A 144179-nucleotide genomic window follows, 5' to 3' on the forward strand; every position below is an offset into this window, starting at 1 on the left:
CGGATTCTGTGTGACCCCATGGACAGCAGCCCACCAGGATCCTCTGTCCATGGGATTCTCTAGACAAGAATACTGGAGCGGGTTGCCATTTCCTTCTCCAGTTTCTTGACTATTCCTCCCTTATCACCATGTCTCCTCTCTTCCCTAATCAACGTCTATTTGAACCTGCACCTTGGAGGTCTGGGAAGGTTATGGAGGCTTAATGAAGGCTATTTCCTCTAATCAAGAAATGGAGGACACAAAAAGCCTTTTCTGCCCAGAAGCCCCACAGAGTTCTGTTCTGTGTCATAAGTACCACACTTCCTATAACAATTTCTCCTGCAAAGGCCTAGGCAACATTAGTAAATGGTGCCATTTACTTGTCTCAGTTCCTATTCTTTATGGCTTTTGCTTCAGATTTTCTCTAGCAACTTCCAGCTTCAAACTTTAATACCTCTTTCCTCACTCAGTAAGAAAATCTCACTTCTGACTTCAGAAAGAAAATAAATTTGTTATATATGAGTCCTGATATAGCTATATCTTCTAAACTATTTTCCTTTCCTTTTCTCTTATTAGAGTTGTCTTCAATGAGTAAAATTTTGCTTTTTTTGTACTATTGAAAACATTTCTTCCGTTATCCCAATATTATAAAATTTCTTCCATATATTCCAGAATATACAACTATAGTCTGTAGTTTAACTATATTCAGTCATAACTTTACTCTTTTTTGGGCTTCCATTGTGGCTCAGCTGGTAAAGAATCCGCCTGCAATGCAGGAGACCTGGGTTCAATCCCTAGGTTGGGAAGATCCCCTGGAGAAGGGAAAGGCTATCCACTCCAGTATTCCGGCCTGGAGAATTCCATGGACACAGTCCCTGGGGTCGCAAAGAGTAGGACACCACTGATCGACTTTCACTTACTCTTCTTTACTGGGTTGCTTCACAATGACCTAAATATATTCAGTTTTCCTTACATCTTTAAGATTCTGTTTCAACCCATGATTCTTGAGCCAGTCAACACATAGCTTTTGAGCTCTCTGTCATGTTTAAAAGAGAAGGCTCTTATCTTCATGGAATCCATGCAGTAGGAAAAATCAACAGTAAAAATTAAAATTTGCAAATTTTATCTGTGCAAAGTCCTAATAAAGAGAAATTATGGTGTTACAGTGACAGTTTCATAGGAAAATTATTTGGGTTAGTGTACAGATAGTCTTCTATGAGAAAGTGCATTCATTGTTAATTAAACTTGGATCAAATTAAATAATCAAATGCTAAATAGACTCTGGAACTTCACCAGATTTTACACCTGGAATAAAGTTATTACAATCAAAGCACAATGGAGTAAGGATATGCATCGCAAGGGAACCTGAGAGTTCAGGAATGATCTTTGTGTTACCACGCTGCCTTTGTCTCTAAGTCTTTAGACACCACCAGCATTAGGACAAAGCACCTCACCCTGAGGAAGCTCAGAGTCAGCAGAAGATAGAGTGCTCATAATGGGCTGTGCATAGGTGCATTTTAGCTACACAGGCAGCTTTAATCTTAAAATTCCCTGCCCATCCCCCAGGCACATCCAAATCCTGGTACAAACATAAATCTGCTTACAAAACAATTACAAAACAATGCAGACAGACAGATACATCTTGTTCCCAAACTACTCACAGACCCATAATTACAGGATACCATTTTAGTTTGGCTTCAAAGAGAAAGAGGAAGATAATCATGGTGCTACAAATACAAACAAACCTCTAGACCAAGAAGCATGTGGACTATGCCAGCAACACAGATGGAAAATGCTGCAGGAAATGAGGAGGCTGATTTGTTCTGGGGGAAGTTGAGAAAGAAGCAACTGTTGAAAGGGAAACAATTCTTCAGTTTTTTTGAAACTCTTTTTACAAAGGAGCATCTTTAAGCTACATTGGGCACTTACTGGAAGGCAATAAATGATAAATTATTGCCCTAATAACCTTCAAGTAGAAATTGTATAGGTAAAAGTCAAACAGTCTAAAAAATTTAATCTTAATAGAGAACACTGGGCTTTGTCCAGCTCTTTTTGGAAAGAGATATTATGTGATCAATTCAATTTATTAGTCTAGAAAATATGAATGTTAAAAAAAAAAAAAAAAGGTTGGAAGGTAATTTCTGAGGAAATGCAAGGTTGGGGAAAATAAAACTTGTGAAGAAAAAGGCTACCCAAAATGTGTGTCTTATTGTTTATTGACTATTTTAAGAATGTTAATATGCTCAAATATGTGACTTGGAATATTTGAATATTCCTATTCACATATGAATGCTTATTCCCAAACTCTTGAAAGATGTCCAACTTCTCAAATGTTGTCAAGCTTATGTTTTACAATATAATTTCTTTTTAAATTTGTTGTTATTTCCCAAACGAGATGTTAATAAAAACTTTGAAAATGAGGTCAAGTTAGATCAAATACCTACTTTTCCCAAGGGCTAGAAATAGATGTCATGGTGGGGAGGCAGGTATATTGATAGTAAAGAAAGAGTGGCACTATGAAAAGCATTAAGCTATAAAAAGAGCAAGCAGAATGCTCTTGCAAACTCCTTTTGTGTTCCAGTGACTCCTGAGGATAAAATGCTATTATGTGTTTCTTTCAAGGGTTCAAATAGTTGTTAATTAGCTATTGGAGTATTTTTAAATGAAAATCTAATTTCATGAGTCATATTCTACCACGTGAAAAAAAAGGCATGGCATAAGATGACAATGATGACAAATTGGAGGAAACAGGTGTGGAAGAGGATGATGACATAGCAGAAGAGCATTATTTTCAATGTCAATATTTGGCTGAATGTAAGCTGCAGTGACTCTGGCTGTATATACTGTAAAACAAGAGCATGCAGTGCAAAGGCCTAGACATAACCTTAACTACTTACCATCTTGCATTAACTTGCTAGTTTTTAAAACTGGATATTGCATTTTAGAAAGAAATGTGTTATATTTAGAATTCTATAGCAACATTTTGTATAAAATATACTGGCTGCAAACTCTCATGTATTCATTTGCTGCTCTCGACTTTGGGTCTTGTGAACTGCTTCCTCATATAGCAGCTGTGAAATGTATCAGAACGGCGACTGAAAGATACAGGTGTTTAGAACATTTTAGTAAGAGAGCAACTAAAGTAGTTATCAAGTCAGCTTGCACAAGTGATTCTTTTGTCACTTTGTAGTAGAAACATCATCTCTTGTATTAACTGAAAATGCCTTTTAAAAGTTGACCTTCACATATTAGTAAAGAGTTAAAACTATCTCCCAAACTTATCATTGATGTTAAAATTATGATTTCATCTGACAATTTTTGCATTCAGTTCAGTCACTCAGTCAAGTCTGACTCTTTGCTACCCCATGAACTGCAGCATGCCAGGCCTCCCTGTCCATCACCAACTCCCAGAGTCCACCCAAACCCATGTCCATTGAGTCGGTGATGCCATCCAACCATACCATCCTATGTCGTCCCCTTCTTCTCCTGCCCTCAATCTTTCCCAGCATCAGGGTCTTTTCCAATGAGTCAGCTGTTTGCATCAGGTGGCCGAAGTATTGGAGTTTCAGCTTCAACATCAGTTGTGATTGTTAAAAGAAACTTGCTAATATCAAGACAGTTTATCCCTAGACCCTTAGCAAAATTTTAACTTCACCTGAAAAAAAATTCTGGTTTTAAAGAGTATAATTATAGAATTATAATCATACACAGGATCCCTGTTCACATTCATTTGTTTTTTTTTTGTTTTGTTTTGTTTTGTTTGTTTGTTTGTTTTCTCTTTGTTTAGAGCAGTTGCATCAACACTCAGTTGCATTGGAATCCCTTGGGATGCTCTTTAAATGAACCAATATCCGAGCTCCACCCCTAATAACCAGAAACAGAATCTATACATATGGGATCTAAGAACTTGTCTGTTGGTGTCCACTATCTCTTTGGATGATCTTGATGTGTGGGGGAGATAGAAAACCAGAGACAAAGAAAAGTGACATACATTAATTCTTAAAAGAAAGTATTTTCTTTCAAATTCACTCTTGAAATCAAGTGAATTTTCCTTATGTAATTTTCCTCATTTATAAATAGACATAAATCATTTTGGAAAATGGGTGTGGCTGGGCCATGTTGCCTTTACAAGATCATATAGTAAACTTTTATTTTAAATAAATGGAGAATTTAAGAACTGGATACTTTAGACAGTATTTATTTATTGAAATAGCAGCTTTACTACAGTGATATTGATTTAACACAAGAAGTATTACTTTTTTCTTCATTGAAGAAATGTGTCATCCTAAAACTGCTACTGCTGCTAAGTCGCTTCAGTCGTGTCCGACTCTGTGCGACCCCATAGACGGCAGCCCACCAGGCTCCCCCGTTCCTGGGATTCTCCAGGCAAGAACAGCCATTTCCTTCTCCAATGCATGAAAGTGAAAAGTGAACGTGAAGTTGCTCAGTCGGTGCAAATGCTTACTTGACTTTCAAATATAAATAAACTCTACTTAGTCTAAAACATATCTATCTTGTTTCTTTATTTAACATTTAATGTAACAAGCCAGAAAGTGTTTCAAATAGTATTTCAAAAGATTTTATAATGACAGTTCCCTACACAAAACTATATTAAGGAGAAAACATTTCATGTTTCCCATGCTGTAATGGGACATTTTATTATGTTTAAACAAAAAGGTTCTGGATAAATGAGATCTCCTGCTAAAGAGAATCCTATTGAAAAAGCAGTAGAAACCTGTCAATAATGCCCGTGAGTCCTATAAAATGTTTTTATTTCTTTCATGGTAGGTTATGCTTCATCAGATTCCTTAATCCAGGCTGCAGTTCACGTCGCCATTCTGAAACAGCTCACTGATCAGTAATTTCACTTCTAGCTGTGGCATAACGACCACACATGCAGGTTCTTCTGGGCACTGGGATTTGTTTTGCATAAATCAAATTTAAAAAATCATTTCCAAATGAGATTAATTTGCGGTGGGAAAATGATTTTTCAAAGAGATATGAAACTAGGCTTGGAGTGTTTTTCTAGGTATAAGATCAAAATTGTCACTTGGTGGTTAGCGATTTCACAGGGGGTGGGGGGGTGGTGGGGTGGGAAATGACACTGTAGGAGAAATCAGGTGCTTTCCACATTGGCTTTAATACTTCTTTAAAATGACATTGGAAAGAGAATGACACATTACAGATTTACTGAATTTTTCAGTTGTGCTTTAGGAGACTTGCATTTCTTTTCCATTAGGCTGAGTGGCTTAGCACAGTAAGATATAACTGAGTCTGCCCTCAAAAAAGGTATTAGAACAAAAGTGGAAAAGGGAGGGGTATTATCTTCTAGAGGATTATTGCCATTCTCTTTCCTAGAATAAGAGTTTTTCACTGGACTTTGTTTTCATATACTTTTGATGAGAGAAGTCTGTGTGTGTGTTGAAACGTTTTGGTTATTTTTGTCACAGCAAGATTTAAACGTTCACATATAGAATAATTCTAGAGTCTGTAAAATGTTGTTTGGCTTTAAGATTATATTCTTTAAAAAGTTTTTAGTCTTTTACTAAATGGCACATATTGTTTATATAAGGGATTCAAGTATTTTCTAAAGTAGCTGTAAAATAATAAAGTGATGAGTAATTTTTGATTAGATTTTTCTTTAATGATCACTATTTCTAATGTCAGAGAAGGCAATGGCAACTCTTCTATACATTTCTCAGTAGATTTCACTTAGATAACTTCTAAATTTATAAAAAACTCAAGTTTCTAAATTTCTGCCATGGATAAAAATAGTCATTTTTGAAAGATCATGACTTTTTAAAAATGTATAAAGCTATGCAAATATTGTGGCTGAGAATTAAATAGCCAGAGTATAGCTAAGATTGAATTATTTTAGTTTTGAGAATATTTAGTAGATACTTTAAAGTTAAAAGGCAAAATAGCAAAAGACTGATAGGTCATAAAATTAGATGATTTTTCCCCACAGGTGTCAAAATTCCAGTCTGTGTAGATTCTCGGGCATTAAGTATTCCGTTTTTCTCTTGGTTACCTGACAGCCCTTTTCTGCACTCCACTCCCCGTTCTATGCAAAACTCACCACTCTCAATTCAATCTTCCTTTTGAGGAGAAGAGTCACTTATAAAACTTTTGGTTCTAGAATCTGAAAGGTTAGTTATTATATACTATGTGATTGATATCTGTTATACTTCATTTATTAGAAGGCTAAAATTTCCCAGGTATTAGATGCTAAATTTGAAAAGGAGACTAGGCAATGATAGAATAAATTTCTCAATGTGTTAATGCCAATTTTCTTATAAGAACTTTAGCACAATCATTGTATATGGCACAAATAACAGTAGGTCTTACTGAATTACATTAAAAAATCAAAACTGTGAGTGTGTGTGAATTACTTCAAATGATGGCTAAAGTTTGTCAGGATTTAAAATTTTTGATCAAATAAAAAATTATTTTCCTACTTGTATTTTAAATGTAAACTTAGTTTTCTTCATAACTAGCTTTAATGGGCTCAAAGGTATTCTAATACTCTCTAGATATCTTAAAAGAATATATGAGAATAAAATGCACTATACTTAATGTTTAAAAACTTTTTTTTTTTTACTTCTTTGGCAACAAAATAAATTATTAGAAGGTGAGTTTTGCTCTTCTTATTAATTTTTATACTTAAGATGTCTTTATATTTTTTCCCTTGCTTCTGTGTTATTCAAATAAAGGTCAAAAGAATCATTCATAGCTCTGCTTAATAATCAATACATCACAAGTGGATTAAATTCAATTAATAAAAACAAAATCATTTCAGTTCAGTTCAGTCGCTCAGTCGTGTCTAACTCTTTGCAACCTCATGAAATGCAGCATGCCAGGACTCCCTGTCCATCACCAGCTCTCGGAGTTTACCCAAACTCATGTCCATCGAGTCGGTGATGCCTTCCTGCCATCTCATCCTCTGTCGTCCCCTTCTTCTCCTGCCCCCAATCCCTCCCAGTATCAGAGTCTTTTCAAATGAGTCAGCTCTTTGCATGAGGTGGCCAAAGTATTGGAGTTTCAGCTTCAGCATCAGTCCTTCCAGTGAACACCCAGGACTGATCTTCTTTAGGATGGACTGGTTGGATCTCCTTGCAGTCCAAGGGACTGTCAAGAATCTTCTCCAACAAAACAGTTCAAAAGCATCAATTCTTCGGCACTCAGCTTTCATCACAGTCCAACTCTCACATCCATACATGACCACTGGAAAAACCATAGTGAAGTCGCTCAGTTATGTCCGACTCTTGCGACCCCATGAACTGCAGCCCACCAGGCTCCTCTAGCCATGGGATTCTCCAATGAATACTGGAGTGGGTTGCCATTTCCTTCTCCAATAGCCTTGACCAAATGGACCTTGTTGGCAAAATAATGTCTCTACTTTTGAATATGCTATCTAGGTCATAACTTTCCTTCCAAGGAGTAAGTGTCTTTTAATTTCATTGCTGCAATCACCATCTGCAGTGATTTTGGAGCCCCCCAAAATAAAGTCTGGCACTGTTTCCACTGTTTCCCCATCTATTTGCCATGAAGTGATGGGACCAGATGCCATGATCTTCGTTTTCTGAATGTTGAGCTTTAAGCCAACATTTTCACTCTCCACTTTCATTTTCATCAAGAGGCTTTTTAGTTCCTCTTCACGTTCTGCCATAAGGGTGGTGTCATCTGCATATCTGAGGTTATTGATATTTCTCCCGGCAATCTTGATTCCAGCTTGTGCTTCTTCCAGCCCAGCGTTTCTCATGATGTACTCTACATATAAGTTAAACAAAATAGAATCAGATAATATTCATAACAATTTTAAGTAGCAGAACTCATATCATTGACAATTCTGTCACATTAACATCCAGTTTAAAAAAAAATCCAGTTTACTTCCATATAATGCCTGTTTTAAGAAAGATATTTTGTTTACTTTGTTATGCCTCTTTTATGAGGCCAAATATCTTCATATTTGTAGGCTAGAGACTTATATAATGCAATTCATTTATATTTTTCTAGAAGTTTTAAAACCAAATTTTGAGAATATTGTCTTGATTCCTAAAATACCTCAACATTTCCTCAGGTTAAAAACAACACACTTCACTTTACAAATTTTCCCATTTGCCAGATCAGTCACATGGAAGTCAGGGGAAGGAAGAGGAAATGTCTGAGGGCATCCTTTTTGTCTCCACCACAGTTAGTGTATATGAAATTCACATTGGTGATGTATTCAAAGACACAGGTGTTAAAATGAATTGTGTAGAACAAATAGCCAGTGGGAACCTGCTGTATAGCATGGGGAGCTAAGCCTGGTCTCTGTGATAATCTAGATGGGTAGGATTGGGAGAGGGGGTGGTCAAAGAGGGAGGGGATATATGTATAATTATAACTGATATGATATAAAATAGTCACATCTAAAATATACTTTTATTGGTTTTTCTCTGAATTACAAATAACACAATGAATTTGTATTTTATTTGTAAAGTTACAGAAAGGCATCAAGATTCTTTTTTGACTACTTTAGTGTCTCCATTTTTAGTCTTAAATGTATAGATACATGGCAACATTAGAGAAATAGGGACAGAAAGGAAGAAAAAACACACATGAGAAATTTAAAAATCCATCTAGCAAAGGTTAAATGAATTTCTATCATTACTGAACCATTAGTTTAGTAACTAATGAATAAATAATGTTCATGTAAGAAGCAAATTGATAAAAAACTAAAAGGCTACAATTAAAAGCAATGGTTAATATACTTTGAAATAGAGTGATAATATTATTAACTTATTTGGTTCTTTTAATGTTATCTTAAAATGTATAACCTGCCTCATGAGGTCAGCAGTCACAAAAGAATATCATACTTTGGATTGTTATTTCATTAAACTTATCTTCTATCTCTCTGAATCCATCAGTGATGTAAATTTCAAATAGTCTATGTGTCACACAGATAATACTGTGTATTCACCTTGTTTTCCTCTTCTTGGATATAAAGCAGGGTGACATTTTCTAGCATTCCATGTGACTAATCTAGCAAATGGAATAAAATCACACTTGAACAACAGATATGCTTCCTACAGATCTCTCATCTCTGCACCAGTGACCACAGATCATCATTTAAATTGTCAGAGGATTTATACAGCACCCTGAATCTCTGAGAGAATCACGTGAAGTAGAGTGGCACCTCCTGCATCCACCCATCCAGCAGAATGGAATATATGGAATGAGTGATAAGTACATTTTTCCTGCATTGGGTCAATGAGCTTTAAGATTTGATTGGTCATCAGAGCACAAAATAGGCTACCTAACTTATACAGCATGTAGCCCAAACATAGTCCTCAAATTAAGTAAAAAAGCCAACTAATAGCATTTCTGTTATACTGTAAAAAAGAAAAAAAATCACCGAATCTGAGTGTGTTAATGTCAGTTCCTCAACTGTAACAAATATGTCACTGTGGTGGGAGATGTTGATAATGGAAAAGATATTCAATATTGGAGACATGAGTAAATGGGAAATATCTGTCTTCCAATCAATTCTTCTCTGAACCTACAGCTGATCTAAAAAATAAAACGGTAGAAAGATTATTTTAATAACCTTTAAATAAAAAATTTAATTTATTCAAATAAACTTTAAATAAAAATTTTAATAATCTTTACAAATAAAGCTTATAGAAAAGATTTATTAAGGTTCGTAAATTTTAAACTTAGGGAATATCAGTTATAACATTTTAAATGCTTTTTAATTGTTAATGACAATTATTGATTTATTCCTAATTTTACAAGCTATACATGTTTACTGCTGACAACTAGAAATACATAAAAGCATAAAGTAAAAAGTAAAAGTTACCCATAGTCTCCAACCCCCAGAAAAGAATCACTATTAGCATTTTGATTTCAATTGATTTTTATACTAAGTAATTTTAAAATTTCTATGCTATTAAATATTCTAATAAAATTTACCCTTACATAGTTTTAAAAATTATATTGATGTATTAAAATTTCCTGATGGATATTTAACTTTATTAAATTTTTTTGCTGTTTTACAAAATGCCAAAATGAAGTTGTGTATATACTCTGTGAATATATGTCATTATATTTATAGTAAGAGTGATTATCATAAAATTTAAGAAACAGTTTAAATACTTAGGTACACTGTTCTCTTAGGCAAATATGCTCATTATGTAAGTTGTTTTCATGGCCAATTATAATACAGTCATACTTCAATAATATGCAACTAGTCTATTTTTAGTTTTTGAGAAATATCATATGTCTCACATTTTTTACTAATTCCATATTATCGTTCCATATTACCATTAATAGCATTTGCATTAATCAAATGTGACTTCTAAGTAATGTCTACTTGTCACTAACAACACCCAAAAATATATCACTAACTGTTCTATTTTACAGTGACTACATAAATCATGAATGGTGTTGTTTTTCGACATTATTTTCAAAGCAGATCCATTTCAGATAAAACATCTTTAATTAATCAAATCTATAAAGAACTCAATACAAACACCCAAGTAAAGAACATATTTAATCCACTCACTCAAAAGTCAGTCTCCAAAAAAATAGAGAAAATGATATCACCAATCCTGGCAAACTCTGAGGCATGATTGTCAGATACTGTGAAATGTAGGATGAAGTAAAAGTAGTTGATAAAATTTGGCATCTGCTTCTTCAAAATCTGAGAGCAGAGATTTTTCTAAACATAGATTTTTAAAATACTAAAAAGCCATTCCAAATGATCTTTTGATTAGAATGATGATATCCAGAAGGAATAAACTAAGAATTTATTGTAGAGATCATATTCAACAGGCTGAAGAGGCAGGGGTTTAGTTGCTATTTTATTATCAAGCACCCAAGCTCTCAGTAAAGGCCAACTATTAGATGAGAAGCGGGGAGAGGCAGGAAGCAGTGTAATCATAAAGCACTAACCTTGAATGGGCTTGTTTTCTGCCACCACATCATTTTGAATGCTGTTGAAAATAAAAGGAAGACAAATCCTTTCAAGCCACATAAAACTTGTAGTTTTGTCTAAAGTGTGCTTAAGATTAAAGTTGAAAGCTAAAACTAAAACACAAATAAAAAAGCTCAAAGTTTATAAATCTTGTTTATCCCTAAAACAAGGAAATGTGTGCATGCTCAGTCATGTCCAAGTCTTTGTGACCCCATAGACTGAAGTCATCCAGGCTCCTCTGTCCATGGGACAGGCAAGAATACTGGAGTGGGCAGCCATTTCCTACTTCAGGGTATCTTCCCAACCTGCTGATCAAACCCACGGTCTCTTGCCTCTCCTGCATTGGCAGGTGGATTCTTTACCACTGCATCACCTGGGGAGCCCACCCAAAACAAGGAGTTCTTTACAAATGCAATTGCACAATGCAAAAAGTGCAGTAACCACAAAGGAAGCTCATGGTGCTTATTATTACGGGTTCAGTTGTGTTCCCTGAATAGATGTACCAGACTCCTCTGTCCATGGGGATTCTCCAGGCAAGAATACTGGAGTGGGTTGTCATGGCCTCCTGCAGGGTGTCTTCCCAACCAAGGGACTGAACCCATGTCTCCCACACCGCAGCTGATTCTTTACCATCTAAGCCACCAGGGAAGCCCCCTAACCTCTGAAATGTGACCTTATTTAGAAATAGGATCATTAAAATATAAATAATTATGAGGAGGTCATACTGAGATAACATGGCCCTTAACCCAATATGTCTGACCTGAAAACCCAGAAACACGAGAGGTTCCACCATGTGATGACAAGGGCAGAGACTGAAGTGAAAGTGAAAGTTACTCAGTCGTGTCCAACTCTTTGTGATCCCATGGACTATACAGTTCATGGAATTCTCCAAGCCAGAATACTGGAGTGGGTAACTTCCTTTTTCCAGGGTATCTTCCCAACCCAAGGGTCGAACCAGGTCTCCCACATTACAGGCAGATTCTTTACCAGGAAAGCGCATGAATACGGAGTGGGTAACCTATACCTTCTCCAGCGGATCTTTCCGACCTAGGGATCCAACCAGAGTTTGCTGCATTGCGGTTGGATTTTTTTACCAGTGGAGCTACCAGGGCTACCCAGCGACTGAAGTGCTGAACTGCAAACCAACAAATGTCAAGGATTGACGATTACCACCAGGTGGCGCAGTGGAAAAGATTCCGCTTGCCAGTGCAGGAGATGTGGGCTTGATCTCTGGGTCAGGAAGATCCCCTGGAGTAGGAAATGGCAACCCACTCCAGTATTGTTGCTTGGAAAATTCCATGGACAGAGGAGCCTGGTGGGCTACAGTCTATGGGGTCGCAAAGAGTCGGACATGACTGAGCGACTAAGCACACACGTAGGCACCAGCAGTTAGGTGGAATAAAGGAAACCTCTCCTCTACAGTTCCAGATGAGACGTAGTTTCATGGATAGCCTTTGGTACTTCTAACCTCCAGAACCTTGAGAAAATAAATGTTTGCTGTTTTCTTAGCCACCTGAGTGTGTGGTACTTTGTTAGAGCAGTACTAGGGAGCTAAATACAGGACATACACATACAATTTTTGTAAAATGAGAAAACATAGAAAAAAAAAAAACTAATAACATCTAATTAAAATGAATTGTACATCTTTATTTTCTCAAATAAATGCACTTACAAGAGATACTTCCATGAATTTGAATAAACTACAAAACAATAGAAATGTAAAAGTATTTAAAACCAAGTAAATCATATTTTCCCTTTTGAAGAGAAAGAGCGGGGAGAAGAAAAAAATCCATCATACTTAGTGAAGTTTATTTCTTCCTAAGGAGTTGAGTGAAAGTTACGGATAGAAATGAAGAGATAAGAAATGAAAAGAGACAACATCAAAGAGGTGGGGGAAAAAAGACATTTTCTTCTTGAAAAACTCTTTGGAAGACTTTCTAAAAATGGTGCCCTGGGCAAAGAAGCAAGAGACTAAGCTGCACTCAATTGTGATTTAAAATATATATATAACTAGAAGCCTGATTCTGAGAAATCAACAAAAGCAAACCATTAAAGGGCAGTAGAGTCTTATCTATCTTCTCTTTAAAATTAATCTAAGAAAAATCATATATTATAAGAATCTATTTCTCCTCATGATTCTAAGTAACTTTTGCATTTATTCATTTCCAAAATCACTATGCTGTTATTCTCAAAGGTGTTATTTCCTAAACGAATCAATCCAAATGGGTGCAATGACCTGTTAGTCTGAAAATACTTATTAAAATAGCAATTAACTCTGCATAATTTTAGAAGCATTTAAACTGATAATTAAGGATCTGTTGACTAGCTCTGGAAGTTCAGTGGTAGGTCGAGATTAGAGTATTTGCTAAGCCTAATCAGGCCATTTTATAATCCATCATATTTATACTTCGGGGACTATTTACCTTATTCACATGTTGAATTAAATGCTGCCAAAGTCATTAGCTATGTCAGCTAGTTTTTCAACTTGCTAATTGTGTGCAGTATCCTAATTAACTTGTCTATAAAAATGTGCTGCTCTATTGTTTCTACTTCTTTAACAGAAAGTTTCCCCATTAATAAAATTAAAGTGTTATCCAAAAATTGAATATAATTAAGCTATTTACAGATTTGATTTTAAATCTTCTTTAACCTTTTTAAAATATAAAACTTTTTGGATTATTTTTTGAGAGCAGTCTTTCTTTTCTTTGCTTCTGTATTTGTTTATTTTACTATTTAGAGGAAGATTCCATTGCCGATTAACAAGTTCATTATTTAATTTACTCATTTCACAGTTGTTTATTGTACTTCTTCAATACTGCCAGTGTTGATTTTAGTACAGAGAATCAGAAATAAACACCATATGATTTCTTCTCTCAAAGAGCTCAGAATCAGCTAATTGTTAAATAAAGGTAAACATGAGTTATGTTGTGATTGTAAAGGAGCATTAACCGCCTGTGATTAAGGAAGATTGCCTTAAGGAGGTAATTCTTGATCTGAATTTAGAGTTATTGTGGTATTGTTTAGTCACTCTGTTTTGTCCGACTTTTTGTGACCCCCTGGAGTGTAGACTGCCAAGCTCCTCTGTCCATGAGATTTCCCTGGAAAGAATACTGGGTGGGTTGCTATTTCCTACTCCAGGACAGTTCACTGACCCAGGGATGAAATCTAACTCTCTTGCAAGTCTTCTGCATTGTAGGCAGGGTCATAACTGCTGAGCCGCCACCAGGGAAGCCCCAGAAATAAATTACAGCATCTTTTGATCATTTGTTATTGCTAACTATGGGATACAAATGAGATTATTTTGAGAGTTTATAGCAAATAGACACACAGGACACTATAGGACATTCTGGAGTTTATAGGCAGTCACCCCAAAACATTCAATAAGTAAATATCATATAGATTTATGGTTTATTAATAGAACTTTGATCAATCAGTGCTAGCACAATTGAAGAAGTTGAAACTAAGATGGTCATAATAATGAAAAGACTATATTGTAGTTGCAGGACCAAAAATCAACATTCTGAAAATAGAGTAAAAAGGAGGTAATTAATGTAATGAAATTTTAGTGAGGAAATGGAGGAGTTGACAAAGATAATACCCAACCAAGTTGGTACAGTTGAAATCATATGTAAATAAATAGATTTCAGGATGAATATGTTATTAATAATAAAAATAATAACACCAGTACTGCTAATAATATAAGCTAGCACTGCTTTGTGATTATATGCTGCTGCTGCCCCTAAGTCGCTTCAGTGGTGTTCGACTCTGTGAGACCCCATAGACAGCAGCCCACCAGGCTCCCCCATCCCTGGGATTCTCCAGGCAAGACCACTGGAGTGGGTTGCCATTTCCTTCTCCAGTGCATGAAAGTGAAAAGTGAAAGGGAAGTCGCTCAGTCGTGCCCGACTCTTAGCGACCCCATGGACTGCAGCCTACCAGGCTCCTCCATCCATGGGATCTTCCAGGCAAGAGTACTGGAGTGGGGTGCCATTGCCTTCTCCGGATTATATGCTAGACAAGGTAATAACCATTGTACAATATTTTGAAAATATTATAATTCACTAAATACATACTCATGATAACTCTACAAATTTTAAATATATGTTCATTTAGCAATTATTTTGCAATTAAAATGTCATTGAAATTTAAAATGTTAGTCACTCAGTCATGTCTGACTCTTTGCAACCCCATGGACTATAGCCTGCCAGGCTCCTCTGTCCATGGCATCCTCCAGGCAAGAATACTGGAGTGTGTAGCCATTTCCTTCTCCAGGGGATCTTCCCAACCCGGGAATCAAACCCAGATCTCCTGCACTGCAGGCAGATTCTTTACCATCTGAACCACGAGGGAAGCCCAAAAAAGTCATTAATCTTAAAATATTGTTTATTGATCTTTAAGCTGAGTTTATGAGGGCTTTTTTCAGGTGGGCTTTATTTTTACTTAAATATGATAAGCCCAATTATAGTCACTCTGACTAAAAACATGGTGTAACAGCATTTTTTTCAATGAGCAACTGATGAGGTGTAGTCATGTTTAAAGGTTAAGAAACAAGTGTTGAACAAAATACTAAATACACGTTGTATAAGAGAAAGTCCAGATACAGCAAAGAAAATACATCTTCTTGGTTAGTGGAAGAATAGAAAACATTCAGTACAAAACTATCAAAGCTTCATTTATAAGGTGAAAATGACTGAGAAAAGCACACTTTAAAATTAACGATCGTTGACTTAAAGTAGCCCTTAGCGGTCATTGTGTATTTTCCTATTCTAGTTACACCTCCCCACTCTCCTAGATAATAATTCTATGCCTCTACTCTTTCTGCAATTCTCCTCACCCTCCTCAGTCTCAGGTGAATGCCTTGTTTCATATTTAACTGAGAAAAAAAAAAAAAATCCAATCAATGAAGAGAATTCCCACAGCTTCTCACCATCACAGCTTCCCTACTCACCTGATCCTTCATTCTCTCCTGTTACTCTGGGAGAGTTTCTGTGCTCCTGTATACAAAAGTTTTCATCCTTCCTTAGGAGATTATGGACATTATTTTAGCTTATCTCCTCTGTTACTCCATGCTTTACCTCACAGATTGTTCCTATGATTACACAAATACTTCTATTTTTCACTAAAGACTAAAAAAACTGTCTCTTACAGTTTATTCATCCTTCACAGCTTATTTTCCTTTCTTTTAGGGAGAGCAAAGATACCTCAAGAGAGGTATATAGTCGATGTTATATATAATCAGTCTATTGTATACATATATATTCGACAGTTGAATAATAGTAATAATATATATAGACTTCCCTGGTGGCTCAGACGGTAAAGCGTCTGTCTACAATGCGGGAGACCCGGGTTTGATCCCTGGGTTGGGAAGATCCCCTGGAGAAGGAAATGGCAATCCACTCCAGGACTATTGCCTGGAAAATCCCATAGACAGAGGAGCCTGGCAGGCTACAGCCCATGGGGTCGCAAAGAGTTGGACATGACTGAGTGACTTCACTATATCACTATATCACCATAATAACATACATACAGTCGATATATATAATCAATCAATGTTATATATAGTATATATAATCAGCTATCTTCTGATTTGTTGTTGAATCATCTCCAAGCATTCTTTCAACTCTCATATTCCCTTAATATGTCCTTTTCTGTGTCACAAACTTCAACTTTCAATTATTAGTTTAAATTGTAGTAAATGACACAGTTAATTATGTTCTCCTGGCTTTTGTTCTTAAATACAATATTCTTGCTGTTTTCTTTGGATCATTTTCTGTTTCAATGGCAAAACTTACTGCTCGTCTCTAGATCTTGAAATTGTAGAGTCTGAAGGACCTCTTCCTGAATCTTTTTCACTGTAGAGAAATCTCTTTACTTTCTTACTGACTTCAACCTCCATCATGACTCCAAATACCATCTACATAACTACTTCTCTTTCACTCACTCATCTAATTGCCCAAATTTCATCTCTACTTAGATATCTAATATTCAAACTTAACATGTTTCAAATCAGTTTCTAGTCTACCTCCAAACCTTACTCTGAATAAATAAAGCTGCCTCTGTCAGGTTCCTTCTCTTCCTCAAAGCCAACTCTTTTCTTCTATTGCTTAGACTGAAAATTGGAATTATTGTTTTCTTTGTCTGACATCCACTTCCTGTGCAAATTCTTTTCCTCCAAAATACATCTAGGATCTGCTACTTCTTTGTTTTAAGCTGTTGCTGTGTCTAACCAACCTTTATCTCTCGCTTTTATTATTTAATATCTCTTAAGCGATGTTGATTATAATCATTTTATTTTTTGGTGAAGCTGATCTCTTTGATGTAACTTTTGCCCTTCTCTTAAATTTATTTTCACAAAGCAGTTAGGGTGATCTTGTTGAATTTAAGACAGACCCAAACAACTGAGTGAACTGTTGAAGTTTTTCATTTTCTCAATGTGAAAGCAAAATTCTTGCAAGGCTTTTCAAGACTTCATGGGATCTTGTATCTTGTATGTGTGTTGCCTTCTTGGTCTTCTTAAACTGAGAAATCATGTTTATAGCTCAGAGCATGTGTACTTTTGTCTACCTGAACGTTTCTCATTCCAAGTGTAAACAAGCTACACTTGCTTATCCTTTAGTTCTTACTTAAATATCATCTTCTTATATATATATCTTAGTAAAGCATTCTTGAGAATGTTGTAAAAAAATTGAAAACTTCCTCCCACCACAAACATTTCAAATCTCTCTTCTGTGCTTTATTTTCCTTCCTCATATTTATAGCTCCTTTATTCACTATATATTTTAGTTAATTAGGTTTTTCATATATATATTTATCATCTATTTCCTTCTGAGAGCTGCTCTATACCTGGTATCTTCACATAAAGGTTAGTCTTCACATAAAGAACACACACAATATATATTGTTAAATAAATGAATGGGTACTTGTGTTAGGGAATATTTTAAGCTTGAGAAATCCAATTATACAGCTTGTTCATATGTCACATTAACAAATTTAATTCTAAAATCTGCTGTGTTTAGAAATATAAAGAAAATAGAAACACAGAAAAGAAGGATAAATGAAAGAAAGCACAAAGGAAAAAAATAGAAAGGGAATAGGCTTTACTGGGCTAAAGCCAGTGATCTTTTCAAATGTTAATGTAACATTATTTACCTTAAAATCTTCACTTGCTTCCTAGGGCACTCAGGATAAAAATCCAAACCCTACAGCCTGGCTTGCAAATTTATTCAGAATGTGCTTCTTCCTGATATCACCACTTCACCACATGTCACTAGGTTTAAGCCACCAGTCTTTAAGATGCATATATTTCATCTCTACTCAGTCAAGTCCGTGTCCTCCTGGATCAAGGTTAAATGTCATTCCCTGGGAAGGTCTTTCCTCACTACACAATTTGAAGAACTCGCCTAAGAGCTCTATGCCCTAACACTCTGCTATATTTCTATCATGATTTGCTAACTTATTATATTTTTATTTATTGTCTATCTCAGTTAAGTAGAATTTGATCTCTATGAGAACTAATTGTACCTATTAACGAATGGACCCATTGTCCAGTTCAACCTAATTAGCTGAAAGAATCTATGTCCTGAATCTACTTGAAGGAGAGAGCCTACGTATCACCCCACCTCCTAACTGTGTTCAAACATCTTGAAGATTAGAAGCAGAAGTGCATTGCTGAATAGGAGAAAATATGAGAACGGTGGACAGAGGAAACCTTTTTTTACTGAGACAGTATACATTTCTGATCATAAATCCTGGTGTGCTAGAAATTGCACTTTCTCTATTCTCCTCAAATCAACTATGATGCTTAACTGCTATTTTTGTAAGAAAATGCATTCTTATTCCCTCCCACCTGACTTCAGAATGACTGTGTGGAACATGACCTGTTTGTAAGTTAGAGGATTCCAATATTTAGTTTTGTACTTACAATAAAAGAAAACATCAGAAAGAGTTTTGCATTATTGCACATTTAATTTTGATATAAAGCATGTAAATCATTTTGGCCTTGGAAAATCTAGACAGGGAGAATGAAGAGCATTAAGGTGTGTTGATTAAGTTGTTATACTGTAGTTCTAAGTATTGACCATTTGCAGCATAAATGGAAAATGAACACAATTCATGTGTATTCATGATAATTGCCCAAAAGAAACTGGCTCTGAGTTTATAAAGCTGATTCTATTCACAGCAAAAATAATGATGAAACATTTAAGATACTATTTGTGCCTATGCCTTGTAATACCAGTTATTTTAAAACTCAAATGTTTTAGTATGTCTGGTATCTGCCTAAAAGCATGAGGGAAATCTCAGAAATATCAAATTATACCATACTTTATGAATAAAAGAACTATCTTATACAAAGCATTTACCATTCAATACAGAAATACAAAATAATTTTGAAATTTCAAATGGAAGTCTATTTGAACTGGAAGAAAAATCACACAAGTATATTTTTTTCTCAACAATAGCTATACAGTATAAATACACTCTGGTCTATTTTGGGATTCACTTAGATTATAATTTACATCTTTTCCTTTTATGTCCAGTTTTTCTAACTAGTCCTAGTGGTCTGTGATTGAAAATTTTAATTGTTTATTTTGACCTGTTTTAAATGCATGCTTTAATAACAGAACACCAAATCACCTAACAGAGATAGTGATCATGTTATGAAATAATGTATTTTCTTAGGAAGGGGTGCTCTGAGAAAAAAACAGTATGAGAGTACTTGTGAATTGGAGTTAGGAAAGTGGTTGATATATTCTGCATCTATCTTGCCAGTTGTGTATAGAAGTATCCAGTTATAGACAATACACAGTTATACACAGAAAGTTGCTAAGCCAACTCAGAAAGAGACTGCTCACCACTGTTTTCTATCCACTCTGGTTTGTAGTTAAGTCTGTATCAGAAGGCACTGGTTGAGACATTCTTGCTAGGTCTATGGTTTATGAGGTAATTTCCACCTGTAATCAAAAAAAAAAAAAAAAATCCAAGAATGGGTCTCAATACCACTGCAATCCATTAGTCACAATAGTATGCACCACCTTTCTCATCTGTTCCCCTATGGCCGGCACAGAAACCTTGATCTTACCCTGTCTCCCCTTGTTCTAATTGCCTTATTTGTATTAGACTTTTCCCCTCAAACATCCATGAATCTCCTTCATTCCAGTGGTAGTTCATCACCAACAGAGAGCATATCTGAATTTGTCCCTGAAACTCTAGCATTCATTTTGGTACTATCCACTTCTGTAGCTTATGGTGACATTTATGCTACATGTGAATGACTGCCCTAGATTTTCTACAAACTAAGAGTTGAGGCCATAGTGAAAGTGAAGTCGTTCAGTTGTGTCCGACTCTTTGTGACCCCATGGACTGTAGCTTACCAGGCTCCACTGTCCAGGGGATTTTCCAGGCAATAGTACTGGAGTGGATTGCCATTTACTTCCCCAGGGGATCTTCCCAAACCAGGGATCGAACCCAGGTCTCCCACATTGTAGACAGATGCTTTACTGTCCGAGCCACTGCAACCTCTAATTCCTCACCTTGCATAAGAATGCACTGCATTTCTCTTTCAAGGCATGTCAGCTGTTGAGTGGTCAGTTAGTTCCCAATCATTGCTTTTTCCAAAAGGAAACATTTCTCACTTCTAGGGTCCACCTACTGCTATTCATCCATTCTGTCAAGGACTAGGAATTACTTAAACCTATGTCTCCCTGCATTGCAACACAAATACAAAACCTCAAAATTAGTCCTGAAATAGGTATTTTTTATATTCTTTCTTATATCATCCATAGACTAAAGTTGCAATTACTAAAGTTTCAGTTCCCGCAAAAATGACAGAAAAATTTCAGATAGAGATATTTTTTTGGGTGGTATCAACAGGTATCACAAGCAATCAGCTTTCTATCTTGCAAGTCAGAAAAAGAGACATTTAGTACATAGTTCAGTTAATTTTACTTTCTGTTATACATAAAAAGAACTTTGAATAATTACTTAATAGAAGCCTGGAGTTAGTGACCTCAGGGTTGGTTCAGTGGCTTAATGATGTCACCAAAGACTCATTTTTATTTGAATACTCTCTCTACCTCAGTATATTAATTTTGAATCCATGACATATATATACATATATAGAAGAAAAGGAGCTGCTATGGAACAGAAATTCTTAAGCTTTTAGAAAGAAAACATTATCATATTTTTAAATAGATAAGGATTGTGCTGGGAGAAGGAAGAAAAGTAAAGGAAAAGGAAGAGAGGACTGGGAACAGGGACTTGAATGGAGAAGGGTACTAGTGGAGTCCTCAGTGTGATAAGGGCCCGATAGCAGAACGGAAGAGCTTCCAGGGATGAAATGCCTTTGAATGTATGAACACCCTCACCTCCTTCTAAATGATCACCTATGAAAAAGCTGCCATTCAACTGCTCTCTTGATATATGTTAACACCATTCCTACTAGGAGCAGGGAGCCTGGTTGAGTTTCAGCCTTTAGGAGTATGAAAAGAAATACCCACTTCTAACTAAAGTGGGATGGAACAAGTTAGATAGGACTTTAGACTAGCAGTGAACTCATGGCTAGTATTATATTTTGGACACTGGGTTATTATTTTTAGTAAATCTAAGTGAAATGTTGTCATTGTCATAGGCATAAAAATATCTTTAAATCTCTCTTAGCTTTAATTTAAGATGGATATTATATAAGTAATAAATATTTGGTCACTCAGTCATGTCAAACTCTTTGCAACCCCATGGACTGTAGCCTGGCAGGCTCTTCTGTCCATGGGATGTTTCAGGCAAGAATATTAGAGTGGGTTACCATTTCCTTCTTTAGAGGCATCTGCCCTACCCAGGGATCGAACCCATGTCTCTTGCATTGCAGACAGATTCTTTACAGCTGAGCCAATAGGGAAGCCCATGGTAGGAACCACTTATCATCAAATCTAGGACCTAAAAATCACAGAATCTAAGAATTATTTTGTGTTGCTAGATTCATAGGGACTCTAACCATGATAACTAACATCTATGTAATTTCCCACTTGGGTTGTTGAGCATTAGAGTAAAGAATGACCATCACATGTTTATGCCTTAATTACTTTTCCATTTAAGGAATACTTATTGAGTATTTATGAGTCATGGTACAGTTTTACCCTGGTGCAGCAGTAAACAAGACAGCCAACAGTATTGTTCCATTCAATTTTAGTGGCACATATCATGTGGCTAATGCTGCTGCTGCTGCTGCTAGGGCGCTTCAGTCGTGTCCAACTCTGTGCGACCCCATAGACAGCAGCCCACCAGGTTATGCCGTCCCTGGAATTCTCCAGGCGAGAACACTGGAGTGGGTTGCCATTTCCTTCTCCAATGCATGAAAGTGAAAAGTGCAGTGAAGTCACTCAGTCATGTCTGACTCTTCGCGACCCCATGGACTGCAGCCTACCAGGCTCCTCTGCCCATGGGATTTTCCAGACAAGAGTACTGGAGTGGGTTGCCATTGCCTTCTCCGCATATGACTAATGTTGCCGCATAAATGATCTATGAAAAAATAGTTACCTGATCAGTATTTTCCTAGTTTTTAACTAATTTGAAATTTTAGATAACTTAGGTACAGGATAGGATTGTTTTCTTTCCTTCTGTAATATTATGAACATTACCTAAATAAATATGTAATATTATTAGAATGATAATGTTTTTCTTAATTTTATTAGGAATATCTTTTCAGAGTTTATGATGTACTTGGCTACCTATTATTATATATGCTAGTTATTGCAATGCTTATGTATATATGTATGTATCAAGTAAGAACTGTAAATTTCTTCCTAGTAATACTTTCATATGTTATAATTTTTAAATTTATTTCTTTCTTTGGAAAAGCTAGATATGTATAGCAGCTGGATTTTCTTGATATTAAAGAATACTCATTTTCCCTATAATTGACCCCTGAATATCATGTTAGGAAATGATGAAAGCAATATAATCTTGGCACAATGCAAAATATTTATTAAACATATTAAATATATACGTCTCTGTATGTTCTGCCCTTATAAACATAAAGGGTAACTTTCAACATTCTGAAATCACTGTGAAAGAACTACTTAGCAAATTTTTTTTAACATGTAATTGCCTTATATGCTTACTCTTTAAAGTCTGAGAGTAAAATATTAAAGGCTAATATTTGTGTGCATAAATATATATTTTAATAATATAAAAACAATAGTATGCTGTAGAGGAAACATGTCACAATAAATAATGAAAAGCTATTCTTGAGATATTACAAAAGTAAGTGAAAGAAATCAATGAATTGTTTAGACAAGGAACAAAGAAAATCTCCTCAACTGAGATAATCAATCACTACAGAGCCTTGATGAAACGATTTCATTACTTGCAAACCACAAAAGTTTTCTTTCTAAAAAATAAATCTTTGGGGAACATCCTAATGATTAATTATACAAATAACTTTTCTTTTCAGTAAAAGGAGTTGCAAATAACATTTCAAATATGAAATAAAGTTAATTTGATCAGATTTGTATGCAGTTCTTTATATTCAAATGTCATTATGAGATCTTGAAATAAATTTAACATGAATAGTCTTGAAAATATTCTCTTATTTGTGTGGTGGTATTTGTATTACTAACATAATATACCCTTTTTGTAGTAACAATATATAGGAAATATCTAAAAAGAAAGATGAATATAAAATAAGCACTAAAGCAAAAACTGTCTATTGTGCAATTAATTAGGAGATATATTTAATATAATATTACACATTTAATAGTAGAAAAAATGGTGTTGTATAAAAGCTTCATTGATTAGAGTACATTGATAATAAATCTCTGATGATAATTTTTCTCTATACTCCAACTGCAGAAATCAGTTGTTGCCTGTCATTTAACAAATGTATATTCATTAATTCACTGAAAGATACATCATTCATTGAGTATTCAATCATTTATCCATCCAAATATTGACTATTTATAACTTGTCCGGCATTGAGCCTACATTGGCGAGTACAAATATTTATTGACTGACATTATGGAATTTACACTGTACTGAGACAAATCTTCAAATGATCACATTATCAATGTAAAATTACAACTCAATAATTAGTAGTAATTAAGTGCTATAGAAAAAAGTTTCATGATGAAGAAGTTGGTAAGATTTGATCTCAGAAAGGAAGAGTTACTATAATGAATAAACACCATATATATATATATATATATATATATATATATATATATATGTATATAAAATCTATATACACACAAAGGCACACATACATATATATAAACCCACTCTCTATATAATGAAGACCATTTAAGATCCTACTTACATTCAATTTATATTTAAAGTTCAATACTTTTATGTGTATGATGAAAAGATTGAAGGTGGAAGGAGAAAGGGGCGACAGAGAATGAGATGGTTGGATGGCATCACTGAATCAATGGACATGAGTCTGAGTAAGCTCTGGGAGTTGCTGATGGACAGGGTAGCCTGGCGTGCTGCAGTCCATGGGGTGGCAAAGAGTCGAACATGACAGAACAATTGAACTGAACTGAAAATCAAGCTACTTGCACATGTCTTACATCAAGCTTTTGTAACAAATTATTGTAGGGTGCATGACTTAAATATAAACACTTATTTCTTATAGTTCTGGAGGCTGAAAGTCTAGATGGGGATGAGTATATGGTTCAGCTCTTGGTGAGGGCTCTTTTCTCAGTTTACAGATGACCAGATTCTTACTGTGTGGAGAAAAAGAACTAGCTAACTCTTTGAAGGTCACCATTACTATTCAGGAGAACTCCATCTTCATGACCTAATTCCCTTCCAATGGCTCCACTTCCATGTACCATCATATTGGGATTAGGGTTTCAACATGTGAATTTTCCAAGGATACACATATTCTGTCTATAAAAGCACATGGTAGGCAGTATATACACAAGACTTGCCTCTCTCTTTCTTTATATTCTGCCATTATAATCATATAAAGCACCCTATTAAGTCCTCAAATTTAAAGAAACTTTTATTTGGCAAATAGCACTTTAAATGCTAATATATTTGTATGTATATAAATTACACATGTAAACTATACATATATTTTCTATAATTTCAACATTTGTTATTTATGTGAGCAAATATAAAGTAAATGTATCTTTTAAAAATTGTTTATTTATATTAATTGGAAAAGTAAATATATTGTAAGGATTAAATAGACAGATATCTCTGTGGCATAAGAGAAAATTATGCATTTAAGAAGCAAAGGAAGTGAATGTGGTAATATTGCATGATTTGGGTACATGTCCAATACATCTTTGAAATTTTGTCTCCAACATAAGGACAAGGAGAAACTGCTGAAGTGTTTTATATGGAGTTACTCTAATGGATTTGATGCTTACAAAAGATATTGCTTAAGGTGAAGTTTAGAGAATGAATTGAATTAGATCAAAGAAGATAAGAAAAAAAGAGGTAACTATAAACTTCACTGACAAAAGTGAAGCCGATATGCTTTTGATGAAAATTGCAATAAATTAATCCAGACAGCATTGACATCTTAAAGGTATCACCTTCTGATCCATACGCACAATGTGTCTCTCCATTTGTATATGTTTCTTTGATTTATTTCAGCAATGTTTTATAGTATTCCACAAACAACTCTTGCACATTTTTTGGCTAGATTTACCCTTAAGTATTTTGCAGTTTAAATGACATTGTAAGTGCTATTTTTCATTCACTTTCAATTTCTAATTATGTGATCGTAACATATCACATAATTCATTAATAAAATTAACAAGTAAGAAATAAATTTAATTTTAGTATTTTAATTTGTATGTTGCAGACTTACCTAAGTCATTCCTTAGTTTTAGTAGCTTATTTCCAGATTTTCTAAGTTTATTTTTTTTGGTAGATTCTCTAGGATACACAATCACATCACAGAAAGGCATTTAATTCTCCCTTTCAAAACTGTATATCCCTTATTTCTTGTTTTTGTCTTGTTGCAATGACTAGGATGTCCATATCGTATTGAACAGAACTGACAAGAGCAGACCACTGTTAAGTATAATATTGGATATAGGTTTTTATAGGTGCTTTTTCTCATTTCAGGGAGATTCCATCTATTCTAAGTTTGCTGAAAGTTTAATATTTTGTTTATCATGAGTAAATAAAGTTTATCAATTTTTTTTGCATCCATTGAGGGTGTTTAAAGTTTTATGCCTTTTGGGGTCAGTTGTTTGTTGTTTCTCTTTTTTTTTTTTTAATTTCATCCAATATATATTCAAATATAAGTTTAGACATTCTCTTCTTTTCTGTGACTTCAAATACATACATTAGGCTATTTGATTTTTAAAATAGCTCTTCAATACTATTATCTTTTACATGTCCTTTTTTAAAATTCCTTATTTCAACATAGAACATTTGTATTGAATTATATCTAAGGTCACTGATTCATGTTCTGTGGTTTTATCCATTGAGTAGTTTGAGAAAATATTTCCTCTTTGGTATCATATATTTATATATTTTAAACGTTCTGCTTGCCTTTCTGTATATCCTCCATATCTCTACTGGAAATGCCCACCATATATGTTTACCTTTGCTACTAGACATTGTATCATATTAATTGTAGCTAATTGATATCCCTGTTTGATAGACTCAACATCTTGCTATTTTGTGCTTCTTGTTCTGTTGAATACTTGATATCTTGACAAAACTTTTTTTGTTTGTTTGTTTTTGCATTTTCATTGTGTGTTTTGTAGTTACATTCCGCATAGATATTCACGCTGTGGTGAAGGAAAGGGATAGGCTGCCAAAGTCCAGAGAAAGTATCCTCAAGTTTCCCCTTTGTCCCTGCCTTCTCAAACATATATACAAAGAGAGGGTCTCACAGAGGCACAGAAGAAGGCCATGGCTGGAGACTGCTTGGGAATGCAAAGGTGTATAATAGCAGGACTACACAGAGGGGCCTGAGTCCTTGACTGCAGCTCCCTTCTGAGCCTGCAAAGCACTGATTGCACCCCAAGCCTGGAATGGGGAGGGGACAGATTTGCCCTACTGAGGCCAGCCAGTTATTTAACGTCTATGTAATTTCTGTGACTGGGCACAAAATGTCACATCTAGGTTTTTTGTTTGTTTTTATTTTAAGCAGCTGGACCCCTCATATGCATCATGCTTGTTTTTAACTCATTCATTTTAGTTATTACGTATTGTTCAGTTTTCTGGAAAGGTTTGGTTCATTCAGACGGCTTGAAATATTCCGTGGAGCCTGATTAATATGAACCTTCCCTTAGTTTTATATATCCAGATACATTTTGAGAAAGTGTGGACAAAATGTAGCCTCTGTTCCAAATAAAACATGGAGACAGACTTTTGGGTGAAATAGAAAAGAGTAGCTGTTATTGCTTTGCCAGGCGAAGGGGGCCAATGCCCTCGAGACTGTGACCCACCGTAGAGGGGATAGTGAGGAGCTCTGTAGTGTTCACGGAGCAGGGTGTGATCCACCTGTGGACAGTTCTTGGATTGGCTGGCCTCCAGGTGAAGTTTCAAACATTGTCAACCTTCTGGTTTCAATCAGCCTAGGATCAATGCTCTTGTGGTCAGTGGTTTTTATCTGGAGGTGTTTGCTTCCTATAAAAACAACTTAGGAATGTGTGGTAGGCCTTTATTCAAATCTTTCAGGCAACTGGGAGTTCGGTGATTCTGCTATGTGGCAGAATTACAGTCTCAATTGTTACCAGTTCCCCAGGCCAACAGTTATTCTTTGTTCCTGCCCTTTCACGTTTTCCCATCATTAACTCCTGAGTCAGCATTCTACTTTGAAAGACAATGAACACAAGGGCTTGTACAGGGTTTCAAAAGCAACAGAAAACATTGAAGTTAGACAGTCCCATCTTCTCCATTTTGCTGTCCCTGAACCAAAGATCAACTCTGATTTGGGTTTTTCCTTTAAATTCCTAAGAAACAATGCACTGGGAGGAGGCAGTCATCTTACTTGCAAATCCCTCTGGTTTTGGAGAGAGAACACTTGGAGATGAGAATGCCAGAGAATGGCAGATCATCCTTCATCTGTTTGCATCACATCAGCATGCTCTGACACCTTGCTGACAGGTAGCATCACATCCAAAATGACAGCCTGAGGTTATCGTAGCACACTATGATAGGTGAAAAGTACTGAAGTGGGGAAATAAGGAGTTAAAATCTACCCTCTAATCTAGGCTTATCTTTCCTCAAGCCTTGATTCTGCACTCCAAGTTTAAATCACTATATATATATTCAGTAGTTCTGGAGAGACTTTATATCCCCAGGAATTTCTCTCTCTTTTTTCCTTTAATTTATAAAATCTTCCTCTCACTCCCTTAAATGATTCTCCAGAATTATTTGAACATAGAGAGAAGCTAAACCTTGTCACTTTAAATCTATAACATGTAGTGGTGCCAGGTCCTTTGGACAGGTTTCAGCCTCAAACCTCCCTTGATATCACAGTTTTTAAAAGTTCTTTCTGCATTTTTTAGTGCTGTCTTTTTCTAGAATGCCTAAGAGTCACCCTTGAGAGCAGTAGCACTCAACTGAATAACGCTAAGAAGCTCTCCAGCTTAATTAAATATCATAATCCCTTATAAATACAGAAAGAAAAAGTTAGAAGGAGAAGAAAGAGAATGAGGAGGAGGATGAGGTAAGATTATTTGTGCGAAGCTTGTGGAGGGGCTGGAAGAACCATAAGCTGGCATCAAGATTGCCGGGAGAAATATCAATAACCTCAGATATGCAAATGACACCACTCTTATGGCAGAAAGTGAAGAGGAACTAAAAAGCCTCTTGATGAAAGTGAAAGAGGAGCATGAAAAAGTTGGCTTAAAGCTCAACATTCAGAAAACCAAGATCATGGCATCTGGTCCCATCACTTGATGGGAAATAGATGGGGAAACAGTGGAAACAATGTCAGACTTTATTGTTTTGGGCTCCAAAACCACTGCAGATGGTGAGTGCAGCCATGAAATTAAAAGATGCTTACTCCATGGAAGGAAAGTTATGACCAACCTGGATAGCGTATTGAAAAGCAGACATTCCTTTGCCAGCAAAGTTCCATCTAGTCAAGGCTATGGTTTTTCCAGTGGTCATGTATGGATGTGAGAGTTGAACTGTGAAGAAAGCTGAGAACTGAAGAATTGATGCTTTTGAAGTGTGGTGTTGGAGAAGACTCTTGAGAGTCCCTTGGACTGCAAAGAGATCCAACCGGTCCATTCTAAAGGAGATCAGCCCTGGGTGTTCCTTTGGAAGGACTGATGCTGAAGCTGAAACTCCAGTACTTTGGCCACCTCGTGTGAAGAGTTGACTCATTGGAAAAGACCCTGATGCTGGGAGGGATTGGGGGTAGGAGGAGAAGGGGACGAGCCAGGATGAGACGGCTGGATGGGATCACGGACTTGATGGACGTGAGTCTGAGTGAACTCCGGGAGTTGGTGATGGAGAGGAGGGCGTGGCATGCTGCGATTCATGGGGCTGCAAAGAGTCGGACACGACTGAGCGACTGAATTGAACTGAACTGTGGAAGGGGCTAATGGAGAATGGTTTCACTCCTGCCATTCTGGTTCCATGTTGGTGAGCCTCAGACCCCTTCTGGTTGCTGCAATTTCAGTTTCCTGGAAGATTTGGACAAGTATAGAAGTAGAAGCCTGAACTAACTAGGCACTGTTCTTTCTGTCACCACATTAGTCTGTTGTTGTTGGTTAGTCACTATCATGTCTGACTGTTTGGGTTTCCATGAATTGTAGCCCACCTGGCTCCTCTGTCCATGGGAGTTCCCAGGCAAGAATACTGAAGTGGGTTGCTATGCCTCCTCCAAGGGATCTTCTCAATCCAGGGATCTAACCACCTTTCCTGCACTGGCAAGCAGGTTCACTGGGCCACCTGGGAAACCCACTTGTCTGATTAATGACCTCCAAATTTTGCATACATCTCTATTTTTCCCAACACTGCTTAAGAAGAGACAGGGCAAGGTGATCTATGAAGTGTAGTTGTCAGCTTAACCAAAGAGGCAGAGCACAGTATATTCTTAGTCAACTTTACATTTTCCTACATCTTTATCAATCTTATTCCTCACTCACAATATTTTAACTATATTTCTGAAAGTAAGTGGCATTCTGAAAGTAAGTGGCTCAGTCATGTCCAACTGTTTCTGACTCCATGGACTATACAGTCCATGAAATTCTCCAGGCCAAAATACTAGAGTGGGTAGCCTGACCCTTCTCAAGGGGATCTTCCCAACCCAGGGATCAAGCCCAGGTCTCCTGCAATGCAGGCAGATTCTTTACCAGCTTAGCTACAAGGGAAGCCCATTCTAGACATTTCTTTCAAATGTATTTAACTTTGATATGAGAAATTATTAATATAATGCTTTTCCCTAATATAATTATCCCTCATGCATCCAAACACAGGCTAACCTTCCCTCCCCAAAGGTTTGTCACTTTATCCATCTTGGGTCTTGTTCATGTCTTTTCCAGCTGACTCACTCTTTGCTTCAAACCCCTTAAATGAAATACTGAGAGACAAGGTTAGGCACTAATAACACTTGTGTTTGTGGAAAATAATTCAGCCTCTACTAGGAACCTAGAACAATACATAAACTTTTACTCGAAAGGAAATACTTACCTACAGAAGACAGAAGAAGTTTGCTCCAAATTCTAAAGGAATTAACAGTTATTCACCTAAAGGGGTTTGTAATATCTTCTTCTGACATTGCAGTTCTCTCTCTTTTGTGTCTTTACAAGGTTAGAAAATGCAGGCTAGCTTTCTTTTTATTTGAAAACCTGGATTCAACTAACATATTTATTAAATCAAGGGTCTCATGGCATAACAACTATGCTTGGAATTCTATGCATTGAAAAATATAAGTATGCTGCTCAAATTGCTTACTCTTAAAATTAAATAATAATAGCAGATTTTATTTTGAAATATTTTAGTATTTAATATTATTATTGGTAGTAATTTAAAATAATAATGGTGCTCATTATTGAGAACTTACTAAGGAGGTAAATTTTTTTTTCATTTTAACTACAAAATATTATTTTTCCAAATTTGAATAAATTGTCCAGACAACTCACAACTGGTGGAGTGTTCTGGAATAATACTTTCAATGTCTGCATGGAAAAGAGCACTTGTCAGGTCCCAACAGCTATATCGTCTCATACGACCAACTCAGTTTTTAGTCAGTATGCCATCTATCTTTGATTGAGAGGGGCCAGGAAAGCCTTCTCCAGGGGACTTCTCCTGACACCAGCAGTATCAAGCGGGAGAATTGTTATTCCTAATCTTTGTTAATTTACCTAGTTGTAGCAGTACAGACTTCAATTTTTTTAATATTTTTTTCCTTCTAGATTAGAAAAATATGCAAATAGGGCTGTACTTTCCTACTTTCTTTATTTTAATCTAAGCTGTAAAAGATGCTAATAGGTTGATTTTCCATTAGAAATGTTGCCATGTCCTGAAAAAAATTAAAAAGGCAGTGGGTGGACAATTTGTTTCATCATAGATGAAAATTATATTTTACATTAGAATTTGGCATGTGAAATATTCAGACAAATTTGAAGCTTTTCTATTTGTCACATTTCACTTGAGTTGGTGGTAAATACATGGACATGGTGGAAAGGAAGGAATTTAAAGCTATGTGATTGAAATGAACCAAGACAATTTGTAAGCTACTCAACTTAATATTTCTGTTGTTGTCAAACCACATTTTCCTAAGCTGCTCTTTACTTCTTGTCAGTGCCTGTGTGAATGCCCTTCACTGAAGCTCTCTTCAGCGAGGCTGCTTCAGAATGTGTGCCATGTGAGTGTTCTGCTCACCAAGCTTCAATTTTCAGTTTCTGTTTTCCCACTTCTCATAATCAATCTGAATAGGCTGAGTTAAAGTTTATTGCCAGAAAAATAAATATGATAAAAAAAGCCAATTACTGGCAATTTATTTTTCCATTTGATATATATTGAGCCTGCGTTATCGTTTTCTAATTTATTACAGCAAAATTTATTTCAATACCTTAGAAAGACTGCATAACCACCTTCTCTTTTGGTAAATTTGTATCCTGGGGTCTGAATGACTCCACATTAAGTGGATTGAAGCCATTTAATCATTTACCTGATTCCACATCATTTACAGGAATGTCTTTGGGTATAGCTCTAGGCAAATAAAATAAATGAAGTTAACTTGGATTGATATTACATAACTGTGAACTAGAAGCTGAGACAAATGCCTATTTCTAGTTACAGGTCTCAAAAAATATTGTATTTGGAGGAGGAAGATGGAACTACTGTGTGAGCCCTTTGAATTTTCACATAATCTAATTTTCTCTGACAAAATCTTCATGCCATGTGGGCATCTCATATTACCTAGGCTGATATAAAGCATCAGATGGTTGTTCATCCTTTAAAGTCATCTAAAGGAGCAAGGACACTTTGTTAATTTTCTGTAACATATAATAAATATAGGCATCATTGGAAAATACTTATACTCTACTGTAAGTGAACATCATTCAGTTGTATCTGACTCTTCAGGACCCTATGGACTGTAGCCTGCCTGGTTTCTCTGTTCATGAGATATCCCAGGCAAGAATACCGAAGTGGGTTACCATTCCCCTCTCTAGGTGATTTTCCCGACTCTGGAATCAAACCCATGTCTCTTGCACCTCCTGCATTGCAGGCCGATTATTTATCATCTAATCCACTAGGAATGGTTTTTATTTTGCATTATTTATCCATTAAGGGAAACACATGACAAAAGAAAAATAGATATTTGTATTGTTTGTTTTTCAAATACAATCTTTGGTGGGGTCGAACTAAGAAAGTGAGAGAAATGGCTTTCCATATAAGAACAAAAGTGATTAAACTTTCTGTTGCTTAATTATTGATATTTTTCACTTCAAAGCATCTCAATTACAGACGTCCCTTTACTTTGGTAATGATTTAGGTACAGTTTACAAATAATAACTGTCAAGAAAAAGCTTTTGTACCTTTTAAAAAATTTATATACATCTTTTTGCAAAGTTTTGGGTTCAGAACAAAAGCAAGTGGAAGGTACGGATATAACCCATACACACCATGTCTCCACAAGCACAGAGACTCCTTCTTTATTAAATCCCCTATCAGAGGTAAATTTTTAATAATTGATGAACCTACATTAACACATAACAATAATCTAAAATTCATAGTTCACATTATGAGTAATTCCTGATGTACACTCTATGGATTTAGACAAATATGTATGCAATACTTTCAACATCATGATATCATATACAGTATTCTCACTTCTTAGAAGGAAAGTTATGGCCAACCTAGATAGCGTATTCAAAAGCAGAGACATTACTTTGCCAACAAAGGTCCGTCTAGTCAAGACTATGGTTTTTCTAGTAGTCATGTATGGATGTGAGAGTTGGACTGTGAAGAAAGCTGAGTGCCGAAGAATTGATGCTTTTGAACTGTGGTGTTGGAGAAGACTCTTGAGAGTCCCTTGGACTGCAAGGAGATCCAACCAGTCCATTCTGAAGGAGATCAGTCATGGGTGTTCTTTGGAAGGACTGATACTGAAGCTGAAACTCCAATATTTTGGCTACATCATGTGAAGAGTTGACTCATTGGAAAAGACTCATGCTGGGAGGGATTGGGGGCAGGAGGAGAAGGGGACGACAAAGGATGAGATGGCTTGATGGCATCACCGACTTGATGCACATGAGTTTGAGTGAACTCCAGGAGTTGGTGATGGACAGGGAGGCCTGGCATGCTGCAGTTCATGGGGTTGCAAAGAGTCGGCCATGACTAAGCGACTGAACTGAAATGAACTGAACTCTCACTTCATTAAAAGTTCTCTATGCTCCTCCTATTTATTTCTCCTCCTGGTGCCCACTACCTGGCAGAAACCACTAATTTTCTTCCTGTCTCCACAGTTTTGCCTTTTTAAGTATGCTATATAGTTGGAATTATACCATAGGCAGCCTTTCCAGATTAGCTTCTTTTATTTAATAATATGCATTTAAAGTTTCCCTCCATGTCTTTTCATGATTTGATAGCTAATTTATTTTTGAGGTACATTGTATGAATATACCACAGCTTAATTACTCATTCACCTAATGAGGGATATCTTGGTTGCTCTTAAGTTTTGGTAATTATGTACAATGCTGCTATAAACATCCATGTGCAAGTTTTCAAGTAGACAAAAGTTTCAGCTCCTTTGGGTATATACCAAGAAAGACAACTGCAGAATCATATGGTAAGATTTTGTTTACTTTTGCAAGAAACCACCAAACTGTCTTCTAAGTAGGCAGAACATCATTTGACATAAATTGTAGCGATACTTTTTGGATCTGTTTCCTAAGACAAAAGAAATAAAATCAGAAAATAAACAAATGAGACTTAATTAAACTTAAAAGCTTTTTGCAAAGCAAAAGAAACTACTGACAAAAAGGAAACACAATCTACTAAATGGAAGAAAATATTTACAAATGATACAGATTTACAACTTTCAGATTTATAATTCTGAAATGACTGATAAAGCGTTAATATCCAAAATGTATAAACAGTTCATATCATTAAATAACAAAAAGCTAAAGAACTCAATTAAAAAATGGGCAGAAGACCTGATTAGATCTTTTGGCAAAGACATACAGAGGTCAACAGGTACATGAAAACATCCTAAATATCGCTAATAATCAGAGAAATGCACATCAAAACAACAATATCACCTCACACCTTTCAGACTATCATCTAAAAGACCACCATAACAAGTGCTGGTGATTTGAAGAAAAGGAAACCCTAGATGGAAAACACTGTGGGGGTTCTTCACAATGAAAATAGAACTACAATATCATCCATAAATCCCACTGTTGGGTATATATCTGAAGAAAATTAAAAACACTTTTTTAAAATGACATATGCACCCCAATGGTCACAGAGTGTTATTTACAATATGCAATATATAGAAGCAACCTAGATGCCTAACAACAGATGAAAGGATAAAGAAGATGAGGAATATGTATTCAGGACCTAAACATGAATCTAAGATTCTGAAATGAATGGTTAGTAATTAGTGAAAAGAAAAAAATTAGATAATGGAAACTGCATAAACACCAATTTGAGTGATCTCCAATGCATTAAGATAGGATAAAGAGAGATGGCAAAGCAAATTATGAATTTCAGAATAGGTACTATAATTGATTTCACAATGTTTGGGGCTTAAACCTAATTTGATAAGAATAAAAATTATGAAAAGTTGAGAAAGGAAATGGAAAGAGAGCCAATAAAGACAATTCTCGGGTGAGAGCTCTTGGCCTATTGTGAAGACCCATAACTTGACCCTAAGTCTAGGGGTGAAGGTGTCCATGATATTTTTGTCTGTATACATTAAGTCTGTCTGCACTGGGGAGTGAGTGGGTTTGTTAGTAAAACCAAACCCCCAAGTTGAGAGGACAGGAAAAGTGGGCTATTATCTGCTTTGATTAGTAGTTAAAATTAGACTTTCTTTATTTTCTTTCCTTTCCTTTTCTTTGTTTTTTCTTCCAGTCTCTGTATTCTTGTAGAGGTGGTTTAGGAAGTATATTTGCAAATGTTATAAGCAAGTGAGAATTAGCATGAAACTTTCTCCCATTAAAAGCTGTCAATTTATTAAGTCTATGTGTGAGACTTGAAGAAACTATGGTAGTTTATTAAATGAGTGTAATTTAAAAAGTCCTAAAATTGCTCCATTCTTCATCTTGGCTAGAGGAAAGCATTCCATTGATTAAGCATAAAGAGAAGAGAAGAGAGAAACTTAAGCTGTGCTTTGATTATGCGTTTTTAAAATATAAATTTATTTATTTTAATTGGAGGTTAATTACTTTACCATATTGTATTGGTATTGTATGACACATCATTCATTCATTAACACAGGTACACACGTCACAGGTATACACGTGTTCCCCATCCTGAACACCCCTCCCTCCTCCCTCCCGGTACCATCCCTCTGGGTTGTCCCAGTGCACCAGCCCCAAGCATCCAGTATCATGCATCGAACCTGGACTGGCAATTCGTTTCATTTATGATATTATACATGTTTCAATGGTCTTTTGGACTCTGTGGGAGAGGGAGAGGATGGGATGATTTGGGAGAATGGCATTGATTATGCTCTTTGATAATGCTTTTTCAAGATACCAGTTAAACCCAAAAAGGGAATCAAGTACAGATCAATTACACCCATTTCAGTCACATTTCTTAGCTATATGTCAACTCTGTGGCTTTGTTAGCTCCTTCCTCTACTTTTAAATCCACCTAACATTTGTCTTGTCACTTTGGATCAAAGTAAATACCATTATTCTTTGTGAAAGCAGTATGGATATTCATAATGCAAAATGAATTTAATATAACAATCAATTCAGAAACATAATTTATATTACATAAAGTGATATTATTTATAGTACAATCACTTTGTGAGATAATCTGAAATTATTGGGAAGATAACACAGTAATATACTGGAATGACTCTAAGTCCTCATTAATGAAATTACGAATGATAAGGAGGTGTTAAATTCTTTGTGTTAAAGTTATTGCAAGTGAGTATAAAAAAAGCCATTGCTTAATAGTATCTGTTAGATAAACTCAGCCCTTATGTGTTGAGGCTTGGTTAAATAATATATAAGTTTACATGAAACAAATTTTAGCAATGATGATATCCTTGCTATTGCAAATTAGGGGAAGAAGATTTTATTTTGAAGAGTATAAATTTTTAAAAATCTAATTGCCTAATTTTCCTATTTAGAGGTATGTTTTTACAATATGGTCTTGATAACTTAAGGAAATACTTAAGCATATACATTAGACTGTTGAAAAATAACAGACTGAACCACTTTGATGGTGAAAATGAAAGGAAATGAAGTTCTATATTTTCTTATACTAAAAGCAAATCATTTTCTAATGGGAAAATGAGCTGTGTAATATAACAGAAAGAACATTGACTTCAGAGTTCTGCACATCTCTTACTCAAAACTGCCACAAAAATGTTTGAGTAACTGTTTTTTATAAATTGAGTATAATTCTGTGATCAAAATACTTTTTTCTAGATTTCTTCTGTATTGCAATAAAATAAATTTACAGTGTGACACCATACATGTTTGTATCAGGATCAGCTGCAAAATTGGCATATTGAAAAATAATAAACATCTCCCCAGAAAGGTCAGGTTTATTGTTAATTAATTTCAACCAAATCCAAGGATATAAATCCATGTTTAGTGACACATGTGAATTTGTATTGGTGTTTCAATTTAAGGATTAGAATGATATGCTTAATAATTATCATATAGCCATGTGTGAGAATTTTCTAACTTTAGAAAAACAGATTCAAATGTATTAATTCATGTGTTCAATCTGTTAATTTACAGTATTAAGGCAATCATTTTTTTTTTCTATTTTACAGGACTGTGTGGAGTGCCATCTGCCACTGGAAATCTTTAAAATTAGATGGGCATTCTAAGTATAGAGTCCTGGTTTTATTTCTGTTTTGTGTAAACCCAACATCGGTTGCATTAAAGAGATAGGCTCCCATGATGTTAAGTAAGTTATCTATTAAATATCAATGAGGATGTGTATTATTGAGCACTGTAATCATAAATGAGGATTTTTTTTTTTCTTATGTGGGGCACCTTTGATATAATCTGAACAGAGTTAAGGAATTTCATCAGCTGTGGAGAATATCGAATGCACTCATTTATCAAAGTCTGCAGAGTCAGAGACTACAAGCTACACTAATTTACTTGTAAGGGAACACATATGTGAAACAGTTAAGCAGAGTTAGCTAAAGAAAGTTTGGGGAACTAATTTCACATTAAGATGATTTTAAGGAAATAATGTTATATAAAATCAAGTCAAATTAGGACAGTCTTTTAAAACAACTAATAAATCAATCATGTCTTTTAATATGTTGTATGATGGTAAATCCCTTATTCACACTCACCTAGCAAAGCACTTAGTTTGAAAATGCTGCTTGGAGAAGAGCAGGTGTTCACTACAGAATCACTTTACAGAAAATATATTTAGTATCATACAAAAAGAGACATTTTAAAATGCATTCTTATCACAGGGTCATTATTTTCTGTGTATGTTTCTCTCAGTGTGTCTATTTCCCTGGCAATTCCAATACACATATCTTTCCAACATCACACCCGGTATTTTATCTGGTGTTTACAGCTTTCTGGAGTCACAAAACCATATACTATTCCCACCCCAGACCTTCGCCTTGGGGAAAAGAACAAATATCAGTTGGGTGTTGTGTAAACTGTGTAAATATTAATTGAAGGCTACATAAAAAGTGAGTTGATTAGTGAATGGAAGCAAGGAAGACCATATGCTTGTAGTGTTATGTAATAAGGAGTTTTCTTTTTAGACTACTCTCACTGAACACTTTTACAAATGACTAACTCTGGAAACAGAAAATGAGTTTCCAAACTTGTGAGTGGGAGGAATAGCAAAGATTCTGGATGCTAAATTCTGAATCTAGCACAAGAGGTTGCTAATTGTGTAACCAATATCTACTTTTCCTTTCTTGTGTATAAAAGAAATTTTGTTGGAGGAATAATGAGAATATTTTCTATTTAATTTTGAATAGAAGGTCAGCAATGATGTGAATACCTGGGCTATTAGATTTGGGGGATACTTCAAAGAAAATGCATTAAAAGAAGTTGTTAACTCAGCTGGATTCAGCCCTTAAATATTTGCTTTTATTTTTTTTAATTTAAATGTATTTGTTTTAATTGGAGGTTAAGTAATTTACAATATTGTATTGGTTGTGCCACAGATCAACATTAATCCACCACGGGTGTACACGTGTTCCCCATCCTGAACCCCCCTTCCACCTCCCTCCTTGTACTGTCCCTCCGGGTCATCCCAGTGCACCAGCCCCAAGGATCCTGTATTGAACCTGGACTGGTGATTCATTTCTTATATGATATTATACATGTTTCCATGCCATTCCCCCAAATCATCCCACCCTTTCCCTCTCCCACAGAGTCCAAAAATCTGTTCTATACATCTGTGTCTCTTGCTGTCTCGCATACAGGGTTATCGTTACCATCTTTCTAAATTCCATATATATGCATTAGTATACTGTACTGGTGTTTTTCTTTCTGGCTTTCCTCACTCTGTATAATAGGCTCCAGTTTAATCCACCTCATTAGAACTGATTCACATGTATTCTTTTTAATGGCTGAGTAATACTCCATTGTGTATATGTACCAAAGCTTTCTTATGCATTCATCTGCTGATGGACATCTAGGTTGTGTCCATGTCCTGGCTATTATAAACAGTGCTGCGATGAACATTGGGGTACACGTGTCTCTTTCAATTCTGGTTTCCTCGGTGTGTATGCCCAGCAGTAGGATTTCTGGATCATAAGGGAGTTCTATTTCCAGTTTTTAAGGAATCTCCACACTGTTCTCCATAGTGTCTGTCCTAGTTTGCATTCCCACCAACAGTGTAAGAGGATTCCCTTTTTTCCACACCCTCTCCAGCATTTATTGCTTGTAAACTTTTGGATCGCAGCCATTCTGACTGGTGTGAGATGGTACCTCATTGTGGTTTTGATTTGCATTTCTCTGATAATGAGTGATGTTAAGCATCTTTTCATGTGTTTGTTAGCCATCTGTATGTCCTTGGAGAAATGTCTGTTTAGTTTTTTTGGCCCATTTTTTGATTGGGTTGTTTGTTTTTCTGGAATTGAGCTGTAGGAGCTGCTTGTATATTTTTAAGATTAGTTTTTTTTTTTTTTTTTTTTTTTTCAGGTTCACCTGTTTATTTATTTATTTTTTCAATTTTTTTTAAATTTTAAAATCTTTAATTCTTACATGTGTTCCCAAACATGAACCCCCCTCCCACCTCCCTCCCCATAACATCTCTGTGGGTCATCCCCATGCACCAACCCCAAGCATGCTGTATCCTGCGTCAGACATAGACTGGCGATTCAATTCTTACATGATACTATACGTGATAGAATGCCATTCTCCCAAATCATCCCACCCTCTCCCTCTCCCTCTGAGTCCAAAAGTCCGTTATACACAGCTGTGTCTTTTTTCCTGTCTTACATACAGGGTCGTCATTGTCATCTTTCTAAATTCCATATATATATGTGTTAGTATACTGTATTGGTGTTTTTCTTTCTGGCTTACTTCACTCTGTATAATCGGCTCCAGTTTCATCCATCTCATCAGAACTGATTCAAATGAATTCTTTTTAACGGCTGAGTAATACTCCATTGTGTATATGTACCACAGCTTTCTTATCCATTCATCTGCTGATGGACATCTAGGTTGTTTCCATGTCCTGGCTATTATAAACAGTGCTGCGATGAACATTGGGGTACAATTAGTTCTTTGTCAGTTGCTTCATTTGCTATTATTTTCTCCCATTCTGAAGGCTGTCTTTTCACCTTGCTTATATTTTCCTTTTGAACTGTGGTGTTGGAGAAGACTCTTGAGAGTCCCTTGGACTGCAAGGAGATCCAACCAGTCCATTCTGAAGGAGATCAACCCTGCTGAAACTCCAGTATTTTGGCCACCTCATGCGAAGAGTTGACTCGTTGGAAAAGACTCTGATGCTGGGAGGGATTGGGGGCAGGAGGAGAAGGGGATGAGCCTGGATGAGATGGCTGGATGGCATCATGGACTCAATGGACGTGAGTCTGAGTGAACTCCGGGAGATGGTGATGAACAGGAGGCCTGGCATGCTGCAATTCATGGGGTCGCAAAGAGTCAGACATGACTGAGCGACTGAACTGAACTGAACTGATGTGCTTATATACTATATATATATATATATACATATATATTTAGAGAGAGTGAAGGCAGCAAGGTATTATTTGCAAATGTAGTTGATAATGTTAAACTTATAAAACTAAACACTTCCTATCACCATACACAAAGATAAAATCAAAATGGATTAAAGATCTAAATGTAAGACAAGAAACTATAAAACTCTTAGAGGAAAACAGGCAGAACATTCGATGCAAGGTCCTCTATGATCCACCTCCTAGAGTAAGAGAAATAAAAATAAAAGTAAACAAGTGGGACCTGATTAAACTTAAAAGCTTTTGCACAGCAAAGGAAACTATAAGCAAGGTGAAAAGACCACCTTCAGAATGGGAGAAAATAATAGCAAAAGAAACAACTTTCAAAGGATCAATTTCCAAAATGTACAAGAAGTTCATACAACTCAATACCAGAAAAACAAACAACCCAATCAAAAGGTGGGAAAAAGACCTATACAGACATTTCCCCAAAGAAGACATATAGACGGCTAACAAACACATGAAAAGATGCTCAACATTGCTCATTATTAGAGAAATGCATATCAAAACTACAATGAGATATCACCTCACACTGGTCAGAATGGCCCTCATCAAAAAGTCTACAAACAGTAAATGCTAGAAAGGGTGTGGAAAAAAGGGAATGCTCTTGCACTGTCAGTGGTAATATAAATTGATACAGCCACTATGGAAGACAGTATGGAGTTTCTTTAAAAAACTAGGAATAAAAGCACCATATGACCCAGTAATCCACTCCTAGGCATATACCCTGAGGAAACCAAAATTGAAAAAGATACATGTATCCTATTGTTCACTGCAGCACTATTTATAATAGCTAGAACATGAAAGCAACCTAGATGTCCATTGACAGATGAGTAGATAAAGAAATTTTGCTACATATACACAATGGAATATTACTAAGCCATAAAAAGGAATGCATTTGAGTCAGTTCTAATGAGGTGGATGAGCCTAGAACCTATTAAACAGAGTGAAGTATGTCAGAAAGAGAAATATTGCATCCTAACGCATATATACAGAATCTAGAAAAATGGTACTGAAGAATTTATTTCTAGGGCAGTAATGGCGAAACAAAGAGAAAAGACTTTTGGACATGGGGAGAGGGCAGGAGAGGGTGAGATGTATGGAAAAAGTGGCATGGAAACTTAACTTATCATATGTAAAATAGATAGCTAATGGGAATATGCTGTATGGCTCAGGAAACTTAAACAGGGGCTCTGTATCAACATAGAAGGGTAGGATGGGGATAGAGATGGGAAGGAGGTTCAAAAGGGAGGAGATATATGTATACCTGTGGTTGATTCATACTGAGGTTTGACAGAAAACAACAAAACTCTGTAAAGCAATTATCCTTCAATTAAAAAGTAAATTAACTAAAAAATAATTACTTGGGAATCTAAAATAGTTAATAAAAATTACAGAATAAATACTGTAAAAAAGAGATTTATTTTACTTTAATTTTTCTGTGATTCTAAATGTTGATGAGTTGGTATTCAACTAGACACTTCACTTTAAAAGATTTAGGGACTTGTTAAATAGCTTTTTATTCATTACTCATTTGAATTCAGATATTTGTTTCAGAGGGCTGCATTCTGTTTTCTTTTCTTTTTGTTAAATTTATAACATCAGTGAAAGCTAGATCAAATGCTTAATTCTGTATTTTTCTCTTTAATAACTACTGATGAAAATGCAAGAACTTACTTTGACAGAATTGATATATTAAACTTAAAATCATTTGTATTAAGATCCCTAGCACTCCCAGGATTTGTGCCAATTTCTCAGATGAATAAAAAAAAATATTGTAACCTTACCTAGCATTTGTCTTTATGTAACTTGATAGTAATACTAATATCACTAAATATGTGCAAGTATCCTTAATACAGATGTGCATCACATATATTAAGAACAAGAAAATATAATTAAAAAGCACATTAAAGGAAGCCTTGAAAAGGGCTTCCCTGGTGATTCAGACAGTAAAGAAGCTTCTTGCAATGCAGGAAGACCCAGTTGGGAAGATCCCCTGGAGAAGGGAATGGCAACCCATTCAAGTATTCTTGCCTGAAGAATTCCATGGACAGAGGAACCTGGTGGGCTACAGCCCATGGAGTCACAAAGTATTGGACATGATTGAGCAACTAAAACTTTCACTTTCAAAGGCTGAAAAAGCTTGAAAATATTAAAAACAGCTATTTAATATTTGCCAATTAATTCTGCTTTTACCCAAAGAGTTTTATTAAAGAAGTGAAGGGTAAAAAATGTTGGCAGAAAGAAATCAGCTAAATCATGATAATTAGGATTAATTTCTGTTTTTTAAAAAAATTTCCTTAAATCTTTATTGTAAAATAGATTGATTAGTGGAGAAATAAAATAAAAGAGGAGAATGTACCCTCACTATTGATAAAATATAACTAAAATTCTGTTGGAATATTCATTCTCATCTATACAACATTTTCATAAAAGAAACACTGGTATATACAATAGAAACAATTATTCCAAAATTTTTAAATCATTGGATTCAGTTCAGTTCAGTTCAATTCTGTCGCTCAGTCATGTCCGACTCTTTGCAACCCCATGAATCCCAGCATGCCAGGCCTCCCTGTCTATCACCAACTCCTGGAGTTCACTCAGACATCCATCTAGTCAGTGATGCCATCCAGCAATCTCATCCTCTGTCATCCCCTTCTCCTCCTGCCCCCAATCCCTCCCAGCATCAGAGTCTTTTCCAATGAGTCAACTCTTCGCATGAGGTGGTCAAAGTACTGGAGTTTCAGCTTTAGCATCAGTCCTTCCAAAGAAATCCCAGGGCTGATCTCCTTCAGAATGGATTGGTTGGATCTCCTTGCAGTCCAAGGGACTCTCAAGAGTCTCCTCCAACAGCATAATTCAAAAGCATCAATTCTTCAGTGCTAAGCCTTCTTCACAGTCCTACTCTCACCTCCATACATGACCACAGGAAAAACCATAGCCTTGACTAGATGGACCTTTGTTAGCAAAGTAATGTTTCTGCTTTTGAATATACTATCTAGGTTGGTCATAACTTTTCTTCCAAGGAGTAAGCGTCTTTTAATTTCATGGCTGCACTCACCATCTGCAGTGATTTTGGAGCCCAAAACAATAAAGTCTGAAACTGTTTCCACTGTTTCCCCATCTATATCCCATGAAGTGATGGAACCGGATGCCATGATCTTTGTTTTCTGAATGCTGAGCTTTAAGCCAACTTTTTCACTCTCCTCTTTCACTTCCATGAAGAGGCTTTTTAGCTCCTCTTCACTTTCTGCCATAAGGGTGGCGTCATCTGCATATTTGAGGTTATTGATATTTCTCCCGGCAATCTTGATTCCAGCTTGTGCTTCTTCCAACCAGCGTTTCTCATGATGTACTCTGCATATAAGTTAAATGAGCAGGGTGAGAATATACAGCTTTGAGGTACTCCTTTTCCTATTTGAAATCAGTCTGTTGTTCCACGTCCAGTTCTAACTGTTGCTTCCTGACCTGCATACAGATTTCTCAAGAGGCAGGTCAGGTGGTCTGGTATTCCCATCTCTTTCAGAATTTTCCACAGTTTATTGTGATCCACACAGTCAAAGGCTTTGGCATAGTCAATAAAGCAGAAATGGATGTTTTTCTGGAACTCTCTTGCTTTTTCCATGATCCATTGGATGTTGGCAATTTGATCTCTGGTTCCTCTGCCTTTTCTAAAACCTTCAGGAAGTTCACGATTCACGTATTGCTGAAGCCTGGCTTGGAGAATTTTGAGCATTACTTTACTATCATGTGAAATGAGTGCAATTGTGCAGTAGTGTGAGCATTCTTTGGCATTGCCTTTCTTTGGGATTGGAATGAAAACTGACCTTTTCCAGTCCTGTGACCACTGCTGAGTTTTCCAAATGTGCTGGCATATTTAGTGCAGCACTTTCACGGCATCATTTTTCAGGATTTGAAATAGCTCCACTGGAATTTCATCACCTCTGCTAGCTTTATTCGTAGTGATGCTTTCTAAAGCCCACTTGACTTCACATTCCAGGATGTCTGGCTCTAGATGAGTGATCACATCATCATGATTATCTGGGTCATGAAGATCTTTTATGTACAGTTCGTCCATGTATTCTTGCCACGTCTTCTTAATATCTTCTGCTTCTGTTAGGTCCATACCATTCCTGCCCTTTATTGAGCCCATCTTTACATGAAATGTTCCCTTGGTATCTCTAATTTTCTTGAAGAGATTTCTCATTCTGTTGTTTTCCTCTATTTCTTTGCATTGATAGCTAAAGAAGGCATTATCTCTTCTTGCTATTCTTTGGAACTCTGCATTCAGATGCTTATATCTTTCCTTTTCTCCTTTGTTTTTAGCTTCTCTTCTTTTCACAGCTACTTATAAGGCCTCCCCAGACAGCCATTTTGCTTTTGTGCATTTCTTTTCCATGGGGATGGTCTTCATCCCTGTCTTCTGTACAATGTCACAAACCTCATTCCATAGTTCGTCAGGCACTCTATCTATCAGATCTAGGCCCTTAAATCTATTTCTCATTTCCACTGTACAATCATAAGGGATTTGATTGAGGCCATACCTGAATGGTCTAGTGGTTTTCCCTACTTTCTTCAATTTAAGTCTTAATTTGGTAATAAGGAGTTCATGATCTGAGCCACAGTCAGCTCCTGGTCTTGTTTTGTTGATTGTATAGAGCTTCTCCATCTTTGCCTGCAAAGAATATAATCAGTCTGATTTCGGTGTTGACTATCTGGTGATGTCCATGTGTAGAGTCTTCTCTTGTGTTGTTGGAAGAGGGTGTCTGCTATGAGCAGCACATTCTTTTGGCAAAACTCTATTAGACTTTGCCCTGCTTCATTCCGCATTCCAAGGCCAAATCTGCCTGCTTCTCCAGGTGTTTCTTGACTTCCTACTTTTGCATTCCAGACCCCTTTAATGAAAAGGGCATCTTTTTGGGGTGTTAGTTCTAAAAGGTCTTGAAGGTCTTCATAGAACCGTTCAGCTTCAGCTTCTTCAGTGTTACTGGTTGGGGCATAGACTTGGATTACTGTGATATTGAATGGTTTGCCTTGGAGACAAACAGAGATCATTCTGTCGTTTTTGAGATTGCATCCAAGTACTGCATTTTGGATTCTTTTGTTGACCATGATGGCTACTCTATTTCTCCTGAGGGATTCCTGCCCACAGTAGTAGATATAATGGTCATCTGAGTTAAATTCACCCATTCCAGTCCATTTTAGTTCACTGATTCCTAGAATGTCGACATTCACCCTTGCCATCTCCTGTTTGACCACTTCCAATTTGCCTTGATTCATGGACTTGACATTCCAGGTTCCTATGCAATATTGCTCTTTACAGCATCAGACCTTGCTTCTATCACCAGTCACATCCACAGCTGGGTATTTTTTTTGCTTTAGCTCCTTCCCTTCATTCTTTCTGGAGTTATTTCTCCACTGATCTCCAGGAGCATTTTGGGCATCTACCAACCTGGGGAGTTCCTCTTTCAGTATCCTATCATTTTGCCTTTTCATACTGTTCATGGACTCTCAAGGTAAGAATACTCAAGTGCTTTGCAATTCCCTTCTCCAGTGGACCACATTCTGTCAGACTTCTCCACCATGACCCGCCCATCTTTGGTTGCCCCGCGGGCATGGCTTAGTTTCATTGAGTTAGACAAGGCTGTGGTCCTAGTGTGATTCGATTGACTAGTTTTCTGTGAGTATGGTTTCAGTGTGTCTGCCCTCAGATGCCCTCTTGCAACACCTACCATCTTACTTAGGTTTCTCTTACGCTGGGCATGGGGTAACCCTTCACGGCTGCAAAATAAAGCACAGCCGCTGCTCCTTACCTTGGACGAAGGGTATCTCCTCACCGCCACCCTTCCTGACTTTCAACGTGGGATAGCTCCTCTAGGCCCTCCTGTACCCACGCAGCCACCGTTCCTTGGATGTGGGGTGGCTCCTCTCGGCTGCCGCCCCTGACCTCGGATGCAGGGTAGCTCCTGTCACTGGCGCTTAGTGTGCGATTCGCAGCCACATGTGCTTAGAAGATAATTTCTAATATAAAACTTCTATTACTTCTATTCATAAAAGAAAAATTGAGTGACAAAAATATTAAGCAAATTCAATGGTAGAAAAGAAATTTCATTTTAAATTAGCACATTTTAATATCACACAGTGTTAATTTATAATTCCTCAACTCTGTGAATAGTTAAACCAGTCTTTTTGAAAATTATCTAAAAGACAAATTTAGCATATAGATGAATTTTCAACCTCATGGAGGTGGTACGTATAGTCTAACATAAGTGGGCAAAACCTCTGGGGGAGAAAAATTTCAGTTAGCAATTATCAGAAGTTAGAAGGTAGATGCACTAGTTTTATGAAAATAATATGGTTTTGTTTAATTTGCTTTCACTAGAACCTGATATTGCTTTAGTCTTAGGCATTGTGCTATGTCTAGCACAAGACTGAATAATATTTTGAAGTACTCTTATTAGATCTGGAAAAGGAAAACAAAATTTTTCAATGAATGAGAATTATTTATAGGAAGTATCGATGCTTAGAATGTAAGAAAATATTAACCTGTAAATCAAGATTTACTCCAATGAGAGAAATTAGCACATTTCAGAGGCATTGGAGAACACAGAACACTCTGAAACTGATATGGGTAAAGCATAGGTAAGAGAAAGAAAGTTATACCAAAAAAGAGCAGCAACACAGAAAAGTGCAAACTCAACAATGAATATGATAATGACAAGTTACCATGGGCCTATTGGTGGTTAAACAAAGGAGGCAACAAAGCAGTGAGACAGTTCAGTTCATGGATCTAGATAATGAAGGTAAATACAAACCAGGAATCAAAGAGGTAAAGATTTTTAATCCAAATCATATTGAAGTTAAGATGCTTACCCCCAAAATACCTCACTATATTTTACATATATATATATATATATATATATATATATTATCAGAGTAAAATACAATATAACTAAAACTTGACATTATTTTCTATTTTTTCTACTTGGTTGAAATTTCAAATCTAGGTGTTGCTGTAAAGATATTTTCTACATGTGATTAAAGTCCATAATCAACTATTTTAAGAAAGTCAGTTTGAAGTCAGGAAACTTATTTTAGTTAATTTGGACAGGCATTTCCATAACACAGTCCATTTCCAGTAGTAAAAAGGAAACATATAATTCATGGTGTGTTATGTTAATTGAAAAGCACAAAATATTGCCATTGGATAATCCTAATTGAATATCTATAGACAGAAAGATTTTGAGTCACCATATATTTTTGCAGAATATTTTAGTCAAAAAAGACTTTAATTTGGCTGCTTCTTCCTACAATGACAAAGTGGGAAAAGAAAAGAATGACCTCAAGTCTGCAAATTTTAATCTCAAACTCTATATACACTACCTGAAGCTTTCTTTATTCACCCTGACAGCCTTTATGTCCTGTAGCTTCAAGCCAATATTTCTGAAAACCAAACACAGAGTTTCATTCTATGAGTGGCTGAAAGACAATAGAAATTTCTCAGGTCATGATTGGGAAGAAATAGGATCCTGATAATTGGACTAATAATATATGGGGTGATCCTGATGAAGCTGGAGGCATCCTTCTCCTAAATTCTGACAACTATTCTTTGCTCTGTCATACATGCCTGGGAGTTTAGTCTTTTGCCTGAGAAACTAGTAAAGGACTCTCCTGAAATTATTACCTTGCATGGCACTGCTGATGCTCCTCAGGACTGACCCCCACCACTGTCTATGCTTTTAGACCCAGAACTAGATTTATCTTCCATTATGGTCAAAAGGCTGAGGTAAAAATTGTGATTTTTCTATTCTTAATTTAAGCCAGTAGTCAAATTCTCAAGTTCTAGCAAGTGTTCAACTATAATTTGTTGAGTTTAGGAATTTAGATATTTTCCTACTTTATCTACTTATTTCTTATTCTAAATTAAAGATAAACTCAGAAGTTAAACTCACTCTAATATGCATTAACACCTTTTCCCTAGATGCGTAAAGAATACAGAGGACTTTTACGAGTTTCATAGGCTGCTATTATAAATAAACACATCTATGTATCAGTGGAAAGTTATACAATCTGGCTTTCTGTCCTCTGTGGGTGAAGAGGCAGCCGATGGTACTCTAGTCAAATGGAATACCGTATTGAAAACTTAGCTCAAGTTGTGTTTAATTTGAGGTGGCTGAGTACTTTGGTGTTGTTTACAATTTGAAAATTGACTCCATGGTTATGACTACAGATGGGCTGGTATGATTATTACATTTTTGTATTGAAAAGAGTTTTCCCGTTTTTATATTTTTCATTGGAACTTGAGTTGTAAGGTTTAAAAGTCTGAATCATGCATATGTTGCTAATTCTTTTAGAGGTTACAATTACATATTTCAAGAGTGGGCAAAATTATCACCCCTTTACTTTGGTCTCTCTTCAAAGTGACATTATCAAAGCATAAAAGGAGCCCAGGACACAGCTCTGAAATATTTCTAGTTTTGTTTTTAATTTTCCTTCCACTGTCCTGCCTAGTCCTCAGTTCTCACTTTCATTTTTTCCTCCCTAGATATTAAAACACCTATCGTTCATAGTATGTGAAGCTTTGGGAGTATGAAATTTAAAAATATATTATCAAAATTGTCACATTTTATTACATGGATCTTGTCAAGGATGAGGGATGAGAATGAACTCTGGACACACTTATCCGAAGAAGTGTTGTATTAAAGCAAAGTTTGATGTTCTCCTGCCCTTCCATACACAGTGAATTAGTCACAGACCTCTGATAAATCAAAGCTCCTTTTGATCTGCAAGATATTAGCAAAGGTATAAGGGTAAGAGTGCATTTGAACAGACATGTAGCTGTCAAGGGTTCATTTTGGTGATTACAACCAATTGACATGAAGTTCTTTGAGATTCTGCTCTGTTTGCCTTCTGTGAATGCAGAGCACTCTGGGTTGTGACAAATGTCTATTACAGAAATAAACTGATGGATGAGGGCAGGAGGTTGTTGACAGGTGAGGATAGTTATTCTGTGACATAGTCTTCTTAGAAGTAACTATCATATTTTAGAGCTGATGCTTGGAGTGGTCCAACCATGTTACTTAAGCTTTATAATGAGATATAAAAGCATGCTTGGTGTTATTTTATATATACAACTGGAATTCTTCTAAAATAATTAGATGATCCAGGTACAAAAATGTGAAACTGTGCTATAAATGGAGAAATGTCATAAGATATAGTTACCTTGCCCCAAATTACTTTTTGGAAATTATCTTTTATTTTTGCTCCCTTCTGTTTTATCTTCTTCTGAAATCACCCCACAAAAAAAATCTAAAACAAAACAAAAATCAAAACCCACTCTGCAGCAGTGCATTATCTAGGGCTTCCCAGGTGGCACTAGTGGTAAAGAACCTGCCTGCCAGTGAAGGAGACACAAGAGACTGGGGTTCAATCACTGGGTCAGGAAGATCCCCTGGAGTAGGAAATGGCACCTAACTCCAATATTCTTGCCAGGAAAATTCAACAAAAATCAAAACTTACAATGCATTATTTGTATGTTCTTTTTTTAAAAAAAAAATAATAATTGGCTTCCAAGCCCCAATTTAACTCTAGTTCCTGAGATACAGAAATTTTACTCACAAGACACTTCCATTTTTTTTTATTTCACAGCACCATATTTAATTCCTTTTTTTAAGAAAATAGTTTTACATATTTATTCATTTTTGGGTGCACTGGGTCTTTGATGCTCTGTGGGCTTTCTCTAGTTGTGGTGAGTGGGAGCTTCTCTTGTCGCAGAGCACAGGCAATAGAACACAGGCTTCAGTCTTTGTGCAGCAGGAGCCTAGATGCGCCACAACATATGGAATCTTCCCAGATGAGGGATTGAACCCATCTGCTGCACTGGCAGGCAGATTCCTTTTTTTTTTTTTTTTTAATTTATAACTTTATTTTCTTTTTCTGGGTGTTCTGAGTCCATTTCTGTGCTGGCTTTCCTCTAGTTGTGGTGAGCAGGGGCTACTCTCTAGGTGCAGTGCAGAGACTTCTCATTGCAGTGGCTTCTCTTACCATGGAACACAGGCTATACGGCATGCAGGCTTCAGTAGTTGAGGTTCCTGGACTCTACAGCACAGGCTTAACAAGGATGGCACACAGGCTCAGCTGCTCTGTGAACTGTGGGATCTTCCCAGAGCAGGGATCAAATCCATGTCTGCTGCATTGCCAGGTGGATTCTTTACCACTGAGCCACCTGGCAGGCAAATTCTTAACCACTGCGCTACCTGGGAAGTTCCATATTTTCTTCTTATGAATTCAGTTTGTTTAACCAATTCAGTATCACACACATGCATTTTAAAGAATGTGTTTGTGAGTGCTCAGTGGTGTCTGGTGTCTGAGTTTGGACTCTATGGACTATAGCCCACAAAGCTCCTCTCTCCATGGGATTCTGCAGGCAAGAATACTGGAGAGGGTTGCCATCGTCTCCTCCAGAGGGTCTTCCCTACCAAGGGGTCAAACCTGCATCTTCTGTGTCTCCTGCGAGGCAGGTGGATTCTTTAGCCACTAAGCCACCTGGGAAGCCTATTTTAAAGTATCAGCTCAGTTCAGTTCAGTCACTCAGTCATGTTTGTGACCCCATGGACTACAGCATGCCAGGCTTCCCTGTCCATCACCACCTCCCAGAGCTTGCTCGAACTCATGTCCATTGAGTTGGTGATGCCATCCAACCATCTCATCCTCTGTCATCCCCTTCTCCTCCTGCCTTCAATCTTTCCCAGTATCAGGGTCTTTTCCAAAGAGTCAGTTCTTCATATCAGGTGGTCAAAGTATTGAAGCTTCAGTTCTTCCAATGAATATTCAGGACTGATTTCCTTTAGGATTGACTAATTGGATCTCCTTGCAGTCCAAGGGACTCTCAAGTCTTCTCCAATACCACAGTTCAAAAGCATTGGTTCTTCAGTGCTCAGCTTTCTTTACCGTCCAACTCTCACATTCATACATGACTACTGGAAAAACCATAGCTTTGACTAGAGGGACCTTTGTTGGCAAAGTAACATCTCTGCTTTTTAATATGCTGTCTAGGTTGGTCATAGCTTTACTTTCAAGGAGCAAGCATCTTTTAATTTCATGGCTGCAGTCACTATCTGTAGTGATTTGGGAGCCCAGGGAAATAAAGTCTGTCACTGTTTCCATTGTTTCTCCATCTATTTACCATGAAGTGAGGGGAACAGATGCCATGATCTTCGTTTTTTGAATGTTGAATTTTAAGCCAGCTTTTTCACTCTCCTCTTTCACCTTCATAAAGAGGATCTTTAGTTCCTCTTTCCTTTCTGCCATGAGAGTGATGTAATCTGCATATCTGAGGTTATTAATATTTCTCCCAGCAATATTGATTTGGATTGTATTGAATTCAGTATTGAACTAATATTGAATTGAATTGATATTGATTCCAGCTTGTTCTTCATTCAGCCCACTATTTCTGATGATGAACTCTGCATAGAAATTAAATAAGCAGGGTGACAATATACAGACTTGATGAATTCCTTTCCCAATTTGGAACCAGTCCATTACTCCATGTCCTGTTCTAACTGTTGCTTCTTGACCTGCATACAGATTTCTCAGGAGGCAGGTAAGGTGGTCTCTGGTATTCCCATCTCTACAAGAATTTTCCACAATTTTTGGGGGTCTACACAATCAAAACCTTAGCACAGTTAGGAAGAAGTAGATTTTTTTTTAAATTCTCTTGCTTTTTCTATGATCCAACAGGTGTTGGCAATTTGTTCTCTGGTTCCTCTGCCTTTTCTAAATCCAGCTTGAACATCTGGAAGTTATCTGTTCATGTACTGTTGAAGCCTAGCTTTGAGAATTTTGAGCACTACTTTGTTAGTGTGTGAGATGAATGTAATTGTGCAGTAGTTTGAACTTTCTTTGGCATTGCTTTTCTTTGGAATTGGAATGAAAACTGACCTTTTCCAGTCCTGTGGCCACTGATGAGTTTTCCAAATTTGCTGGCATATTGAGTGCAGCACTTTAGCAGCAGCACCTTTTAGGATTTGAAATAGCTCAGATGAAATTCCATTACCTTCACTTGCTTTTTTTCATAGTGATGCTTCCAAAGGCTCAGTTGACTTTGCATTCCATGATGTCTGGCTCGAGGTTAGTGGCCACTTAAATTGAAGAAAGTTGGGAAAACCATTAGACCATTTTAAAGTATACCAACTTATAAATCATCAAACAATGGACATTTTCCCAACCAAGAAAGTAATCTCTCCACTATGTTCACCCCAAGACTCACAAAAAATAAGCTCATTCCAATTTTTCTTCCATCTGTAGTAACACAGTCACACTGCTTTCTTATTCATAGCCACTTTTGTGAGCAATTACCTACACTAACTGTTGAAGGAGTTAACAAAGTAGAATATGATTTCTGTGGGTTATCACATTCTTTCTAACCATAAATCATTGCTTCAGAAGTGAGTCATGACACCAAAAAATTAGCCAGGTACCAAAGACATCATTTCTCTTGTAAGTTTTGTTATGAATATGGAAAACATTGAGTCCAGTAAAATGCACTGGGGACTTAATGCCTTGATATTAGAGAACCTAGTGAGTAACAATAGATGGAGCTGGATATTGGGGAATGAATCACATTGATCCTGAGGAAAATGGTAACTCAGACAGTGGTTGTGTATGATTGTATTCCATTTCTCGGAAAAATTAATTTTACTTCTTGTTTTTTGACATTAACTGATCTGAATACATTTCAGTTCTAAGCAGTTCAGAATTCACTGGATAAAAATCCTTCTATAGTTATGTTTACATTCTTCAGTTCCTGAATTTACTTCTTAAGTAAATAGCTGATTAAATTTTTCATTTTTTGGGTGGTACAGTCATTTCAGTTTTCTTGATTTAAATGCAATATGTATTTGCTTTGTCCTTCAGATATGTTTCATAAGAATGAGAACTATTTTCTCTCACTCTTTATTTACTTTGTAATTTCACCAGTATAGGTTATCATCCTGTTACTTGCTGATTATATATATATACTATGGATATTAATAATATATAATAAACATAACTTTGTTATTGTTCAGTTACTAAATCTTGTCCAACCCGTTGCAACCCCACAGACTGCAGCATGCCAGGCTCCTCTGTCATCTACTATCTCCCCAGATTTGCTCAGATTCATGTCCATATATAGCTTAAACATTATATATGAATAATATGATATATGTTATTTTGAGTAAACAAACTGAATTGTTCAAATGTGCATAATAGCATGCTTTAAAAAAAAAAAAAAAAAACTCTTGGAAGGCTTTCCTGGTGGCTCAGATGGTAAAAAATTCGCCTGCAATGTGGGAGACCTGGGTTTGATCCCTGGGTTGGGAACATCCCCTGGAGGAAGACATGGCAACCCATCCCACTATTCTTGCCTGGAGAATTCACATGGATAGAGGAGCCTGCTGAGCTACAGTCTACGGAGTCTCAAAGAGTTGGACACGACTGAGCCACTAAGCACAGCACGGTAGTTGATTTACAATATTGTGTTAGTTTCAGGTGTACAGCAACATGATTCAGTTATACATATACATATATTCATTCTTTTTCAGATTCTTTATGCATATAAGTTTTTACAGAATATTGAGTGGAGTTTCCTGTTTTATACAGCTGTTCCTTGTTGAATATGTATTTTATATATAGTAGTGTATGTATGTTAATCTTGAGCTCTTAATTTATCCCTCTCCCACATGTTTCCCCTTTGGTAACCACACATTTGTTATCAAATAACAAGAAAATTTTTCTTTAAGGCTGTCACTTTAAATATATGGGCACATTTAAGTGTTTGCATGAAACCACCATTTTAAATTTAATCTGTCCCCTTGCTAAGGTAAGAAAGAAGTAGTTTTACTCTTGACTATATGCCTAAAATACATAAAAAATGAAGACTCATAGAGAAGAAACATCTATTTTCACCTGAATGTATTAGAAAATATACTTACCCTTATGTGAGGAATATAGCTTGTGGTTAGCTATGTTTTTTTTTTTTTTTTTTGCTGATGACAGTATCTGTCCTCATAGAACCTGATTCAATTTGTAAGAGATACTTAAAATGAGATTACAGAATTACAAATGTACAGGTGGTACTTAAAGAGAAAAACCGAGTGATACATTTCATACGTCTCTTAAAAGAGGCATTCCCACAACAGGACAGGATAAGACTATAACAGGAAAGCAGCCACTAGTGTGAATGCTATTTTGCATTCTGAAATCTCATTTTGACTTGACTGTCGTTACAATTTGTTAGGTGAACTATAATAAAGCCTGCAAAAGACATCTGTCAGCTTTGATGCATGCTGCATTTTACATAATATAAAAATAACTTATGATTCTACAGGGTAATAAACAGCTCACCAAGAGAGTTATGATACGCATGAAGCTCTTGAAATGAAGTTGTCTATCCTCCTGTTAGGATGTGGTGAGTCAGACATCCATTTCTCTAATATTACTGAGGGAAATGTTGACCCACACAATGTTAAATTAACAGTTTTACATTGACTAAAACTGGATGAGAAACGAAAGTGTGGGTTTCAAATAATTTTGTGAATAGTTGAAAAAAAGTCACCTTAACTTAGTGCGCTTTTGTATTTTTATTATCAAAAATAGGATAAGTGAGATCAAATACTTCATCATGGAAAGAAAATCACATGTTAATATAAACAGCCAAAAGTAAACTAGAATTTTAAAGAATGTATTTATATAATGTATGTACATTAAAAATTAATGCTAAGATTATAAGATGATTTGCTATGATGTACAATTTGTCAAAAATGTGTGTTTTGTCCTTTTTTCTATAAGTTTTTAACAGCTTCATTTTAAAAATATGACACATTTTTTCAGTACAAAAAGGTAATATATGTTTTAGCCAAACCTGTGATATGAAGTAACAACCCCAATAATTATCTTTAAATTAGAATCATAGAGACTTTCTCCTTAATGAAGGTCATAGTATAGATTTATAGTATCTGGGACAATGGCCCTCAAAATGTCACTACTACTGAATATTTGGGAAAAGTGCAAATATTTGCACTCCTATCCCAGAGGTATTTGTTCCTAAGAGGGTACATGAAAAATCTGGTTACCTTCTTTTTTAACCTCTAGGTCTTTAATTACTGTAAAGCTATAACAGCCCAGGAAGATCTCCTCTGTGGAAATCAGAGACAAGATTCACCCAGAATATTGCAGAACACTTAGAACCTCAAGGGTCTCTCAGAATCTTCAGAGGCTCATTAGGTTCTGGATGGTGCATTTAGGAAGATCATTCTTATGATAGTTTCCATATAACAAGTGGGCAGTGAAAGTTGTCATGTTTTAAATGTCATGGGGAGATTAATTGAGCTGCATTTGCTCTTCAGTTTAGTATAAAACATACTCCATTTCTAGAAATTCTTGACATAAAAGAAAAGAATTGAGGTGACTATAACATATTCTGGTATTAGAGAGGTTAAGAAGAGGTTGGATTCAAAGCACAAGTTTGGAAGTATTTGAGATGCCATCGCTGGTTCTGAAGTTAGAGCAAGCCATGTGTCAAAAAATGTGGGCAGTCTTTAGAAGCTAAAGTGAACTGTGGGCTGATAACTAACAGAGACTTGGGTTCTCAGTTCACAACCTTAAGGGACTGAATTTGACCGACAACCTGAATAAGCTTGGAGGAGCTTCTTTCTCAGAGCTTCTAGGTAACAGCCCATACTGGCTGATGGTTTGACTTAGGTCATGTGTGATCATAAGAGGAGATCCCAGTTAAAATCACTCAGACTTCAGACTTACAGAACTGTACGCTAATAAATGGATAGTGTTTTAAGACGCAACCTGCAGTCAATTTTATGCTGCAATAGCAAATTAATACACTTCTATAAATGTATCCAGGACCTATTGAAGATCATGGAATATTTCTCCATGGACATCTAAGAATTGGATAATTTCTAATGTGAGGTAGCCATCAGAAATATTTGTTTCTTTCTTTGATCATCACAAAAAAAGACTATGTTACGAAGCCATCAGCATCTTGGCTGAATACTGGCACTAGAAAATTAATACAAAATGAGTACAAATATCCAGGATTTGAGGGCTATGCCTTGAATGAAGCAGAACATCTCCTTTTATAAGCTCATCTGATAATGCCAGCAGCAGCCTCACTGAAGAGGCTACCAGCAGTACCTTCAATAGACCTACCTACTAGCTCCCAGTTCCATTCAATCCAAAGAAGAGGGTTGGATATCCTGGGGTGGAAGGTGGGAAAGGTTTGAGTGCAAAGAATACTATAGGAACAAAAGGACCTCATTTTCCAACCGCCCACATAAGGAACCCTATCTATTAATACCAATAAGTATCTCATTTTTTTCCTTGACTGTTACATAATGCAAATTAAAAGGCTGTCAATCTATCTCTCCCCTCTTTCCATAAAGGTGGAATAATAAAGCATGTAGATTCTTTTTACATGTAATACTTCAGATGAATATCTACTGTGTTATGAAGTCTAATAGTTTATATCCTGACTTTCATTTATAGGAGCTGTATGAACCAAGTGGATGTAGTTGCTTTTCTGAAGATATACAATGTATGATGATAAACCATCAATGGTTAAAAGTAAAAACAACAAGCTTGACTTCCTCTATTAATCAGACAACAACAGCTAAAGCAAAAAAGATGTGCCCTTTCCAATTTAGTCATGATGTTCTCTAGACAGTGAGAGTGACTTTGAAGCATAAAAAGTAGTTAACCTTCCTGGTATGATGCTGTAAAAGATGTCTTCCTATATCTATTTGCTTCCAGAAATCATTTGGATCAAAGAAAGGTGCCACTAGGCTGGTTTTCTGTTGTGATTCAGGCTTCCATTTCAGAGCAAGTAGCAACTTGAGGCTTATTTTGAATCAATTAACCATTTTGCCTTTTGCCATAGAGTTGTGCTCTTGTTATACTGTGAGAAATCAACTTGGGCTAGTGGTTTCAGAGCAATGCACGGTTTAGCTTAAAGCAGTTATGGTCGTATCCTTACACTTAGTACTACTCCCTGATACTTATTAGCTTCTTTCCTCATTCAAATGACAGCATCTCAAAAATAATAGAAAATAGATGTTGTATTAAATGTGAAATTAAGGAGGCAGAAAAGGTGGCATTGGCTGATTATTTGACCAAGGGCAAAATGAAAATTTAAGCAAGTACAGTTAATAAACAGATAAAATACAAAAATCCATTTTATGGATACTTCCATAAAATGATTATTTGTATGCATTATGTATGATAATTTGACTCAATATTGGAAGTTTTGCACCAGACTGTCAAGAATGAGATTCTTAAAAATTGGCATGTCTGAAAGAGGGGAAATACCAGTTGCCCAAATTCTAAAAAGTTGTTCACAAATGGTATCAAGTTGCCCTCATATTGCGGGCAAGTCTGTTTCATAGTGGATGAGTGTGTTATGAAAGTAATGGTGGGGAGAAAGGACTCTCAATGATGAACATTACACAGCAGAATACGAAGGCAGCATGATATGCACTTGCAGCTGGAGTTGATAAGATTATTTTGTCTGATTTGACATTTCATTTACATCCAGCCCACAGTTTTAGAGATTTGTTTTAATTGCTAAATGATATACTGAGTTTTAAGAATTTAAAAAAAAAAAGTTTCAATGAAAAAAAAAAAAATAATGCTGACAAAAAGTTAGCAGCGAGCTGCTGTAAAGATTCAGAATGACCCACAGCAGTGAGATGAGTCGTCAAGGCAAAGTCATCAAGTCATCAAGTCATCAAGACACTAGGTTGTAGAAGTTGAGCATCTGGCAACAGAACCGTCACAGAGATAAAACTGAATGATTAAGGGGAAGCTTCAGTAGTTAATGAGAACTCATAAGGAACCCTAGATCCAGGTACTCAGGCTTTTTTCAGCAAAAGACAGGAATCTATTTCTGGGGCAAATGACAAAGCCATACACAGTACACACTGTCATTTATCAGACTGGTAAAAATAAAAAACGTGTTATAAGTAGAATATACTCGGGTTGGTAATTTGACACTTTAGCATTGGTAGAAATGTCAGCTTTTAAAGACCATGAGTGACAATTTAAATGTTTATCAACATTTTCAAATGTGCACATTATTTTTCAAAACAACATAGATTTCAAGAAAAATCCCCACAGATATCTTTATATATATGCAGAAAAACAGAAGTTCAGGTGTAATCATTAATCATTTGTACTAGCTAAGGATGAGAAACTATGAATAACGAATAATAGAAAAATGTTAAATAATGTCCTTTCACATCAGAATAGGCTTTTGTAGCCATTTGAAGACTCAGACTGGTCTATGAGTACTTACTGGAAATTTTAAGCTAATAGTTAAATGAAGAAAGATAAGCTGCCAGTGAAGATGCACACATGCTGCAGGCTTCAGAGTTTAGCTCCCGTTTCCAGATTCTTTCGCTTGACCAGGACAGTGAGGGTAATAGGCATATCCCAAAGAAAGCAAGGCAAACAGATCAAAAGAGCCTGGCTTCCTGGTGACATCATCAAACCTCTGTACTTATTTCAAAGTTCACATGGTGTGGGAGATATAATTTTATTTGTATTTATAGTTCTAATAATTAGGTCTCTTTTCTTTTCACTTCCAGCTTCTGCATATGTTTATCATACTTTTCTGTTAGTATTAGCCAGTTGCTACATGTTAATCTCTTTAAAAGGTGTAAAGTAATATAGAGTTAGTGTTTTATCATGTTCCCTTTTAGGTGTCTCAGTGGTAAAGAATCCACCTGTCAATCCAGGAGACACAAGAGATATTGTTTTGATCCCTTGATTGGGAAGATCCCCTGGAGCAGGAAATGACAACCTACTCCAGTATTCTTGCCTGGAGAATCCCATGAACATCTGGTGGGCTACAGTTTGTAGGGTCACAAAGAATTGGACATGACTGAGCACAGCACACACACACACAAGGTATTGTAAGAATAATAATAATAAATATATTTATATTTCCTTATGGAATATACCAATATAAATATACTTAATATATTTGTTATATATAATATCAATAATTAATATATACATATATTTCATTATATTCACTAAGAAAAAATGAGTGTGTGTGTGCACACGTTGGTGCTCAGTCATGTTCAACTCTTTGAGACACTATGGACTCTAGCCTACTAGGCTCCTCTATTGGTGGAATTTTCCAGGCAAGAATCCTGGATTGGGTTGCCATTTCTTACTCCAGGGGATCTTCTGGAACCCAGGGATGGAACCAGTGTCTCCTGAGTTGACAGGTGGTTTCTTTACCACTGTGCCACCTCAGAAGCCCATAGATAGATTGATATTCCTTAAAATGAACCAAATAAATGAATATTAGAGGAAAAAAGGAAAGCATTTTTATCAAATGTCATAAAATATTTTAAATTCTAAAATATAATGTTTTACCTGGCTTCCCTGATAGCTCAGTTGGTAAAGAATCCACCTGCAATGCAGGAGACCCCAGTTGGATTCCTGGAGGAAGGATCTGCTGGAGAATGAGTAGGCTACCCACTCCAGTATTATTGGGCCTCTCTTGTGGCCCAGCCAGTAAAGAATCGACCCACAATTCAGGAGACCTGGGTTCAATCCCTGGGTTGGTAAGATGTCCTGGAGAAATGAAAGGCTACCCACTCCAGTATTCTGGCCTGGAAAATTCCTATAAAGTATGAACTTTGATGTTAGTGGTTTCAAAGTTTTTGTTAGCATTTTTATGTTGTTAAGTAGGGAAAAAAAAAGTCTCTACTGACACTTGCCTTTTTGACAATCAGAAAGAACATATTTGTTGCAATTTCCTGAAGATAACTATTACCTAGTTGACATGGTATATTGGCCATAATTTTGTTAGAATTCTTCATTTTATTAAGGATTTTAACTATACTATTTTGTTTCACTACTTAAGATATGCACAGATTTAGGGTCCGGTAGAAACGTATGCCTAGATTGAGTATCTGCTTATAGGATTTAATATAGAGCTGACATAAGGATGTGTTGCAGGAATTAAGATCTTATATAAATGTATATTCCAATCCTTCCACATATATCTTACTAATATAATGGCTGAGATTATAAAGGACACATATTACCATAGTAAGACTCTAAGAAAATAAATCCTGACAATTGGTGCAGCTGCAGCATAATTTACTTCTGGGCAGGTGGTTTGGTTGTCAGACAAGTAATCCCCTGGGTAATCAGAATTGCAAAAGGCACTGATGATCATTTAGATAAAATAGTATAATACCAGAAATAAATCTGGGTGAGCAGTCCAGCCATGTAACACAAACAGCACAGACATGAATTAAAAACAGATTTATTTAAAATGCTCCAAGAAAGAAGTTTCCCATCAGTAACATGAGTGCAGAAAATATGTCATCTGCCCATTGATGTAATTCTGGTCTTTAAACAGAAAAAAATACTTCAAAAGTAAAATTAATAATCCTAAATGTTATGTCAAATGGTACAAAATAAGACTTCAAACTCTTACAGGAAAATCATCAATAATGCTGCTTCATGTCAATTGTTTCATAAAACTGCAAATTTTTATGGCTCAAATTCTGAAGAATCTGCCTGCAATGCAGGAGTTCAGTCTCTGGGTTGGGAAGATCCCCCTGGAGAAGGGAATGGCTACCCACTCCAATATTCTTGCCTGGAGGATTCCACGGACAGAAGAGCCAGGTAGGCTAGAGCCCATGGGTTTGCAAAGAGTTGGACATGAATGACACGTGAGGGAACCAGAACTTCTGAGGATTTTGCTTTGAAGACATCATCTAACGAGTTCTCCACATCAGGAAGATATATAAAGTAAGGTGAATGTGGCATTAGTTGTGGAGGATTAGAGAACACTGTCCTTTGTTATCATAAACTTTGTCATATAGTTCAGAGTAGCAGATACAGGATACAATAATGACTCAGAACCACTTCTTGACAAAGTGATTTTGGGGATACATGAAGATAACATATACTCTATTTTGGAATGGTGTGAGGAGTTAAAAGTGGGCTCAGAAAGACTTTCAGACCAATTTCCACAGTGCACTTGTACTAGAAGAGGGTTGAATAGTAACATAAATGATATATCATTATTGTATATCTGTATACTGTGTGAACATGTATTGTAATTTTAACTATAGATTAAAAAGTAGCTTTAAGACTACATCAACAATATGATATTTTTTTTACATATACACTGTAAGTGGACATGCTTTACTGGGTGAAGGGAATAAAAAAAATGTAGAAGCAGACTCAGGAAAATGAAATAATTTTACATTAAATAGGTTTTGGCTTGGTAAAATATAAAACTGCAGGCCAAACAGTCTTGCTTGTTCACACAAAAATTGTATACACACAATCTGGTCACTCAGTGCAAAGAGAAATAGAAGGTGCTTGGGGTTGAGACCATACACCCCTTCACACCTTTTAAAATTCCCAGCCTCTCTTCCTTGATCATAACATCTACTAGTACCAAAATCTTTAAGCCAAGGTAATGACTGGAAGGAGGAAAGTCAAGCAAAGTTTTAAGAAGATTTTACCATTATGAATATTTGAGAGGAGAGTAATTTGAATAGAAATATTGTATACATACAAAACACAGAGAAACCCTGACATTCCTTGTAGCTCAGTCGGTAAAGAAACTGCCTGCAGTGCAGGAGACCCAGGTTCGATCCCTGGGTTGGGAAGATCCCCTGGAGAAGGAAATGGCAACTCATTCCAGTATCCTTGCCTGGAAAATCTCATGGACAGAGGAGCCTGGTGGGCTGCAGTCCATGGGGTCGCAAAGAGTCAGCATGACTGAGTGACTAACACTAACTATATATATATATATATATATAATGTTACTGTGTGTTTTATATATTTATAACATTGGTATATAATATATACATGCATGCATTTACATACACCAGTATGAACAAGAATTATGTTTGGATTAGATGCTGGAAATAGATGTTAGCCTCATCTTTTTACACCTTACCAAACTTTCCACCTGTTCATGCATTAAGTATCATTTAGGGAAGTAACACATTTAAACATATAGAAGGTTAAAAAAAAAAAAAAAACCTTAAAATAAGGTTAAAAATAAATTTGGGCCATTGAAGAAAAAAATAAACTAGAGAGAAGAGATAAAAATCCATAAATACAAAATATAATGCAATAGGCAATGCAGTAATAAATAAAATTTCTAGAAATCTGAAGCAGGGATAGCATTCGAATAGAAGAGAATGGATAAAGATGTGATAATAGGATGACTAGCAGATAGAATTTCTGCAACCTAGAAGCAGAGTCAGAAAAAGTGAAGAAATGAGAATGACAAAGCAACATACATGAAGGTGATCAGAAAAGAAATGGAGGTGGTGGAGTGTACTGATGTTAGGAATACAGAGGGAAAGTACATGAAATCTGTAAGAAGAAATTAGTGAACAACTTCACTTAAAATACTAAGAGGAAACAGACATGTGTACCCCAGTGTTCACTGCAGCACTATTTATAATAGCCAGGACATGGAAGCAACATAGATGTCCATCAGCAGATGAATGGATAAGAAAGCTGTGGTACATATACACAATGGAGTATTACTCAGCCATTAAAAAGAATACATTTGAATCAGTTCTAATGAGGCAGATGAAACTGTAGCTTATTATACAGAGTGAAGTAAGCCAGAAAGAAAAACACCAATACAGTACACTAACACATATATATGGAATTTACAAAGATGGTAATGATGACCCTGTATGCAAGACAGCAAAAAGACACAGATGTTAGAACAGTCTTTTGGACTCTGTGGGAAAGGGAGAGGGTGGGATGACATTGAAGCATATCTAATATCATATATGAAACGAATCGCCAGTCCAGGTTCGATGCATGATACTGGATGCTTGGGGCTGGTGCACTGAGAAGACCCAGAGGGATGGTACAGGGAGGGAGGAGGGAGGGGGGCTCAAGATGGGGAACATGTGTATACCTGTAGCGGATTCATGTTGATGTATGGCAAAACCAACACAATATTATAAAGTAATTAACCTCCAACTAAAATAAATAAATTTATATTTTAAAAAAATTTAAAAAAATACTAAGAGGAAAGTCCAAAATTGCAAAAGGCAGAAATAGCATTTGAGAATATGTTGAAATTAGTATATATATCAATGTTAAGTATACCCATCCATGGAAAATAATCCATTTGCCAATGCAGGAAACTTAAGAGATGAGGGTTCAATCCCTTGAAGGAGGATGATCCCTTGGAAGAGGTTATGGCAACCCACTCAAGAATTCTTGCTTGAAGAATCCCATGGACAGAAGAGCCTGGAGGGCTACAGTTCATAGGGTTGCTAAGAGTCAGACATGACAGAAGTGACTTAGCATGCACACATACTCATCTATGTGCAATGTTCAGTTCAGTTCAATTGCTCAGTAGTGTCCGACTCTTTGTGACCCCATAAATCGCAGCATGCCAGGCCTCCCTGTCCATCATCATCTCCCAGAGTTCACCCAAACTCATGTCCATCAAATCAGTGATGCCATTCAGCCATCTCATCCTCTGTCATCTCCTTCTCCACCTGTCCCCAGTTCCCCCCAACATCAGGGTCTTTTCCAATGAGTCAATCCTTCGCACGAGGTAGCCAAAGTATTGGAGTTTCAGCCTCAACATCAATCCTTCCAATGAACACCCAGGATGGTCTCTTTTAGGATGGACCAGTTGGATCTCCTTATAGTCCAAGGGACTCTCAAGAGTCTTCTCCAACACAACAGTTCAAAAGCATCAATTCTTGGGCACTCAGCTTTTTTCACAATCCAACTTTCACATCGATACATGACCATTGGAAAAAGCATAGCCTTAACTAGATGGACTTTTGTTGACAAAGTAATCTCTCTGCTTTTCAATATGCTATCTAGGTTGGTCATAACTTTTCTTCCAAGGAGTAAGTGTCTTTTTAATTTCTTGGCTTCAACCACCACCTGCAGTGATTTTGGAGCCCCCCAAAAATAAAGTCTGACACTGTTTTCACTGTTTCCCCATCTATTTCCCATGAAGTGATGGGACCAGATGCCATGATCTTTGTTTTCTGAATGTTGAGCTTTAAGCCAATTTTTTTACTCTCCTCTTTCACTTTCATCAAGAGGCTTTTTAGTTTCTCTTCACTTTCTGCCATAAGGGTGGTGTCATCTGCATATCTGAGGTTATTGATATTTCTCCTGGCAATCTTGATTTCAGCTTGTGCTTCTTCCAGCCAAGTGTTTCTCATGATGTAATCTGCATATAATTTAAATAAGCAGGGTGACAATATACAGCCTTGACATACTCCTTTTCGTATTTGGAACCTGTCGTTCAATGTCCACTTCTAACTGTTGCTTCCTGACCTGCATATAGGTTTCTCAAGAGGCAGGTCAGCTGGTCTGGTATTCCCATCTCTCTCAGAATTTTCCAGTTTATTGTGATCCACACAGTCAAAGGCTTTGGCATAATCAATAAAGCAGAAATAGATGTTTTTCTGGAACTCTCTTGCTTTTTCAATGATCCAGCAGAAGTTGGCAATTTGATCTCTGGTTCCTCTGCCTTTTCTAAAACCAGCTTGAACATCAGGAAGTTCACGGTTCATGTATTGCTGAAGGCTGACTTGGAGAATTTTGAGCATTACTTTACCGGCATATGAGATGAGTGCAATTGTGTGGAGGTTGAGCATTCTTTCGCATTGCCTTTCTTTGGGATTGGAATGAAAACTGACCTTTTCCAGTCCTGTGGCCACTGCTGAGTTTTCCAAATTTGCTGGCATATTGAGTGCAGCACTTTCACAGCATCATCTTTCAGGATTTGAAATAGCTCCACTGGAATTCCATCACCTCCACTAGCTTTGATCATATTGATGCTTTCTAAGACCCACTTGACTTCACATTCCTGGATGTCTGGCTTTAGGTAAGTTATCACACCATCGTGATTATCTGGGTTGTGATAATCTTTTTTGTACAGTTCTTCTGTGTATTCTTGCCACTTATTCTTAATATCTTCTGCTTCTGTTAGGTCCATACCATTTCTGTCCTTTATCGAGCCCATCTTTGCATGAAATTTTCCCTTAGTATCTCTAATTTTCTTGCAGAGATCTCTAGTCTTTCCCATTCTGCTGTTTTCCTCTATTTCTTTGCATTGATCGCTGAAGAAGGCTTTCTTTTCTCTTCTTGCTATTCTTTGGAACTCTGCATTCAGATGCTTTTATCTTTCCTTTTCTCCTTTGCTTTTCACTTCTCTTCTTTTCACAGCTACTTCTTCAGCAATCAATGCAAAGAAATAGAGGAAAACAACAGAATGGGAAAGACTAGAGATCACTTCAAGAAAATTAGAGATACCGAGGGAACATCTCATGCAAAGATGGGCTCGATAAAGGACAGAAATGGTATGGACCTAACAGAAGCAGAAGATATTAAGAAGAGGTGACATTAATACACAGAGGAACTGTACAAAAAAGATCTTCACGACCCTGGTAATCATGATGGTGTGTCACTCACCTAGAGCCAGACATCCTGGAATGTGAAGTCAAGTGGGCCTTAGGAAGCATCACTACGAACAAAGCTAGTGGAGGTGATGGAATTCCAGTGGAGCTATTTCAAATCCTGAAAGATGATGCTGTGAAAGTGCTGCACTCATTGTGCCAGCAAATTTGGAAAACTCAGCAGTGGCCACAGGACTGGAAAAGGTCAGTTTTCATTCCAATTCCAAAGACAGGCAATGCCAAAGAATGCTCGAACTACTGCACAATTGCACTCATCTCATATGCTAGTAAAGGAATGCTCAAAATTCTCCAAGCCAGGCTTCAGCAATACATGAACCGTGAACTTCCTGATGTTCAAGCTGGCTTTAGAAAAGGCAGAGGAACCAGAAATCAAATTGCCAACATCTGCTGGATCATGGAAAAGCAAGAGAGTTCCAGAAAAACATCTATTTCTGCTTTATTGACTATGCCAAAGCCTTTGACTGTGTGGATCACAATAAACTGTGGAAAATTCTGAAAGAGATGAGAATACCAGACTACCTGACCTGCCTCTTGAGAAACCTATATGCAGGTCAGGAAGCAACAGTCAGAACTGGACATGGAAGAACAGACTGGTTCCAAATAGGAAAAGGAATACATCAAGGCTGTATATTGTCACCCTGCTTATTTAAGTTATATGCAGAGTACATCTTGAGAAATGCTGGACTGGAGGAAACACAAGCTGGAGTCAAGATTGCCGGGAAAAATATCAATCACCTCAGATATGCAGATAACACCACCATTATGGCAGAAAGTGAAGAGGAACTAAAAAGCCTCTTGATGAAAGTGAAAGAGGAGAGTGAAAATGTTGGCTTAAAGCTCAACATTCAGAAAATGAAGATCGTGTCATCCAGTCTTGGAAAATAGATGGGGAAACAGTGGCAACAGTGTCAGACTATTTTGCGGGGCTCCAAAATCACTGCAGGTGGTGGTTGAAGCCAAGAAATTAAAAGACACTTACTCCTTGGAGGAAAAGTTATGACCAACCTAGACAGTATATTCAAAAGCAGAGACATTACTTTGCTGACTAACGTCTGTCTAGTAAAGGCTATGGTTTTTCCTGTGGTCATGTATGGGTTTGAGAGTTGGACTATGAAGAAGGCTGAGCACCGAAGAATTGATGCTTTTGAACTGTGGTGTTGGAGAAGACTCTTGAGAGTCCCTTGGACTGCAAGGTAATCCAACCAGTCTATTCTGAAGGAGGTCGGCCCTAGGATTTCTTTGGAAGGAATGATGCTAAAGCTGGAACTCCAGTACTTTTGCCACCTCATGCGAAGAGTTGACTCCTTGAAAAAGACTGATGCTGGGAGGGATTGGGGGCAGGAGGAGAAGGGGACGACAGAGGATGAGATGGCTGGATGGCATCACTGCCTCGGTGGATGTTAGTCTGAGTGAACTCTGGGAGTTGGTGATGGACAGGGAGGCTGGCGTGCTGCGATTCATGGGGTCGCAAAGAGTTGGACACAACAGAGCGACTGTACTGAACTGAACTGAATTTCCCTTGATTCATGGACCTAACATTCCAGGTTCCTATTCAATATTGCTCTTTACAGCATCGGACCTTGCTTTTATCACTGGTCACATCCACAGCTGGGTATTGTTTTTGCTTTGGCTCCATCCCTTCATTCTTTCTGGAGTTATTTCTCCACTGATCTCCAGTAGCATATTGGGCACCTACTGGCCTGGGGAGTTCCTCTTTCAGTATCCTATCATTTTGCCTTTTCATACTGTTCATGGGGTTTTCAAGGCAAGAATACTGAAGTGGTTTACCATTCCCTTCTCTTGTGGACCACATTCTGTCAGACCTCTCCACCATGACCTGCCCATCTTGGGTGGTCTCACAAGGCATGGCTTAGTTTCATTGAGTTAGACAGGGCTGTGGTCTGTGTGATTAGATTAACTAGTTTTCTGTGATTATGGTTTGTGTGTCTGCCCCCTGATGCCTCTCGCAACACCTACCCTCTTACTTGGGTTTCTCTTACCTTGGACATGGGATATCTCTTCACGGCTTCCCCAGCAAAGAGAGGAATATAAATTGAAACGTTTAATCCAAATTATCTCTAAGTGTCTTCTAAAAATGATTGTTATGTTATAATGTTAAAAGAGTTTATTAGAGAGCAACATCAATATTAGTTTCATTTTATTTACCATATTGATTTGTTCTTGTTTCATATGCACATATTCAAATTTACTTAAGAGGCATAAGGAGAAAAATCACATTTTCTTTTATGCATATGCTGACCATTTAAAAATGGAAACAATTTTAAGATATCGAATAGAAACTAGATAAATACTGTTTATTTTTCTCTAAAAAAAAAAATATCTCTTCTGGTGACTTTTTTTTTCCCTGCTGTTTTCCCTGATATGCACCTATCTAGGTATTTGTCAAGAGTTTGATGTATGTGCCCATAACTTATTTTCTACATGTATATATAGAATTCAGTAAATAAGTAGAATGGTAAAAATAGGATGATATAATGATATAATTATTTATAATGAAAATCATTAATCATTGTACTATTCCAGGTTTTACTGTTTTACACACTTTACTCTTTGAACCTTTCACATTAGCCCCATTATGTAGGCATTATTATTATCCATATTTGCAGAAACTTACTGTTATGTAAGCAATGTGTATTTCCAAAGATCATCCAACCATTACGTGGCAGAGCTGAAATTGAGGTGGTGTGTTGTGGTCCCAGAGTTGGTGCACTCAACCATCAGGTTATGTTACCCATCAATGGGTAAAATAAATTCATGAATATTAATATATGGATTCCACTTTATTTCCCAAACAGCTTCTGTTGTTTCAAACAGCTTTAATATTAATTATATCTATTTAGTAGACTTCAGCCAATAATATTCTCTTCCTGTGTTATCTTTCTCTTCAACAAAGAACACTTCTCTAAAAAAATCAATATCTCTTTCTCTCCAGTTGCATTATTACAAAGTTCATTGGATCATGGCTTTGTGTAACCATGAACAAAATAATCTCATCTCTATTTCCTGAACTGCTAATTATATGCAGCACATTAAATCAAGTCCACGTGGGGAAAGACCATTAATTAATTAATTTAATTAACAGTAAGAAGAGAGGATATGGTTATCATATGATAATTATTCCTTTGGGATATTTTTCAGCACAATGTGTTCCATATTTGAGTGATGAAAGAACAGCCACACTTTATTAGTTTTATTAAATTGTACCTAAATGAACTCCTTGTTGCTTTTCCTGAGGTGAAACTATGGTGGAGGTAATGAAGATAATGGTGACCTCCTTCAAAAGGTCCCATGCACACACGGTTGCATTCAGTGCCCCCAACTCTGGAGCAAGCCACCACTGACCCATGTCTCTGCTGGAGACTCTTGGACACTCATGGGCATGTCTGGGTCAGTCTCTTGTGGGGTCACTGCTCCTTTCTCCTGGGTCCTGGTGCACACAAGGTTTTGTTTGTGCCCTCCAAGAGTCTATTTCCCCAGTCCTGTGTAAGCTCTGATGGCTCTATGGTGGGGTTAATGTCAAGTTTATCCAAGAGGGCTTATGCCATACCCAGGTCTGCTGCACCCAGAGCCCCTGCCCCTGTGGCAACAAAGGTCCATCTAGTCAAAGCTATGGTTTTCCCGGTGGTCATGTATGGATGTGAGAGTTGGACTATATAGAAAGCTGAGCACAGAAGAATTGATGCTTTAGAACTGTAGTGTTGGAGAAGACTCTTGAGAGTCCCTTGGACTGCAAGGAGATCCAGCCAGTCCATCCTAAAGCAGATCAGTCCTGGGTGTTTATTGGAAGGACTGATGTTGAAGCTGAAACTCCAATACTTTGGCCACCTGATGTGAAGAGCTGACTCATTTGAAAAGTCCCTGATGCTGGGAAAGATTGAGGGCAGGAGGAGAAGGGGACGACGGAGGATGAGATGATTGGATAGCATCACCAACTCAATGGATATGAGTTTGAGTAAACTCCAGGAGTTGGTGATGGATAGGGAAGCCTGGTGTGCTGCAGTCCATCGGTTTGCAAAGAGTTGAACGTGACTGAGAGACTGAACTGAACTGAAATGAACTCCTTAATGCAAAGCATAGGATATTGTATCTCCACTTAGAATACAGGTAATGGGAATTTTTATATAACCCCCAAATATTTAGGACCACTTAGAACACAGGTATTGGGAATTTTTATATAACCCCCAAATATTTAGGACCACTTAGAACACAGGTATTGGGAATTTTTATATAACCCCCAAATATTTAGGATCCTTTAAGTTTCACTACATGGTGTTTTTGTATTGGGAAAGAGGGACTAAATATAAATAGTTACTTTTCTGCCCTATGTGATTTGCTCCCAGGTAATATTTGCATAAAGATGAATATCATAATTAGTCAAATTCTAACCTAGAGGTGATATTATACCACCTCTAATAGATGTTAGAATCTTGAACAAAATATGTTCTATTTTGGTCAGTTTGCTACAAATTCAATTAAACAAGAGCTCCTTATTGGAGAATGAGTACCATAAAGTGTGACCCTTGAGAATTTAATATAGTCCATGACGATTCGATGGTAAACCAGAGGTATATATCTGTTGGGACACACAGAGAAGTATACAGATTAATGGTTAAGTTTTTAATATGTAGTAATAATCTACATGAAAGATTATGCAAAAGTTGCCATATTGATACTTTTTATTTCCAGGTGTTGCTAGTGGTAAAGAACCCACCACCTAATGCAGCAGATGTTAGAGACACCAGTTCAATCCCTGGGCTGGGAAGATCTCCTGGAGGAGGGCCTGGCAACCTGCTCCAGTATTCTTGCCTGGAGATTCCCCATGGACAGACAGGCCTGGAGGATACAGTTATGGTCCAGAGGGTTGCGAAAGAGTCAGAGATGACTGAAGCAACTTAGCGTGCACACACATGGACTGTGGCATTCATTATACTCACATCGTCTGGCAAACATCACCACCATCCATCTCCAGAACTTTTTCTTCTTCCCAAATTGAAATTGTTCACATTAAATACTTCATTCCCCATACCTTCCATACAAATATAAGAATGGTGACAATCACCATTCTAGTATTTAACCCTAAGAGTTTGACTTTTCTAGATTCCCCATATAAGTGGAATTGTGTAAGATTTGTCCTTTTGTGACTGGCTTAGTTCACTTAGCATAATGTCTTCAAGTTTCATCCCGGTTATAGTATGTGTCAGAATTTCTGTCTTTATAAGACTGAATAATATTCCATTGTATGTACTTGACACCTTTTGCTTATTCAGCTCTCCATCCGTTGGCACTCAGGCTCTTTCCCTCTTAGGGTTATTGTGAATAATGTTGCTGTGAACATGAATGAACAAATATCTGGTTGAGTATCTGCTCTTAATTCTTTTGGCTATATTCCCAGAAGTGGAAATGCTCAGTCATATGGCAATTCTATAGCTAATTTTTGAGGAAATGCCATTATGTTTTCTATAGCAATTGCATCATTTTATATTCTTAGCAATGCACAAGGCAGAAGGGTTCCAATTTCTTTACATTCTCAGCAACAATTATTTTCTGGGTTTTTCATTTTGCTTTGTTTGTTTGTTTTTGCTTGCTTTATATTTTTTCCAAAAATTACCTTTTCTTTGTTTGCTTTGTTTTGTTTCTTTTATCTTACAAGAATAATCCTAATGGGTATTAAATGGATCGTCACTATAGTTTAGATTCTCATCTTTAGTGATTGCTAGTGTTGAACGCCATTCATGCAGTTACTGGCCATTTGTATACCACTTTTTGAAAAATGTTTATTGAAGTTCTTTATCCATTTAAAAACCAGGTTGTGTTGTTCTTGCTTTTAAATTGTATAAGCTCTTTATATATTCTGGATCGTAATCTCTTAGAAGGTATATGATTTAGGACTATTTTCTCAAACTCCAAGCATTGCCTTTTAACTATTCATAGTGTCCTTTGAAGCATGAAAGTTTAAAATTTTTTACATAATCTAACTACTATTTTTTTTCTTCTGTTGCCTGTGTTTTTGGTGTCAGACTCAAGAAACCATTGCCAAATATAATGCAATAAAGTCTCCCCCTAATATTTTTTCTAAAGTTTTATAGATTTAGTTCTTAGGCTTTGGTCTTTGATCCATCTTGAATTATTTTTTGTATGTTATACTGTAAAATCCTACTTCATTGCTTTTCATCTGGATGTCCAGTTTAACAACATAATTTATTGAAATTATTATTCTTTTCCTATTGGCACCCATGTAAAAATCATTTGACCACATATGAGAAAGTTTATTCCTTGGCTCTATATTCTCTATCTATCTATATATAGATAGATATATAATTGTTGTTGTTTAGTTGCACAGTTGTTTCCAACTCTTTTGTGACTCCATGGACTATATAGCACACCAGGTTCCTCTGTCCATGGAATTTACTGGAGTGGCTTGCCATTTCCTTCTCCAAAGGATCTTCCTGACCCAAGGGTCAAATCAACATCTCCTGTACTGACAGGCAGCATCTTTACCGCTGAGCAACCAGGGAAGTCCATGCATGTGTGTGTGTGTGTGTGTGTGTGTGTGTGTGTGTATATAATGTATTCTTAAGTATTTTATCTTAAACTTGTGTGTGTGTGTATATATATATATAATATGCATAAGTATATATTATATAAGTATTTATATATATAATAAATGTATAATAATAATAATACATAATACAATACATATACAATACACATATAGATATATATATACTATATATACACATATAATACATATATACATATACAATGCATGTGCAATCTATAATATATAATTTTATATTTTATCTTATTTAATATTATAATATTAATTACATATATTTATATTAAAATTATAGCATATGATAATTTATTTTGTTATATATTTATATATATTTAATAATATAATATATTATTTATATTTTCATGCTATATATTATAATTTATATTTTATACTATTTCTATATTATATTATTATAATATAAATTATAATATAATATAAAGTATAATATATAGTATAAATTATAATATATTATATATAATTACATTTATATAATATGATATATTTTTTATTTCTTTATTAGTTCTAACAGGTGGGTGTGTGTGCACGCATGCACTTGTTTAGATTCTTTTAGGCTTTCTAAATATAAGACTGTGTTATCCTGTGAAGAGACACAGCCTCCTTTCCAATTTTGGTGGGGTTCTTTTGTTTGTGTGTTTGTTTACCTAATTGCTCTGGTTAGGACTTCCAGTGCTATGTTAAAGAGAAGTGGTGAAAGTAAAAATACTTGTCTTATTCCTGATCTTAGTGAAAAACATTTAGTCTTCCACCACTGAATAAGTGTGGTTTTTAAATATTTGGTCTTTATTATATTGAAGTTATTTCTTTCTATTTCTAGTTTATTGAATATATTTTTACCATGAAAGGGAGTTGAATTTTGTCATTTTTTGCACATTACTTGAGATTATAACATGTTTTTTTCTTTATTATATTAATAAATTGGTAATAAAACATCATTCTCATTATTCTGAAAAGCTATTAAAGTGACATTGTATGTTGATTTTGCCAAGTAAACCAAAGCAAATTGCATACAACTGATTGCTATGTTGATGATTAAAATAAATTTAAAGCCATTTTTTGCTGCTATTTAAATAAAAAGAAAACAACTCATCTGAACTTTTCATTATCCAATTTAAATGATTCATTTGATAATTACTGACAATGATCCATAATTTTTACAGAATAAAGCCAAATTTTCTTTTAATAGCATCCAGATAGCTTATACAACCCTTTGCTAATGTTAGCACTGTTCCTTTTGCTTTGAATACACATTTCAGTTGTCTACTGTTGATGAATCTTCCAAGTCAGCCTTTAAAATAGAGTTCACATGCTATATCTTCTAAGTTGCATGAGCACATTCTACACCACTGAACCATCAAACATTTCTCCTTAATATAGTTTAATATGTCTTTCTTTTTCACAAAGAAATGGTGATTTTAAGATTATCTTCAACTACTGGGTCAAGTGACTGACGTGAATATCTGGGCTCTCAATATCTGTCTATTGAATCAAATGAATAAATAACTAATGACCAGCCAGAATTATTTTTTTTCAAACATTTTAAAATCTAAATTTCCAACTAGGCACTTATGTATTTTTGTTTATATTGCAGTCTTGTATATTTAAAGCATCTATGGAAGCAGACAGTATCTTAATGTCTACAGTGTCTAGCATACATTTTAATTGAATCTAATGTAGAAGTTTATAATTTTTAGTTTATTTATCCTTTAATCATGGACCATTTCCTCATCTAACCATAGGCAAATAAGAAATTTAAAGTATGAAATGCTTTATGAAAATAAAATGCTAAATATGAATTAATCTTAAAAGATATTCTTTTGAACCTGTCAAAACAACAGCAAGTATTTAAGGTCTGCCCGTAACTAAAGGGGCTTTAGTATTTACTGCAGTAGCTTTAGTATTCAGCAATAAAATACAATGGGAAGTAGAACAAACATACAAAGTGTCTGAGGCTGTACATTCAAATTCAGATAACAAAAACTATTGAATTTAAATGGGGACCTATTTCCCAGGTGGCACCAGTGGTAAGGAACCCATCTGCCAATGCAGGAGACACAAGAGACATGGGGTTGATGCCTGGATTGGAAAGATGGCCTGGAGAAGGAAATTGCAATCCACTTTAGTATTCTTGCCTAGAGAATCCCATAAACAAAGGAGCCTGGCAGACTACAGTCTGTGGGATCTCAAAGAGTCAGACACAACTTTTATTTATTTATTTATTTATTTATTTATTTGCCTTTTGGTTTATTTATTTATTTATTTTTTTAATTTTAAAATCTTTAATTCTTACATGTGTTCCCAAACATGAAACCCCCTCCCACCTCCCTCCCCATAACATCTCTGTGGGTCATCCCCATGCACCAGCCCCAAGCATGCTGTATCCAGCGTCAGACATAGACTGGCGATTCAATTCTTACATGATAGTATACATGATAGAATGCCATTCTCCCAAATCATCCCACCCTCTCCCTCTCCCTCTGAGTCCAAAAGTCCGTTATACACCGCTGAAGACACAACTTTTAAAGTGACTTTAGTATTCAATTTGTAAATCATTAGAAGACTTTGAATTTGGGGTCAAACAGTTTCAGTGTGATTGAAATCTCAATGTGCATTTATGAATAATAATGGATTCTTAATCCCCAAGTATTTCTTGCTGTGAAAAAACTTTAAATATGTAAAATATAGTCTAATATAATTCAACAGTTCAATGAAATGAATAAATAATTGATAAATTAACATGTTTAGTTTTCAGGGTTAGAGTGAAATGTCTGTAACTCCTAATATTCAAACTGCTTGATTCTTCCTCCACCACAATTTCAAATGATCCTGTTATTATTCATTATTTCAAAAAAATTTTGGCCAAATTAAGTAATATAATTATGGCTTAAGTGTACACATCTAAAATTATTATCCAGAAACCAGCATCTACTAATTGGCTAGATTTTCACGAATGTGGGCTTTCTCAGGGGGTTTTCATTCTTGTCCTGGTAAGCTTGAACCAGGCTACAGAGAGTATACTGATTGGTCTAGTCCTGGCACCGGCGGAGGATGATCTCAGCTCCTCCTTGGCAATAACTCAGCCCCTCTGTAAAGGAGACTTAGGCCTACCTTGGCCCCCTTGAAGCCTGTCATGGCGCCTGTCTGCTCCTAACATACATGACTCAGCTTGAAGAGTATGCTAACTAGAACAGCCTTTCTTACAGCCTGCTAAACATGCATCATGGGCTTCTGTGGTGGCTCAGTGGTAAAGATTCCTTCTGCCAATGCAGGAGACCTGGGTTTGCACCCTGGGTCATGAAGATACCCTTGAGAAGGAAATGGCAATGCTCCAGTAGTCTGGCTGGGAAATTCCATAGACAGAGGAGCCTGGCAGGCTACAGTCCATGGGGTTGCAAAAAGGTTGGGCATGACTTAGCGACTAAACAACAACAAAACATATGCTTACATTGACTTTAACTACTTACGAAAGAAAAAAAAAAAAAGCATTTAAAAATAAAAATGGAGTACTGTGGTTCAAGCACCCAAAATTGAACTGGGTGACCAATGTAAACGCAGTTTCAGGTTAAATTCCTGCATCACCAAGAACCTGCATTTTCTGAACTGCGTGTTAAACTCAAGGACATCATCAGCTTTTCTCAAAACAATATCGGCTAACAGCTGCCAGCTGCAATCTTACAGTCTCAAAATCTCCCTGTATAACTATGCAATCATTTTGGACCTCAACCAATCCTTGCTTAACAAGCACAGTTAATTCTTGCCAGCTCCAATTATAATTCTTGGAAAACAACTCTTATAACCAACTCTTAACCTTGCAGTTTTTCATTGTATAAACCTCCTCCATTACGTATTTTGGCTGAACACAATTCAAGTGCTTCCTGAATCTCTCCCCAGCTATAGTCCTCAGTTTGGCTCAAATAAAACTATTTTCTATTCCAATTATAGATTGTTTATTGATTACTTCTGTTAACAGCAGTATAGTGTAGTGTTTAAACAAAGTGAATTATAAACCTATTATTTAATTCAACCTTAATCTTCTTGGCTACTAGAAATGTAAACAGGCACATTATGTTAACTCTCTGTCACAATCTTTCACCACTAAAATTGAGAAACTATTCTGCCATATTTGGTTTTCATATTAAACTGCACTTAAAAGACTACTTGGTATACACTAAAAATGCACTGTTTTTTAGCTTTTTTTTGATTGACACTTTATTATGTTGAATGAAGACAATGAAATAGTAATTACATTAAATTCTAACCCTGCCACCTAAATTTTGGCCTAGAAGTATGAATAGAAGGCTGACATATCTACAAGACTGACTGAATCAAGATTTAAATATAAGGTATTAGTTTATTGTATTTCTGAAAGTTAATAGCTTCAGATTTGAATGGTGCTTACTGAAATAAACCAAAGTGAAGGTTAAATATGCAGGTTCATATTCTGTGACTCATATAAACGTACACATATTTTTATCAATTGTTCCTTAAGTTGTAACTGCTTATTTTTGCTCTTGAATATTTGAGCTTCCAAGCAAATCTACAAAGTAATCAAACATTATGCAGACCAATAACTCAGGTTGTCTAGCGCTATTTCAGGCATTCATTTAAGTTGCCTTGATGCCATTTCACTTTCTTAACAAGCGTATCTATTTAAATATGAATTTGTTCTGTAAAATTAACAACATTAAGAGTCTACATCAATCAGGTTGAAAAGTTAGTGAAAATGAAATAGAATACTGATTTCACATCAGTTTATAGAGTACAGTATTATCTTGCAACCAAAAACTTTTCGATTTATATAAAAAACACAATCCAGTTAGTCCATTGTCAAAAATCTATGCAATGGTAATTTCTAACATGAGGGTTTCTTTCACACATCAAAGAGAAGGTGTTCCTAATGTGAGATATTCTAAAGCAAGATAAAGAAACATACTGCAGCCTTTCTTTTTTTCTTTTTTAGAACATACCAGAGTGCATTTGTGTGCTGGAAAATGTTAATTGGCTCTCTTGGAAAATAGCACTGGTTTGTAGGATTTGCCATTTTCATGATGTATTTTCACCCACAGCAACTGATTTCTTTCTACCAACAGAGCCACTGAATGAAGAGCTAAGAAGAAATGTGCACATATCTCTTGTAAGCAGTGGACAGGAGCCAGCTCAAGGCACATTTAATACACTGATTTTCAGAGAATGCCTTTCTGGAAAGTATCTAAATTCAGGGTTAGGAGTAGTGAAGCCACTGTGCAGCTGCTTCTGGCTATACTGTATACATAATATATTTGGCTTAATGGATATCAAGTCTTTGTTGATATCCTAATCACAGCATTTTTATTTACGTTCACATATGACTTTTAACTTTCAATGAGAATGTTTTTGGATTGAGTCTTTTTGGAAGGTGTGCTCTTATAAAAAAAGAACCATAGCTAATACAATAGTTATTAAGCTGGTCTCCATGGAACAGAGGTGCCATGGAGAAGCTCCAGAAGGAGAAAATGAGCTTTTATCTCTTTCACTTGTGTGTTTCAAGATTTTGTTCAAAATAAACAAATAAGTAATCTGTTGCTTAAAAATGAAAAAGACCAACATATTTAATAGAGCAGAGAATTTGAAATCACATTTCAAATCCCAGCTGAGTTTTATCATATGACCGGAGAAGGAAATGGCAACCCACTCCAGTATTCTTGCCTGGAGAATCCCATGGACAGAGGAGCCTGGCAGGTTACATACAGTCTATGGGATCACAAGAGTAAGACAACTAAGCAACTAAGCACACACACACACACACACACACACACACACACACACTCATTACTGAAGTCATGTGTGTCATGTGACCTCATTACTGAAGTCATTACTCAAGTGATGTGACCTCAGTAACTAAATGTGACCTCTCTGCACAGCAAGTGTGAAGATTATACAAATTGTTAGCAAGATATCCACCACTTTTCCAACAAGTGTTAGTTATAAGTTGTTACTGTTCATGATGACTTCCAAATGATTGCTAAACTATCAGTTTTACTGTTGTGATAATGTGTAACAATTGATAAATAGCTCTAATTTGATTTGTTTAACTGTATATTAATAAATGGCCTTCCCTGATGGCTCAGTGGCTTTCCTGGTGGCTCAGACAGTAAAGCGTCTGTCTGCAGTGCAGGAGACCTGGGTTTTGTCCCTGGGTTGGGAAGATCCCCTGGAGAAGGAAATGGTAATCCACTCCAGTTCTCTTGCCTGCAAAATCCCATGGATGGAGGAGCCTAGTACGCTACAGCCCGTGGGGTGTTCTTTGGAAGGAATGATGCTAAAGCTGAAACTCCAGTATTTTGGCCATCTCATGCAAAGAGTTGACTCGTTGGAAAAGACTCTGATGCTGGGAGGATTTGGGGGCAGGAGGAGAAGGAAGACAGAGGATGATATGGCTGGATGTCATCACCGACTCGATGGACGTGAGTTTGAGTGAACTCCGAGCGACTGAACTGAAATGAACTGAACTGATGGCTCAGTGGTGCAGAATCCACCTACCAATGCAGAAGACATGGGTTCAGTCCCTGGGTCAGGAAGATTCCCTGGAGAAGGGAATGGCAACCCACTCTAGTATTCTTGCCTGGAGAATCCCGTGGACAGAGGAGACTGGTGGGCTATGCTCCATGGGGTTGCAAAGATTGGACATGACTGAATGACTAAACACAGCACAGCATGTGTGTATTTATTTGTCTGAAAACATTGTTGTTGTTGTTTAGTCACTAAGTCGTGTCTGTCTCTTTGTGACCCCATGAACAGTAGCCCACCAAGGCCCTCTTCCATGGGATTCTTCAGTCAAGAATACTGGAGTGGGTTGCTATTCCCTTCTCCCAGGGATCTTCCTGATTCAGGGATGGAAACTGCATCTCCCATTTGGTAGGCAGATGCTTTAGTCCTGAGCCACCAAGGAAGCCCCTCTGGAAATATTATAACTGTCCTAAACTTCTCAGTTCTCCATAAGGAAACTTTTTCCCTCAGCCAATTCTATGTCCTCATACAAACTAAAACAGATAGAAATCTTCTTATCCTATCATCCTAGTTTTCTCTTTAAGGTTAGATTCCTTGTTTTAGCAGTGAATTTCAAGGCCTTTCTTGCTTTCTGGTCTACTCTGTTCATCTCCTTCAACTTCCAAGATTACATTATTTCTTGTACAATAATTTTGTTCTCAACCTATTTCATAAGTTGAAAAGTTTATCAAACCCTGTGTCAAATCTTCCTTTTATTAATTTAGCAATAAACCTGCAGGGTTTTATGAGTATTAAATGAATTCATGTATGTGAAACAGAGCAATACCTGACTTACAGAAAAGGCTTAATAAATGCTAGCTGTTACTAATACATACTTATCGATTTTATATTATGTTTTGTGTTTTGTGAAAGGCACTAGTGATAAAACAACTAACACAATTGATTGCAACTGCTCCTAAAAAGCACTGATATTCTAGAATCCAATAAGGAGAAGTAAACAGAAAATGGTTTAGAGGATATGTAATAATATTAAAGAAGACAAAGCTTTGAAGATTAAGGTAGAGTTCCTGCAAGAAGGGGTATGTAAGCTAATATTAGTGAATATTAAGATTTCCACCCATGTCACTCATAAAATATGCCCCACAAAGGAACATACCAGATTTTAAAATATTGTTCAGCAATATTTAAAATGAATGTAAACTGAAAATACATCTAATTCCATCTTTTACTGTATGCATAAGAAGACTCAGACTCAAAGAGGCTAAATAATGTATCTGTGGTTTCACATAACATTTCAGTAGTTATTATTGACCAGTTTATTATTGAAATACAAGTATAGTTCAACCATTGAAAACCAGAGCAACTGAATAAAATATCTTTTGGCTTAAAACAACTTGTTAGTAATATTGTATCCCTGGTTTCCTACAAGGGGAAACTGCTAATGAATGGAATGGAAATCTTGATTAATCCATTTGACAATTTTTTTTAGAATGCAAACAGTATGTTATAGTTCAAATATCAAACATAAATAAATCTACAATATACTTTGTTTCTAACTGCTTGCATTCACATAGAAGGGGACTAATAATAAACACATAATGTTAAGAATAGATAGTAAGCCAGGTAATAAGGGCCTTGGAGAAAAATAAGGTTGATAAGGGGAGACAGAGAATGCCTGAATAAGGCTGCTATTACTTTTTAAATATTATTATCACAGAAGACCTCCATTTTAAAGGTGACACATGATCAGAGATCTGAAGGAGATGGGTGAACAAACCAGGAAACAGGTTTCCAGACAGTAGGAAGATCAAGGAGAAGTACATTGTATGTAAAGGTCTTTGCTTATTTGTGTGTGTCTGTTAGTCACTCAGTTGTGTCAGACTTTTTGAGACCCTATGGACTGTAGCCTGTAAAGTTCCTCTGTCCATGGAATACTGGAATGGATTGCCATTTCCTTCTTGAGGGGATCTTCCTGATCAAGGGATTGAACCCATGTCTCCTGCATTGCAGGCAAATTCTATACCATCTGAGCCACGAGGGCAGCAATAATGTAACAGTCTCATAATAATAGTTATTAATATCTGCAGTGAAGTGAAACAAGAAAAGAGAGGATAAGAACTATAAGTAAAAATTCTGGTAAGGCTTTAGGTAAAAGTGCAGAGCTTGAAGATGTGTGTCAGGAATTAATATACCTGATGGACCCTGGAATATAAACTGTAGAAAAAGAAAAGCTAAGGACATACTAGATTTTGAGATAGACTAATTATAAATCAGAATATGACACTTTCAGTATGAACTATAGTGATGTATCAGTTTAGTTCAGTTCAGTTCAGTTGCTTAGTCGTGTCTGACTCTTTGCGACCCTATGAATCGCAGCACGCCAGCCTCCCTGTCCATCATCAACTCCCAGAGTTCACTTAGACTCACGTCCATCGAGTCAGTGATGCCATCCAGCCACCTCATCTTCTGTTGTCCCTTTCTCTTCCTGCCCCCAATCTCTCCCAGGATCAGGCTCTGTTCCAATGAGTCAACTCTTCTCATGAGGTGGCCAAAGTACTGGAGTTTCACCTTTAGCATCATTCCTTCCAAGGAAATCCCAGGGCTGATCTTTTTTCAGAATGGACTCGTTGGATCTCCTTGCAGTTCAAGGGACTCTCAAGAGTCTTCTCCAACACAACAGTTCAAAAGCATCAATTCTTCAGCGCTCAGCTTTCTTCACCGTCCAACTCTCACATCCGTACGTGACAACTGGTAAAACCATAGCCTTGACTAGACGGACCTTTGTTGACAAAGCAATGTCTCTGCTTTTCAATATGCTATCTGGGTTGGTCATAACGTTCTTCCAAGGAGTAGGCGTTTTTTAATTTCATGGCTGCAGTCACCATCTGCACTGATCTTGGAGCCCAGAAAAATAAAATCTGACACTGTTTCCACTGTTTCCCCACCTATTTCCTATGAAGTGATGGGACCAGATGCCATGATCTTCGTTTTCTGAATGTTGAGCTTTAAGCCAACTTTTTCACTCTCCTCTTTCACTTTCATCAAGAGGCTTCTTAGCTCCTCTTCACTTTCTGCCATAAGGGTGATGTCATCTGCATATCTGAGGTTATTGATATTTCTTCCAGGAATCTTGATTCCAGATTGTGCTTCTTCCAGCCCAGTGTTACTCATGATGTACTCTGCATATAAGTTAAATAAGCAGGGTGTCAATATACAGCCCTGACATACTTCTTTTTCTATTTGGAATCTGTCTGTTGTTCCATGTCCAGTTCTAACTATTGCTTCCTGACCTGCATATAGGTTTCTCTAGAGGCAGGTCAGGTGGTCTGGTATTCCCATCTCTCTCAAAATTTTCCACAGTTTATTGTGATCCACACAGTCAAAGGCTTTGGCATAGTCAATAAAGCAGAAATAGATGTTTTTCTGGAACTCTCTTGCTTTTTCTATGATCCAGCAGATGTTGGCAATTTGATCTTTGATTCCTCTGCCTTTTCTAAAACCAGCTGGAATAACTGGAAGTTCATTGTTCATGTATTGCTGAAGCCTGGCTTGGAGAATTTTGAGCATTACTTTACTAGCATGTGAGATGAGTGCAATTGTGTGGTAGTTTGAGCATTCTTTGGCATTGCCTTTCTATGGGATTGGAATGAAAACTGACCTTTTCCAGTCCTATGGCCACTGCTGAGTTTTCCAAATTTGCTGGCATATTGAGTGCAACACTTTCACAGCATCATCTTTCAGGATTTGAAATAGCTTCACTGGAATTCCATCACCTCCACTAGCTTTGTTCGTAGTGATGCTTTCTAAGGCCCACTTGACTTCACATTCCAGGATGTCTGGCTCTAGATGAGTGATCACACCATCGTGATTATCTGGGTCGTGAAGATCTTTTTTGTACAGTTCTTCCATGTATTCTTGCCACCTCTTCTTAATATCTTCTGCTTCTGTTAGGTCCATATCATTTCTGCCTTTTATTTACCCCATCTTTGCATGAAATGTTCCCTTGGTATCTCTAATTTTCTCAAAGAAATCTCTAGTCTTTCCCATTCTGTTCTTTTCCTCTATTTCTTTGCACTGATCACTGGAGAAGGCTTTCTTATCTCTTCTTGCTATTCTTTGGAACTCTGCATTCAAACGCTTATATCTTTCCTTTTCTCCTTTGCTTTTCACTTCTCTTCTTTTCACAGCTATTTGTACAGCCTCCTGAGAAAGCCATTTTGCTTTTTTGGATTTCTTTTCCATGGGGATGGTCTTAATCCCTGTCTCCTGTACAATGTCACAAACCTCCATCCATAGTTCATCAGGTACTCTATCTGTCAGATCTAAGCCCTTAAATCTATTTCTCACTTCCACTGTATAATCATAAGGGATTTGATTTAGGTCATACCTGAATGGCCTAGTGGTTTTTCCCACTTTCTTCAATTTAAGTCTTAATTTGGTAATAAGGAGTTCATGATCTGAGCCACAGTCAGCTCCTGGTCTTGTTTTTGCTGACTGTATAGAGCTTCTCCATCTTTGGCTACAAAGAATATAATCAATCTGATTTCAGTGTTGACCATCTGGTGATGTCCATGTGTAGAGTCTTCTCTTGTGTTGTTGGAAGAGGATGTTTGCTATGACCAGTGCATTTTCTTGGCAAAACTGCATTAGCCTTTGCCCTGCTTCATTCTGTGTTCCAAGGCAAAATTTGCTTGTTATTCCAGGTGTTTCTTGACTTCCTACTTTTGGATTCCAGTCCCTTATACAGACATATATGTATAATGATTCTCAGTGACCAAACCATGATAAGAAGATTCCAGAAGGAAAGTATATTAAAAAAACAAAACTCTTACTAAATAAATAAGCATTGCATTAAACATATAGTCATTATTGAGCCATGAATTTTTAAAATATTTTATACAAATTTGAAAGATTGCTTCCAAATTATAGTTATTACAAAATATATTCACTGTATTATACATCCTTGAATCTGTCTTCACCCAATAGCTTGTACCTCTTACTTTCCAAACCCTATATTGCCCACCCCCATCCTCACTAGTAATCACTGATTTGTTCTCTGTATCTTGGAGTCTGCTTCTTTTTTTGTTATATTCACTAGTTTGTTCCATTTTTTATATTCCATGTATAAATGATATCATAGAGTATTTGTCTTTCTGACGTATTTCACTTAGCATAATAACCTCTAAGTCCATTTATGTTGTTGCAAATGGCAAAATTGTATTATTTTGTATGACTAAGAAGTATTCCATTGGGGTATATATATATATATACCACATCTTCTTTATATTTTCATCTGTTGCTGGACACCTAAGTTGCTTCTGTATCTTGGCAATTCTATACATTGTTGCTATGAACATTGGGGTACAAACAAGTAATGTTTTATATCATATGTGCCCATAGCAGTTTGAGTTTATAATGTTAAAATAATATCTCACTATATCAGAATTATTTTAACCTAAAGAGAAACCACTGTATAGTAAAATATTAGAATAATTGAACCTATGCTCTCAACTATAAAAACCTCTAATTTTTGACATATATTAGAAAAAAAAACACTCGCTAGTCCGATTTAAGCCTTCAACTGTGATTGAATAAACAAAACAAGAAACAAAAACATAACACAAGGAACAACAAAAATAAATAGAAAATTGTATTGAGTTAATATATTGAATTAATTGGAACAAAAATATTTTCTAGTCAAGAAGACTGATTCTCATGCAAAATTTTAGAATAAATTTAGTATTGTTGTTAAATGTTGCTGTTGAATTACTTCAAAGTATTTTGGCTTTGATAGTGAGGAATAACAAGAATCAACTTTTCAGGAACTTTAAAATGTTTTATATTAATTTTTGTGTATTTAGGTAGATCTGATACATGAGTATTTGATGATGAGTTTTATATATTTGGTGTCTGGAAGTTAATTAAAAAGATAATTTCACTCCCTTGGCATATTTGATTTGAAAATAAAGTTTCTTCAATTACTGAATAAATCTGAGATTTAGAAATTATAAGAGAATTTTGTTTTTTCTATATGTGGTATGATTCTGTTTATGCTAATAAAAGAAACTGTCATTAATTAACATTTTAATCACTGTAGGTATTTCTGGTAATTGCATGTTTTCAATGCTGTCATAGTCTCTTCCAAAAAGATTCCAATTCATAAATATTCAATCACTTGGGTTCATTTTCATCATAAAGGCATCAATCCTTATGTTATTTATAGGAAAAGTAATATAATTACAGCTACTGCTTCAAAACCTAAATGCCTTCAATTGCTATTATTAGTGCATGGAAGTATGACTAGATAGCTAATATAGGGGAGAAAAGGACACAAAGAGAGCAACAAAGTATTAAGATAAAGTATAGGTCATTCTATCAGACAGAAAATTTCCACTTAAATTTTGTACAGAAAATTCTAAATAAAAAGATGAATAATTGGTCTCTGAATTTAATCAGAATAGTCAGTCAAACATGTTATTATTCTTTACAAAAACCCCTATTTCAAGGTCACCTCTTTGTTATAATAGTAACTATCAAAGTGGAGTGGTTTTTTTTTTTGTTTTGTTTTGTTTTTGTTTTAAGATTAGCAATTTGGTGGCCCTTGAAAAGTAGTTCCTAACTCAAGTACAAAAGAAATGCCCTCAGCTATTCTTGATCAATTGACTAGTATGGAGTTCAGAAGTGTTTCTTTCTTTTTTTTTTTTTTTCTGATTATGTTGTGGCATATGGGATTATAGTTCCCTGACCAGGGATTGGACCCACATTCCATGAATTGGGAAGTAGAATCTTAACCACTGGACCACAATGGAGGAGTCCAAGAAATGCTTCTTTTAAGTCACTATTCCAGGTGATTCAAGTTTAGATGTCCATGTACATTTATTGAGAAACTATTTTACAAGAATAATGCTTTTTTTTTTTTTTTGGCTTTAATAACTTCTGGCAAAATACATCTTCAAGTTTGGTATAAAATTGCTTATACCTAGATTTCATTTTCAATACTTACTCCTTGGAAGGAAAGTTATGACCAACCTAGGCAGCATATTAAGAAGCAGAGACATTACTTTGTCAACAAAGGTCCATCTAGTCAAGGCTATGGTTTTTCCAGTGGTCATGTATGGATGTGAGAGTTGGACTATAGAGAAACCTGAGTGTCGAAGAATTGATGATTTTGAACTGTGGTGTTGGAGAAGACTCTTGAGAGTCCCTTGAACTGCAAGGAGATCCAACCAGTCCATTCTAAAACAAATCAGTTCTGGGTGTTCATTGGAAGGACTGATGTTTGCAGCTGAAACTCCAGTACTTTGGCCACCTGATGTGAAAATCTGACTCATTTGAAAAGACCCTGATTCTGGGAGAGATTGAAGTCAGGAGGAGGAGGGGACGACAGAGGATGAGATGGTTGGATGGCAACACCGACTCAATGGACATGGGTTTGGGTAGATTTCGGGAGTTGGTGATGGACAGGGAGGCCTGGTGTGTTGCACTTCACGGAGTTGCAAAGAGTCGGACATGACTAAGCGACTGAACTGAACTGAACTGAAATTTCATTTTCAAAACTCATATTTTGCTTCAGTGAAGCTGGTTTATCTATCTGGACATAAAATATAACAACAAAAGAGACAAACTGTATGATGCGTCTTTGCTTTCTCAGATTGTAGTTTTTTGTTGTCTATTTCAGATGTAATTAGAGAATTCATACTATTGTTATTATTTTAGTTGCAAACACATCAATTATCTCTTTGTTGGTAGTAGTATCGAAGAAAAAATATATCCAGAGAGTAATAAAAATAGTAAAAATGGTATTATTATGGGAAAAAGAGACATCTGCCTAGAACTGCACCCATTTTCAAATAGCAAGGCCAAAGGTGATTTAAAACCAAGGAGCAGGGTGGGCATCAGTGGATGGATAAATACTGAGAGAAAGCATCAGAGGTGAAAAGGGACTTGGGTTACACTGACTGGAACAGGATTTTTGCTAAAGGCAGAACAAGATGAACTGACATCAAGATTAGAGAGTAAGAAATGTGATCAGATATGGAGAGTGGGGAGTTTTGCTAAATTAACTTGGCAGGATTTTATTAAAATTGGGTGATGCAAAGATGAAACCAGACATTCAAAGATAGAGAACTAGTTGAGAATTCCATTCATGGGAACATGATTAAAGTTTGCTCAAGGAAGGCATCCTGTCAGTGACACATGGCTCCCAATCAGAATTTAATTGTCAAGACTTTCAAATGTTACTTTAGATGCAAAAAATCTAATTCTTGCAGGGTATTTTCATATTTCTCAATTCTTTCACGTCATTAGTTCCCTTTTGTGATTTTTTGGAGAAGCTTTGTGAATTTTGAATTATTTTAGCTTCTTGCATGTTCTGAAATAAGACATACATTTTTATGACTTACTTCAAATAAATATCACTTGATTTTTAATACAAATGAATTTAAGTCAGTTAATAAATATTATGCCAGTCACTCTGAATAGAGCAAAACCTGTCCTCAAAGCAGACATTTGGCCACTGAGATTTTCAAATTTGTGATTGCACATCCTACACTATATCTCCAGTAAAATAGTGCATTTTTTTACTTTGAATTTAACTCATAAAATGATATATCCAGATGAAATAATATCGCCCTCCTGCCCCTTCTTGTTTAGTATCTTTAATTTTTCTTTTCTTCTGGACTGTATGTTTTGAAAGTTGAGTCACTGTGCTCAGGACACACTAAAGAAGTGTAATGTTACTCTCTCCTGCATTTAGGGTGGAGTCTACATAGTGCGGAATTCTTCCTTATATTGGTCTTCTGTTTCTTATTTATTGATTCATTCCATCATTTATTTATGTCAGCATGTATTAAAGAATATTTTATACTTTGGGTTATAATCCAGTAGCTCTTTATTTTCTACTTAAAATGTTTCACCTTTGGCCTTTGAGGATTCATTTGGCTCCTCTGCCACTTTAATGTACTCTCATGTAAGTTTGTCCATAGATTGATTGGTTTGAAGAAATTCTTTGCATTCTGGCATGAGAAGATACTCCAGCCTCATCTTCCATGTTTCTTGCTCCAGCTCTAGAAGCAATCATTTCTCCAAGAGATCTTCATTATTTTTATTGGAGAATGGTATTAGAAAACAAAATCTGAGCACTTAATATGCTCATTGGACAATAGAAAGAGACCTCAAAGCAATCCAGTTGATGGAGTTTTCAGACATGGAATTTAAAACAAAGTCTTGCACAGGGTTCAGAGAAGGCAATGGCACCCCAACTCCAGTACTCTTGTCTGGAAAACCCCATGAGTGGAGGAGCCTGGTAGGCTACAGCCCATGGGGTTGCGAAGAGTCACACACGACTGAGCAACTTCACTTTCACTTTTCACTTTCATGCATTGGAGAAGGAAATGGCAACCCACTCCAGTGTTCTTGCCTGGAGAATCCCAGGGACAGGGGAGTCTGGTGGGCAGCCATCTATGGGGTCACACAGAGTCGGACACGACTGAAGCGACTTAGTAGCCGCAGCAGCAGCTTGAACAGGGTTAGAGATATATAAGTAATGAATAAGAAAATATGGCCAAGAACTTAAAACTATAGGGTATGTACTTAAGCGCTGAACACTTGGTAGTTACCAAAAGTTTACAACCATAATACTAACAATCATGTGAAACATGCTGTTACTTAAATGTTGAATACACTCAAACTTGACATTAGTGAATGCACTTAATATTTTGAAGTGTCTGACATGAAACTTCTAATACTATATTCAAAATAATTTTTGGTTTATATTGATCAGTTCAGTTCAGTCACTCACTCGTGTCTGTTTGTGATCCCATGGACTGCAGCAAGCCAGACCTCTCTATCCATCATCAACTCCTGGAGTTTACTCAAACTCATGTCCATTGAGTCAGTGATGACATCCAACCATCTCATCCTCTATCGTCCCCTTCTTCTCTCACTTTCAATCTTTCCCAGCATTAGGGTCCCAGCATTTCAATTAGTCAGCTCTTTGCATCAGGTGGTCAAAGTAGGATATTGTCTGATATCCTACGTGAAATAGTGAACACATTTATTGGGAACCTACTGCGTTGTTAGAATTTAACTAAGTTCTAAATGAACAGTTCATTCTTATACTTACTAAATGACTTTTGAAACTTCACATCACTTTTAACAGGACGTAGCACTAAAAAGTCAATTTTCTTCTTGGAGTAAGTATGGATTTTAAAACTTGAATGAAAGTGAAGGGCTGGACAGTGTAAGAAGTTGTTTCCTTATTATAATTTTTAATTTCCTGATGTCATCAACAACTTAGCTATTCAGACATCTACTTAATCCCTTTAGAACTTTTTTCTGATTATCTGGGTGCCACAAAATTTAGCCTAGAAACTTTAGTTTGAATCATTATGTAAATTGCTTTATGAAAGAATATAACCTTACATCCTCCTGATAGAAACAGAAATTGAAACAGGTAAACCTGAATTAATGATTCCATCCCTGAAGAGTCTCAAGAGTGAACAGCTCACAAGGGATGCTTATGAATTTTATTCTTTCCGCGTCTACCCTTGACTCTCAACTGATACTGAATAAGGGTTGTACAAGAGTAATCTTATTCTTTGTTCTAGACAATTTAAAACAGGAAAAACTATTTTTTATGGAAAGAGGAAAAATTATAAATATTAATCTATTAAGTTAAGAGTTATCAATGACAGGAAAAGGGAATATGGATTTTATCATATAGTGAAGTATCTTAATTAAAATTGTGTATTTCTACCATGGCATACAAAAGAGAAAATATATTATTTATGACAGGCATATCTGAACCTGTAATGCCAAGTTGTATAATAATGAAATACAGTGAGGTACAGGCTCCCTCAGTGGTTCTGTGGTAACGAATTCACCTGTCAGTGCAGGAGATGTGGGTTCAATCCCTGGGTTGGGAATTCTTCCCTGCAGGAAGAAATGGTGACCCACTCCAGTATTCATGCTGCAAAATCCCATGTAAAGAGGAGCCTGGTGGGCTACAGCCTCTTGGGTTGCAAAGAGTCAGATATGAGTGGAGTGACAGCATACATGCACAGTGAGTCACACACTCTTCACAGAGAAATTTTATGGAAATTTTTGAAGACCTATAGGATACTCAAAACACCTGTTGGATGTTAGTGGTAAAAAATTATATCTGCTGGGTAAAGATTATACTTCTTACTAGGAAGAAATTTAGTTCACAATTTTAGGTTTGATAATGTTTTCCCTTTTTCCTATCTTTCCAACTAGGTGGGCATTTCTGTTAGGGCCTACTCAAGAGGCTCAATAGAGGCCCTAATGATAAAAATATCACTTCAAGTTATAGAAAGTTACAGAAAGGATTGACTAAATCACCACATCATTTTCTGCATATTTTACTTTTCCCAAGATCTATTTTTGAGAAGAAGAGGAAATTGTTTCTAGACCCATACTAAAAAAGGAATCCACGTGCCTGGTTTTCTGGTTTTAACCATCAGGAGTATATATCTATCTACACACATATACATGCATATATATGTGATGTTGTTGCTGTTGTTCAGTGGCTCAGTTGTGTCTGACTCTTTGTGACCCCATAGACTACAGCATGCCAGGGTTGCCTGTCCTTCACTTATTTTTCAGAATTTGCTCATACTGTTGTCCATTGAGTCAATGATGCCATCCAACCATTTCACCCTCTGTCATCCTCTTCTCCTCTTGCTCTCAATCGTTCCAAGAATCAGGGTCTTTTCCAGTGAGTTGGCTCTTCGAATCAGGTGGCCAAAATACCTCAGCATCAGTCCTTCCAATGAATATTTAAGACTGATTTCCTTTAGGATTGACTGGTTTGATCTCCTTGTAGCCCAAGTCTCTCTCAAGAGTCTTCTCCAACACCACAGTTGAAAAACATTAATTCTTCTGTACTCAACCTTCTTAATGGTCCAACTCTCATATCTGTAAATGACTGCTAGAAAAACCATAGCTTTGACTATACAGACCTTTGTTGGCAATGTGATGTCTCTGCTTTTTAATATGCTATCTATGTTCATCATAATTTTTCTTCCAAGGAGCAAGTATCTTTTAATTTCATTGCTGCAATCATTGTCTGCAGTGATTTTGGAGCTCAAGAAAATAAAGTCTCCCACTGTTTCCATTTTTTTCCTATTTGCCATGACATGATGGGACTGGATGCCATGATCTTCATTTTTTGAATGTTGAGTTTTAAGTCAGCTCTTTCCCCCTCATCTTTCACCCTCATCAAGAAGCTCTTTAGTTACTCTTCACTTTCTTCCATTAGGGTGGTGTCATCTGCATATCTGAGGTTATTGATATTTCTCCCTGTAAACTTGACTCCAACTTGTACTTCATCCAGCCTGGCATTTTACATGAGGTTCTCTGCATATGAGATAAATAAGCAGGGTGAAAATATACAGGCTTGACGTACTCCTTTCCCCGTTTTGAACCAGTCCTTTGTTCCTTGTCCATTTCGAACTGTTGCTTCTTGACTCACTACATACAGATTTCTCAGGAGGCAGGTAAGATGACCTGGTATTCCCATCTCTTTCAGAATTTTCCACAGTTTGTTGTGATCCACACAGTCAAAGACTTAAGTGTAGTCTATGAAGCAGAAGTAGATGTTTTTCTGGACTTCCTTTGCTTTTTCTATGATCCAATGGATTTTGGAAATTTGATTTATATTTTTTTATTCATAGCTAAAAAATTAGTTGATATTAAATTTGCAATGAGTCACTGTTTAAACATACTATTGAGAGAACATTCTTGCATTGATCAAAGAAGATTCAATATTTTTGCTTTTATTTGAACAGTCTGTGATTCAAAACAATGCTGGATTCTTTTGTTGTATTTGGAGGCACTGTAATTCCAGGACCTCTTCAATTAATAATGTGCTTGTCAACTTCACTCCAAGGTACTACTGTCTCTCAGAACAGATCATGACAAATCAGTTTGTCTTCTTACCATTCTTGATGAGCTCCAACACCACAGAAACTCTAAAGAAACTCTTACTTTTTTCCATCCCTCATATTTTGAGTTGTCATTTATTCAGAAACAAGAATCCCTCTTATTTCCACTAAGTTTTGATTCATTTAATCTGATCTTCAGTACAAAAAAGATGACAGCAGTGTTCTGGCTGGTATTAAATATAAAGTGAATGAAAGTGCAAGGGAGATAAAAACCTCCAAATTATCTTCCTTTCATTAATATGAAAAAGTAATTTATGCTATGAGGAGACATAAACCTAACACATGAGGCAAAATTTATAGCTTCATGGTTATTGTAATACCAAGCAATGAAACTTTTTCTTTTATACTGTTTGTCTAGAATATAGTCCCAAAGTGGTCCTCCCTGGTGGCTCAGCAGTAATCTGGCTGCAATGCAGGAGCTGCAGGAGACACAGTTTTAATCTCTGGGTCAGAAAGATCCCCTGGAGAAAGGCATGAGAACCCACTCCATTATTCTTGCCTGGAGAATATCATGGACAGAGGAGCCTGGCAGCCTACAGTCCATACAGTCACAAGAGTCTGACACGACTGCAGCAACTTAGCATGCATGCCACATGTTATAGTCCCAAAATAAGTCATTTTCTTATATTAACTCATGTATTTTATCTCATGGCCTAATAAGAAAGAAAGTGAAAGTGTTAGTTGCTCTGTCATGTCCAACTCTTTGTGACGCCATGGACTATAGCCTGCCGAGCTCCTTTTCCATGGAATTCTCCAGGCAAGAATATTGGAGTGGGTTGCCATTTCCTCCTACAGGGGATCTTCCCAGGGATCTGGGTCTCCTGCATTGCAGGCAGATTCTTCACCATCTGAGCCACCAGTGATATATGTACATATGGATTAATATATGTACATTTAAATATTAGATTGATATATTATGTGACCAGATTAAATATTAGATTAGATTTATTGGATTGATAACATTTATATTTTGAAGATACTATTTATACTTTTTATCATAAAAATAGAAAAGTACAAAGCACTTCTTATGTGCTTTTACATTTTATTATTTTTAAAAATACTTTATATGTTGAAATTTTTTACTCTGCTAAACATTTGTAGTTCAGGAGTCAGCTGAATCATACTATTTTTATTTAAAGATTAAGACGACAACACATGAGTTTCAAATTGGTTGTGTTCAAATCTAAACTGTACCTAAATGAGATGGAAATACCTATTTATTTTTGACAACTTAAATTTTCTTGTTGAGGATCAAGGTATACTGCAGTCTTTCAAATTTATAATCCATGTTCATTTTACATACTCTTCATATAATTGGTTTTACATTATTGAATGATACTTTTTCTTCTATTTAAGTAAAGGAAGGTGGCTCTTGAATCAAAGTTTTTTGGTCATTGTGGTGGAAAAAATATATTTAAGCAAACATATTTCATGGAAGCTTATTGAAGCCAGAAGCATTCTGGATGTGTTATGTGCCTCTCAGTGTGCATGCTCACTCACTCAGTCCTGTCTGGGTCCAACTCTTTGTGACCCTATGGAGCACACCAGGCTACTCTGTCCATGAGTTTTTCCAGGCAACTGGAGAGGGTTACCATTTCCTCCTCCAGGGGATCTTCCTAAACCAAGTACGAAACTATGTCTTCTGTCACTCCCTATCTCCAAATACTTGAAATTTATTTCTTAAAAGATAAAAATTTTGAAATTTCCATATCATGTACTGATATTTTCTACTATATTGTTCTCTTTATTGAAATGGACATATATTATGCTGATTCTTTTGTGATACACAGCATTATTCTGAGATATTATGACAGTAATGCAAATTGTAGCATTTGTCATGTACATGGATATCACTTTAAGAGCACCTGCATGTAATGGTTTATATAATTTTGACAACCCTTTGAGGTAGGTATCAATATCATCCTCATTTTACAAGTATGGAAAGAGAGGCAGTAATCTTTTTTGGAGGTAAAAAGAAAATGTGTTTTAGAAGCAATTTTGAGCTTATCTCATCAAAACCATACTCTATCAAGCAATAATCACAATTAAAATGTAATGATAATGTCAGAACCTGTAAAACTATGTGAGATTCTTCTCCTCTACCATGTATATATAAACAGGCTTCACTTTTGGAATTTTTCTCTCACTTCTTTAGTGTCATCTATCTATTAACGATTGATTATGCCAGCTGCCAGCTATCAATGTTTAAATACTTAAAACACCTTAAAAGTATTTACGTATTTTTAAAATACTTCAGTTCAGTTCAGTTCAGTTACTCAGTCGTGTCCAACTCTTTGCGACCCAATGAATTGCAGCACCCCAGGCCTCCCTTGTCCGTCACCAACTCCCGGAGTTCACCTAGGCTCACGCCCATCGAGTCCGCGATGCCATCCAGCCATCTCATCTCTGTCGTCCCCTTCTCCTCCTGCCCTCAATCTCTCCCAGCATTAGAGTCTTTGCCAATGAGTCAACTCTTCGCATGAGGTGGCCAAAGTACTGGAACTTCAGCTTTAGCATCATTCCTTCCAAAGAAATCCCAGGGTTGATCTCCTTCAGAATGGACTGGTTGGATCTCCTTGCAGTCCAAGGGACCCTCAAGAGTCTTCTCCAACACCACAGTTCAAAAGCATCAATTCTTCAGTGCTCAGCCTTCTTCACAGTCCTACTCTCACCTCCATACATGACCACAGGAAAAACCATAGCCTTGACTAGACGGACCTTAGTCGGCAAAGTAATGGCTCTGCTTTTGAATATACTATCTAGGTTGGTCATAACTTTTCTTCCAAGGAGTAAGCGTCTTTTAATTTCATGGCTGCAGTCACCATCTGCAGTGATTTTGGAGCCCCCCAAAATAAAGTCTGACACTGTTTCCACTGTTTCCCCATCTATATCCCATGAAGTGATGGGACCAGATGCCATGATCTTCGTTTTCTGAATGTTGAGCTTTAAGCCAAATTTTTCACTCTCCTCTTTCACTTTCATCAAGAGGCTTTTTAGTTCCTCTTCACTTTCTGCCATAAGGGTGGTGTCATCTGCATATCTGAGGTTATTGATATTTCTCCTGGCAATCTTGATTCCAGCTTGTGTTTCTTCCAGTCCAGCATTTCTCATGATGTACTCTACATATAAGTTATATAAGCAGGATGACAATATACAGCCTTGATGTACTCCTTTTCCTATTTGGTACCAGTCTGTGGTTCCATGTCCAGTTCTAACTGTTGCTTCCTGACCTGCATACAGATTTCTCAAGAGGCAGGTCAGGTGGTCTGTTATTCCCATCTCTTTCAGAATTTTCCACAGTTGATTGCGATCCACACAGTCAAAGGCTTTGGCATAGTCAATAAACCAGAAATAGATGTTTTTCTGGAACTCTCTTGCTTTTTCCATGATCCAGCAGATGTTGGCAATTTGATCTCTGGTTCCTCTGCCTTTTCTAAAACCAGCTTGAACATCAGGAAGTTCACGGATCATGTATTGCTGAAGCCTGGCTTGGAGAATTTTGAGCATTACTTTATTAGCATGTGAGATGAGTGCAATTGTGTGGTAGTTTGAGCATTCTTTTGTATTGCCTTTCTTTGGAACTGGAATGAAAACTGATCTATTCCAGTCCTGTGGCCACTGCTGAGTTTTCCAAACTTGCTGGCATATTGAGTGCAGCACTTGCACAGCATCATCTTTCAGGATTTGAAACAGCTCAACTGGAATTCCATCACCTCCACTAGCTTTGTTCGTAGTGATGCTTTCTCAGGCCCACTTGACTTCACATTGCAAGATGTCTAGATCTAGATGAGTGATCACATCATCATGATTATCTGGGTCATGAAGATCTGTTTTGTACAGTTCTTCCATGTATTCTTGCCACCTCTTCTTAATATCTTCTGCTTCTGTTAGATCCATAGCATTTCTGTCCTTTATCGAGCCCATCTTTGCATGAAATGTTCCCTTGGTATCTCTAATTTTCTTGAAGAGATCTCTAGTCTTTCCCATTCTGTTGTTTTCCTCTATTTCTTTGCATTGATCACTGAAGAAGGCTTTTTATCTCTTCTTGCTATTCTTTGGAACTCTGCATTCAGATGCTTATATCTTTCCTTTTCTCCTTTGCTTTTCGCTTCTCTTATTTTCACAGCTATTTGTAAGGCCTCCCCAGACAGCCATTTTGCTTTTTGCCTTTCTTTTCCATGGGGATGGTCTTTATTCCTGTGTCCTGTACAATGTCACAAACCTCATTCCATAGTTTGTCAGGCACCCTATCTATCAGATCTAGGCCCTTAAATCTATTTCTCATTTCCACTGTATAATCATAAGGAATTTGATTGAGGTCATACCTGAATGGTCTAGTGGTTTTTCCTACTTTCTTCAATTTAAGTCTGAATTTGGCAATAAAGAGTTCATGATCTGAGCCACAGCCAGCTCCCGGTCTTTTATTTTGTTAACTGTATAGAGCTTCTCCATCTTTGGCTGCAAAGAATATAATCAATCTGATTTCAGTGTTGGCCATCTGGTGATGTCCATGTGTAGAGTCTTCTTTTGTGTTGTTGAAAGAGGGTGTTTGCTATGAGCAGTGCATTTTCTTGGCCAAATTCCATTAGACTTTGCCCTGCTTCATTCCACATTCCAAGGCCAAATTTGCCTGTTACTCCAGGTGTTTCTTGACTTCCAACTTTTGCATTCCAGTCCCCTATAATGAAAAGGACATCTTTTTTGGGTGTTAGTTCTAAAAGATCTTACAGGTCTTCATAAAACCATTCTACTTAACTTTCTTCAGCGTTACTGGTTGGGGCATAGACTTGGATAACTGTGATATTGAATGGTTTGCCGTGGAGACGAACAGAGATCATTCTGTCATTTTTGAGATTGCATCCAAGTACTGCATTTCGGACTCTTTTGTTGACCATGATAGCTACTCCATTTCTTCTGAGGGATTCCTGCCCGCAGTATTAGATATAATGGTCATCTGAGTTAAATTCACCCATTCCAATCCATTTTAGTTCGCTGATTCCTAGAATGTCGACGTTCACCCTTGCCATCTCTTGTTTCACCACTTCCAATTTGCCTTGATTCATGGACCTGACATTCCAGGTTCCTATGCAATATTGCTCTTTACAGCATCGGACCTTGCTTCTATCACCAGTCACATCCACAACTGGGTATTATACTTTGGCTCCATCCCTTCATTCTTTCTGGAGTTATTTCTCCACTGACCTCCAGTAGCATATTGGACACCTAATGACCTGTGGAGTTCCCCTTTCAGTATCCTATCATTTTGTCTTTTCCTACTGTTCATGGGGTTCTCAAGGCAAGAATACTGAAGTGGCTTGCCATTCTCTTCTCCAGTGGACCACACTAAATTATTGAAGCTATATTGTTTTCCTTATTCGCTACCTATGTTTTCATTAATTATCTATTTTTCAAGTGAAACTTTAAGTCAAAAGAAATGTTCTGAGGTTGACCTGGTGAAATTTTGAATGCATATGTTTTATGCACGTCATTTCATACTTTATCCCTTCATATAGTCTGTGTGCTCAGTTTCTCAGTCATGTCTGACCTCTGTGGTCCCATGCACTGTAGCCTGCCAAGCCTCTCTGCCACTGAATTCTACAGGTAAGAATACTGGAGCGTGTTGCCATTTTCTACTCGAGAGGATCTTCCCAACCAGGGATGGAACATATCTCTTGCCTTGGCAGATAGGATTGTTTACCGCTGGCATCACCTGGGTAGCACCTTGCTTCCTATATTATTCACATAAATTCAACCTGAATTGTTGACCTGGCTGAGATTGCTTGATAATAGAATGTTTCATAATTTGTCAGTAAATATCCTAAGTATGGTTAATTCATTAGGCATGTCCCATTTTAACATAAACTGAAATAAGACTGCACATTCACTTTTGATGTGACCACAGAGACAAAATGATTTGACCACAAACCAAGAAATGTTGGCAGTCACCAGAAGCTGGAGAAAGCAAGACACAGATTATCTGCCAGTGATTCTGATTTAGGGTGTCTGTCCTCATAATTGTGAGCTGTAGATTTCACCACTATGTTTGTGGTAACTTGTTACAACAGTCATAGGAAATTAATACACCTTTTCATTTTTTTAAACCATATGTCTTGTCCTAAAGATTACACAAATACATCTCGATTTGTTGCATCAGCAAATATCAGTATGTTATATACTTTGGAAAATGAAATATTTTGTGATATTGCTGCTGTATGTGTTAATTATTTGCATATATTTATATTACACTCTATATTTAGACTATATTTCTATAGTTATAGAATATAACTATATTTATAGACTCACATTTCTATATTTATAGACTTACATTCCCTTTGTTTTTCTTCACTTCCTGCAATGCCATAATTTCATGTGTGCAGTTTTACTTTGTTATGAATTTTACTTTGGCACAGGACTTTTGTGAAATAATTCTCAGTTACTGTTTGTCAGAAAATACCTTAATTTCTTCTTCATTCTTGGTGAATATTATCACTGGGTATCAAAACCTGATTTGCCAGTTACTATCTTTTCGTCTTTTGAAAATATTATTCTGTTTGTCTTCTAGTCTCCCCCGCTTCTGTTAAGAAGTCATCTGTAAATCTATTTTTCCTGTTCATGAAGAGAGAGCATTCTTCCTCTAACTAAAGATCTTCTTTTCTTGGTTGTTTTGTGGCATGAAATCACAGGTTCTATTGTACAGATGTATTTTATTGCAATGATGCATTCACAGTGCTTATTAATAATGTGTACTGATATCATTTCTGATTTTTAAAATTTTCAGTCATTAGTACTGTGTATATAACTTTTACCCATCATATTTTACTTTATAGTCTAAGATTTTCTCATAGGATTTCACTTACCTCTTATGTTAGAACTTTTTAAGTTCTATGTCATTGGTCATATGTATATAATGCTCTTCTACATAGTTTCTATTCAAATCTCTATACTTATTTGAAAAATATTTGTACCCCTCAAGAATACTGGAGTGGGTTGTCATTCCCTTCTCCAGGGGATCTTTCTGATCTAATGATGGAACCTGGGTCTCCTGCATTGCAGGTGGCTTCTTTACCATCTGAGCCACCTGTGTGTGTGTGTGTGTGTGTGTGTGTGTGTGAAGTCACTCAGTCGTGTCCGACTCTTTGCAACCCCATGGACTGTAGCCTATCAGGCTCCTCCCTCCATGGGATTCTCCAGGCAAGAGTACTGGAGTAGGTTGCCATTTCCTTCTCCATGAGCCACCTGGGAAGCCCAGTATTAAATATTCTGAGCTCATAATTTCAATTGCATTTATCACATAAGAAAATTTTATGTGGTTTTTTAAAATTCAATTATCTCCTGAAAATTTATCTCATAATCTCATTTAAAAAATTATTAATTTATTCAGTTATGCTGGGGTCTTAGTTGTAGCTTGCAGGATCTTTGATCTTCATTGTGGCATGTGAGATCCAGTTCCCTGGCCAGGCATTGAACCTGAGCCCCCTGCATTGGGAGTGCAGAGTCAGCCGCTGGACCCCCAGGGAAGTCCCTCATCATGTCATTTTAATATGTTACTGATAACAATTATTTTAAAATCTTTACTCTGAAAACTCTACAAGGTGGTCCCAGTATATTCTGTCTTCATCTATTTTTATTACTTTTTCTTCTTTCTTGTTTTTCAGTCATGTCAACATGTCAGTCAGTGTGTCTGATTATTTTATTTGATTTTACAATACAATACAAGCTACTGTGTACAGGAAAAAAATAGAACTTGAGGTTATGAATGATGTTATTTTTTCTTCAGATAGGATTTGGATTTGATTCTGGGAATGGAGCAAAAGGGAGATGAGATCATATTAGATTGTTAACGTATTCAAAACCAGGCTTCAAGTTTAATGACTGCTATATTTCTCTGATTCACCCTCATTTCCATACTAGCAACTTCTCTTGTATCTCAAGTAGAAAACTAGTGTGTATCAATGTCTCCACTCCTTGGCGAGTTCTGAACTCAAATATTTACACACTGAACCCTAAAATACTGACATAAATTTTGTTCAATTCTCAACCTCTCAGAAGCAGCTTCCATGCAGGGTTAGTTTGCTTGCTTCCTTGATTTCTTTTTTTTAAAATTTTGAATGAGTACATGACTTAAAGAGAAAGTAGTACTGAATGTCACACACTCTTTCCTGCCTCTTCTTTTTAGGATTTTGTTTTCTCAAGATACTGATACCTTGGTAGCTTTTAAATTTCATTTAAAAAATTTCTAGAAATCTATTATTAGAGAAGGAGAGAAAGAGAGATTAGCTTTTTATGTTCCTTTTTGAAGGTTAATTAGGTAAAGTAGTTTTCCATCCCTGGAAAAAGAAATGTAAATGTATTCTTCTAAATATAAAGTCTTCAGTTCTTAAATTGTAAAATATTAAAATTTATCCTTTCCAGTATAATTGCAATAAACAGAGTAGATGTTAGACAACTATATCTTTTAATATCATTCATTCCTCTGTAAATAATACCCACTGAAGAAACATACCTTGAGAAGTGAATTATTTAAATCATTAATTCTTTCAGAAAATATTTACTGGGCAGATGTAATGAGCTAACCTTTGTGCCATGTTCATTAGCTCTGATCTTCTTTAATTCAGAACTAAGCAGATGATGTCATGATACTAGAGGAGATGTGGACAGATCACGACCTTTGAACCACATTTAGTCTGCCAGCTGTTTCACTGTTGGATATGAGCTAAGCATGCTTTCAACATTTTTAAATGTTCAAAAACATCAAGAAAAAAAGAATCATGACATGTGACTATTGCACGAAATTCAAATTTCTGTGATCAGAAAAAAGTCTTACTGAAATGCAGCCACACTCATTTGTTTACATACTTTTCTGTGACTTCTTTTACACTACAGTGTTGGAACTGAGTAACAGATATTATATGACCCTGAAAACCTAACAGATTTACTGTCTGCTCATACATAAAATGTTGACAAATGCCTTATTGGATTATTGATTTTGTTTTTTGACTCAAAACAACATGGATTATATTTTGAAACTTGATTCTCCTTTTTCAAAAATAAAAATTTACTTTACAAAATGTCCATCAGCAGAAGAATGGACAAGAAAGCTGTGGTACATATACACAATGGAATATTACTCAGCTATTAAAAAATAATGCATTTGAATTAGTTCTAATGAGGTGGATGAAACTGGAGTCTATTATACAGAGTGAAGTAAGTCAGAAAGAAAAACACCAATACAGTATATTAATGCATATGTATGGAATTTAGAAAGATGGTAACAATGACCCTATATGCGAGACAGCAAAAGAGACACAGATGTAAAGAACAGACTTTTGGACTCTGTGGCAGAAGGCGAGGGTGGGATGATTTGAGAGAATAGCATTGAAACATGTACATTACTATATGTGAAATAGATCATCAGTCCAGGTTTGATGCATGAGACAGGGTGCTCAGGGCTGGTGTGCTGGGATGACCCTGAGGGATGGGACTGGGGGGAGGTAGGAGGGGGCTTCAGTATGGAGGACACATGTACACCCATGGCTGATTCATGTGAATGTATGGGCAAAACCACCACAATATTGTAAAGTAATTAGCCTCCAATTAAAATAAATAAATTAATTTACAAAAAAAATTAAAAATTCCGTGAAGAAGCATTCTATACTTGAACTTGATTGTTTTTCTACCAGCAAAATCTCAAAATGTATATCTGCATTTCTATTTTCTTTGGCTATACATTGGCAATTAGACTTCAGATAGTCCCACTCTATAAATAGCATCCCTTAAGGCTTACCTTTTAAAAATCTAGAATTTCTAATTTGTAGGAAGGTGAAAGTCATTCAGTCGTGTCCGACTCTTTGCGACCCCATGGACTATCCAGTCCATGGAATTCTCCAGGCCAGAATACTGGAGTGGGTAGCCTTTTCCTTCTCCAGGGGATCTTCCCAACCCAGGGATTGAACCTAGGTCTCCCATATTGTGGGAGGATTCTTTACCAGCTGAGCCATTTGTAGGAAACAAAAATCATGTCAAAATGACAACCTCAACTCATTGATTCTTTTAGACTCCTAGCATGTATTTATCCCATCCTCCATGGTTATATAACAGCTCTTTTAAAGTACCTTAGAAATTATATAGGTTACTATTCAATATAAAATGCCACATCTATTTGAATATGTACATTTGTTCTTCAGTTATTTAGATAATTATTTTTCTATTTTCTAAAAAATAAGCCATATACAGAAAAATGGCTTGATAATAATTTACAGAAATAGTTGCAAGTAAGTATAGCTTAAGGTGGTTTGGCTGGTGGGAAACCAGATAGAAAACTGTTTTTTTTTTTTTTTTTTTTTAGTTTTGTATAGCTTACCTGATACACTGTGAAATCTTTAAAATTTTTACTCTTCTCTGGTATGGCATTAAGTTTATAAAAATAATTTTACTGGCCAACTTAAATATTTTCAAACAAATGATTTGTGAATCAGGTCCAAGTGTTAATCCAAGCTTTAATATTTCAAATTAATTAACCTTGGCTACAGCAGCTATAAGCTTCTAAGAAAGGGATTACTGGTGACTTATCTGAGAATAAAACAAGTCTATTATTTGAACAAAATATCTTTAAAATGGTTGCCTAAAACCTACAAAAGCTTTGAAGCATGTTGATATAAAAATCACTCTCAAAAGCCATTTAATTCCCTTAAGATACTAAAACCTACTCAGCTTAAAAATAGAAAAAAAAAAAAAAACCCTCAAACTTTAAATACTTGATGATTAATCCCCTTGTCTTAAAACTTAAATTCAACCTTTCTAGTGTTTGAACAGCAATTGAAGTAGAACACTTATGCAAACGAAAGGAGACATTACTTTCTAGAGGAAAAGTACGTTGATTGGGTTGGGGCACTCCTATTTTTTACCTACCTTTCCAGAAAATCTTGAATTAGGCAGTGAAATAACTTTGTATTTAAATAAAAGCAAATCAATGTAAAATTAAGAGAAGTGTGACTTTTGGAGCTGTAAAGAATTTTTTAATTCTACGGTTTTATATTGTCTTGAAATGTGATTTTGTGTGTTGGCTTTAAGTAAAATAATGGCAACAAATTTAAAATCAAAATGTATAAAGTTGTGTCAATTTTCATAATCTATATTTTAAAATTATTGATGGCATCCTGAGGGATATAAATGCAGTGAAAATGAATCTGAATTCCCATTTAGTGTCACTTCAGTACAGCTGTAATGAATTTGAATGTGTCTGTGATATATTCCTGTTACAACTGTAAGTTTACAAAAATTAGAGAAGTACTGGAAAGATTCACATTCATTTTTTTTTTAATGATAGTTTATAAATCCTAGAATACATGCATCCCCAAATGTATATATTTTAAAATTTTTGGCTTAGAAAATATCAAAAATAAAATGGGAAAAACTGGGTAAAAATGACATAGTAAACATATATTTTTGCTTCCTTCCAAAACACTTAATAAAGAGAATTGATTAGATTTTTAGATCACAAGCCCATAAAGATGAAGCAAACAAAAGAGGAGAAAATAGTCAACTAAGTATTGGAGTGTTTAGAGTAAATTGGTAAATGGTAACTGAGCAGCAGATCAAAGAATGACAAATTCTAAGCAGACAATAAAGAGACTCATGTGACTTAAACTTAGAACCCCTCAATTCTTATTTTGAGTTGAATTCCATCTGAAAGCAAAGGCACAATGGACTAAATAAAGACATATTTTATAAATGTCACTAAAATAAGATACAATTTTTAATGCAAACCAATTATCTAGGTGTGATTCTAATGTTTTGGGGTAAAAAAAAAATCATCATCTTTCTCTAATTGCAGAATAAAACTGCAAAGATAAAGCTCATTTTTCAGAGCTTAAAACATAGAGATAATGACTTACAAGTTGAACACAGCAGCCCTTTCTACTATTCAGATCATAACATGCTGAATCACAGAACACTGACATCCAGGTATGATGTGGTGGTGTGTGGGTATTTTTTTTTTTTTATGAAAATCCAACCATTCTCATAAGATTGGAAAAGAGATGTTATCAATACATATTCTCAAAGAAACCAGCCATCTAGAAAATCCAGAAGATAGCCTACACTTGTTAAGCATTACCTTCTAATGGAGCTTCCATGCATCTTTTTATTCAGGAATTCTTAATTATGAACAGGTAACCAAAGATCACTCTACACATGGACATCACCAGATGGTCAATACCAAAATCAGAGTGATTATATTCTTTGCAGCCAAAAACGGAGAAGCTCTATACAGTCAGCAAAAACAAGACCAGGAGCTGACTGTGGCTCAGATCATGAACTCCTTGTTGTCAAATTCAGACTGAAATTGAAGAAAGTAAGGAAAACCACTAGACCATTCAGGTATGACCAAAATCAAATCCTTTACAGTTATAAAGTGGAAGTGACAAATAGATTTAAGGGATTAGAACTGATAGACAGATTGCCTGAAGAATTATGGATGGAGGTCCGTGACATTGTACAGGAGGCAGTGATCAAGACCATCCTCAAGGAAAAGAAATGCAGAAAGGCAAAATGGTTGTCTGTGGAGACCTTACAAATAGCTATGAAAAGAAGAGAAGTGAAAGGCAAAGGAGAAAAGGACAGGTATAACAATTTGAATGCAGAGTTCCAAAGAATAGCAAGGAGAGATAAGAAAGCCTTCCTCAGTGATTAATGCAAACAAATAGAGGAAAACAACAGAATGGTAAAGACTAGAGATCTCTTCAAGAAAATTAGAGATATCAAGGGAACATTTCACGCAAAGATGGGCACAATAAAGGAGAGAAATGCTTCCAACAGAAGCAGATGATATCAAGAAGGGGAGGCAAGAATACACAGAAGAATTATACTCAAAGATCTTCACATCCCAGATAATCACAATGGTGTGATCACTCACCTAGAGTCAGGCATCCTGGAATGTGAAGTCAAGTGGGCCTTAGGAAGTATCACTACGAACAAAGCTAGTGGAGGTGATAGAATTCCAGTTGAGCTGTTTCAAATCCTGAAAGATGATGCTGTGAAAGTGTTGCACTCAATATACCAGCAAATTATGAAACTCAGCAGTGGCCACAGGACTGTAAAATGTCAGTTTTCATTTTCAATCTGAAAGAAAGGCAATACCAAAGAAGGCTCAAACTACTGCACAACTGCACTCATCTCATGCTAGCAACATAATGCTCAAAATTCTCCAAGCCAGGCTTCAACAATATATGAACAATGAACTTCCAGATGTTCAAGCAGGATTTAGAAAAGGCAGAGGAACCAGAGGTTAAAATGTTAACATCTGTTGGATCATTGAAAAAGCAAGAGAGTTCCAGAAAAACATCTATTTCTGCTTTCTTGGCTATGCCAAAGCTTTTGACTGTGTTGATCACAATCTGTGGAAAATTCTTAAAGAGATGGGAAAACGAGACCACCTCACCTGTCTCCTGAGATATCTGTATGCAGGTCAGGAAGCAACAGTTAGAACTGGACAAGGAACAACAGACTGGTTCCAAATCGAGAAAAGAGTACATCAAGGCTGTATATTGTCACCCTGCTTATTTAACTTATATGCAGAGTACATCATTAGAAATGCTGGGCTGGAGGAAGCACAAGCTGGAATCAAGATTGCCAGGAGAAATATCAATAACCTCAGATATGCAGATGACACCACCCTTGTAGCAGAAAGTGAAGAACTAAAGAGACTCTAGATGAAAGTGAAAGAGGAGAGTTAAAAAGTTGACTTAAAACTCAACATTCAGAGAACTAAGATCATAGCATCTGGTCCCATCACTGCATGGCAAATAGATGGGGAAACAATGACAGACTTTATTTTTTGGGGCTCCAAAATCACTGCAGAAGACATGAAATTAAGAGACGCTTGCTCCTTGGAAGAAACACCCTAGACCACATATTAAAGAGCATATCAAAAAGCAAAGACATTACTTTGACAACAAAGGTCCATCTAGTCAAAGCTATGGTTTTTCCAGCAGTCATGTATGGATATGAGAGTTGGACTATAAAGAAAGCTGAGTGCAGAAGAATTGATGCTTTTAAACTGTGGTGTTGGAGAAGAATCTTGAGAGTCACTTCAACTACAAGGAGATCCAACCAGTCCAACTTAAAGGAAATCAGTCCTGAATATTAATTGGAAGGACTGATGCTAAAGCTGAAACTCCAATAGTTTGGTCACCTGATGTGAAGAACTGACTCATTTGAAAAGAGTCTGATTCTGGGAAAGATTGAAGATAAGAGGAGAAGGGGATGACAGAGGATGAGATGGTTGGATGGCATCACCAACTCAATGGACATAAGTTTGAGTAAACTCCAGGAGTTGGTGATGGACAGGGAGGCCTGGTGTGTTGCAGTCTATGGGGCTGCAAAGATCAGACACATCTAAGTGACTGAACTGAACTGAACTAACCAAAGATTATCTGTGAAAATCATCTTATCTGAAAGAGACAAAAAGTAATAAAAAATTTACTTATAATATACAGTAACTACTTGTGCCAAAGAATTATCAAATACCCTTTGCATACAATTTAGGTCAATTAAATCTAATTATATGTTGAGGAATTCTATTTGGAAAAATGAAAACTTTGAGTTTATCTTATTATATGGAACTGTTAATATATATTAGAAATTTGTTTCTCTTAGAAGTGTATCAAGAAAGAGAGACATTACATTATTTTTAAAAACTGATTCTTTCTATTACTACATAGTTCCATTTGAAACTTTTCTATAATATAGTACAGAATCTTAGTGGTCATTTTCTCATAACAAAGTATTTCATTATTTCATTAACCTATGAATTATTCATTTCTTATCAATTTCTCCCAAATAAAGATTCAAATAATTTTTAAAAAGAAAAGAAATTTGGAATCATATAGAATGATTATGCAATAGTGAAATAAAGTATTCTATTTTAATGTTTTGTTTTGATACTGTAAAACATTTTTTAACATCTCTCGGAAAATAAAAGAAAAAAGTAAGAAATCTATCTCTGCAGTGTGTTTTTGATTTCTTTAAACAAAAGTGAGAATTAAGATTTTTCATGTTTGGTCTTTGATAGTGAAAAGAAGAAAATTGACAGAGGATTATATTTCACAATTATTAGATAAATCAGAGTTAAATTCAGAGAGGCTAATTATACTCTAGACTGATTATGATGATAAAGTTTATCATAAAAATGAAACCTTAGACTGTTAGTCACTCATTGATGATATCTTACTTGATTTTTTCCAATGTCACAAATGAATAAGAGAAAAGACAAAAAAGACAAAAGACAGAAATTTCTAAAGACAGAAAAGAAAAATGTATTCTCATGCAGTTAGTAACTTGAAGAACTTCCTGATATAATGTTTTGGGATAAAACCTAATCTAAGCCAGTTTTCTGAAAGAGTGTTAAGAGTATTTTTTTATCTTTTAAAATGTTTGCATACCAAAATTTATTAACATAAAAAGATTTACATGTTTAAGTTATTATTAAAATTACTTTAAAAACTTACTCTCCCTTTTAAACTATCCTTTTCCTTTATACTTAAAAAAACCTTATTATTTATTATTTCTTTTCTCTTATATTTGAAATTAATCATTTTGAACATATAAAGCATTGAAAATATCTATAGGAATCATGTAGATAATGATGATGATATTTTCTGAGGGATAATATTTCCAGAAATATTATCATGTACCCATGAATAAATAGCAGTATACTACAAAAAAGAGGATCCAGTTAACAAATTAGTTTTATTAGAAAACACAAATATGTAACAGAAATGACAAAAAAAAAAACACAAAAGAAGTGAAAGGTAACGATAAATATCTCATCAAACACTCAATTAAAAGATAGTAATCAGAAAACAGTATTAAAAAACAGTAGCCAGAGATAATGAGTTGGCCAACAGAGTTCTTTCAGGTTTTCCTGTAAGTTCATATGAAAAAACGAAAATGAACTTTCTGGCCAACCCAATATTTTCTAGACGATACAACAGGCATATATCTATGAGCTCTAAGGAAAAAAAAAGAGAGAGAGAGAGAACTGTTTAAATGATAGAAACATTGAAATAATTCAAGAAAACTTTAAAAAACTGAAGAATGTTGACTTTACAAACTGAAAGAGGTCACTTGATCCCTGACAAAACCTCAAAAAAAAAAAAAAAAAAAAAGCCCGCATTTCATTGTTGTAAAATGTTATAACTGTGGAAACAAAGCCAGTATGAGATTTCAGAGAAAATGAAAGTGACACACAGAGAATTAACAACACCAGCATGGAACTTCACAAAAGAAATAGCAGAAACTCAAAACAGCTTCACAGTTCTGAAGAGAATTTGCTTCTAAACTAAGCAAGATGAAACCTTAGACTGTTAGTCACTCGATGAAGATATCTTACTTGATTTTTATGATATGATATGTACCTATTATATCAACCAAATGTGGGACAGAATTTGCACAGAAGTTATAAAATGGTTGAGCTTCTCAGGTGGAGCTAGTGGTCAAGACCCTGCCTGCCAATGCAGGAGATGTAAGAGACGTGGGTTCCATCCCTGGGACGTGAAAATTCTCTGGAGAGGGGTGCGGCAACTCAGTTCAGTATTGTTGCCTAGAGAATACCATCCTCAGAGGAAACTGGCGGACTACAGTCCACAGAGTCACAAACAGTCGGACAAAATTGAAGCAATTTAGCACTATAAAAATGTTTAACAATGAAAAAATTATCTTAATGAAATTGTAAAATAACCTAATAGGGTATATAGCCAATAAAAGGAAAGAGGAAGCCAGGAACAACAAAAAATAAGTGAAAACCAGAAAACAGGATATCCTGCAAAAATAAAGACTGACAAATATGATGAACTGAAGTCTCAGGTATTCACACAGGTAGGACAATATTCACTGGTTAAAATAATGGAATTTTGAAGATAGCCATGTTAAAGATTCTCATCGTTTATGTTCCTTCCCTAAGCTTCCCACTAATTTAAATGTGACTTAAGAAAAATCATATTTACTAAGGAAAGAAATTACATATTTTATTGTAAAAACTGGCTCCCCAAAGAATTTAAGGCATCACATCTAATTAATGAAATTGATATCTCTCTCAAATGACTAAAAATCATTTGCATTTAAATCTTGGTTAGGTTCTCTTGTTTTAGTTACAAATAAATCTCAGCCCATAAATATATGAACTTTATACAAAGGGTATTACCCTGCAACAATGTCTCACAATATTAATAAATGATGAATGCTTCAGCACTAATTTGTCATAAGTTAAATTTACTTCCATATAGCAATTTTAAACATATGAAAGAAGTAATTAAGTCCCTTTTTTAGTATTATCTATATTTTAACACTTGGGTGATTTTGAAAACCTCCTGGCTATTATCATTATTTCACAAAGTCAAGAAATCTGACCAAATATTTTAGCTTAAGGGGACTTATATGAGGGAGGCTGAAAAATTACCAATTTCCTGGGATGTAATCACATGCAATTAATCTCTCCTTCTGAGAATATACCAGAAAATCTGCACATTAAGTACCCCGGGGATTTTGAGTCACACATAAATTTCAGGTTAATTCCTTTAAGAAATTATTATTAGCATGATTTTCTATATATAAGTTTATTCTTCAAAAAAGAGTAATTATATAAAATGCCACCAGAGTGTAGAACATGGGGCCAATTATAACTGCTTATTAAACATTCCATGATTATATAAATAAGTTAAATAGACTGAATATAGCACAACTGGGATTTTGTGGAGATTGGGAAAACTGGTGAGAGAAAATGCCCTGTCAAAAGAGAATAATGTGTTCCCAGCTGGTGGTTGCCAATGAGAAGTTGATCTTAGTGTTGCCAGATCCTATTTTTCAAAGGATGATGAAAATAGACACTTTTACATTTAGAGTCTCTTGCCTTTTAAATCTAGGCAATCACTTTTTTTTTTTTAAAGTTACTTAAACATTTTTATAACAAACTTTTTATTTTTAATAATATGTATTAAAAATATTTGGGCCCAACTACAAAAGCATAATTTGTGTATCCCACACTTCAGTATCTCATATTGAATATATCTTTGTATAAAATTTAAAATATATTCTTTTTGTATATAAAATAAAAATTAACCAATTTTACAGATACAAGTATGAAGCTGCAGCTATATTTCTTGCATTTATGCATTTTTAATAGAGACAAAATAATGGCTAATCTTTGGGAAAGTAATGAACAAGGAATACATTTACTTCATAGAGTCTTATTTGTATTTCAATTATGACAAATAGGAATTTTTTTTTACACACTGATGGATATCAACATGACCACCAAACACACCAATTTGTAAGCTCCCTATATATAGCAGGCTGACAATTTGTAGCACTTTACATCTTGCTATTTCCATGTAATGGCTAAGATGCTAATTGTATACTGAAATTTATTTAGTTTAATTTCCAACCTTTATAGATTAGATTAAAAAATAAAAAAAAAACAACTCTACTTTCCCTTTGAAGAGTAACATTTTAATGAATGTGTCCCCATATGTTTTACTCCCCAGTCATTTACAAGAAGGCACTTTTGTAATCTGAAGAGAAAACTGACATTCTAATAAAAGAATTTCTGATCTTCTGAGTGATCGTGTAATGAACAGTAAGACTATCTTGGCATCACAAAACTCTTAGGTGTGTGACTTACATAAATGAAGGGTCACACTCTTTGTTGATAGGTAATATCAGATCAGGAAAAAATAAGATTAGGGATTCAAAGTACTAGAATTTCACTACAATAATGTCCTAGAAACATAAGCTGGGGAACTATGATAGTTTTACCTATCTCTTCTCTCACTGTACCTTCTCAGTGTCTCTTTTCTGACCTTCCCCATCTCTTTCTCTATGCTGTCTCCAGCCACCCAGTAGAAAGTCTCTATAACTAGGTAGGAGTGTGAATATAGAATCAGTACTGTAAAATTTAATATCATATAAAGGAACATAAGGAGAAGGCAATGCCACCACACTCCAGTACTCTTGCCTGGAAAATCCCATGGATGGAGGAGCCTAGTAGGCTGCAGGCCATGGGGTTGCTAAGAGTCAAACATGACTGAGCGACTTCACTTTCACTTTTTACTTTCATGCATTGGAGAAGGAAATGGCAACCCACTCCAGTGTTCTTGTCTGGAGAATCCCAGGGATGGGGGAGCCTGGTGGGCTGCCATCTATAGGGTCTCACAGAGTCGGACATGACTGAAGTAACTTAGCAGCAGACTTAGGAGCAAAGGAACATAAAGATGCTGCAGAGCCCAGATCCAAATGTTTCTTCAACTTCCAATCCCTACTCAATCCCACTGAAATAGAAATTCCATGAAGGAAGAAAACAGTCAGATTCTTTCTCTGCAGAGAAAAGAGCCTGTATCATAGCAGATAATACATAAATATTATATTTAAAGATGAAATTCCAGTACATATAGCAATGAATAGGGCTTCCCAGGTGGCTCAGTGGTAAAGAATCTGCTTGCAATGCAGGAGCTCTGAGTTGGACCCCTGAGTTGGAGAAGGAAATGGTTACCCATCTAGAATTCTTGCTTCTCTAACTCCATGAACAGTGGAGCCTGACAGGCTACAATCCATGGGGTTGCAAAGCAGCTGGATATAACTTAGGGACTAAACACACAAACACAACACACAGCAATCAATTTTGGATTCTTTGGGATTTTTCAAAATATTTGGATTTATTTTTGTGTACATATTTTTAGAGTTTTCTTAAAAGCTTGTATATGGAAGTGAAAGAATGAATTACAAAATTACTGTTTACTAACTGCCCGTTTTCTGGAGAATGGAATGGCTGTGCTGGGGATTGTAATGGTGAATTTTTTAAGCCATCACCCCCATAAATGGTCATCATTGAGGGGATACTAATGAATCTAACAGTTATAAGCCCAGTGTGATCCCTGTTGCAATAAGAACTGGATATCACATGGTGGATAGTGTTCATAAGCCTGTATTAAGGGATTTCCTGGAGGAAATCACTTATAAATTAAGACTTGGAATATAAATAGCAATTAGCTAACGGAAATATTCTGGTCACTGAAATTAATGTGGAGGGAAAGAGTAGGGAACATGAGGTGGAAACAATCAGGGACTAGGTTGTTTTAATAATCTTATAGGTCATGACAGTGAGTTGATCTTTACCTTTAAAGGGACTATCTGAGTGCAATACAGATCATAATCAAGAGAGGCTGTATTATACCAGCATCTATTGTATTGATTATGCCAGAGAAGTTGTATTGAGACCATTCGGATGGATGCTATCTCAATAATACAGGGAAGAGTGGATTTTGATACAAATTACTAATATAGCTGTAATGGAAAGAAGATTGGAGAAATTTGAATCTTTGAAGTTACTGTGTGTTAGGTAGAGTTGAATATCAATGACTTCATAGGGTTTAACGCACTAAGTTGATAGAATTTCTTCATTTATTGGCAGCATTGGAGAGATAAAAGGGCTCAACTATTTTTGCTGAAGTTTTGGCTGGTGAGCTATTGGTAGTGATTAAGAGAGCATTTTCTCATTAATACTGCCTTTGAAGGGTAACTGTTAGCTATCTTAAATTTTCCAATCTCAAAACTAATAAACTGACAAGACATTCACTTTTCCTTTCTCTGCAAAATATTTGGATTCTCCAGTTTGAGTTTCTTGTGGATTCACATTTGTGGAGATGTGTGTGTTTGCTAAGAAATGTGATGTGGTTTGGAGAATTCTCTCACTTTGTTTAGCTAAGACCTACTTACCGAAGAATAAATTCAAAAATTATTGTTACATACACACACAGAATCCAGTAGTTGGTAACTTGTGTAAAATCAGTAATGATATCATATTTCTTTTAAAATATATTTTTCAATAAAACACTTACTATGAGAAATATTTTTTCTGTGTCACTTGTCATTTTTGAAGTTGTGTGCTTTGAAATTCAATACAAAATAAAAGGCACATTATCAGAAATTATAACTTATCTATTCACAGTTTTATATTAAACTATCCTATGTTAAATTCTAATTTCTTTATCCTGGGGTGAGTTGGGCTGTTCCATCTAACATTATTACTAGAAATATAAATTAAATATAGGTTAAGACTGGTAGAGATCCTATATTTTCATTAACTTTAAACATAGGATTAAAAATGGTAATTTCATAATACAGTAAAATCTGTATGAAAAACACATTGAAAAGATGCACTAATTTTAAAAGTCTGTTTTGCCTAAAAGAATTTAGCTCATTATAGGTTTCTGTAGTACTCCTTTTTAACACAGAACCAAATATGGTATCAGTTATTCATTGGATCTTGCTCAGTGCTATAGTTAAATTTCTATTTATCTGTCAAGCTGTCTTTCCCTCACTGGAGATCCTGTCAGAAATAATCATTTCATGGGTCTCACATTTACAAAGGTGCAAACCCCAGATACTCTTGCCTTTTTTTATGTCAAAAACTGCACAGAAATGAAATGTTTAATAAAACTACTATGGACACAAAAGTAAGTCCCCTCTGTTTTGCTCTCTGTGTTTTGTTCTGTTTTATTTTTTCAAGAGTAGGTCCTGAAATACAGATAATCAGCAGGTATTAAAAATGTTGCCAGGATAATTTCTTAGTTTACTATAATAAGTTACATAAGAAATTCTTCTATTACATCAATGGATGTTTCAAAACTGGGATCCCTAATATAAAGTCACTGAAGATGTCTATTGATAAGAGCTAATACCTTCAAAATTTTGTTTAATTAAGAAATCTAGCCTAGATTTGCCATCTTCTTACATATCATAAAAGAGAGAATGGCAAAATGTTTTTATGATTCAATGTGAAAACATTAAAATATGCATATAGTGAGAAAACAGAGCTATTAATTTACATATTATTACAGGCCATATGTCTTTTAGATAAACCGTTTAAAAGAAATCAGAGATCTTAGAGACTAAATACCATTTTATGTTATTCTAAGTCCTGTATCCTACAAACTCTTTATTAGAATTTGCCTTTGCAAGGCTGCTTAAATTGCATAGGACTATATCAACAATTGTAAGTGTTTTTTCCGTAGATGCAAGAAATACAGATATAGTCCTTTCTTATATTGGTGATACATTTTCCCTTAGCAATTAGTGGGCTTCAGTTTCAAGGCCAAATACTGTAATTTTATTTGTTAGAATAATGGAACATATACTTAGCTCTACAAGATAATTCCCAATATACTCATTCCAAGAAATATTGATAAAGTGTCCAGTGGTGCAACATTTAAATCAGTATGGAAATGATATAATTTCATTGAGAAAAATTCAATTTCTATGCTAATTTCATAAGATTGCACAACAGATGTTCATTTAGGAGAGGGTCTTAATGGGAATTATAAAGACATCTACTAGCAGATTTTTATCCTTGCTATTGACTCCTAAAATATTTGTCAAAAATATGGATAGCTTGTTTTCATAAGGTTGAAATTTGCTTCTGGAGCTTCAGAGTAGGGCCAGAAGTTCTTATTTTAAAATTAATTAATTTAACCTCTTAATTTTAGCAAGTACCTTGATCCCTGCTAAATCTGATGATCAATTAAGTTGTAGAACTACTGTTTGAAATAATAAAAGAAATCCCCTAGTGTTTGTTCAGAATTTCAGATTTTTTTCCTCTGGGTAATCTCCTTTATTCTAGCCCATTGAAGTGGATAAATAGCCAGATAGCTGGAACTAAAAGAAAGTGTCATAAAAGGGTTTTCTATGTGGCACTCGGGACTAGTTTAGATCCTGGGTAATAACTTATCTAATAATTAAAGTGTCTGGTTTTCAATTCAGACTTACTCCTGGTTAACTCTGACTTTAAATAGGCTACCCAACCTCACTAAATCTCATTTCCTAATCCTTAAGATAAGAATTATAATGATATTTATCAGTTGGAGGCATTTTATAATATTTAGAATAATGTGTGGCATATGAAGTTTATCTTTTATAAACCGTTATTATGCTTACTTAAATTATTCCAGTTGACACTATTCAATGTTGGTATTTGAAAGAATACTCAATAACCCAGAATATTCCTATGGAGAAAGAATGATAATTGTTTAGTATATTTATAATCCCACAATATAAAAGTAGTGACAAAATATCATTATATAATGAAACAAAAGTAATTATCCTAGTTGGAATAAGTTTTAGACATAACAGTCCTCTCACATAAAAGCAAAAGACAAGCAAACAAAATAAGAACAAAAACTCTTCCTTGATCACACATTGCTTTCCCAATGAGATATATTCAGGAATAGAGCAACACTTATGTTTTCTTATTTTCAGTTACTACATAAAAATTTCCTTACCAAGAGTAAATGGTAATTTAACACACAACATGCTTTAAGGTGTGAAGAACCTCAGGCAAAAAGTAACAATAGATGTGTTAGAGTAAACTATGACTAGCCTATCTTTTCCCTATGAAAGAAAATGACCTAAGACTTACGCCTGAATAAGGTAGCATTGAAATCTAAGTTCCTAACTTTCATTCCAAAACTCTCTCTCCTACTAAAATTAAAAGAGCAAATTTTTAAAAAGGATTTAATTTGATATGCCTTTTAATAAATATCTTCTTTTCCATGGCTTCTGCTACTGAAGCCAATAAATGTTTAGTGTAGGCTTCCTGTTTTATCACCTATTATGTATTCCTCCTATCCATCTATATTCAAAATGGAATATACTCTTATCTCCCACTTACCAGCTGTCAATCTTCCACCCTTTCATTCATTTAATATTCATCCGTACACCTGATCACTTTCAAAATATGTTTTTATGCTATTTAGGAAGGTAGATTAAAAGGATTATATCCTAAGCAAATGATTACTGTTAATATATTAAATTTACCAAAGATAGACATATTTTACAACAGATAGGAAAAGTGTTACACCTGTGTTGAACGTTTGGTTGAAAATATTAATGAATAAAATGTAAGGGTATCAGGAATTTTCTGCCTTAACACTTACTTAAAAATATTAAATAGAAATAAGATGGACAGTAGCAGTTTTAAAGTGATAACAATAGCCAAGCACAAGAGAATGTTAATGACTTTCACATATCTATAAAAATGGCAACCCACTCCAGTGTTCTTGCCTGGAGAATCCCAGGGATGGCGGAGCCTGATGGGCTGCCATCTATGAGGTTGCACAGAGTCGGACACGACTGAAGCGACTTAGCAGCAGCAGCAGCAACTGAAACTATAACAATCTGCCACAAATACAGAGGCCTAATACAACACAAATTTGTTATAATAGAGTTCAGTAGGTCAGAGTTTTGGTGGGCCTGGCTGGTATCTCTGCTTCATATTTAACAAGTTTGAACTTTAAAAATTATTTCATAATACGGCCCCTCTTGAGATTTTGAATTGGTATGAAGAAGGGAGAAATATGTTTGATTCATAAGTATGTAAAAATGATGTAAAAGAGGAACAATATAAAGAAAGTAAATAGCTGTAATGAATGTGTTCTTCAACCAAAGTAAATTTTGATTCATATTTTAACACTCTATGAATAAATTTCTTCAGATTTCATAAATGGAGCACAAAGTAATTTTAATATCAAAGTCCTAGTTCTAACCAAATTACACAAAATGTAGATTCTTTTTCTGCCTTTGTAATGGGGCTTCCCATGTGGTGCTAGTGGTAAAGAAGCTGTCTGTCAATGCAGGAGATGTAAGAGATGGCAGTTTGATCCCTGGGTTAGGAAGATCCCCTGGAGGAAGGCATGGTGACCCACTCCAGTATTCTTGCCTGGAGAATCCCATGGACAGAAGAGCCTGGTGGGCAACAATCCATAGGGTCACAAAAAGCCAGACACAACTGAAGTGACTTAGCACAGCAAGCAAGCAATGTGGCAAATAAACTACAGTTATACTTTATTAAGTAGTATATAGCACAAGATAGGCAAATCTTCTATTCAGAATATATAAATGATTAAATCAACATCACTGACTAACCTTTATGATCAAAACTATTTAATTAGAAATAAAATAATTTTAATTAAATTGAGCATTGTCTCAAAGAGGCAAATCACACTTCTTTAAAAAAGACAAATATTCTAGTGTTTCTTTTTCTTCTGCATCTTAAATATCTCAAGATGTCCCAAAGTCAAGATAGTTGCTAAATTTTCATGTCAAAGCCAGCAAGTGCTCCCAAATCCATTTAGTAAGGTTTATAGGAATTGTATGTAGGTTCTGAGTTATCAGGCTATTTTCCAGCTGTTCTCTAAGTGGACAGTGGGGTCAAAATTACTATTAGAAAAGTGGGGTGTATTTTCTTTGGGGGGATATTTACAGATACTAAAAAATGCAGCTCAGGATCAGTTCAGTTCAGTTCAGTCGCTCAGTCGTGTCCGACTCTTTGTGATCCTGTGAATTGCAGCATGCCAGGCCTCCCTGTCCATCACCATCTCCCGGAGTTCACTCAGACTCACGTTCATCAAGTCCGTGATGCCATCCAGCCATCTCATCCTCTGTCGTCCCCTTCTCCTCCTGCCCCCAATCTCTTCCAGCATCAGAGTCTTTTCCAATGAGTCAACTCTTCGCATGAGGTGGTCAAAGTACTGGAGTTTTGGCTTTAGCATCATTCCTTCCAAAGAAATCCCAGGGTTGATCTCCTTCAGAATGAACTGGTTGGATCTCCTTGCAGTCCAAGGGACTCTCAAGAGTCTTCTCCAACACCACACTTCAAAAGCATCAATTCTTCAGTGCTCAGCCTTCTTCACAGTCCAACTCTCACATCCATACATGACCACAGGAAAAACCATAGCCTTGACTAGACGGACCTTAGTCATCAAAGTAATGGATAAATTAAAATGAAGTAATCGTTTATCATGGGCTTCCCTGGTTCCTTAGCAGTAAAGAATCTGCTTGCCAATGCACTTGATGTGGGTTTGATCCCTGGGTCTGGAAGATGCCCTGGAGAAGGAAATGGCAACCCACTCCAGGATTCTTGCCAGGGAAATCTCATGGACAGAGGAGCCTGGTGGGCTACAGTCCATGGGGTAATACAGTCAGAAATGACTTAGCAACTAAACAACAACACTCATTTATCATAAAGCTGGCAGTTTTAATGCATACATTAAACAAAAAATGTTTGGGAGAATATGCTATTCTATAGAAATTTAGTCTATTTTATCTAAATCATTTAAGGAAATACTCCATACCTTTAAATTAATGTACACAAAATAATTCTGAACATGCTTTAAAGATTTAGAAGCATTCAAAAGTGAAACTTTGTTTAAAGTATTTCTATTTTCCTTTTCACGAAACAGTTTTGTGTTTATGCTGCTTTTTATGAGATTATCTTCATAAGTAAAGCTTGTTTATATTAAAAAGACAAATTGAAAATAACTAAATTAAAATTAAATTTATTAACAGCTGAACTCATGTTTCCAAGATTAAAACTTCTTGTTGTACGTGCATTTATTAGAGATGGTCCCCAGCTGATCTTTTTCAAGAAAAAGAATCCATTGAAAAAGGAGGGCATGCTAATAGACTACAATCAAGTGTTAATATAGAATCATTATAGAACATTGCTTACAGCACCAGGAGAAAAAATTTTGAATAATTGTCTAGAAGATTCTGAAAGATTGTATCTTAAACTGGTCCTGAGATTTTGAGATCTACAGCTTTCCCAATGGCACTATCCATTCACAGGACTTGTCAAAGGAATCAAAACTAGAAATTTAGAAAAAAAATGTCAAGAATGTTCTTTAATTTCCTGCTTTTACTATGGATGCAGCAAACCAGAAAGATCAGTCCAATTTTAAAAAAAAAATAACCAAATAAATCACAAAATCATAACTTCACATGTATCCATCAGAGACCAGAGAACAAACAAGGAATTTCTGAAACCAGAAAAGGATAAGAAAACCAAGTAACTTGAATTCCAAAGAAAGAAAATCCCATGAAGAAGAAGAAGCAGAAGATACAAACTCTCTCCCCATGTTAAAAAGCATAGAAGAAAGAGGTACCACTCACCAGGCAAACATCCAAAACTAAAGACAAAGTGTGGGTATCACATGTGTAGTCTCTCAGTCGTGGTCAACTCTTTGTGACCCAATGGACTGCAGCCCACCAGGCTCCTGTATCCGTGGAGTTTTCCCCAGAAGAATACTGGAGTGGGTTGGCATTTCTTCCTCCAGGGTGGGTACCATATCACTCTCTGATTGCTAGTAACCCTGGACCCAAGGCTTTTGTCATTGGTCCCAATAATTGCTCACAAATAAGATCAGGGGCAGGAAGGGGAAGGAAGAAGCCAGAGGAAGCCTTGCTCAGTGCAACAGAAATGCAGGAATGATTGTGAGTGTCTGGGGAAGAACAGAAGATAAATATTGCCAGCTGTTCCCCTCTCCTTCAAATAAAATCCTTAAGATTCTGCGAGAAGATAGAAAATATTCTAAACAATAGGCAGAAACTTATCGTTGAAGAAGGGTAGAAGAAGAAACTATCACTGGGAGACAACCGGGAAACTTCATTGGCATTGATTCCTGTATTAACACCAACCTGAGATCAGCTACTGATCCCAGAAGGCAGGAAACACCCCTCCGGTGCAATCTCAGACACAAGGCAGTATTTAGAGCACCGAGAAATTTCACCCTCCCAAGGCCCCAAAGCAGAAGTATGCCTGACATTTAGGCAGAAACTGGCCAACTGAGTGCACAGCACACAAGCTTGATGCCAAGCCTAGAAGGGAATGTAATAGAGAGAAGTTGGCCCTGGGGAGGAAGGATGAAGAGCAAGGTAAATGCCCCATCTGGAGTGTAGCTATATGAGGTTGTTGAAAACTGAGAGTGTGGAGTAGTCACTGAGGAATACACCTCTTGGGACCTTATCCTAAACCCTCAGTACACTGCCAGTTTTGCTCACCACTGTAAAATCTGAGGTCTGTGCTCTGATGAACAATAGCAGCGCCAAAGCCCAAATCCAGATGAACTCCTGAATAGACTGACTAATCTGCCCACACTGATGTCCAAATAGAGGAAGCATTTCTAGGATTAAATAGCAGTGTGTTTTTTTACTGCTATCTTACATATGACGTTAATCATTTAATGAAACAAAATATTAAACACACCAAGAAATCAAGAAAATGAAACCTGTATGCAGGTCAGGAAGCAACAGTTAGAACTGGACATGGAACAACAGACTGGTTCCAAATAGGAAAGGAGTATGTCAATCTGTATATTGCCCCCCTGATTATTTAAATTTTATGCAGAGTACATCATGAGAAACACTGGGCTGGAAGAAGCACAAGCTGGAATTAAGATTGCCGGGAAAAATATCAATAACCACACATAGGCAGATGGCATCGCCCTTTTAGCAGAAATTGAAGAAGTGTTAAAGAGCCTCTTGACGAAAGTGAAAGAGGAGAATGAAAATGTTGGTTTAAAGCTTAACATTCAGAAACTAAGATCACGGCATCCCATCCCATTACTTCATGGCAAATAGATGGGGAAACAGTGGAAACAGTGGCTGACTTTACTTTTGGGGCTCCAAAATCACTGCAGATGATGATTACAGCCAGAAAATTAAAAGACACTTACTCCTTGGAAGGAAAGTTATGACTAACCTAGATAGCATATTATAAAACAAAGACATTACTTTGTTGACAAAGGTCTGTCTAGTCAAGGCTATGGTTTTTCCAGCGGTCATGTATGGATGTGAGAGTTGGACTATAAAGAAAGCTGAGCGCCAAAGATTTGATGCTTTTGAACTGTGGTGTTGGAGAAGACTCTTGAGAGTCCCTTGGACTGCAAGGAGGTCCAACCAGTCCATCCTGAAGGAAATCAGTCCTGAATGTTCATTGGAACGACTGATGTTGAAGCTGAAACTCCAATACTTTGGCCACCTGATGTGAAGAGCTGACTCATTTGAAAAGACCCTGATTCTGAGAAAGGTTGAAGGCAGGAGGAGAGGATGACAGAGGATGAGATGGTTGGATGGCAACACCGACTCAGTGGACATGAGTTTGGGTAAGTTCGGGAGTTGGTGATGGACAGGGAGGCCTGGCATGCTCCAGTTCATGGGGTCACACAGAGTAGAAGAGGACTGAGCAACTGAACTGACTGAACTGAAGGATAAAGCAACTATGGAAATAAGACTTGGGGATGATATATATGTTGGAAATATCAGAAAGAATATATAAAATAATCAACATGTTAACGACATAGTGAATGTAGAATGTGGCATACAACAATTAAGTGTTAATCCTTTAGCCATGTCTGACTCTGTGCAACCCTATGGACTACAGTCGGCCAGGCTCCTCTATTCATGTAATTCCCCAGGCAAGAATACTGGAGTGGGTTGCCATTCCCTTGTTCAAGGGATCTTCCTGACCCAGGGATTGAACCTGGGTCTCCCACATTTCAGGCTAATTCTTTACCATCCTGGTCACCAGGCAAGCCCTTGGCATACATAAAGAGGTCCAAATTTTTCAGAGAGATGAAAAATATAATAAAAGATCAATGGTGCAGCTGAAGAAAGAATATGAACATAGGCCAATCTTTGTCTAATGCCTATCCTTAGACAAAGGAATCATTTTTAAAGAGAAGATAGAACGGAAGAAAAAAAAAAAAAAAACCACAACAGAACACAGAATGCAAGAGCTGTGGTAAAACCCACATATTTCCAATCCAAAAGAAGAAAGAACAATACTAAGAAAACCCAAATTCATAGCATGATAGAATGTATCATATAGCATATGTTCTATATAGCTAGACATATAGCATGATACAGATAAAATCAGAATATGCTCTTTTTTGTTGTTTGTGGTCATAAAAATTAACAAGGTAGTTCGAAAATTTGAATAAGGGCAAAGGACCCTGGGTAGCCAAACATTTTTGAACAAAGAACAGATTTGGAAGGCTTGCATCACCTGGTGTAGGATTGCCAAACAAAGCCACATGCCATCTAAAAGCTGCAATAAACACAACAATGTGGTGCTGGAATAAAGATAGACATATAGACTCATGAAATAGAATAGAGGGTTCAAATATACATGCACACATAATATTTTTTTTTTACATTTAAGTCCAAGGCCATTCAATGTTAAAAGGATACTCTTTGCAATAAATAGTGTGCTGGAAAAAATTGTATATCTATATATAAAGCAATATCCTTACCTGCCTCATGAGAAATTTGTATGCTGGTCAAGAAAAAAGTTAGAACCAGACGTGGAGCGAATGGACTGGCTCCAAATTGGGAAAGGAGTATGTCAAGGCTGTATATTGTCACCCTGCTTATTTAATTTATACGCAGAGTTCAGTTCAGTTCAGTTCAGTCACTCAGTTGTGCCTGACTTTTTGCGTCTCCATGAACCACAGCACGCCAGGCCTACCTGTCCATCACCAACTCTTGGAGTCCACCCAAACTCATGTCCATGTTGTCGGTGATGCCATCCAACCATCTCATCCTCTGTCATCCTGCTCTCCTCCCACTCTCAATCTTTCCCAGCATCAGGGTCTTTTCAAATGAGTCAGCTCTTCACATCAGGTGGCCAAAGTATTGGAGTTTTAGCTTCAACATCAGGCCCTCCAACGAACACCCAGGACTGATCTGCTTTAGAATGGACTGGTTGGACCTCCTTGCAGTCCAAGAGACTCTCAAGAGTCTTCTCCAACACCACAGTTCAAAAGCATCGATTCTTTGGTGCTCAGCTTTCTTTATAGTCCAACTCTCACATCCATACATGACCGCTGGAAAAACCATAGCCTTGACTAGATGGGCCTTTGTTGACAAGTAATGTCTCTGCTTTTTAATATGCTGTCCAGGTTGGTCATAGCATTCCTTCCAAGGAGCAAGCATATTTTAATTTCATGGCTGCAGTCACCATCTTCAGTGATTTTGGAGCCCAGAAAAATAAAGTCTGACACTGTTTCCACTGTTTCCCTATCTATTTGCCATGAAGTGATGGGACCAGTTGGCATGATCTTCGTTTTCTGAATGTTGAGCTTTAAGCCAACATTTTCACTCTCCACTTTCACTTTCATCAAGAGGCTTTTTAGTTCCTCTTCACTTTTTGCCATAAGGGTGGTACCATCTGCATATCTGAGGTTATTGTTATTTCTCCCAGCCATCTTGATTCCAGCTTGTGCTTCTTCCAGCCCAGTGTTTCTTATGATGTATTCTGCATAGAAGTTAAAAATAAGCAGGGTGACAATATACAGCCTTGACATACTCCTTGTCCTATTTGGAACCAGTCTGTTGTTCCTTGTCCAATTCTAACTCTTGCTTCCTGACCTGCATATAGGTTTCTCAAGAGGCAGGTCAGGTGGTCTGGTATTCCCATCTCTCTCAGAATTGTTCACAGTTTATTATGATACACAGTCGAAGGCTTTGGCATGTCAATAAAGCAGAAATAGATGTTTTCCTGGAACTCTCTTGCTTTTTCGATGACCCAGCTGATGTTGGCAATTTGATCTCTGGTTTCTCTGCCTTTTCTAAAACCAGGATGAATATCTGGAAGTTCACGGTTCACATATTGCTGAAGCCTGGCTTGGAGAATTTTGAGCATTAGTTTACTAGTGTATGAGATGAGTGCAATTGTGCTGTAGTTTGAACATTCTTTGGTATTACCTTTCTTTGGGATTGGAATGAAAACCAAAGACTATGCAAATTATATCACGTGAAATGCCAGGCTGGATGAAGCACAAGCTGGAATCAAGAGAGCCAGGAGATATATCAATAAACCTCAGATATGCAGATGACACCATCCTTATGGCAGAAAGTGAAGAGGAACTAAAAAGCCTCTTGATGAAAGAGGAGAGCCAAAGATTGAATTAAAACTCAACATTCAAAAACTAATATCATGGCATCTGGTCCTATTAGGTCATGGCAAATAGATGGGAAACAACTGAAACAGTGACAGACTTTATTTTCTTGGGCTCCAAATCACTGCAGATGGTGTCTGCAGACATGAAATTAAGAGATACTTGCTCCTTGCAAGAAAAGCTATGACCAACCTAGAGAACATATTAAAAAGCAGAGATGTTATTTTGCCAACAAAGGTCCTTCTAGTCAAAGCTATTGTTTTCCCAGTAGTCAGGTATGGATGTGAGAGTTGGACTATAAAGAAAACTGAGCGCCAAAGAATTGATGCTTTTGAACTGTGGTGTTGGAGAAGACTCTTGAGAGTCCCTTGGACTGCAAGGAGATCCAGCCAGTCAATCCTAAAGGAAATCATTTCTGAATGTTCACTGGAAGGACTGATGGTGAAGCTGAAACTTTAGTACTTCGCTACCTGATGCAAAGACCTGACTCGTAAGAAAAGACCCTGATTCTGGGAAAGATTGAGGGCAGGAGGAGAAGGGAATGACAGAGCATGAGTAGGTTGGATGGCTTCACTGACTTGTTGGACATGAGTTTGAGCAAGCTCTGGTAGTTGCTGATGGACAGGGAGGCCTGGCATGTTGCAGTCCATGGGGTTGCAAAGAGTCAGATACGACTGAGTGATTGAAATGAACTTATATAAAACAATCATCTTCAACCCAAACCTCTCAAAATATCCACAAAATAACTCAAAATGAATTAGTGACCAAAATTTAAAACCTAAAACTATAAAATTTTCTGTGAGAAAGTATGGGAGAAATTTTTCTTGACAAATACCAAGTTTTCTTAGATGAGACATCAAATGCACAATCTATTCGATAAAATGGACTGACATATTAGACTTCATTGAGATTAAAAACATGTGCTGTTTGAAAGACAGCCTATTTAAATAGAAGACATGCAATAGGCTGGAAGAAATGTTTATAAAATATATAAATGATAAATGTCTAGTATCTAGAGAATATAAAAGACCTTCAAAATACAGTAATTTATACCTGTGGTGGATTCATGTTGATGTATGGCAAAACCAGTACAATATTGCAAAGTAATTAACCTCCAATTAAAATAAATAAATTTATATTAAAAATAAAAAATATATATAAAGTTAAAAAAAGAAAATATACAACAAAAAATTTTTAAAAGACAATTTATCTTAAAAGATATAGAGGCAGTAAATATTCAGATGAAAAGATTCTTAATGTCATAACTCACTTTGAAAATTCAAATTTAAATGCCAATGAAATACTACTACAAACATGTTAGAGTGACTGAACTTAAAACAAACAACCAAAAATACTCTAAGTACCAAATTGTGGAAGGAAAGAAAGTAGAATTCTCATATACTGCTGATGGAAATTTTAAATATTACTGACATTGAAGAAAATAATTAAGTAGTTTTTCTATAAAATTAAGTACCATATGACCCAGGTATCTCATGCCAAATTGCTTTACCTAAGAGAGATCTAGGTTAAACACATTCAGGTCTGTTCACTTGTATAAGAGCTTTATTTATAACAGAAAAATTAAAAGTGACCTAAATAGCCACATCAAGGGAATAGATAAATAAACAAGGCACATATATTTAACATACTATGTAGTAATAAACAGAAGCATTACTACTCATACCTGGAAAAATGCAGATGATTCCTAAAATCATGCTAAGTAAAGACTACATACTCTGATTGCAAGCATATGATTTTTCAAACTACAAGGACAAATATCATGCTGTAAGTTCCAAGATCTAGAGTGAAAGAGGGAATGGTAAGAAAGGGGTAAAGGAAATATTTTGAGATGATAAATGTGTTCAGTTGATCTAAATCACCAAAAAATCTTTATATATTTAGCCACATCCTAATTTACATTTTAACATATGTATATATAATTGTAATTTTCATAATTTTTAAAAATTTGTTTACTACTGCATTTTTTACAATTTGGTGCTATATCAAGTGTTTCTTCTAGAATGATGGACATCCTTTCCTTTCAAAACATATTAGAAATGTCAGATACATGCTCCTATTGAATATCTTCAACCATTGTTTCATACTCTATTTTATTTGCTCATGAAATTATCCATTCCCTTTATACTGAATATTTTTGAATGTGGACACTATGAATGGCTTATTATTGAGGTTCTTCACTGAGCCTAGAAATCTTCAGTTAGATGATCATTAATTATTATTTTGAATGACATGTTTCAAGTGATAAGTAATTTGAATTTTTACTTCTAAAATAAAATCCAGTTAAATAGAAATTGAATGATACTGTGTAGGAATGTATTGTCCATGTATTTATCTAAAGGCAACCTAAATGAGGAGTCAGTGGTTAAATATTATATCCTAAATGAGGAGTCAGTGGTTAATATTATATCTGGATCTCTCCAAGACTCAATAATCCTTGAAAATAAATGATCTTTAGAGAAGACTAAGCTTTAAAAGACGTTAATCAATACATCTTTTATCACACGCCAACATTACTTAATAATAAAGTAAGCTGAGATTGTATGTGGTAAGTGGAGATTTCAAAAGTGATATTGTTAAGAACATTTAAATAAAAACGATATTAAACTTGACGTTTCCTCTAACTTTACTAAGAATTCATCTTTAGTATAACTTATTTGTTAACTTATCTGCGTGTGTGTAAATTCTATATGCAAAAGGAGAAATAATTTTTTCTTTTTTATTTTTTACAAAAAGCATTAAAATCTTACAGTTTTGTCATTAGCAATATAGACAAGGGACAAAAATGGGTGGAATCAAATCATGAGTCTAATTTTGTTATCTGTAAAATGGGGATATTAATTGATTAATCTTATTGGATTATTTTAAAAATTAAATAATTTAGTATTCATATAAATATATAATATGTTAACTAAGACCTTAAAATCTGTATATAAGCACTGAGTTTTCATATCATATCTAATTTTAAATTTGCTTAGTATCCACTGAAATTTATTTAGTAGGTTAGTTAAACTCATATTTCTCCATTTGTTATTATACATTTAAATTATACATTAAAAACTAACAGGCTTATCAAGTCAGAATACATAGATTTGATTGCCTGTGCTAAAACCTAAAGATATAATATTTAAATAAAACATGGCACTCTAATCAACAAATTAGCAAATTTTTCTAAAAGAAAATTAGTTTTCTTGAGAATACAATAGTCTGAAATATATACTACCCCTAGGAATTTGAGTTAAAGGATCTAGGGAAAATATTGAAGCATATACTTAAACTTATCTATACAGTGAGTCAGTGAAAGATGAAGCTGTAAAGCAAACCAATTTATGAGCAAATAAAGTGTCCATTTCTGCATTAAGATATTTCTCGTTGGTCTCAAAAGACTAAAAACTATCTAAATGATAATTGCTTCCATGCACAAAACAATCCCCTGCTCCCACAATGGGTGAGTGGAAAGAGAAACCAATATTCTGTAGATAAAATACTATTTAGATATTTAGATCGCTCTATCTGAATATAAGATGCGCTGTTAATGATTTTTCTATTTCTTTTGATCCCATTACCTAAATTTTTCTCTATACTCCATTATTACAATTTTGTAGGATTATCTACACTATCTTAAGGGGCTTTCAGAGATTTATGTAGGGTATTAACATCAATCATCTCTTGGCTATATTAGTATGTAAACTTACATTATCAGGTCTGTTTCTTCAGCCTGTGTACTATGCAGTTTGGAGTCTTGGCACTATGCCAAATAAGGCAACGTCTTAAAGTTGGAAAGTTTTTACTTTCTGTAAGTATGACGGAATATAATTATTTCATATCTGACAAAGGGATTAAAGAACCTGGTATAATATTATGACTCCTAATGTTTCAGTTTTGAAATGTTTTTTTTTTTTTATTTAGTGCTTGTACTTATTTTTAGTATGTAAATATGCATCCAGAGAATGCTATACTGAAAATGGAATGATTGTTAAAGTTTTAAATTCTGATTTAAAGTGAAGAAACCCTGACCTTAAATGGCTTTCATTTACTTTGGCTTCATCTCAGGAATATATAAAGTTGGAAAGGGCATCCCTCTACACTTAGAAAAATAAAAAAAAAAAAATTCAGACAAAATTCCAGTCAGGTCCATGACTTCACTTGAACCCATCAGAGATCTGACATTTCAGAGTAACCAAATAATCCAAACTCTCAAGAGACATAGACTCCTGTGGGGAGGTATAGGAAGCAAACTCTATATTAGAAGGGCAAAGGATACAGGATGCTAGATAAGAATTCAGCTAGAATACTCAATGAATTGGCAATAAACAAGAACAGCCTGGCAAAAGAGCATGAAGCTCTTAGAGGCCACAGATAGCAGGAGGAATTGCACCTTCTTTTTTATATAAATGTTCTTAACAATATCCCCTCTGACGTCTTCACTTACCACATACATTCTCAGCTTACCTTATTTAAATCAGTGTCCGGGTATGATAGGGCCTCCCGGGTGGCTCAGCTGGTAAAGAATTTGCCTGCAATGCAGGAGATCCCAGTTTGCTTCCTGGACCAGGAACATCTGCTGGAGAAGGGATAGGCTACCCACTCCAGTATTTTTGGGCTTCCCTGGTGGCTCAGTTGGTAAAGAATCCACCTGCAATACGGGAGACCTGGGTTTGATCCCTGGGTTGGGAAAATCCCCTGGAGAAGGGAAAGGCTACCCACTCTGGCCTGGAGAATTCCATGGACTGTATAGTCCACGGGATCTCAAAAAGTCGGACATGACTGAGTGACTTTCACTTTCACTTTGGGGTATGATAAAGATGTATTGCATTGATTTTTAGTATGACTCTTATTTGTGAACTGCTCTTTGTATAAATTAAACACATATTAATAAGCATTATTCTGATTTTTTTCTATTCTTTCTTTTTTATAGTTCTTTCTTTTTTACAAAAAGCATAAAAGCCTTACAGTTTTGTCATTAATGATATAGTCAGTGGAGATATACTGGACTATAATCTAATCATGACCCCAATATTTGTTAATTAGGTGTCCTTGAACAGGACTTGATTGAAGGAATTGAGCACATAACAGTGTTGAAGGAATAAAAACATGTTCAGATAAATTTAATGAGGGGCTGAACATGCATGCACCTTTATGTAGAAAATAGACAAAGTTGAGAAAACAGCTCAAGTTCCCATATTTTCCCCATGAAATTTACAGAGATATCAGTATGGGCAACCCCAGATTTGCATGCCTCACTTCCTAGTAAACACCTGTGCAGGTGATTGATTGTCCAAGTCATGGCTTTAGGAAAGACAGTTTATGTAAAGAAGTTAATATGGAGGGGCTCATTTTATTTTCTAACTTGTATGATCTAGAATCTAATATGAGAGAATTGTCATAGTTCAATTCTTTGACTAAACAGTCAAAGTTCAGTCCATGATGTGGGTACTCATCAAATGGTTTGTTGTTGCTATTGTTGTTCAGTTCCTAAGTCACGTATGATTTTTTTGACTTCATGAACTGTAGCATGCCAGGCTTCCCTGTCCTTCACTATCTCCCTGAGTTTGCTCAAACTCATGTCCATTGAGTCAGTGATGCCATCCAACCATCTCATCCTCTGCCACCCCCTTCTCCTCTTGCTCTCAATCTTTCCCAGAACCAGGGTCTTTTCCAATGAGTTAACTCTTCCCATCAGGTGGCCAAAGTATTAGAGTTGTAGCTTCAGCACCAGTCCTTCCAATGGATATTCAGGTTATTTTCCTGAATCAAAATCAAATGGTTTCTTTTTCTTCAAATGTGTCAGCTTGTAATTGAATTCACTTTCCAATCATTTCATCAATTTCTATAATAAATACTTCATAATAACACGGTTGATAAAATTATTGCAATAGTTCAAAATATAATAAAATTTTTAACATTGGTTTCTCATTAACATGAACATGAAGTACTTATAATTTGATCTCTTATGAATATGGAGGTGACATTACAATAAATCATATGTAGTTTCTATAATGAACGTATGATACAGGGTCAGGCCATTGTCAGTGATTCTCTGAGAAGCAGTCTTTGAGAGGAAGTTATACCTTTAAACTGCTGTTTTTATAATTTAACTTTTTCATGGAATGTAGGCATGTCTTTTTTAGATTCTGTTAGTATGAAGTCTGATATTTGTTGTGTTTAAAAATCATGATGCAGTTCATAAATGACATACTATTACTATCAAGTAATTTCCTCACCAGGGAACATTAAAACTCCTCCTTTTCCATCAATTACATTTAGCTAAGGCAATAGTAAAAATTTCACATCTACTTTAACAAAGAATACATCTGGTAAGGCCAAGTCAATGTTCTAAATGTCATGGTCACTGTATACATACTTTAATCATGTTTTTAAATATTTTCTCAGTTTTCTTTTCAGACTAGCTTATTTCTACAGAAAAAAAATAGATGTGCTTAGAATTATCCAATGCAATAAAGTGAACTGGTTCCTGTTGGTTCATAAAATATTTACCATGTCCTAAAATGTCAAAATACTTTAGCCTAGTATTTTCAAAAACTATGATTTATCATGCTACCAGGGGTGAAGAATTAGATTTCTTTCTTGAAGCAGATAATAAAAATAAACTGATATTTTAAAATTAATATTTCAATATCCATGCAATCAAGTTTCATTTCACATTTTCTTTTATGTTATATGCATCTTTTATATGAATAAAAATTTACCTGACACTCTTCTCATTCCTAAAAAGTAAAATAAAAGTTAGTCAAAATATTAAGCTTTGCTAAGGAGAAGTCATTATAATTTGCAACAATTACCTTATGTTTTAACTCCCTCCACATTCAGAAGGCCATATGCAGTGATTATACACCATAGTGGGGAATAAAATTTTTCTTTCACTCCACCGGTATTTTGTATATATATTTTTTCTTTCACTCACTTATTTATAATAGCTTTAAAGGAAGAATGGCTTCTCAGATATCAAAAAGCGGTGAAGCAGCTAACATAGAATTTCATAAGGTTTCTGCTGGGTGGCAGACCAGCAACAGCTGCATAAGTAGAAGTATTGCTGGGTGCACTTGGCCTTTATCACTAATTCCAGGGCACAGTTGTCTTTGGTGCGTGGCCAGTTTTATAATCAGGAGACAACAGAGAAGCTGCATAATGATGACTCTCATGATTTTAGGAGATTGAAGCACTAATGGTTACTATCTTCATGGTTAATGATGAAACCGAAATGATCATGAATATTTCTAGAAATATATTTAAAATTCAGGTCTTCCTAATGAGTAAATTAAGCAATATTTTGGTATTACAGAAGATAAATGAGAAATACTTTTTAAGAAATGTCTTCAAAATGGAGAGTGTTGTGTAGAAGATAAATAATAAATCATATTAATAGTAGGAATAGAATCTAATCAAATGTATATATTATTTTAAATGTATTTGTGAATTTATTTTCACTGTACCTAATGTACTTTTGTGGTTAAAAATAGTTCTTACATGCTACTATTGTCTTAACTTTAAAAAAGTAATTTAAATGCAATAACATTCTCACATTACCTATTGAAATATCGATAATTATTAAAATCATGGCTTCAAGAAACTTCTTTATTTCAATGTAAATGCCATGAAAATATATTTTTGAAAAAATTTATTTCAGCAATAAAAATAGGTAATAAATTTGGATTATACATTTAAAGTAATTATGTAATCTAAACGTGTGTTTCAGTAAGAATATGATATTTCTTTAATGCCTTCCTATTTTAAACTATATAGTCATCATTTTTAAACTAACCTTTTTTCACTTATAAGATTTTTAAGATCTTTTCATAGTATCTGCATATGTGTGACTCTTGGTCTATCCGTATATGATCAAAATCGTATCACCTTCCCATAATTCTCATTAGCAGTTAGACTTCTGTTACTTACAGATCCAATGCAAAATTAGCCAATGATCTTGAATGAGACATGTAATTTGAGTTTCAGTTTTCTCAGCCTTAAATCAATGGTATAGAAATATATGCAATATATAGACTTTCATATTCTTAAGTCTGTCCTTCTGTAATAATTTATGTTCATGAATGTCATATTGTATTAGAATTGAGAAATGAGACTAAAAACATATATATATATTTCTACTTTGTCATTCTATTTTGAAATTTCATATTACTATTTAAAGACTATAAATAGACAATGTGTCTAACATAAATAAGAGGAAATTAGTTAATAATAGTGACATTTCATGAAATTATATTATTTGGAAAAGCTCCCATGTCACCTCTTTCTCCAACATCATAGACATACACACACATCACACACATATAACCCACATGAATATAAACATGTGCCTTCATATAGTACATACTTCTAAGCCTCTCTTTCACTATCAGTTTTGCTTTGTGATTAAGGCAAGAATTCTGAAGTAAAAGCTAAAATATATTTTCCTTTGATCTATTTTGCTTCCAGTTTTCTTGTTCTCTCTCTCATAGTTCTTTAAGGTATAAAAATGTTAAGGGGCCATGCTGTAGGTGTTAGAAAAAAGAGAGGAGAACTTCTGTTTTACTAATCTCAGGAAACTTAGGAATCTCTATATTTCTTCCTACAAACACTATCCAAAGCTCTCAGTGTTAACTTTTGTTTCAGAAACTCTTACAGCACTATTTCCAAGTACACATATTTTTATCTTGATGCTATGTCTTTGCACTCTCCTTTGATTTTCCCCTCATGATTTCACAGTTATATATTGTTTTGTGGTTTAATTTTTTTAATATAATCAAAGTACTACATGCAACATGATTTTTTAAAATATCAAATAATTACAGCTTAGTTTAATTATGAAAAGGAAGACTTCCCACCATAATTATCCTCTCCCTGCATCCATATCCGGAGACAACTTTAATTATTTCTATGTCTTTACTGTTTTTTCCCCGTGACAGACTTCTAATTTTCCCTCGTTACTTATTCCTCCCTTATTCCATTTAGCGATAGGACCCTATACAGAGCTAGAAACCTTCCTCCCCAGCCTGTCTTACTGCCAGATGTGGCCTGTGACTGAATTAAAGCCAATGATGTAAGAGTAACTTCTGGCTACAAATTTTAAAAATTAAAATAATAGTCTTCTATTGGCTTTCTTTCTTCATTCCCAGGGAAAAACAAGCGTGGTGTTAGTGAACCAGCTTCTATCAGGCAGGAAAATAGAGCAATAAGAATAAAGAAACCTGGGTGCCTGGGTACCATCATAGAGTATAGCCAGTTATGTTACCTGACTGCCCAATTACGATAGGCTGCTCTGGGAGAGAGGACTATACTTTTCAAGGACATGAATGAGTCTGAATTAACCTATGTCCTTTTAGTGCAGAAATTGGCCTTTCTTTTTTTCTTTTCTTTTTTTTTTTTGACTTTTAAGGCATTTTATTTAGGTAGAGATGTAGGATCATTAAAAGAGTAATATATAATAAAACAAAACTAACTCAACATTGTTTTACTCTGACAACCAGTGATTGATGATTATGACTATTAATTAACTCAGAATAAAATATTTCTTCTGCCCTTCCTGACTATAAAAAGTCTCAATTCAAGGAAAGGAGAACCATCTTTAAGACTGTAAGTGTGGATTGGGTTATTAAAAAAAAAAAATCTATTGCTGAATAAACACTAACTGCATGTCTTCAGAGATTTGAATACTAGTTTCTTAGTCCACCAACACAAGTTGTAAAAGAAACATCGAAGTACAGATCAAAACTTCTCAAACACCTTAAATTAGGAGAGACAAAGTGAGGTATTATTTTCAAATTATCAACTCTTGTCTTATGTCTGCCTAAGACTCAGGGAAGAATTTAGAGCTGTGGCTTTTTCTACCATTCTCCAGCTTCCTGTCCTCATACTGTGGTGGCAGGCATCACAAGAGGGATGATGCTGTTAAAAACAACACAAAATAAAAAAACCTGAATTTGTTACTGAATGGTAGATTGTAGGAAAATATGTGGTGACTGTTAACCTGTGATGACCTAAAGCAGAGATGCTGAAATTTAAGATAAGTGAATTAAGTAGAGAAGACACTTGTGAGTTTCTCCTGTTTGAAGGGTAGTTATGCTGCATTTAAAGTGAGAGGGCAGAAGAGAGTGAGACCAATTGAGAGATTAGCACTAAAATATATACATTACCATATGTAAAAGACATTGGGAAAACCTCTGATGCTGGGAAAACTTCTGATGCTGGGCAGGAGGAGAAGGGAACAACAGAGGATGAGATGGTTAAATGGCATGACTGACTCAATGGATATGAGTTTGAGCAAGCTCCCAGAGCATAGTGAAGAACAGGGAAGCCCGACATGCTGCAGTCCATGGGGCTGCAAAGAGTCAGAAACTACTTAGCCACTGAACAACAAATATGTAAAATAGATAGCCAGTTGGAATTTGCTGTATGACTCAGGGAGCTCAAACCCAGTTCTCTGTGACAACTTAGAGGGTTGAGATGGGGTGGGAGGAGGGATGGAGGGGATATGTATACCTATGGCTGATTCATGTTGATGTATAGCAGAAACCAACACAATATTGTAAAGCAATTATTCTCCAATTAAGAATAAATAAATTTTTAATAATTCCCCAGTTAGATCTGAAGGAAAAAAGAGAGAGAGGGCAGTTAGACACTTAATAGCAGGAGGGTGGATTGTGGAGGATGATGCTAACAGTTGCCAATATCCATTTTTCTTTGCTATTAAATTAATAGAAACTCTCATGTTTTAGCATATACATAACCACCTGGGTAGAAAAAACATTCCCCAGATTCTCCGATACCCAGATATGATCATGAGATTAATTTTGTCACATGAGTGTGAGTTAAATTCTCAGCTCATGCTATTTAAAAAGGAACATTTGCTTGGCTTCCACATTCTCGCTTTCCACATCTATGTGGAGGGATGGTACTGTCCAGTCAGCTTGAATCAAATAGACTGGATATCGTCCCATGAAGACTGAGGAAAAAAATATCAGGAACCTAGGTCTTTGGAAGAGTTGTCAGAGTAAATCATCTTATCTAGCTTGGAACACCTTTTTACCTTTTGACTGATAAGTGAGGAAAAAAAAATCTTTATTTTATCTGAACCACTATAAAGTTTTATAGTATTTTGGCATGTGTTTTTACTAATACACAAACGCTTCTCTAAATATCAGGCTTAAAGAGATATTTTTAAAAAATCAACTTGATATATATTCTCTTTACTTCCTCCTTTGATAGATAAGGACATATTTGATGGAATTTTTACCCTTTCCCACCACTCCAAGGTTTAACTCTACATTTCAAAATGTACGTTTGTATTTCTATTTCATATTCCATCACCCACAACTGTATTTCTACTCTTATTTTATGTATTAAAGATATTAGTCTTCCCTACTTTTCGTTTACCTTTCCTCTCAAATTGCAGTTCCCAAACTTACCAGTTATGTTTTTATACTTATTGAAAGTAAATATTAAATTTAAGAATCCTATGGCTATGTATTAACAAAGTACGTTCTTTGAGAAAAGTATGGTTAGCACAGAATTTCTCTTGTGCTCAGGCATCACTTAAGGAACATTCTTAGAAATAGGGACATTTTCTTCCTTAGAGATAGCCTTACTAATGAATTCCACTCATTTACTTCATTAAAATGGATACTTCTGTAGATTTGCAGCATATATAATTTCAGGGGACTTGTGTTTATTATTGTCCTGGGTTGCCTTTTGCTTAGCTCTTTGTTCTTGTTTTATTGCTTAGCCCCACTGGTGGCAATGAGAGGTGGGTGGGTTACAGAACCAAAAGTTAAAATCAAAAGGAAATACGTGGAAATAGAATTATCAGTTCAAAATCATTTTCCCTTAAATTTTGAAGCAGTTTCCCCATTGCCTTTCAAAAGCTGGTTGTAGAAAGTTTTCTACAGCTTTACTCTTGTTCTATTAGATTTATTATATATTTTTATTTGCTTTTCTTTTAACTTTTTAATATTCATATTTGCATATTTAAAATGGTAAGTGTGTGTTAGTCATTCAGTCATGTCTGACTCTGTGTGACCCATGGATTGTAGTCTGCCAGGCTTCTCTGTCCATGGAATTCTCCAGACAAGAATACTCAAGTGAGCTGCCATGCCCTTCTCCAAATGGTATACGAATATATATAAAATGGTATAAAATGGTGTATATATATATATATATATATATGTGTGTGTGTGTGTGTGTGTATATATATATCTATAAAATGGTGTGTGTGTGTAATGTAAGTTGCTCAGTCGTGTCCAACTCTTTGCGACCCCATGGACTATACAATCCATGGAATTCTCCAGGCCAGAATATTGGAGTTGGTAGTCTTTCCCTTCTCCAGAGGATCTTCCCAACCAAGGGATGGAACCCAGGTCTCCTGCATTGCCAGCAGACTCTTTACCAGCTGAGCCACAAGTGAAGCCCAAGAACACTGGAGTGAGTAGCCTATGCCTTCTCCAGGGGATGGGTTTCCAGCATTGTGGTGGATTCTTTACCAACTGAGCTATGAGAGAACAGTTCCTTATACAGGGCAGTCAGAATAGGCCTTCCTAACAAAGTAAAGTGGAGTAGAGACATTAAGGGATGTGTGGGGATGGGCCCAGAAGGTCCCGGAGGGATGGACCATCTCCTTCCCATGAAATTCTCACTGCACCTGCTGCAATGGTGTACTAATAAATATAAACTGTATGCCAATATATATTCTAACATATTTGAAATATTTCTTTAAAGGTGTACATTTCTTTCATTGATTCTGTTTAGACACTGTAATCTTATTTTAATTCCTATGCCATTCAACTTTGGGATATCTTTTACTATTATAGTCCTGTCATTTTTCTTCTCCCTATTTTCTTTCATTGCCTTTGAGATGTCTAATGTTTAGCTCAGATACAATTTGCTATTTGAAGTCACACCAGTGAAGTGCAGTTTCTGCCTAACTAGCCTATATAATGGTCACTGAAATCCTCAGACATTACTTGATGATTAATAAATTTGAACAAATATGGCTCCCACTCTTTTACTCACTCCATATTTTTCATGCCTTGAGATATCTTCTTTAGCACAATGTTTTGTCTCTGAAAAAAATTAGTGAAACTTCAGAGTACATAAATATAGTTCTGATGTGAGAATTTTCTCCCTTCTGAGTAAATCTGTCCCACCCTTGAACCTTCTAAGATAACCTGGTACCTTCAGAGTTCTAGTGTTCTCAAGAAGAACCTAAGCAGGTATGCTTATTAAAGATGACCTCACCTTTTTCTTTCTCTGCATAGGATCAGGAATAGAAATAAAAGTAAAATTCCCTTTCTGGATTTATAATTGGGTCCCTGAGTGAATGAGTCAATGATCTTAGGACTGACTTGTTATAATGACCTGTAAAATCAAAGCAAATTAAGAAGTTTGAAAACCAAAGCTATTTTCAAGGTTCAGTTTTGAGTGGTTGGCAGCAGAACCCCTTTAAAAATAATAGTGATCTTTCAAAAGTTATTTTTAAATGGAGGGTAATTATTTTACAATGTTGTATGGTTTCTGCCATACATCAGCATGAATCAGTTACACATAATGTCCCCTCCTTCTTAAGCTTCTTCCCACCTCCCACCCCATTCCATCTCTCTAGGTTGTCATAGAGCATGAGGTTGAGCTCCCTGGAGTAACACTCAGCTTCAAAGAGAGTATGGATCAGTTGTATGGGGGAGGACTGCAGTGTTATATTTGACTGATAGTTCCCAGCTAGGTTGCTGGGGATCAAGACAGTAATGACTAAAGGTATTGGAATAAAACACATTAAGTTGAATCTCAACTCATTTAGATTTCTTTTGTTTACAAATATCTTAAGCTGCATTTTGATTAAAATAGTTAATAATAGCTATTAAAATGATTATTGTTGTTGTTCAGTTGTTAAGTCATGTCAGACTCTTTGTGACCCCATGGACTGCAGCACGCCATGCGTCCTTGTCCTTCACTATCTCCTGGAATTTGTTCAAACTCATGTTCATTGAATCAATGATTCCTTCCAACCATCTCATCCTTTGTTGTCCCCTTCTCTTCCTGCCCTCAATCTTTCCCAGCATCATGGTCTTTTCCTGATGCGAAGAGCTGACTCACTGGAATAGACTCTGATGCTGGGAAAGATTGAAGGCAGGAAGAGAAGGGGATGACAGAGGATGAGATTGTTTGATGACATTACCAACTCAATGGACATGAGTTTGAGCAAGCTCTGAAAGATGGCAAAGGACAGGGAAGCCTGGCATGCTGCAGGCCATGGGGTCACAAAGAGTTGGTCACGACTGAGTGAACAACAACTGCTCTTCCCATCAGGTAGCCAAAGTACTGGCGCTTCAGCATTAACATCAGTCCTTCCAATGAATATTCAGAGTTGATTTCCTTTAGGATTGCCTGGTTGGATCTCCTTGCAGTCCAAGGGACTCTCAAGAGTCTTCTCCAAACCCACAGTTCAAAAGCATCAGTTCTTCAGTGTTCAGTTTTCTTTATGGTCCAACTCTCACATTCATACATGACTACTAGAAAAAACATAGCTTTGACTAGACATACCTTTGTCAGCAAAGTCATGTCTCTGCTATTTAACATGCTGTCTAGGTTTGTAGACTGTATCCATTAAATGGTAGCTCTTGTGAGCTGTATTTTCTAACTAGAAATAAATATTAAAATGCCATGTTAATATTATACCATTATGTTAAAATACTAAAAATATAAGTAACAGAAATAATCCTATCTTGAAGTGACTTTTGTGTATACAGCAAAATGCTTTTTGTTTTTCTGAGTAATAAAAAATGACTGCTTTTAGTTAGAAATTAATAGACCCTGAGCTACACTTTAATAAAATAATAAAGTGAAATAAAATAAAATAAGTTTTATTTTGGAATTTATATATCTTTTGTGGAAATGGTGTGTTTACAGTTACATGGGTTCACAACAGTTTTGTATAGTTACCTTTATACGAATATGAAAAAGCCTCTATTTAGATAGGAAAAGGTATAATTTAATAAAAGGGACTTTGTTCTGGTATTTGTTAAGACCTGACCTTCCATCTCATTTACAATCTTATGCTAACTTTCATAAGATAATTAACCTCTTTGATCTGTGAAGTAAATATATCATGTTATAAATAGAAATATTATGCTTGATCCAAAATAGCAGCTGACCTATGAAAACTGTATTTCCATTTCATATGAAAATCTAGGATATATAAGAAGAATTAAAAGGTAATATGTTTTGATCTCCCAAATGTACCATATGCTATTCATTTGGATATGAATAACAAACATTTTTGTAGTTTCAAGCAATGCCTTTTGGGATATATTCTATGATGCTTATGTAAAATATCTTGCAGATGCTTTATTCCTTTAACATTTGCAAAATTTGTATTTCATCCTCATGAGTCTTCTGTTTTGTTTAAGGCCGGATAGGGTAAATGTTGGTGCATCTAATTAGCATCAAAAAATACCAAGTTGATCAGATAGTAATTCAAAAGCAAATACACATGGTCTTGTTATAGAGGTAACTAGATTTTACTTTAATGCTCAGTAGATGAAAAATATGTTCCACAAGTATGTGTTCAAATTGGCTTTCTTAACTCTGTTTCAAATTACATAGTTCTTTTAATTATTCTTACATTTAATAAATGTATTTGACATATTTTTAGTAACTTTCATTTAATTTGGAAGTATGCTCTGGTTTCTCTTTTCTGTTCTAAATGTTCTAAATATTTATTCTATTCTAAATATCCTAAATAGTTCTAGTAAAGAATATTTTGTCATTGAAGTGCTTGAAATGCATGTAACTATTAGCAGCTATGTACTTTCATTATATCAAGTTCAGTAATATCAACTTGATAAAAGAACAAGAATAAAACAATATTATTAAATAAATATCAATGTTAGAACCACTTTCTCTTTCTATTTTGGCTCCCATGTGCTCTGTCACTGAAGAAAAAAACAAACAAACAAACAAACAAGTATTTCTAATTTCACATGTCACCAAGAAGCAATATCATTAAGAAACCAAGTTAAAACACATTACTTTATTGTAAAACCAGTAATACATTTTAGCTTTAAAACCAGTTCTTTTCACTTATGTCTGTACATATATCTTGATGAAAAGTAGAAACCTGAACTTTTGAGTGGCACTGTTGTTTCACAGAATGATAAAGAACCACAAAGTCCTAAAATTCTGATTTTGAATACAAGTTTTGTCAACTAACAGCTACATAAATTTCAGATATCACATAACAGCTTGAAGTCTCAGTGATCTCACTGAAGAAAAGCAGATCATATCTACTTTGATGAATTTTTAGTATGTTTAACTTTCAAAATTTAGATAAAATGCCTGATATATCACTTAGTAAATAAGTACTCAATTTTATTAGGCATAGTGATAACATATTTTACTTATTTATGCTCCAGTTTTGTTGAAAAATCAGTAAATAATATACAGAAAGTATGGAAAGAAATGAAAAATATTTTTGTCATTCTAACAGCACTGTTAACATACGCTTTTATTTTTCCCTATGTATTTTGTGCTTAATTGTAAATATGATATAATAAAATTTATAGACTTTTACATTTTAATTTATATCAGGGACATTTCTCTATGCTTAGACATGGGCATATTTTTCATAGTTTCATAGAATTTTTTCAGGTGTCAAGATGAAAATTCCACTTCTATAATTTGAAAATAGAGTGATCTGTTTACTGGTGTTTGACACCACTCACCTTGAAAACACAAGTGTACCCCCTCTACACACAAACAAATAAAAATGACCAAAGGGATATAAAAAACAATATTGAAGATATCCATCAGAAGAAGCCTGGATATGGTACCATACAACATAAATTCCTGTTAGACATACTAAAAATAAACTCATTAACAAGGAAGCTGTAATATATTAAGAATACAGAAACACAATAAAAACTGCAATTCTCTAATTTGGAGGGTCAAGGGTTATAGAAAAAGCTAGAACACTGGGCAGGACTACCTCATTTGGAAGTGCTACTAATGTGATGGAGCCAAAGATTTCAAAAGGGACCCATTGCATGACTATCTATGCCCACATATAGACACATTGGACAGAAAACACCTGTTGATACCAGAAAGGCACCTTGATCTTAATTGCTCCTAATACTCTGGACTTATCTTGAACTACCAGAGCAGTTGACTGGTGTGGTAGTAGTATTACATGAGGTGGCAGGATCATGACATGCTGTTACACATCTCTACGAAGTCACAGAGAGAAACATCCCAGTATTGAGACTAGACATAATCATATCTTGTATCTACTCAAACAGAGAACTGAATTACAAATACTGTCCTTAGAATAGTAAATTCAACAAACATAGAAGAGCAATGAAGCAGAAAGTTCGAGTGAATCATTTATCATATCAATTGATATGCTGAATCACAGGAATGGTAATATTTGCATAATTTAGTGTTTCAGGTAAAAATGTGAGTATTTATTTGTTCAGCACAAATTAATAATGAAAAGAAGTAATAAATCCATGAATAATTTATGCATAAATATCTGATGAAGAGAAACTTCTCCATTCGTTGATAAATACAAAGAAATATAAAATATGCAATAAAATATAAAATATAAAAATATGAAATAAACAGATTAAATGGACTCTATTTTGAAGCTTGACTGTGTTACATAGGTTCAAATAACATAATCACACTATCTCAGTTTAACTAGAGAATTTAGGATTGTTAAACTTTAGAATTCTCCAATAATTTTAGTAATTCAATTAACATAATTTCTTAATAATTTAGAAGATTTAAACTAATTATGTGTGTAAATACATAGCTGTTCATAATATATTTATATTTAATCAGGGTTCCCAGAAGTTCTTATGAAACCAAGAGATATCTCAGATAACTGTTAACTTTTATATGCATATACATTATATGTTCAGATATACTCATAAACAATGATTCATCTAATAAAAATAATTTGAGCAACTAAAAGATAGTTCAAGGCAGCTGTTGAGTTTTCAAGGCTATGAGACCAAAAGTACAGAGAGAAATTTTTCCTTAAAAAAAATGATTTAACTAGAGTTCATAAAGGAGATATTCCTAGAAGATGGTGTGTATCACATGTTTCCATAATATATATACCTGAATGATAGTAACTGTTTTTAGTTTCTTAGGGTTGTCATATCAATGTACTACTAACTGGTGCCTTAAAAGAAAAGATAAATTTATTATTGCACTGTTTTGGATACTAGACATCTAAACTCAGTATCAGCTTGGCTGCTTCCTTCTAGGGGCTCTGAGTGATCAAAGAGAATGTTCTATTTAACTGCACACAATGAATATGGCAATTCAAATTACAAAAGTGATTTCAATTTGGGCACTGTATAACAAAAGCCTATTGTGTAAAAATACATGCCATTTGCATATGTGTTGATTAGAATGAAGATTGTTAACATGTCATCATTAAATAAATTACCAGGATATAACACTAACATTTTTATTGATTTTTATCAGAGTTGTTGATTTAAAACCCATTTAATAAAACATATTTTTATTATAATAATGTGGACTGAGTTTGACATTGAGTATCTTTGTTTTAGGAGATTCAAAAAGATTTATTTCATAATGATTTATTTCTATAATTTCCTATATGTGGATAAATACCATCTCTTACAAGAAGTAGCTTTTAACTGCCTTATAAGTCTTTTTGTAAAAGTTTTAAAGGCCACATTTTACAGAAATCTTTTAATTTATTTTATTATATTTTAAATAATCAAAATTCAAACATTTAAATATCTTTTAACTTGATAAATTTAGAGACACTTCATATGAAAATTTAAAAAATTATGCTTTAGTAAAGAAAAGGCTTACTAAATATCTACTTGAACTTATTGATTATATATTATTGTTGAGTATACTTGATAAGTTTGTTGACAAAATTCCAAACCTTAATGGCCATTAAAAGTAATGGTTGAGCTATTAAAATCTCTGTTAGAGTAATTTGGTTTAAAAAGCATTGTACTGGAGTTCATGACTGAATGAACCACAAAATTATTGAGAGCATTTGTCAATTACCAAAATGGAGCAATATTAGTAAACATTTAAAAAATGAGTATGCCTTTCAACTACATGGCATCTAAGGGACACAAATCAATAGAAAGTAAAGGAAGCAAATCAAACAACATTTCTGCTCATCAAGACCTTTAACCTTTTTCTGTTGACAAATTCATAATCACATTGGTTCTCAGAGCCAGCTAATTTATTGATTACATGTGAGGCACATCTCTCCTTCATCATTAAGGAAATAGAGAATCACATTTTAATGGAGTTATAAAGTCTTTTAAAGAGATAGCACTATAAGTTCATATTTTTGATACTAATTTATTTTATGTTGAATGTGCTTTAGTTTCTCTTATGGCTACAGGAGCAGTTTCAGTTTTCCTCCTCTTTTTGTTTTTTTTGACAATTATGATAAATTAGGCATTGTTTGAAAAACACCCATTTCATTATATTTGAATATTTTATCACCATAGAGTTATGTATAGCTTTAATGTTTATCATTCTCTTCTGTATATTCAGCTTTTTCATCATTTTTGTTTCTGTGTATTTCTATTTCCTATAATTAATAACAATGAACACATTACAATTTTATTCTTTTTTTTTGGAAAGACAGCCACTGTATTTATCAGTTCTTATTTATTCTTTTCAAATTCATTAATTTCTTCTTTTGTTCTTATTTGTTTTTCTGCTTTCTTTTGCATTGCTATAATTTTTGGCATTTCATGTGCTAAATGGTTATTCTCATTTTTTTGGATTAATGTTGAAAATATTTAAACACTGTAGTGTGTCTAATTATCCCTTTGGTCATAGCAAGTTTCAAAGAGACATGTACAATGACTCTACTTGGTGCAGTGTTCTAGTTTAGGAAACATGGTTTCAGTTGTAAAGGTGAATGATAGACAACATTTATTACTTATTCTGATTTGAGCATTTAAGTCTTTATGTATATAGACAGTTAAGGTACCCCCATGAGGAAAGTTCTGTTCCATATTTACTTTATTGATGATATAATTAACACCTAG

Source organism: Capricornis sumatraensis, chromosome 17 (assembly GCF_032405125.1).
Source record: "Capricornis sumatraensis isolate serow.1 chromosome 17, serow.2, whole genome shotgun sequence".
NCBI classification, from domain to species: domain Eukaryota; kingdom Metazoa; phylum Chordata; class Mammalia; order Artiodactyla; family Bovidae; genus Capricornis; species Capricornis sumatraensis.